Below are 121,896 nucleotides of genomic sequence, written 5' to 3'. Positions count from 1 at the left end.
ATTCCATATTTTTCTTCCCTGTTCACAGAGTGTGGTTACTCTCTCATTATTGTGATAACACAGTGAGTTTTGCTTTTTCATTTCCTGACAAACCAAACACCACATTTACAGACTTGATTTTTAAAATATATGACAAGTTTATTATCAACAAACCCGCCAAACTCCCAAATATCTTCATGTTTAGCATTTGCTCCTAGTGTGTTTTTCTGCTTTCTTGGGCTTTTACTTCCAAAATACAGCCAGCAGTGATTAGGCTGCAAAAGAGCTTCATGTCCCAAACTTGCGATAAAACCCAACCTGGATTTTTAAGGGCAAAGACCATTTAGTCTCTAACCAAAGAATAATTTTTCTAAATCTAAAAACACATGAGATTTTTCTCATGATTTCTCATCTCACTTTTTAAAAGGATTCCCAAACATACAAGGTGAGAAAGAAGAATTATCTTTACTTTTAAGTAGGAAAACAAACGGAAGAGACAACTTGAATGTTCTAATAGAGACATAACTTTCATCTTTTACAACAATGTAAAAGATTCCATTCTAGGCGTCATGAACCTTTGTGTTTTTAGGCAGAGATTTGCTTTAGTAAGGCACAAACTAAATAAAAGCAGGTGGAAAATAAAAATGCTTTTACATTTTTATTCAAAAACGGCATAGAAAAACCACAACTGGGCCACAAATTCTCAGATTTTCACTTCTTAAATTCAGATAAATTAGTAGTTCTCTCCTAATTAGTAGCTTAAAAAATATGTCACGGTGCAGGAAAATTAATTAAATTCCCACTGAATATTAAATACATTTACAATATTACTAAGAGTAAATGAATAACCCCAAGCCTTTCTTAAACTTAGCCTTTTTAGGATCTTTAAAACCAAACTCAGAAATTTTCTTTAAATTTTCCCAGAATTGAGTTCATGGTTTGTTTGGGCATTTCCACGTGAGTTGCCGATTCAGACGTCTCCGAGTGGCCACTTAATTACTTTCATTGAGTGTGGGTTGAAAAAAAGGCTACAACGGTGAAGGTAGATTAAGACGTTCTTCATACCCACAAGTAGCTTTGATCGTAAAGTGAGGATTACTCATTCTACCAACTTAGAAGATACTTTTTAAGTTAAACTATGTGAATTCCAATTATTTAATTTTCTGCCTTTTCCTCGCTTGAAACTGCTCTGTTTTACTTTTTATAGATTTAATCAGCATCGACAAGGCAGGATCAGTGGATTTCTTAGATGAGTCCTTTTGTAGCTCATTTTCTTTTCTCTTTATCGCCTCTGTAAGTTTCTGCTGACTTTGTTCTCTTTGCCGCGCTTTCTCCTCAAGGATTTTTTCCACAGCCTTGGTTTTCTTGAAATTAGGATCGGAAGGATCCAAGTTATATAAGTGGGAAGTATACATTGCCTGGAATCGTTCATCTGCAACATTTACCTAAAAATCCAGAAGAAAAATACAAATTAATGAATCCGAGTTTATTGGGTAATTTTAACTGTATCATGTGGTTGAAATGTCAGAAATTTGGTAATCTTAGTATTCTTCAACTATTCTATACAAGAAACCACTACAGAGATAAGTATTAGAGTTTCAGGTATTAAAAATTAAAATCTCAGATGAACTGCATGAATTAGTTTAGAAAAATTATTTCAAATTTTAACTTCAAAAATACTAATTTACTCCCTGTAATTGGAATTATAGCAGAAGCAGCAGTAAACTGATAGTAACTAGACCTGGTTTAAAAATTTAATCAATGCTCGAGTGAACTGAATCAGGAAAAAAAGTCTGGGTTAAATCACACTATTTGTATATAAAGACGTTTTCTACATTGGCCGTATTAATTCTTTAGATACCCCTGAGAAAATTATTTTTCTGATTAAAAAGGAGTATAATGGAGGAAATATCCTCTTTACCTCAAAGTCATCTTCTAGTAATTCCTTCTTTTTCATTAGCTGTTTCTTCTTTTTCTTGCTCAGGTTCTGTTGCTCTACAATCTTGTTGTAATTGAAATGCTTTTTACCATCTTCCTCATCATCCATCATAAGCAATGCCATTTCAGCCTGTTGTAAGAAGAAAATAACCCTTTTCTGGTCAACATTTCTCTCACTGTGAAGTAGACGACGCAGATGTCCTCTCTCCAACAAATCACTCAATCGTTAATTCTCCGTAAAAACATACATCATTTCTAAACTGATTTCAGGTGATTATTAAAAGTAATATAACATTCACTTTCTAATAATGTCAACAGCCATTTGAAAATACTACCACTCTTTAGGAAGCTAAATGAGAAAAATCTAGTAAATACCTGCATAAGATCCGAGTTCCCATAATGAAAGTTTTCGGCCTGTCTCAACTTTAGTCTGCTATCACTGTTAAATTACATTTATTTTGTCGTTAATGTACCATAACCATAATAAACGTCAATGTACATTAACAACAAGTAAATCTGGAGTATTAAAATGCAAACCACAGATGCACTTATGAATGTCAAATGTGATCAAGGACATCAGCTGATCTTTAAAGAGTCTATGTGCTAAGTTCCTGCTCCGAACCATCCTTTTACCTTTTGTCTTTCAATTTCAGCTTCTTCTTCAGGGGTCTTTTCTTCTTTCTGGGATTTTTTTGATTTCCTCTTTACAGCTGATAAAAAAATTATTAACTTATGGTCATTATTCCTAATTAAACACTATGGAGACATTTACAAATATAATTTCTAGCATTTACCTAAGGAAAATATTTTGACTCTCACTAGTTCAATGCAATGGACTCCTGTTTTCTACAGCTATTATCCTGAGGTTGTTAAAATCAACGGTAACAAATCACTGTTGCCACCATTAACTTTATATTTAGAAAAACCACCTTTATGATCATGCCGTGCTCCGTGTGTTACACAGCTAATGGGGCCTGTGTGCATGACATGACGAGTGATCAAATTTCCATTTAGTGTTAGAAGGCTTGATGTTCACCCTATAGGAAACATTTGAGTTAATATATTTTCATTTTATAGTTTGTATTTCCATTATTTCCAATAACATATTACTATATTCAGCAGAAATTGATAATCTGCTGAAAAGCACTTAGTATAAGTAGAATCTGAACATTCAAGCTACAGATCCTTGTTACTGGTAGGGAGCACTAGAGGAAGTTTTTAAGGGACATTCCTTAATAATAAATCAACTCAATCATTACTATAAAATGAGAGAAAGTACAATTCGAAATGAAGCATCTCTATTTACTAATAAGCCAAATCCAAAATCCTAACTAGGCCTCTGCAAATTCAGTCCTGAAATTCAACTAACACCCCCTTGCTACTTTTAATGCATTAAAGACAAGTACGCCAAGCACAATAACATGAAATTTCTGAAAACAAAACACCCTATCTTAAACCGCAAAACACAGCATCAGGTTCAGCGGGCAGATTTTTCTGCCTGACCCTGCGTGAGCCAGACCAACTTTAAATGTCAAATTATTTTAGCAGGATTGCCCGATGCAAGCAAGTTTAATGGTCTTGAAGGCATGCGCTACTAATTCTACTCAGAACAGTGCCTGGCACATACTGAGTGTTTAACCAATACCTTTATTATAACTATTATTATTTTACATAGTTCTGTAATCTCTTCTTTCTACTTAATTCCTACTTCTTGAAAAAAAATTTCCTTGATCAAGAAAAGATTGCAGTTAAGCAGCGAAAAATCGTATACACCAATTTACCTATTTTTCCAACTTCTTCGGCAAAGTACGGGTCATTCAAATCAACATCCGGGGGAAGTTCATCTTCACTGGTTTCTTCTTCAGTAACGGCCTATATTTGAGTTTGAAGACATCATGGAAAATATCATTGGTAAAAAGTGTAAATGGAAAAATCCCAGTGGCAAGGTAATTAGGAAATAAGCTTTTCAGATCATTTTTTGGAAATTACAGCCTGCATCGTATTTACCATTCCTTCACTAATAGCGTAACTGTCACATAAATTGCAGGGAACAGTAGTTTCAAAAAATGCAACTCAGTGGGTCCTACTTCAATTGTTTTAAATTATTGCTTGCTTAAAGCCTAATTTCTTTAGTTGCAGCCTAATTTCCAGAATCAATGAAGAAGCTATTATTTCGTCCCACAGAAACCCTCACAAGCCTATAATGTGAACGTTCAGATTTAACCTGGTTTTGAAAAACAGCTATACACATCTCCAAATTCCCTGCATCGTAATGATTAAAGTATACCTGACAAAATTCCTTCTTTTGCTTTTCACTGAGGTCTAAATCCAAAGTACATTCACCACGACAAATCAAATGACTGTGAAAGAATTTCTTGAATCTCTTATTTGTTGCATTTTTTTTTTCAACCAAATACAACGTATCTGTTAGCAGGCTTATCTTTTTAAACAACCATCACGCAGTAAGCGCTCAATATATACGACAATGAATGAATGAACATCTAAACTTGGATTGTAGACTTTTCTGCACTAAATGTCCATTTATCAAGGAAGTGATTCCCAATACCAAAGTTGAAGTTCCACACATGCTTGATGAATTTTAGGTTAAAAATTTTGCATTCCTCCACAGCAATAAAATGGAAATACATAAATATCAAAAAAGTGCATCTAAATTAACAGTAAATGAAAATATTTGAGCCAGAAAAACAACATAATTTCTATTGCCATGCCCCACCATTTCCAACCTCCAGAGTTTTCAACAGCTCAAAGAAATACATCAGGATTTTAATTACTTCCAATGCCTGGGGCAACTTCAAATCTGGGGCCAGTCATCTGTGGCTAGCTACAAAGTGGCTGTCTCAGGTATATGACATTTGAAATGCCTCCAAATGATGGAATGGCTATGTAAATGCCCAAACTGCCTCAGCTTATAATTGTTTATAGGTTTATAGTGGGCTTTAGGATAAAGAGTGAGACTTTTAAACAGCAATAGCATAAACAGGGGACATTTTACGGCTAGATGGCTTTCTTGCATTTACTTGTTTAATCAAAGACAAGAAGGTTAAGAATGGAATAAAAAGATAATCAAGGAAACCAAAAAAATGGCCGTTAAAGCTGATAGAAAAACGTTATCCTACAATCTTATCACTTGCTCAGTTTCTGAAGAATTCAGTTGCAGTCATTGAAAACACTCATCTGTGCCTAAAATTTTACAACCCCCAAACTTGGCAGATTATCTCATCTTAATCTAAGCTTTGTTGTCAGAATGTGGTATTTCAGCAGCAAAACAAATGCCTTCTCCAAAACATTTCACAAAGTAACAAAACTCTAGGATAAAAGGGACAGGGTTCTTAGGAGGCAAATAAGTTTATATTTCTTTAATCACACGTTCTCTGTGATGTTTACTTTGGCCCCTAGAGCCAAATAAAAATTCACAAGAGAACTACCCTGAATATACTCTAGCTGGCTAGATTTTATCAATTAAAAAAAAATTAAATTCATCCTGGACACTGCAAATCCCACGAAAATTAAAAAAGAACACATAACTTTGCATGCAGATTCAATGTAAACAGCACATACTACCTTCTGTTTTTTTTTCAATCTTCTTTTCTCCTTTTTCTTTTCCAAAAATTGTTCCCAAGGAGTCAGTTTGTCCTTTCCTTCTAACTTATTTTTAACCATCTCTTCGGCATTTTCTTTTAGACCTGTAAAAACCCAAAGTAAAGTAGTCTACGATATAGAGAAGCAGCGTGGCTCAGTGGAAAGAGCGCGGGCCCTGGAATCAGGACTCATAAGTTCGAATCCCAGCTCTGCCACTTGTCGGCTGTGTGACTGTGGGCAAGTCACTTAACTTCTCTGTGCCTCAGTTCCCTCATCTGTAAAATGGGGATTAAGACTGTGAGCCCCACGTGGGACAACCTGCTTCCCCTATGTCTACCCAGCGCTTAGAACAGTGCTCGGCACATAGTAAGCGCTTAACAAATACCAACATTATTATTATAATCCAAACAAATGCAGCATAACACATCAAATAATACTGACGCCCTAATACCACAAGAGCAGGTTATTTTCAAGTGACTGGCTCTTGTCAGAGATTCACCTGAAGCCTGGTAGTTTTGCTCACAGAATGTGGGAGTTCCTAAACCTTCTAAATTCAAAGCCCAAGGCACAGACAAATAAGGATTTGTATTCTCTAGGTCCCAAGACTACTGTCCTTTGATTCTTTTCAATCCCCTCTCCTCGTTCTCGAGACATCGTAACATTACAAATGGTAGCCTTTAAATTTAATTTTTGACTCAAGGATCCTTATACATGACTGTTAATTTCTGAAAGGAAAAGCCATCTTCCTTTATTTACTGTGGTATTACCAGCTAAGTCGCATTAAGCCCACGAAGAACCCAATTCTTATGCATGCCAGCAGTTGCTCAAATAGTGCAGGAAAAGGAATTCTCATTGTTCTCTCTCCGCACTATGCAATAGCCAGAAAGTATGGATTTCCTAGCATTTTTTAAGCAGGGATCTTGCCTGATTTTAAATAATCATAATAATACTAATGATAATGAGAATAATGGCATTTGCTAAGTGCTTACTATGTATGGGTCACTCAGTTAAGTGCTGAGGTATACAGGACAATCAGACTGAGTCCCTATTCCATCCACATGGAGCTCACAGTAGGAGGGAAAACAGGTAGTGCATTCCCATTTTACAGATGAGGAAACTGAGGCATAGAGCAGTTGATTGACTTGCCTAAGGTCACCCAGCTGGTAAGTGGGAAACAGGATGGCCTAGTGGAAAGAGCACGGGCCTGCGAGTCAGAGGGGCTGGGTTCTAATCCCGGCTCCGCCACTTGTCTGCTGGGTGACATTGGGCAAGGCACTTAACTTCTCTGTGCCTCAGTTACCTCATCTGTACAGTGGGGATTAAAACTGTGAGGGACAGGGACTGTGTTCAACCTGTTTAGCTTGCATCTACCCCAACACTTAATACAGTGCCTGACACATAATAGAAGCACTTAATTAATGCATATGCATATATATTTCCAGGATTACTACTATGCGGTCAGGTGAATGTACTATACCCTCCTCCCTCCAATGCTATTATGGCATAGTCGCTGACTAAACAACTGTTCTTCTCAAGCACTTACTGTATGCAAAGCACTGTACTAAATACTTGGGAGAGTCCAACAGAGATGGTAGACAGGTTCCCTGACCCCAGGGAGCTTATAGTCTAGAAAGAATACAGCCTTCAGTTAAAGAGACCACAGAGAGACTAATTCAATTTTGGCCAAGTGCTTGACTCACGTAGCCAACAGAAAAAAAAGGGGTTCCCATCATATAGGTCAAAATAAACGCGGTGCGTACGCCAGTGGGTCAATTTCCTGGGATGATTTCTAACCCATCAGCTAGCCTCAAAAAGTACTGATATAAAGACATTATTTTTGTTTAGTTGAGAAATAATGACTCTGTAACTTGTTGGAATAAGTCTCACTAAATAAGAACACCGAAAGTAGAGCAGAATGAGAAATGAATCGCTACAAATGGGAAGTTAGGAAATTACTCAATACCACACTAACTAAAAATGCTTTGTTCCTGCTGTCACAATGAGGTCATTTAAATCACTAGATGTGGAACATAGCTGTTTATAAGTTAGGTTCTTAAATTTGTGGCAAGTGGACAAGAACATTTTCAATGAGATATCTATACAACCGTCTCTACAAGATCAGTAGGGACTGCAGTGAATGCAGTAATGAAAAGCCATTCACAACATACATCCCAGTTTTCATCTTCATACGAATAGTTTTAAAAAGTAAAGGGCTGACGGGATATTTACTTCCAAAGACCACCCAACTCGATAACAACAACAGCAACTCAGGCTGAAGGGCCCAGACGCCCTTTCAACTTCACTATGAGTACAGATGACCCTATTGTGACAATAATCAAATTGCAACCCATTCAAAACTGTTTAGAAGTTAAGTAACTCACATGCAAACAATGAACCCCCTCCCTAAAAAAAGGAATATAAACTAGTCCAAGCCTGTTTAAAATTTAAAATGTTTGGAAACAATATTCAAATGCCAAGAATAACTCAGACCCAGATATTTTCGAAATTTGGTCACTATAAGATGGGGTAGCAGATATTTGGTGCCATAAAACTCTATAAAGCTGCCTCCAGTTTTGCTGGGATTTGGGGAGGAGCAGGAATTCAGACTCTGGGCAGAAACTGCCTCTGTTTTAAGCCCTCAAAAGCCCATTTCTCCTCCCCCCGCCTCTAACCCAGATCTCTTCATCCCGTCACTAAGGACTCGCCCAGGACATCAAGTAAGTGGAGGATTAAGTAAAAATCCATCTGATTTTATCCATCTTTTATGGTCTCAAATAGAAAATTCACACCTCAGAGTGGTTTTGTTTTTTTTTTAACCTAAATTGTTCTTTATACGGGAGCAAATTAACCAGCTAACTGTTCATTTCTTCACTTCTCTTGGGTTATGCAAACCCAGCTGTTATGTACTTAGTTCAGGACACACTTAAAAGTATAAGGATCTATCAGCTAAGGTTTAGCAGTTAGAGGTCTGGGTGCCTTAATAAACTTAATGCATATTTAAATATGTTTTGCTGAATAAATTAGTATCATCAGGCCAATTTTCTTAATTCATTTTTCATCTATAACCTGATCCCATTAATTCCTTTTGAAATAATATCTCTAAATATGATTTCCCCAAAATGCAAGCTTTTCAAGAGCAAAATCCTCTGGCTTATTATAACGTGAAATTCCTTATCTTCTGCAGGCTCCTTCATATTACAGTAGCTACAGTAATATTCTTTATAATTTGAGACTTTACATGTAAATGAGAAGTTTTATTTAAAGAATTAACCTCAACTTATACTTAACAACTTTTTGGATGTCCTCCACATTACCTGAACAACATGCTTATATTAAAGTCTAATCCATAAAGGAAGAGATTGAACCTATTTTGCATTTCTTCATATACAAGTTGAGGAATTTGAAGTTTAGCAACAAAAAACTGGATAATGTAGAAACCCAAGTTTTTATCCTAAGTGGTCACTGGTAATATGTGAATTAACTTCAATCTTTTTTCTCATAGTATGTTAAGCACTTCTTATGTGCCAGGCACTGTACTGAGCACCAGAGCGGATATAGACTCATCTGGTTGGAACTGGTCCATGTCTCAGATGGGGCGTCAAAGTCTTAATTCCCATTTTACAGGTGAGGTAACTGAGGTACCGAGAAGTTAAAGTGACTTGTCCAAGATCACAAGTGGGCAAGTGGCAGAGCCAGGATTAGAACCCAGGTCCTCTGACTCCCAGGCCTGTGCTGCTTCTACTAGACGACCCTGCTTTCCTGCCATTTGAGAGGAGTGCTTGATAATTAAAGGGGAAACAAGGGAGTTCCCCTAGCTGGAGGGAATTCCAGGCCAGGTCAGTGAGGGGATGGGTGGCGATATAGATGAGCTTGAGGTAGTGAGGAGGTTGGCCTTACAGGAGCCAAGTGAGAAATCTGGGTTGTAGTAGGAAATCAGTGAGGTTAGAGAGGAGGAGACAAAGTGACTGAGCACTTTAAGCCAATGGTAGGGAGTTTCTGTTTGATGTGGAGGTGGATGGACTACGACTGGAGGTTTTAGAGGAGTGAGAACACATACTGAACACTTTTTTTAGAAAAATCATCCAGGTAAAAGAGTGAAGTATGGACTGAAGCGTGGGGAGAGATAGGAGGCAGGTGAGTCGGCGAGGATGCCGACGCAGTAGTCAAAGTGGGATAATAAGATACGTGCTCTGATCAGCAGAGTAGCACTTTGGATGGAGAGGAAAAGATGGATTACAGTGACGCTGTGAAGATAAAACTGACAGGATTTGGTGACAGATTGAATATGTGGGGTTGAATGAGATACAGGAGTTAAGGATACCGCCAAGTTTATGGGCTGGGCCTGTGAGACAGGGAGGATGGTGATGCTGTCTACAGTGACGGAAAAGTCACGGGGAGGACAGGGTTTGGGCGGGAAGATGAGAAGTTCTGGAATCCCACCTCTTCCAGAAGGCATTTCCCAATTAATTTTCTTCTCCTTAGGTCATATTCATGCAATAGTATTTACTGAGTGCTTACTATGTGCAGAGCACTGTACTAAGCGCTTGATCCTCCCAACTTTCCCTGATGCTGTTCCCTATGGGGATTTAGTTCAACAACTATTTTTCTATTAGTCTAGGGCTGAAAATTTGTTTCACTGTAGACCAGGAACAATTAAATGTTGCTGCTGCTGCTGTCTGCCTCATCTCAATTGTAAGATCTGATGATTTCAGGTTACATCTGTTCAATTCCCCCACCCAATTCCCAACTCTGCTCTAAGTGAGGTCTCGCCACTATTAGAATAGGAATTAATGTCATGACTTCAAATTCCTTACAATAGCCATGTAGATTACACCATCCTGACCGTAAATGAGACTTCAGAAACAATGTGGGGGACAGGAGAAGAGGCTGTAAGAAACCCACAGTGCTTGTGGTGCTAAAGCTCAGAGCCCCTGGATGTTCCCTTCCCACGATATTGGTGTGGGAAAGGTTTATGTAGACTCACATAGGTTAAAGAATATCAGACATAAAAACCTTTTCGGTAGGTCCGCTTTCTTGGCTTGCAACATTCTTGCATTGTAAGCTCAAATTCCTCCTTCCTTTTAAAGTCGTTCACAATTTAATTTGCATTTATGTTTTCTTTCACACCTCCCAAGATCTTTCTCCAACTCTGGAAACATTCTTCTGTTTGCTATGAACCACGCTGTCTCCTCCAAACCAACTTTTCTTAAGAAGCCGACTTCAAACACGAAGACATTTGGGCTTCATTAGTGAGCTATTGTTTCATGTAGTTTCTTGAACTTTATTTGTATGTTTTCCCTGCCTTTCATGTAGTTTGATCATTATGTACACTATGGTACAATATCAGCCGATTGTCTCATCACAGTGTCCTGTGAAATTCCACCCTTATTTGACATAACCCAGCAGTTAGGATTTTAAAAGTGATCGTACCATCTTTTTCCTAAGGATCGAAACGGGCCTGCTTTCCAAGACGGCTACAATTGTCAATGGCTTTCTCTAGGAATGTGCTGTGGCTACATGTCTGCCTGTGGATATGAGAAGTCTAAACACACATGGAATCTGCTGGGTCTTTAAGGCAGTCACAAAAAGACCACTGCATTTCTAGGTCAATTTCAGGAAATTGCCTTCACCTAAAACTGGAAAGAGAAGAAAGTCCATTATTTTCCTCCCATTAGTTTCTTCTAATACAGTGGTTTTCTCTCACTTTTCAATCCAAAGATCCTTGTAATTCTCTATAAAACATGGTTAGATCTCCATTATGTTGAGGCAGGAATACTAACAATAAAATTTTCCAGGGTTTCTCTGGGAGGGGGAGGGCTACTTGACGAGGGCGGATAAAATGTGACGACCGATCACTCGATCAATGGTACATATTGACCACTTACTGCCTGTAGAGCACTACACCAAATGTTTGGGAGAGTAATAATAATAATTATGGTATTTGTTAAGCGCTTACTATGTGCAGAGCGCTGTTCTAAGCACTGGGGTAGATACAGGGTAATCAGATTGTCGCATGTGGGGCTCACAGTTTTTAATCCCCATTTTTACAGATGAGGTAACTGAGGCACAGAGAAGTTAAGTGACTTGCCCACAGTCACACAGCTGACAAGTGGCGGAGTCGGCATTAGAACCCATGACCTCTGACTCCCAAGCCCAGGCTCTTTCCACCAAGCCACGGTGCTTTATAACGGAGTTAGCAGACACATTCCCTGCCCAAAACCAATTTACAATCTAGAGGGTTCTGAGGTGACATGGGAGGGACAAGGAAAGCAGGCTAAGAAAAAGAAACGTAGGATGATTCTGCTTGGGGAGATTATGCCGAGAAGTCACTCACTAGTCTTCGAAATCATACAGAATAATAATAAGAATAATGATTACGGTATTTGTTAAGCGCTTACTATGTGCCAAGCACTGTTCTAAGCCCTGGGGTAGATACGAGTCTTAAGTATAAGTCAGGTATAAATCAGGTCTTAATCCCCATTTTACAGTACGGAGAAGTTAAGTGACTTGCCCAAACTCACAGGGCAGATAAGTGACGGAGGACGATTAGAACCCAAGCCCGTGTTCTTGCCACTAGGCCACGCTCCTTCTCGACCAGATCCTCTCCAATGCCGTGCACCGATGCCTGGAATGCCAATCTAGAGTACACGCAATTCGGTCATTTCAACGAGGTGATTTGGGAACATTCTTCCGAGTATACACGCCTGTTTGGACTCGCCATTCCACAATATCGAAACTGCTTGTACACAGGCAGACAGTGTCACAATGGGGGAGATTGCTGGTTTTCCTTTGTGCCGCAGGAGCACTGGGGGTATCAATCCGTGGTATTTACTGAGAGTTTACTGCAAAGCACCTTACAATTAAAGGCAGATTTAAGTGGTTGGCAATTATGAGGACCCTAACTGTGTCTGATCTAATTATCTTGTCTCCACCCTAGTGTTTAGCAACTAGTGCTAAATAAATGCTGCAAAGTGAGGTTTATAGCAACCAACAGTAAAGAAGACCACATCAAAGGTCACGTTAATCCCAGCCTTTCCACTGTTTTACCGGGGGGCTTTATTTATCAGTTAACTACAAAGATTCTCACCTCTTCATGGCTTGTGTTGAGGGTATTTACTACCTTTTTCTTTTTTTTTTTTGAACAAAAGGCATCAGCCTGAAAGCTTGAACCCTTAGGAAAACCTTAATGGCAACAAGCACCTAGAGGAATTATTTTACATCAACGTGCTGGTTGGAAGGAAAAAAATACTTCTGAAAACAAATGTGCTCTCTTAACTGTGGTGTTCAATCACTCGATCAATCAATCAACTGTATTTATTGACTGCTTACTGTGTGGAGAGGAGTGTATGAGCCTGTCTTTTAGATTGTGAGCCCGTTGTTGGGCAGGGATTGTCTCTGTTGCCGAATTGTAGATTCCAAGCGCTTAGTACAGTGCTCTGCGCACAGTAAGCACTCAATAAAAACGATGGGATGAATGAATGAATGAAGCGCTTGGAAGAGTATACTATAACAGAGTTGGTAGACACATTCTCTGTCCACGAGGAGCATACAGTCTAGAATCTATAGTCAAAATTACCATCTACAGTCAAATCTATACGGCAGAATCATAAGTAACAACTATATTTTGTTTCAAAGGTCTAAAGTACGTTACCCTAAGATCCTTAAAATTCATCTCAACAGACTTATTTAACACCGTAGAACTTTGGAGAATTAACATTAAAATGATCACAAATCAATGGCTAGCTGTTGAACCTACGTTGTGAGCCTTTCCTAAAACACCAATAAGCCAGTCAAACCTACACCCTTGCCTTTTCACTCTAATCTCCAAAACCATTTAAAAATAAAGCCCACGTATGGTGAAGGTGGCCAAAATAAAATGCCAATTCTCTGCTGTAGCACCTTAAACCATCAGGCATTTGCCACAGGGTAACTGCCTGATTTAGATGCTGCAGCCTCGCTGGCCCCATGACGCGTTATTTCCGAGATTCCTGCTGAAAATAGCTGGGTAATGTAGTTAGTAGCCTTCTCTTAAAAAGTTCCACAATATTTAGCCTACAATAAGAAAAGGCAAGAGGTTGTGGAGGGGTGAATTTCAATTTGCTTTTCAAATATGAAATGAAATGCTGGAACTAGGTCCACGATAGTTTGGCAGGAAGATTTAGGGATGTAATAAGGGGTCACACTCCTCAGTGCTCTGCACACAGTATGCCCTTAATAAATACCATTGATTGGGTAAATCCAGTATGTACTATCAACAAGAAGAGTGACACAAAAGATATCCTCCCTAACTATGAGAATGAATTTTCGGAGGGGAACTATCATCATGGTTTTCATAAATAATCTTTATTTATTCTGTCCAAGACAGATTCCTTGGCTGGTTCAACCATATAACCTGGCACAGAATGGCAAAAAGGTCCAAATATTTCCAAAGTTTGTCAATGTTACATTGAAGAATACTTTTGTAATTGCACAAACAAAATATGATCTAAACTTTAAATTATTTAATTCTATGACAGACCTAAGACTTAATAGAGTATAAAGATAATTCTACAGTTCACTATTATAAACATCAATAAAAATCTCTGACCCAAACCATCTACCATTAATAGATTTCAGATAAAAGCCATGTTGGCAATTAACAAAAATACTGAAATAGCCAAAGCTCTAATAATGACCAGGTTTGGGATGATTGAAAATAAACATGCTCAAAAACAGGCTAATCAACTGTGTTTCCAAGGAAACACAAACACACTTTGTTTTGTAATTTTAAAAAATGCAGCTCAAACACTGCCTGCCAAAAGATAATAATAATAATTATGGCATCCCTTATGGGATGAGTCTGTATTTTGCCATTTATAAGATATACAATGGAAAAAATTTTTCATTTGTTCAAAAATATCCCTTGCAATGAAAGTACGTTTCTGTGCTTATTAATGTTTTTCAAATGTTCCCGAGAGGTTTTGTCTATGTAAAACTAAAAGTTTCCCTATCAACATTTCTTAGCAGGCGTTCAAAATTAGTTGACATCCATAATTAGCATTATACTAACTTACGGAAATCAAAAGCAGGGTCGGTGAGGAAACAGGAGTGAAAGTACACAGATGGGCCGTTACAAATTCACTCTTAGGGATAATTTATGTATTTGGGGGTGGGGGCAAAGGTGGATGGAAGCTGGAAGTGGGGAGAAAGTTCATCAATTACAGGTAAGATATCACCTTCTGGCCTGCAACCCACTTTAGCACATATCTTTTAATAATATCGGCTGAGCTAATACTAGAAGGCAAGTCCTGTGACTGCCAAACCTGTGCTCTTTCCCCTACCACATGTTTCCTCCTGGCCTTGACGAGCATTCCAATTGGTGCAGATTTATTTTTCTTTGTGGAAGAGATACAACCAAAGTTGGTAACATTATGGCCAAGGAATACGCTCACCCTACCCAGAAATTACAGAAAGTCAACATACCTCTTCAGAGACCTGTCACCCAAAATATGTCATGATGAAATATTAAAAAGATGTTAATCAGTCAGTGGTATTTGAGCACTTACTATGTGCAGAGCACTGTACTAAGCACATGGAAAGTAAAAAACATTTGAGTTGGTAGGCACCACCCCTGTCCACAAGGAGTTTACCATAAAAAAACCCTGAATTTTTAAAGCATTTTTAACGAGCGACTTGGGTATGCGTGTATGGGTAGGCGATCATAATTATAGTCAAGTTACTTTTCAAAAAGGGATCTGTGTTGAAGCGTCATAATTACAATCTTAAAGAGATGAACTAGTTTGATACGACTGGTTATGATTGATGTGCCCAAACAAAAACATATTTTGGAATATTTTTCGTTATGTGATCTGACGAGAAAGGAGCAATTAAGAGGTGGAAGGACGGATAAAATGTGGAGTGGTTGGATTGAGAGTCACCGAAAAGAAGACAGTGGATGTAGGGTGAAAACAGAAGGATGATGAACAGGGTACTGGAAGTATATCTTGCACACAGTTATAGAGTCCCACAAAACCCCTCTCCACGTCTGGTTGGATTCAGATCCACTCTGACAGCTCCAGATTATTTTTTGGCATTTCTGGCCCGGAGTTTCTAAATTGAGCCACAGCCATTAATCAAATCAACCACTGAAACTTAATGAGTGCTTGGAGACTCTACCAGAAGCAGAACAACTGCCCTTTTCTCAAGAGGCTTTTAATCTAACGGAGGGTACGAACAAGGCGCATTATTCACAGACAGTGGGAGTGGAAGAAGGAACCTGGAGAGTACAGGGAGTAACACAAATTTAGGAATAAAGTAGTTTGAATAAATAAATATTTTCCACACAAATAAATGTACAGATGAACATGTCTATATATGTAAGTGCTGAGGATGGTTGTTCTGCTAAGGGTTGTTACCACCATACCATATACCATATTGGGAAGCAGGGTGGAAAGAGCCCTGGCTTGGGAGTCAGAGGTCATGGGTTCGAATCCCGGCCCTGCCGCTTGTCAGCTGTGTGCCTGTGGGCAAGTCACTTAACTTCTCTGTGCCTCAGTTACCTCATCTGTAAAATGGGGATTAAGACTGTGAGCCTCATGTGGGACAACCTGATTACCCTGTATCTCCCCCAGTGCTTAGAACAGTGCTCTGCACATAGTAAAGCGCTTAACAAATACCAACAATTATTATTATTATATTCAATATTTTGCCATATGTCCTGGAGCTTTGGGAGCATCCATGCATGAGGGCCGGCACTCCAGGAAGTGAAAGCTATATCATTTCTTGTCCAGGTCTGACTCAAAAAGCAGCATGGTGAAGTGGCGAGAGTTTGGGCCTGGCAGTCAGACGGCCACCGGTTCTAATCCCGGCCCCACCACTTGTCTGCTGTGTGACCTTGGGCGTCACTTCGCTTCTCTGTGTCTCATTTATCTCATCTGTAACAGGGAACTGACGCTGTGAGCCCCACATGGGCCAGGGACTGTGTCCAACCCGATTTGCTTGTATCCGCCCCGACGCTTAATACAGTGACTTGCACATAATAAGCGCTAATTATGATTACTGTTGGGATGCCATGATTCAAGGTTTCCCCTCTGGCTGGTTTGACCGGAGATGTCCAAGATAGGACTGCACACCGGCTCGCCACCAGACGCAACCAGAGGCTACCCACAGCAAAACCGCACGTCAGTTTGGTCAACCAGGACTCAGGGTGCAGGTTCGGGTCAGGTAAGGCTACGGTTGGTCCTATCTCTTCTGATCAGCAGGGTTCTAGAGCAGGGACTGAGAGAGGAGCGGACACGGCCTATCTTTAGTTAACATTCCACCGGGCAGTATAAAATACTTCAAAATTGGGAATACTGCAGAAAATAGGCCTCTGATTTGGGCACAGTGTTCCCATGTCAGATTTTCCCTATAGCAGCCAAAAATGTTTCGGGGTCTCTGAGACCTTGAATCTCCTATGCCATTTTCATCGCTTCAAATAACGTACAGATTTTGCAGTGCTTTTCCACCTCAACTTTTGCTGCATCCGCATCTGCTGTTTTAGGAATTCAAAAAGTATTTTATGTTCTAAGGCTCAGATTCAACTGATTTGGGGTCCGAGTCAGACACAAACCAGAAAGTGGATTGGTGCATTCTCACACTGACACACTGTGGTTCACTGAAGTATCGCATCGTGGTGGGTACGGTTTGTACGTGCGAATAATTTCGTTTCTTAAAGATCAATTATGAAAAAGTCTCAGAAATGAAATTTCAAATTATTAAAATTAGACCCCAAGGGACACACGGATACATTTTAATGACAACCGTGTCATATGATGACCGTGTGTATTATATTTCCCTTTCATTTTTTTGGTCCCTTCTTAGGAGTTTAGTTGCTGTCTATCTTTGACACATCTGAGTGTATTAATACACACTCCTGGAAAACATCCTATAGAATTTCTAAAATTGTGCCCCAATTTCTAAACTCCCGCAATCTAACAACATCATTGAAATAGCAGTTTTATGTTTATGACAGAATCTAACAAAAATGAAACTGTCTTCAATATTCATTTGTACCCATTGTATTCACACTGGGAAATACATAGGATCTTCCTTGGTAGTTTAAAAAATAATCAAGGAAAGCTCAATAATGCTATTCATTTTGTCCCTACAGTTTCACAGACATTTAAAAAAAACTGACCCCTATGCAATTTCAGAAATATAGTAATCGTTGATTGAAAATCAGAGATTTCATTTGTGAATTTAAAAGGTGCGTATTATTAAAATGTAAAAAGGTGCCTGTGCCTTTTTCCTTTTTCCAGTGCTTTTAATAGTGTTTTGCATAAAAAGGACTCCCCCAAATGCAATAAATTAGTGGTATGTGGGCATATATATATACACTCATATTTTGTTCATGAACTAGGAATGTCTTTTATCAAAAAATACAAAGCGGTGGCAATTTGCTTAAAAAAAAATTTCTTATGAGCTATGAGATAATGAGAAGCAGCATGGCCTAATGGATAGAGCACAAGCTTGGGAGTCAGATGACCTGGCTTCTAATCTTGGCTCCTCCACTTGCCTGCTGTGTCACCCTGGGCAAGTCATTTAACTTCTCTGTGCCTCAGTCACCTCATCCGAACAATGGAGATTAAGACTCTGAGCCCTTCGTGAGACAAGGACTTTGTCCAATCCTAAGATCTTGTATCTACCCCAGTGATTAGAACAGTGCCTGGCACATAGTTAATGCCATTAAAATATGTATTTGCGTGGGTATGGTTTCGATTAGTGGAAAGAGCAGAGGATGGGAGTCAGGAAATCTGAGTACTAATCCCAGCTCTGTCATAGGATGGTTATGTGGCCTTATGAAAGTCACTTAACCTCTCGGGGCCTTAGTTTTCTCATCCATAAAATGGGCATAAAATAGGTTGTGAGCCCCACAGATAGGTACAATCTCATAGCTGTCTCGGTCTTTAGCCCAGAGTAAGTATTCAGTAGAAGTAATAGTATTCATTAAGAGCTTGCTGTGGGCAGAGCATTGCAGTAAGTGGTGAGAAAGGGTGCACGGGTGGGAAGTATTTATGTCACAATTATTATATCCTAATCACTGAGAATCAGGGCAGTTTCCACTTTTATCAGTCTGTTTTTTCATTAACACTTAGTAAGTATATAAGCACAATAAATAAATGGCTGCTGAAACATCCTCAAAAATCATCTGTGGCTATGCCTAGGGTGAAGTCAGCAAGATGGTGGTTGCCGTTCCCTGCCGGAAAAGTGTTTTTATCACGATCATGTAGCCTCTTAACAATGGTGCCATCAGGCCAGGTGGCATACTGCTATTCCAGGTGAGAAAATTCAGGCTTCTCACCTTACTTGAGATGCAAAGACTTAACATTTTGATTCCAGCTCTGCTAAAGGACAGTAATAAAATATCTGACGCTGTCTTGTGAACTGGTTTGGCATGAGAGGAACGTTCAGGGTATTCATTCATTCATTCATTCAGTCGTATTTACTGAGTGCTTACTATGTGCAGAGCACTGTACTAAGGCAGAGCCCATGGCTTTCTTTGATTTGGAAAGCCTAAGGTGGGCAGTTTTTCAGACATTCTCCTTGTAAACTTCCTGTGGGCAGGGACTGTGTCTACCATTCATTCATTCAGTCGTATTTACTGAGTGCTTACTATGTGCAGAGCACTCTACTAAGCGCTTGGAATGTACAATTCAGCAACAGATAGAGACAATCCCTGCCCACTGACGGGCTTACAGTCTAACCAAGTACCCAGCATTTAGTACAGTGCTCTGCACACAGCAAGTGCGGAATTAATACCACGGATTGATTGTAATCCCCAGCCAACTTTTCCTACCCCACCATTACCACCTCTCAGTCCCATTCCTAACCCATAAGAGATCCAGGAAATTGGGGAACTTCCCTGAATGTTGCCAGTGGAAGATATTAACAGTGCCATAGCCGCTAATTCCATAGTATCGTCTCAACAACCATAGCCAGACATAAGAAATAATGGCTAATTTTCATACAAAACTGACAGAACTCTGAGAAAGGAGTTACCACAAGGAGCAAACGTGGCTTAGTAGAAAGAGCCCGGCTTTGCGAGTCAGAGGTCGGAGGTTCTAATCCCGGCTCCACCACTTATCAAGCTGTGTGACTTTGGGCATGTCATTTAACTTCCCTGTGCCTCAGTCACCTCATCTGGAAAACGGGGATTAAGACTGTGAGCCCCCCTTGGGACAAGCTGATTACCTTGTCTCTCCCCCAGTGTTTAGAACAGCGCGTGGCACATAGTAAGCGCTTAACAAATACCATCATCATCATCATCAACAAACAGCGACTGCTGGAGCCACCGAAAACTTACTGACTTCACTACTACTAAAACTATTCTACATTTTATAACCTCTGATGAGTGCCAAACAGAGCGTTGGCAAAAACAAGTACCGTTTTTCTATTTCTCTGTTATCTTGTCTTTCTCTGTAGGTCAGTCTTTAACTGGCCATCTTAATATGCATCTACCATGTGGATACGAACTGACATTTTTATAGCTGATGAAAGCACATGACTTTTAGGAAAACACTCTCAATAAGAACAACTGGTTAGAAAAACAGAAGTAGAAAGACAATATTATAATTGGCTAAGTGGGTTTCTTTTTATTCCATTAATCTTTCCTTCACCAAGAAGTTTCTGGGTCTAGTTGAAATTCAGATTTGGTTAGTGCAAATATATCTCTTTTACTTCTTTCTAATTCTAAAACATGTTCAAAATTCTGCTTTTTTATGAGAGGTTAAAAAGATAGGAAATGTAATTTACTATAGAATTGGTACCTGGAACCCATTTAATCTCCATTTCCATTTCATTTTCCTTGTATTTCTTCTCTTTATCTTGGATAAGTTGCAAGAGTTTCCTGTACTTAGTAATCTGCTCTTCATCATCCTTCTGACTTTTAGGTTTCTCATCTTGTGTCACCCCGACTCCATCATCGCCTAGAAAAGAAAGAATTCATTCGAACAACCTTCCCCATAAATCTGGTAAAATTAGCCCAAGTTTCTGGGAATGGTTTGTGGGATGCCCCCAATCATTGAAGGATAATTCTCTAGGCTCAATGTAAGCCATTCATTTCTCATCAACCCAGCAACACCCAGGTAAATTTAAACAAAGACACTGAGGCAAGCTCCAGAGAAAATGACTTTTTCTTAATTCAAGGGTTTAATCAACCAATCATTCATTCAGTTGCATTTACTGAGTGCTTCCTATGTGCACAGCAGTGTACTAAGCATTTGAGAGCGTTCCCTCCCCTTAACGAGCTTATAGACTAGAGGGTGAGACAGACATTAATATGAATAAAGAAGTCATTTAAAATATATCATTTTAAGATATACACGTAAGTGCTGAGGGGTTGGGAGTGAGGCAACTATCAAATGTCCAAAGGTCACAGACTGAAGTGCATAGATGGACTCAGAAGGAAGAGCAAGCTGGGGAAAAGAGGGCTTAATTGGGGGAAGGCCTCTTGAGAAGGTGTGACCTTTGAAGGTGGAGAGAGTGGTGGTCTGGGGTATATAGAGGGGGAAGGAATTGCAGGCTAGGGGGAGGATGTGGGAAAGGGAAAATCAACCACGGTGAATATTTTGCAGGTGTGCATTTGAAAGAAGAGTCCCAACGCTTTGCGTACTGCCGCAACCAAAAAAGGAAAAAAAAACCCACCACCTTATTTTCCTGTATTCATATTTAAGTTCTTCCAGACAAATAATTGCTATTATTGTATAGATACCTTTGTAAGAATTTCCCACTTTTAATCAATAACTGTCACTCATTTCATTCAGGTTCACTTAGAAGCTCATTTTCTCTTTAACTTTGTTTTTCCATCGTACGTTTTAGCTTTAGACACATCACAAGAAGCAGCGGGGCATAGTGGAAAGAGCTCGGGGCTGGGAGTCAGACGACCCGGGTTCTAATTCCGCTCCTCCACTTGTCTGCTGTGTGACCTTGGGCAAGTCACTCTAAAGTCTGCCATAGAGCCGGAGGAAAAATCAACCACTTTTTTGCATAGAAAGGCAGCGTGGAGTGGGACACACTTAGAGGTCTATTTTAGACTTTGAGTGAAGTTAGGTGATAAGGATTTATTTTAATCTCCTGTCCTGAGCTGGTAGGATATTTACTTTACCACCTCTAATAGTCACGGAAATACATTTTGTTCCATGTTCCAAAGGAGTATAATGAAAAACAGAGGGTTACAATAATAACCTCCAAAACAAAAGTTGGTAGCTGAAACTCATGTTAAGCTTCCAAAATGATTCCTCAGTTCAAAACTCAAGGGGCTTAGATTCTTATGCACAATACCACGTCTCAAAGAACTAAAGCAAATGTCGGAGTTAAGGAAGCTTCAGAAGCACTACGAAATGAAGACAGTGCTGTGAGCCATGAGTAACTGGTCGCTAAAAAACGCCAAGCAATGTGAACAATTTTCTGTGACCAAGACCAAAGCCAGCTTTTATCCTTTTTTAAAAATCTCCAACATGGCAAACGTAAAGGCAAAAATAGATAAAGAAAATGTTTATACACCAACTATTTTTATAGATTTAAAAATGGAATAAAAATGGTTTAAGCATTTTTTCCATCCTATCACACTTTTACATTTCCACTCAAACAGCTGAAATTCATTTTTTTCTGTTTGTGCTTAGTGCCACAGTAATAATGTTGGATGGAATCCTGTCATGTATCCTGTGATTCAATGGATAAAACATCGGGAACACATTAACAAAACAGTAACGTATTTCTCTCTATTAAAAGCTTATTTCTGAAAACATAATTAGAAGCAAGACCTTTCCAGGTTGCAATGTTAGTGGCAAGTCTCTGATGGCCTACTTTAAATTTATTTTTTCCAGTAATAAAATTTTAACTCTCAAACTCTAAAATGTTGGACAACATACCATGGAGGTGCATTTTTTCTCCAACTCAGTCTATATTCTCTAAAGGGTAGGGGTCTTTTGCAGGGGGATCAAAAAGATTTCTGTGAGGTGAAAAATTATGTTCACCGCCTCCAGGAAGCGATTCTGACTTGTCGGATTAAGAGTTTTTCCTGATGCAAAGCAAATTTGCAGTGTGTTAAATATTTAGGACAGAAATTATATGTACGACATACTTGTATAATTCTTTAAATCATACAAACTCTTTGAAATGTTGCTGTAAGAACTTTGTAGATAAAATGCCCAAGCCTTTTCTTTGCAATAGCTGTTTAGGGTGCTTTCCCATTTGATTTGCTTTTGTTCTTAATTATTGAAATTTACTGCCATCAGAACGTCTAATTCCAATATCCCAAATCAGACAGGAGGAAGCAACGGAGTATGAAGAAAACTACGTAAGTACTGCTGGGGCTGGAGGTGAGTACTAAGTGCTTAGGCGATGTGGATGTACTGAAGTGGCAGTTGGGGATTTAAAGGTTGGGAAGAAATCAATTCTCCTTTTGCAGAAGATGCAAGTCTTGTAGGACTTTGAAGATGGGAAGAATAGGGGAGGACGGAGTCTTACTCTAGTGGGCTCATGAAGACAGGAAAAATAATAATAATAATGATAAATGGCATATGTTGGGTGTCTGAGCAAGTGGAAATACTTCTATCACAATAAACTATAAATTCCTGATATGAATTAGGACAATATATTTTAAATGCAATGCATATCACTTAGCACTGTATTTCAAACTATGAAATGCTAACTACCGCGGTGTCATTACAGTACTGGTAAGCCCAACCTGGTGAAAACTTTAGATTGGTAAAATCACTTTACACACCAACTAGATTTTTCAGATCAATTATGCTTCCATTCGTAGTTCCATTAGTACTTACTGCCCTGCTCCTGTTCTTCCTCTATCTCCTCTTCATCTTCACTGGAGGAAGCTAAATAGGCTTGAAAATCCATGTCAAGAAGATCGTCTTTTTTAAAGTTTTTGTTCAGGGTAGTAATTCTTTCATGATCAGTTTCATCCCAGGTGACCTCCACCTTAAATGTAGAAAAATTATTTAAATGAATTAGAAAACATATCTATACATCTAAAAAACCCCTATCATCTAAACTTGTATTAATGCACCAGATAATTTCCATAAATGTACAACTGCCCATCTATTATTTTAATTTTCGTAGAAATAATAAACTGTAATTCAGATGAAATTAAATTGTGTGGCTAAAACACAATACCAGTACAACATACAACAATCTTCAATGTAAGGCCAAAGGATTGATGTTTTTGGTGGGCTGCGGGGTTCCTCATCAACTCTCCTGTGGTTTTATGCAATCTCTCCATTCACAGTATGTATTTTTGGTTTAGGAGATCTGACAGCAGATCGGGGAATAATAATAATAATGATGGTATTTGGTAAGTGCTTTCTGTGTGTCAAGCACTGTTCTAAGCACTGGGGTAGGTACTAGGTAATAAGGTTGTCCCACATGGGGCTCATGGTCTTAAGCCCATTTTACAGATGAGGTAACTGAGGTCCAAAGAAGTTAAGTGACTTGCCCAAGGTCACACAGCAGACAAGTGGCAGAGCCGGGGTTAGAACCCATGACCTCTGACTCCCAAGCCCAGGCTCCTTCTACTAAGCCACGCTGCTTCTCTACCCGTAATGGCGTAGTGTAAAAGCAACCAGTGATATTCTCAAGAGAAGCAATAATTAAATTTGATGTTGAAAAATGAATTGAAAAAAGACCACAACTTTTACAGATACTAACATGGACTCGCCTAGGCTCAAAGCTATGCCAGAGAATATTACTGACTGAGAATATATCCAACATGTATCATTTTCTAAAAAATTCCGCATTGATTTGAGTTTATATTTACTAATTTTTATAAAAATATGTAACTGAATACATAGGCTTTACACAATTTTTTTGTTAGGATACCGTTGATGTTCCCATAGCTGCTGATGTGAAATATTTGGGCTTATATGCAGTTATATCCACTTCTGAAGCCATATCCTTCGGCTCATCATCAAAGGTAACATCGTCGGGAATGAACCTTAAAAAGCAAAGAAAAGATTTTTGTATTCCAATATGAGCTGCAATGATTCAAAAGAAACAGTGAGTCCTAACTATCTTTAATTAGCTGAGGCCTGCAGCTAATACAAGAATATATTTTACGATAGTGAAAGATAAAATCAATTTAACAAATGCGGCACCATTCAAAATCATTCTGTCTCCAAACTGTAAAAATTCGTCATCTATTAAAGTACTTCATTAAATTTGACTGGTCCTTAATCAATCAATGAGGGGTGTTGATTGAGCACTTAGTGTGCACGCCACAGTTCGAAGCACTTGGCAGAGTGCAGTAGAGCTGAGTCGGTAGATATGATTCTTGACCACAAGGAGCTAACAGTCCACAGGGGAAGACAGACATTAAATTTGACTGGGATAGGGGAAATAGTAGAATATGAAAATATTTACCTAAGTATGGTGGGGGTGAACTGAATATCAAAGTGATTAAGGGGTATCCAGCTAAATGCATAGTGGACGTGCACAACAGAGTACACAATGCCGCTGGATAACTCTGAATGGGTGTAGAATGTAAGCTCCTCGTAGGCAGGGAATGTGTCTGCTTACTGTTGTATCGTACTCTGCCAGGCACTCAGTAGGGTGCTTTGCACACAGGAAGTGCTCATTAAATACAATTGAATGACTGAACAAAATGGCCTCAGGGATCTGGTCATTTAGTGATCCCACAGTTGTATTGCCCCTGTTGCAGCACCAACAGGCCCAAGATTTCAAAGTCTTGCATGGGTTCCACTAAAGAATCTCAATCGTGCCAGTTCAAAGAGGGTCCGTGGCCTAATGGCTAAACCTCCACCTCTACATGGATGATTCCCAAATCTACCACTCCTGATCCAGCCTCTCTCCTTTTCAGCGCTCTTACACTTCCACCTGCCTTCAGGCCATCTCTACTTGGATGTCTTGCTGACACTATAAATTTAACATGTCCAAAACAGAACTCCTCATCAACCCATCCAAACCCTCTCCTCCCCATCACTTTCCCATCGTTCATTCAATTGTATTTATTGAGCGCTTACTGCCTGCAAAGCACCGTACTAAGCATTTGGGAGAATACAATATAACGACAGCCACATTCCTGCCCACAATGAACTCACTGTCTAGTCACTAAAAGACATCACCATCCTCACTTTCATTCATTCAATAGTATTTATTGAGTGCTTACTATGTGCAGAGCACTGTACTAAGCGCTTGGAATGAACAAGTCGGCAACAGATAGAGACAGTCCCTGCCGTCTGACGGGCTTACAGTCTAATCGGCTCGGCCTTAGCCTCGACTCACCTCTCTCATTCAACCTACATATTGTTTGTCACCATATCCTGTTGGTTCACATCTCTAGAATTCATCCCTTCCTCTTCATTCAAATTGCTACGACTTTAGTTCCAGTACTTATCATCCTGCCTTGTCTACTACATCTTGGTGACTTCCTTGCCTTCCGCCCTCCTTGCTCTCCAGCACATACTTCATCCTGTTGCTTTATTCATTTTTCTAAAAAATAGTTCCACCTTTAATGTCTATCTTAAAAAATACGAAAATGGTTCATTTAAATTCACAGTACTTGAAACGGATCACATTTAAACTAACATTTGAAGAGACTGTGTTTGAAAAGTATTATTAATAATAATAATGACATTTTAAAAACTTTACTTTGTACCAAGTCCTTGACCCACAAAGTCTACAATCGAAAAAGTGGTGAATCAACAATCGACACACAAGGAAAGAAATGACGTGTTAGTCAACAGCGGCAAAAGCCACACCATCTCTCCTGAAAAGTTTTCAAGGTTCTAATCACTCCCAGCAGGGCCATCTAGTCCACAGACATCTCCTTTTCTAGTTGAGAGTGTTAGGCAGAAAGGAAAGGAAAGGAAATGCAGTTTCTCTGATGAGACAATGCCTTTGTGGGCATGTTTAAAAATGCTACAGTCAAAACCCAATTTGTCCATTAAAGAAAACGGTTGTTTTTATACGTTTCTAACAGTCTGAGCTTTTCTGAACATAAAAGGTCCAGTGCCTATGAAGCGATGCTTCTTATCCTTTTCTAAAGTATGTCATTTTGAGTACAAAGCCCTCCCACCAACCCTGGATCTAAAGGACTGATTCTATTGACAGTGTCACAGTTGAATGGTTTGCTGGGCAACAAAAGAAATGGTCTGGTGATAAAATGGCACAGTAGTTCAGCTTCCTGTTTCTTTAGATCTGAGATTCAAAATCATCTAAGGCTTTTCAGCTCTGGGTCAGCGAAGCTTGAGCGTGTTGTGAAAAATCAGGCCCCGGGCCTGAAGACAATGCCTACCGCAATACTTTCTGAAGCACTGGCAGTGTGAGCCCTTTTTTTTAAAGAACAACTTTACTTGGTTCCTGTGTTGAGGGAAGCAGTGGTATGAAGCTTTTTAAATGGACAGGATAATTTTACAATATATTTCCGTGATTCGGACATAATCTTCAATGTTTTGTTTGTCACGATGAGGTTTTCTTTATCGTAAGTGGAAATTCTCTTTACCAAAAAAAACGGAGCGATTACGGCACAATCCATCTCCACACACACAAAAGAATCCTCACTTTTAAGAATAATTACACAAGGCATAGTCTCTTAATGTTTTACTTCCAATTCCTTCGACCTTAGCTGCCAAGTGAAAATAAATATTTGAAACAGAGCAATTAGATTTACCTCAGGTCTACAAAGGAACAGCTACTTTCAAATTCAAGTCCATCACAGTCTTCATAAATTTTACTGGCCGTTTCTGGAGAATCACAGTCTACAACTGCATAAAAGTACTTCAGGCGTTTGAACTGATAATCCCTCAATTTTTCTCTATTGGCCCTAGAAAAAAAGAAAGAAAAGATCCCAATTAAACCTTTTCAGGTCGACATGAAGAGAACTTTAAAAACAAAATCAACAGTGACTACAAACCAGATTTCTCTTCAGATCACATTTTCAGGACCTGGTCCTTATGTGCCCAAGCTACTTTGATTAAATTAATTCACATTTCCTGCCGAGGCACAAACACTCCAAGAAATACAACTGCAGAGAATGTAAATTCTGTGCATAATTATGCATAAGCTACCGTAATTATGTACAAGCTATTTAAACTGCCGGAACAATATTACTGTAACAATACATATCTTTCTAAATAGGAACCGCCTTACTATTGGCACAGACTCGGAAAAGACTGCAAGTAGCGGGGCCTAGTGGAAAGAGCATGGGCCTGGGAGTCAGAGGACTTATTTTAATCCGGGCTCCACCGATTGTCTGCTGTGAGACCTTGGGTAAGTCACTTCATTTCTCTGGGCCTCAGTTACCTCAACTGTAAAATGGAGATTAAGATTGTAAAACCCAATGTCCAACCGTGAATCTACCCCAAGAGCTTAATACAGTGTTGACACACAGTAAGCACTTAAATATCATTTTTTGAAAAAAGGTTCCCGATAAAGTAAAACTTTTGCTTTAAGTCTTAAAGTTCACTATGAACATTTTAAAATGTCTGATTGGTTTCTGATTTAAATTTAATTTCACCTCAGACGTTTTTGGGGGGTTTTCTCTCCAGATCCGTTCAATAACAATCTTCGTTAACTGGTGAACACAGAATGGCTCCATCTCGTGGTTTACAAGGTGAACGTGAACGAACGTACGACACAGTTGTGCAAAAAAAATTTCACTTTCGATATGACGCCCAACTAAAAATGCTATAAACATTTTAATTATGATTCAATACCAGTCTTTGTCTGTGGCATCCTCGGGAATACTTAATAGTTCTACAGGTCCCTGTAGCTGTTCTTCCTTCATTCTTTCTTTTCCAAATTCGGAAGGATAAATCTACAAATATAGAACTATAATTTAGGACTCAATTCAACCGAGAGAGAAAATCTGTCAAACTGACTTAAAATTATAAAACAGCACATGCAATATCTAATTCTACAGAGCATTATGGTGCATTTTCTATGTAGCTAATAATTATAAATTATATGGTTTTTGAAAACGTGACTCTGGGGACATTTAGTTCTACTGATACAGTTTTGCTTCAGCTTCCATTCAATATCACAAATATCGTTAACAGGAGGAAAACATTCTTATCGAAGTTGAATTTGAAGCCCACTACAGGGTACTTTTGTAGATCCAGAAGTTCACACATATTCTGCTTTCGAAAGGCAGTGAGAGATGAATGATCTCTTTCAGTTAATTTCACTACATTTTACTAAACCACTACATTGTTCTAATTATTCTATTCACTTATATTTTTAAAAATGTATTTATTGAGCATCTAATGTATGCAGAGCACTATTCTAAGCGCTTGGGAGAGTACAATACAACGGAGTTGATGGAATACTTCATGTTTTGCAGTTTTCGACAAGGTTATCAGCCTAAGTCAGAGCAGTAATTCAAGGCATGAGAAGAATAAGATGTAAAGAAGCCGCCTGACCTAGTGGAAAAAGCAGGGGCCTGGGTCTCAGAGGACCTGGGTGTTGTAAACTCTGACTCTGCCAATTGCTTGCTGTGCGATCTTGGGCAAATCACTTGACTTCTCTGTGCCTCATTTTCCGTAACTGCAAAATGGGGATTAATTACCTGTCCTCCTGCCTACTTAGATGGTGAGCCCCTTGTGGTACAGGGCTTGTGTCCAAGATGGCTTCCTGGGAAATATGACCCTGTCTCCTTGAGTTAAAACAGGCTATGCTGATCCAGGGACCCTTCTGGGGCCACACTCATTTAAGATAGTCTTGGGCAGTCTTGCTGGGAGGCGAGGGGTGGCCCGAAAGGACTCTGGAGGTCTGCTTCCCACCTTAAGAATCTATGGCTTCAGGGACAAATTAATTCTTACCTTAACAGAAAATATAACACCACCTTTAGGCTTAAATGAATTAAACAGAGCCAGCAGATCTTTGGCCTTTAATCTATCCCAGTCCATGTTGCATACTGCCAATCGATTTGTAATCTAGATTATGCAAGAAGAAACGTTGTTTTAAAATGCAGTCCTCAATCAAATACCAAGGAAAATAACCAGGATAATTTTCCATATCTTCTTTCTCAATTCTTAAGAAGAGCACGAATGTACCAATTCTAAATTATTGAGGAGCAGTTATTCTTAACTATCCTGGAGAAATGGAGAAATAATTGAAACACTGAAAAAGTCACAAACCAATCTTTTTGTCTTTCCACAATTCCTTTGGCTTGTAGATAGGGAAGGGGAGTAGTACAGTGAAATAAGTCAATTTTGCAAGGAGTAATGTTGAGCCTAACCTAATGCCTTGAGAATGAGGATTTATGTGGCTTAGTGGAAAGAGCCCGGGCTTGGGAGTCAGATGTCATGGGTTCGAATCCCAGCTCTGCCACTTGTCAGCTGTGTGACTGTGGGCAAGTCACTTAACTTCTCTGGGCCTCAGTTACCTCATCTGTAAAATGGGGATTAACTGTGAGCCTCACGTCGGACTACCTGATTACTCTGTATCTACCCCAGGGCTTAGAACAGTGCTTGGCACATAGTAAGCACTTAAATACCAACAATAATATGTTTATGTGTGAAATGATTTAATCCATGCTCCACCTCTTTCCCATTAGTATTATCAAATCAAGTAAATACTAATAGTATTTATTAGTATTATGAAATCAAGGGTTGTCCTAAGCTGTACAGGTAACCCATTTGTGGGTTTCAAGCTGTGAGAAACTTTGGAGTTAGGGGTATGAAACTGTGATGCGTAGTGTAAAATTTTAAATATTTTTGCTTGTCAAAGTTACCTCTTCTGCCCGAGGCGCATCTTTATCCAATTCCCTCCAAGCATGTTCAAACTCAGCTTCCTTTGGATACAAGTTGGTCATATCGTCTTCTTCATCCTCAGAACTAGTTTCAACATTTCCTCTTCCTCTAGCAAGGTCAGGGCCACTGTCACTTTCATCTTCATCGTCATCTGAGGCCTCATCGCCATCTTCTTCTGTTTCTTCCTCTTCCTCCGACTCTTCCTCTTCCTCTGTTTCATTATCATTTTCTGAGTCTTCCTCCGTTGAATCTTCTTCAAAACTGTCATCATCTGACTGACTTTCGAAGGCATCATCGTGTGCTGTAATTAGTAGGAAGGACAATGAGCAAAACTAATATCAGAAGTGATAAATCAATGGATTCAAGAGCAGTCCACTGACTACTCAAAGCTGAAATTCGGTCTCACTCCACCCAACTTTAGGATCAAATTATTCATAAGTATTAATACTTATCCAGATTAAATATTTAATGGACTGTGACAGAACGCGATGAGCGGCTTTAAAGTGTAATCAGAACTGAGTTACTTGTTCCCAAGAAAACCTGGTAGTTTCAATATTCACATTTGAAATTTGGTAAAGTACGTTATATAACAAAAGGTATTTTAATTTTTTCGGATACTAATTTTTAATAGACATACAGACTGCCCAAACCACATGGGCCTTTCTCTGTAGGGGCTTGGGGTTGGAAAAAACCCTATTTGGAAAAAAAAACTCCACATAAAAAAAAAGACCTGGAGCTTCTACTTCTTGAGAGGACCTACCCAATGGCTGAGACAACCTCTCTTCCTCCTTCCAACTTCACAGGAAAAAAGCCCGCCTAACCAACCTCCTGAAGGCTGCCAAGATTGCAGTTACACAAATGTGGAGTGGTGCCACGGTGATTATGTATCTGAGGACTGCTCCTGAAATTACTTCTTCTTATTATTACGTTCTACTTCTTATTATGGTATGTGTCAAGCACTGTTCTAAGCATCAGGTTAAACAGATTGGATGCACTCCCTGGCCCACTTGGGGCTCACAGTCTAACTAACCTCTTATTTTAATGTTTGTACTTCACTGCGGCTCCTAATTTGTTCAAAACATTCCACGTCTCTGCTTTTTCCTATTTATTATGCACCTGGATTGTTAGCACAGGCCTTAGCACACAGAGAGCACTCGGCATTCAGTGGCTTCCCTACTAGCTCCCGAAACAAAAAGATACCTGCAAATATCATCAGATTTTGCAAAGGTTTTTTAAAATAATTTACCTCTGGGTTACGATTCTACATGAATCTTGAGGGGGTCTGAGCAGATATTAGAAAAAAAGGGAATTGGCATAGATTGGGTTTAAGTGCCTCAGTCCTTAGCTCTGCATTCCTATTATATAGTCACTTAAGCTCTCTGTGCCTCAGTTCCCTCATCTGTAAAATGGGGATCAACTGTGAGCCTCACGTGTGACGACCTGATTACCCTGTATCTACTCCAGCACTTAGAAAAGTGCTCTGCACATAGTAAACGCTTAACAAATACCAACATTATTATTATTACAGTCTATTAAGACCTATTAACCGTGCCAAAAAGAGAAATACTCTTAATAGCCTCTTTTCCCCAGTACTCTAAGCTTTCATGTTAATGTAACCTATTTTCCCATTTTAGTCTTTTAGACCATTATTAAATCCACAACATGGTATTAAGCATTCCCTAATACAATATTTTTCATATTTTACATGGCTGTTTTAGTTAGTTATTTAAATATCACTTTCCAACTAACCTGATTCCCTTTTTTTCTCCACAGGATATTTCATCTGGGAAGATTTCCCTTTTTCAGCAGTGCTTGGTTTTGATGTCATTTTGCTTTTGGGTGAGACCGCTATGAAATTATCCTTTTGCTTCTTTATGCCTTTATTTGCAGAAATATCTTTTCGGTTCTTTATGACCTTCTGTGCCGTTTCTTGATCATCCTTCTCGGCATTCATTTCTCTACAATCTTTTTTCAACTTGGATATACTCAAACTTCCTGCTTTAGTAATTCTTCCTGAATTATCGGGATCTTCATTTTCAGGATCCTTACTTTGCTTAATTTGCCTGCTTTTATTCTCCTTTTGATTGTTATCCAAGAGGTTCTTGGAATCAATCTGTTTTTTAGGCTTTTGGGTTTTTCTCTTGGTTTTTTCCTTCTGCAATACCTTGCTTTCTTTATCTGAGAGACCGGAGTCTGAATCGGAGAGGTCATAAAATCGTTTCAGGTCCTCTGTACTAGTGTGATTGATGGGTCGTCCTCTTTTATCCACAGCATATTTCAACTTGAATTTTTTGTCATGAAACATAGCTTGAAACCGCTTATCAATTTTGACTTTGCGGTTCTTTTCTGGCATTTCCCAAAATCTAGGATCCTTAGTGATCCTGCTAAACCGCTGGTCGCTCATTAATTCTTGCTTGGATGCCATTTTCAAGCTTCTTCTTTGAACACAAATTTAATACGCTATAAAATTTAAATTGAAATATAAATTGAATGGGAAGCACTGGATTTAGAAAAATCAATCACCCAGATTTATTCAGGACCTACAGGTGCAAAGCACCGTCTTAAACCCTTGGAAGAGTACCACAGAAACAGCAAACATATTCCTGTTCCTGAAGGATCTTAAAAATCTAAGGGGGGGATGACACAAAAATTATTTGCAAGCAGAGGAAGCAGAAGAAAGAGCAAGGATAATGAGAAAGCAGTGCAACCATCAGGATGAAATAGCCAGATAAATAATTGAATATACAAGCATACATGTGTACGGAAAAGCTGAAGATAGGCATGAAGCACAAAAGTCCAAGAGATGGGTCTTATGTTGACTCGAAAAGGGTGTTGGGAATATGATTATAAATGTTAATCAACAAGAAAACGAATACCTATAATGTGTTTAACTTAAAATGAAAGCAATTGAATTAAAGTATTTCCTCGCCCAGGCTTACACTATGTATCCCAGGTAGCTTTCAGAGGCAAACCCTACTTCCTTTTCCTAAACGTAGATGTTTTTTGATCTTATTGTCACGATAGGACTACAGCAAGTTTAGAGGCAATCTGCTACAAGTCAAAACTCTCCCGTGCTGGGCAGCGGTGGCACGGGAGAAAGTCGAGGGCGGAGACTCAACTTTCCTGTGCGGAGAAGGCGATGGTAAACCACTTCTGGATTTTTAACAAGAAAACCCTATGGATCCCCTGCCAGAACGATTGTAGGCGGAGGTGTGTCCGTGGCGTCGCAAAGGGTCGGGCATGGCTCGACAGCGTAAGACAACAACAACCGGAAGGGATAATCAAGTATGGGCTGCACTTTGGCAGCTCCGCTCTGCTCCAGAGTTGTAATGGGGTTTGAGCTGCATGGATTGTAACACCTCAACCATGTAGTAATGCCCGTAACCTAGGAAAAACCTAGAAAATCTTATCTTCATTTTACCAATGAGAAAACTGAGGGTCTTAGAAATTAAGTGTCTTAGAGAAGCAGCGTGGCTTAGTGGAGAGAGCCCGGGCTTGGGAGTCATAGGTGGTGAGCTCTAATCCCAGCTCCCCCACTTATCAGCTGTGTGACTTTGGGCAAGTCACTTCACTTCTCTGTGTCTCAGTGACCTCATCTGTAAACTGGGATTAAGACTGTGAGACCCACGCAGGACACCCTGATTACCTTGTATCTACTCCAGCATTTAGAACAGTGCTTGGCACGTAGTAAGTGCTTAACATAGTAAGCACCATTATGATTATTATTGTCCAAAGTCACCCAGCAGGCCTGGCACAGCTCAAACAACGGTATTTATTATTTACTGCGTGCAGAGCACTGTATTTAATCTCCCCAGAGCAGGGATTAGGACCCAGGTCTCCCAGCCCTGTGCTTTTTCCACCAAATGTGCCTGAACCGCTGTACTGTAGTTTTCAATTTGCAAGTTAAATCCACTATTTCCAATGAAATTATCCAATTTTTTGGCTACCGATTCATTTAAAAGGCTTGTTCTGCCGGCAGAGGGTGTGACAGAAGAGCTCATGTTACTTACACAGATGATCTGCTAACGAGGCTCCTCTGAGGTCCCACAGATACTTCTTAAACTGCTTCTGATGCCAAAAACAAGAATGGTCTCCGGTGAATTAATTTCTTCCTTTACCACTTATGTCTTAAGGAAATCAGAATTTGAATGAGTAAAAAAGCTTTTCAAGTGAGGGAGTCTTATAACAGTGCATACAGTTGCTCCTCGGATTACTCGATCGATCGATCGGATTTATCGAGAGTTTACTGTGTGCAGAGCACCGTACTGACAGCGTGGGAGAGTACAACACAACAAGAGTTGGTAGGTACGTTCCTTGCCCGCAACCGGCTTACAGTTTAGAGGGGAAGACAAACATTAGGTAAATAGCTTAAATAGGTTACTAGATAAAGTCTCACTATAATTTTTGTTCACTAGATTATTCATTCAAAGTGAAAATTATTTTCTGGATAGCGCGTATTTACACTGCAGAAACATTCGCTACTAAACAGTCACAAAAACACCCAAAAGAGCCCATTAGCATGGATCCACAGAACTCGGTTTAAATAAAGCGGACGGCGTCCTTCATGTTTAAAGCACACCAACCAATTAATAGTATTTCAATCGACGGTATTTAAAGAGCACTTACTGTAGGCGGAGCACCGTGCCCAGCACGTGGAAATATACACAACAGCGATGGTAGACGGGAACCGTGCCCACGAGGATTTTAGTCTACAGAGGAAAACGGGCATGAAATTAAAAGAGAAATAATACAGTACGGTATTTATATATGTGCGTATCGAGTTCACTGGAGGCTGATATACTTTTGACATTCATTCATTCAATCGTATTTATTGAGCACCTCCCACGGGCAGAACACTGTACTAAGCGCTTGGGAAAGTACACTACCGCAATAAAGGGTGACAATCCCTGCCCACAACGAGCTCACAGTCGAGAGGGAGGGGGAGCGGGGACAGACATCAGTAAAAATAAATGATAAAATGACAGATAAATATAAGAAGTGCTGGGAGGGGCGGAAAGGGGAGCAAGTCGGGACAACAGTCCAGACTGCAGCTAACTGTGGGCTCGTTGTAAGCTAGTTACAGAAGTAGCGTAGCTCACTGGAAAGAGCCCGGGACTGGGAGTCAGAGGTCGTGGGTTCTAATCCTGAATCCGCCACTCGTCAGCTGGGTGACTTTGGGCAAGTCACTTGACTTCTCTGGGCCTCAGTTCCCTCATCTGTAAAATGGAGATGAAGACTGTGAGCCCCACGCGGGACAAACTGATTACCTTGTATTCACCCCAACGCTTAGAACAGTGCTCGGCACATGGCAAGCGCTTAACAAACACCGTAATTATTATTATTATGGGCAGGACACGTGTGCTAGCTCTGTTGTTGTACTGCATTACAGAGAAGCAGTGCGGCTCACTGGAAAGAACCCGGGCCTGGGAGTCAGAGGTCGTGGGTTCTAATCCCGGCTCCGCCACTTGTCAGCTGGGTGACTGTGGGCAAGTCACTTGACTTCTCTGGGCCTCAGTTCCCTCTCTGTAAAATGGGGATGACGACTCTAAGCCCCAGGTGGGACAACCTGATCACCATGTATCCACCCCAACGCTTAGTACAGTGCCTGGCACATGGCAAGCACTTAACAAATACCGTAATTATTCTTATTACGGGCAGGGTACATGTGTGCTAACTCTATTGTTGTACTGCATTATAGAGAAACAGTGTGGCAATGTGGAAAGAGCCCGGGCCTGGGAGTCGGAGGTCGTGGGTTCTAATCATTCCATCGTATTTATTGAGCGCTTACTATGTGCAGAGCACTGGACTAAGCGCTTGGAATGTACAATTCGGCAACAGATAGAGACAGCACTTGCCCATTGACGGGCTCACAGCCTAATCGGGGGAGACAGACCGACAAAAATAAGACCACTTAAATCGCAATAAACAGAATCGAGGGGATGGACACTAACATTAACAAAATTCAATCATTCCTTCAATAGCATTTATCGAGCGCTTATATATGCAGAGCACTGTACTAAGCGCTTGGAATGTACATTTCGGCAACAGATAAGAGACCATCCCTGCCCATTGGGGGTAATAAAAATATAGACGCAAAGTAGAAGAGAAGCAGCGTGGCTCAGTAGAAAGAACCCAGGCTTGGGAGTCAGAGGTCATGGGTTCGAATGCCGACTCCGCCACTTGTCAGCTGCGTGACTGTGGGCAAGTCACTTAACTTCTCTGTGCCTCAATGACCTCATCTGCAAAATGGGGATGAAGACTGTGAGCCCCACATGGGACGACCTGATGACCCTGGATCTCCCCCAGCGCTTAGAACAGTGCTCTGCACATAGGAAGCGCTCAACGAATACCAACATTAGTATTATAAACAATAATCCAGACTCTGCCATTTGTCAGCAGGGTGACTTTGGGCAAGTCGCTTGGGCAAGCAGGGCCTCTGTTCCCTCATCTGTAAAATGGGGATTAAAAAAAAATAAAAATAAATGTTGGCATTTGTTAAGCGCTTACTCTGTGCCAAGCACTGTTCTAAGCGCTGGGGGAGATCCAGGGTCATCAGGTTGTCCCACGTGAGGCTCCCAGTCTTCATCCCCATTTTCCAGATGAGGGAACTGAGGCCTAGAGAAGTAAAGTGTCTGGCCCAAGGTCGCCCAACTGACAAGTGGCGGAGCCGGGATTTGAATCCATGACCTCTGACTCCCAAGCCCGGGCTCTTTCCACTGAGCTACGCTGATAAAGACTGCGAGCCTCACGTGGGACCGCCTGATGACCCTGGCTCTCCCCCAGCGCTTAGAACAGTGCTCTGCGCATAGTCAGCGCTTCACAAATACCAACATTATTAGTATCATTCGTTAAGCAGCGTGGCTCAGGGGCAAGAGCACAGGCTGGGGAGTCAGAGGTCGTGGGTTCGAATCCCACCTCGGCCACCTGTCAGCTGGGTGACCGTGGGCCGGTCACTTCTCTGGGCCTCGGTTCCCTCATCTGGAAAATGGGGGTGAAGACGGGGAGCCTCACGTGGGACCGCCTGATGACCCCGGATCTCCCCCAGCACTTAGAACAGTGCTCTGCGCCTAGTCGGCGCTTAACAAATACCGACATTATTAGTATTATTATTATATCCAATAATCCCGACTCTGCCACTTGTCAACCGGGTGACTTTGGGCAAGTCGCTTGACCTCTCTGGGCCTCAGTGACCTCATCTGGAAAATGGGGATGGAGACTGTGAGCCCCACGTGGGACCACCTGATGACCCTGGATTTCCCCCAGCGCTTAGCACAGTGCTCTGCACAGAGTAAGCGCTTAACAAATACCAACATTATTAGTATTATTATATCCAACAATCCCGACTCTGCCACTTGTCAGCTGGGTGACTCTGGGCAAGTCGATTGACCTCTCTGGGCCTCAGTTCCCTCATCTGGAAAATGGGGATGAAGACTGGGAGCCCCACGTGGGACCACCTGATGACCCTGGGTCTACCCCCAGCGCTTAGCACAGTGCTCTGCACAGAGTAAGCGCTTAACAAATACCAACATTATTAGTATTATTATATCCAACAATCCCGACTCTGCCACTTGTCAGCTGGGTGACTTTGGGCAAGTCGCTTGACCTCTCTGGGCCTCAGTGACCTCATCTGGAAAATGGGGATGGCGACTGGGAGTCCCACGTGGGACCACCTGAGGACCCTGGATCTCCCCCCGCGCTTAGAGCAGTGTGGGGCCCCTAGTCAGCTCTTCCCCAACGCCATCATCAATATCGACGACATAAGCGACCGAGCCGGGACCTCCCCCGCTGCCGCCCGTCCGTTTCGATCGTATTTCCGGAGCGCAGCCGGAGACCGAGCCCCGCCCACAAAGCGCTCGGAGCCCCGAACCTGCCTCCAGCCACAGGTCTCCGCTCCCAAAAGCCCGACGGCGTCGCGACGGACGATCGGTCGCGACGGACGATCGGTCGCGACGGGACCGGCTCCGCAGCCGGAAGTTCCCCTCCCCGGGGACGGCGCGCCGAGAGGGACAGATTTCTTCGGGACGGCCGGGTGCGGAGGGGAACGCGCAGGCGCAAGGTCCGATCCTCCTCGGGCGGCGGCCCCGCGCAGGCGCAAAGTCCGTCCCTCCTGGAAAGGGGCTGGGGGGGGGGGAAAGAGCGTCGGCCGCGCATGCGCAAGGTCCGCCCCACGGCGGCGGGGAGAAAGAGAAAAAGAGGGGAGGGGTCGGCCGCGCATGCGCACGACCTACCAGGAGGTGTCCGCGTATGCGCAAGCTCCGCTCCCCACGGGGCGGGGTGGCGTCGGGCGCACATGCGCAAGGTTGGCCCCTCCGGCGGTGGGAGGGGGGGTGAGAGCCTCGGCCGCACATGCGCAAGGTGCGCCCCTCCCGGGGTGTGGGAGGGGGTCGACCGCGCATGCGCCCGGACCCCCCGGGCGGTGTCGACCGCGCATGCGCAGCAGGTCCCCCGGCCGGCGAAGGCCGGTGTCCGGCGGCCATGCTGCGGGCGGCGGGGCCGCTGTGGGGCCTGAGCTTGCGGCCGCGGGTCCGTCCCCTTCGTCCTTCTCCTCCTCCCCGGCCCCTCGGCCCAGGGACCCTGGCCTTCGCCTCCTCCTCCTCCCCGGCGGCGGTCAACCTCTTCGACCGGGAGCTGAAGAGGAAGCAGAAGGACTGGGCGGCCCGGCAGCCCGACTGCGTGCAGTACGACTACCTCAGGGAGGAGGTCAGACCCCCCCCCCCCCCCCGAACTTCTTGCACCCCGGATTTACCCTCTTTAACCAGCAATTACCGTCTGCGCCGCACTGGACTAAGCGCTTCGAATGGCCTGTGTGCGGAGCATCGCGTTTACCGTATTTATCGAACCTTTCGCCGTGGGCAAAACGGCAGATTTACCGTATTTATCCAACCCCTACCAGGTGCAGAGCACCGGATTAACAGTATTTATCGAGCGCTTACTGTGTGCAGAGCCCTGGACTAAGCGCTTCGATTGTACTTTGTGCAGAGCCCTGGATTTAGCGTATTCATCGGACCCTTACCGTGTGCAGAGCACCGGATTTACCGTATTTATCGAGCGCTTACTGTGCAGAGCACTGAACTAAGCGCTTCGATTGTACAGTGTGCAGAGCCCTGGACCTACCGTATTTATCGAGCCCTTACTGTGTGCAGAGCCCTGGACTAAGCGCTTCGATTGTACTTTGTGCAGAGCCCTGGATTTACCGTATTTATCGGACCCTTACCGTGTGCAGAGCACCGGATTTACCGTATTTATCGAGCCCTTACTGTGTGCAGAGCCCTGGACTAAGCGCTTCGATTGTACTTTGTGCAGAGCCCTGGATTTACCGTATTTATCGGACCCTTACCGTGTGCAGAGCACCGGATTTACCGTATTTATCAAGGGCTTGCTCTATGCAGAGCACTGGGCTAAGTGCCTCGAGAGTACTGTGTGCTAGAGCTTCGTATTTATCGAGCGCTTACTGTATACACAACACCGGATTTACCGTATTTATCGAGCGCTTACTGTGTGCAAAGCACTAAACTAAGCGCTTCGATTGTACAGTGTGCAGAGCCCTGGATTTACCGTGTTCATCAAGCCCTTACTGTGTGCAGAGCACTGCACTAAGCGCTTCGATTGTACTCTGTGCAGAGCCCCGGATTTACCGTATTTATCGGACCCTTACCGTGTGCAGAGCACCGGATTTACCGTATTTATCGAGCGCTTACTGTGTGCAGAGCACTGGGCTAAGCGCTTGGACTGTACAATTCGGCAGCAGAGAGAGACGGTCCCTGCCCAACGATGAGCTCACAGTCTAGAAGGGGGGCGGGAAACAGACAACAGAAAACAAGTAGGCGTCAATACCATCAAGATAAATAGAATCATAGATACAGATCGTCATTCATTGAGCGCGTACTGTGTGCAAAGCACTGGACTAAGCGCTTGGCAAGTCCAGTTTGGCAACAGGTGATGCAATCCCTGCCCTGCCTGATGACGGGGTCACAGAGAAGCAGCGTGGCTCAGTGGAAACGGCACGGGCTTTGGAGGCAGAGGTCATGGGTTCGAATTCCGGCTCGGCCACTTGTCGGCTGTGTGACTTTGGGCAAGTCACTTCACTTCTCGGTGCCTCAGTTACCTCATCCGTAAAATGGGGATGAAGACCGTGAGCCCCACGTGGGACAACCTGATTTCCCTGTGTCTACCCCAGTGCTTAAACAGTGCTCGGCACATAGTAAGCGCTTAAATACCAACATTATTACAGTCTGAATGGGGAAGACAGCAAAATAAGTAGGTGTCAATGCCATCAAGATAAATAGAATCATAGATATATACAGATCATCTTTCATTCAGTAGTATTTATTGAGCGCTTACTGTGTGCAGAGCACTGTATTAAGCGCTTGGCAAGTACAATTCAGCAACAGAGACAATCCCTGTCCAATAACGGGCTCACAGTCTAGAAGGGGGAGACAGACAACACAACGAAACAAGTAGTCAGGTGTCAATACCATCAAGATAGTCATAGATATTTGCATATCATTAACAAAATAGAGTAATAAATAATATATATAAATATAGACAAGTGCTGTGGGGAGGGAGCAGAGGGAGGGAATGGGGAAGGGGAGCAGAGGGAAAAGGGAAGGGCTGTGGGAAGGCCTCCTGGAGGAGGTGAGCTCTCAGTAGGGCTTTGAAGAGGGGAAGAGAGGTAGTTTGGCAGACGTGAGGAGGGAGGGCATTGCAGGACCGCGGGAGGACGTGGGCCGGGGTCGACGGCGGGATAGGCGAGAGCGGGGGACGGTGAGGTGGGCGGCAGAGGAGCGGAGCGTGCGGGGTGGGCAGCGGAAACAGAGAAGGGAGGTGAGGTAGGAGGGGGCAAGGTGATGGAAACCCTCCAAGCCTAGAGTGAGGAGTTTTTGCTTCAGGCGAAGGTGGATAGACTACCACTGGAGGTTTGTGAGGAGGGGAGTGACATGATGATAATAATTGTCATATTTGTTAAGCGCTTACTATGCACCAAGCACTGTTCTAAGCGCTGGGGTAGACACTAGGCAATGAGGTGGTCCCACGTGGGGCTCACAGTCTTCATCCCCATTTTACAGATGAGGTAAGTGAGGCACAGGGAAGTTAATAATGTTGGTATTTGTTAAGCGCTTACTGTGGAACAAGCAGTGTTCTAAGCACTGGGGTAGACACAATAATAATAATGTTGGTATTTGTTAAGTGCTTACTATGTGCAGAGCACTGTTTTAAGCACTGGGGTAGACACAATAATAATAATGTTGGTATTTGTTAAGTGCTTACTGTGTGCAGAGCACTGTTTTAAGCGCTGGGGTAGATACAGGGTAATCAGATCGTCCCACATGAGGCTCACAGTCTTCATCCCCATTTTACAGATGAGGGAACTGAGCTCCAGAGAAGTTAAGTGACTTGCCCACAGTCACAGAGCTGACAAGTGGCAGAGCCAGGATTCAAACCCATGACCTCCGACTCCCAAGCCCGGGCTCTTTCCACTGAGCTGTGCTGCTTCCCCAGGCAATGAGCTTGGCCCACGTGGGGCTCACAGTCTTCCTCCCCATTTTACAGATGAGGGAACTGGGGCACAGAAAAGTTAAATGGCTTGCCTAAGGCCACACAACAGTGGAGTGGAGGAACCAGGATTAGAACCCACATCCTCTGGGTCCGAAGTCTGGGCTCTTGCCACTGAGCTCTGCTGCTTCTGTGTTGCCCAGAGCATTTCTGTAAAAAGATAATCCGGGTCCGGTCCAGTCCCGCAGGCGGTCCCTCCGCGGGAGAAAGCTGCAGTTTATTGTGGCTTTCCTCGCCAAAGTGGCGGGGTTTAGTGGCAAGAGCCCGGCTTTGGGAGTCAGAGGTCATGGGTTCTAATTCCACCTCCGCCACTTGTCAGCTGTGTGACTTTGGGCAAGTCACTTTACTTCCCCTGGCCTCAGTTACCTCATCTGTCAAATGGGGATTAAGACTGTGAGCCCCATATGGGACAACCAGATTATCCCATATTCATTCAATTGTATTTACTGAGCGCTTACCTTGTGCAGAGCACTGGACTAAGCGCTTGGAAAGTACAATTCGGCAACAGATAGAGACGATCCCTACCCAACAACGGGCCCACAGGGGAGACAGACAACAAAAAAGACAAGTAGGTGGTGGGTTCTGACTCCGGCTCCGCCACTGATCAGCTCTGTGACTTTGGGCAAGTCTATTCACTTCTCTGGGCCTCAGTTACCTCATCTATAAAATGGAGATTAAGACTGTGAGCCCCATGTGGGACAACCTGATTACCTGGTATCTACCCTAGTGCTTAGAACAGTGCTTGGCACATAGTAAGTGCTCAAGAAATACCATATTATTAATAATATTCAAGGTGATACTATAAGAATGTAGTCCAAACATCCCCCACCCCCAATGTAAGAGCATAAATGACTGAAGCCAAAAGTCTCTTAGAAACATATGTAAATGATATTTTTTAAGCGCTATGTGTCAAGCACTGTTCTGAGCCCTGGGGTAGATAAGGCTGGGTAATTAGGTTGGACGTAGTCTCTGTCCCGCAATGCATTATGATTTTGCTAGAGTGGTGGGTGTGAGTTAACGTGGGAAGATGGGAAAGAACTGGGTTTCTGTTGTAGTTTTGAAGAAAGCAAGGGACTTGATTTGGTGAGAAGGCTAAATTCCTTTGTCAGAGGAAAGGGAGGAAGCCAGGAGTTAGTGGTTTCTCTATAATGGTGATACTATTCTTATCATTAACTAGTCACATCCATAATGTAAATTATATGTCGTACATTCGTTCAGTCGTACTGAGCACTATCGGTACAGAGCACTCTACTAAGCGCTTGGAAAGTACAACACAGCAATAGAGACAATCCCTGCCGACGACGGTTACGTAATCAGTCGAATTTATTGAAGTGCTTCGAGTTTGCAGAACACTGTACTAAACGCTGGGGGAAAGCATATGCAAATTAGACATGGACCCCGTCCCGCAAGGCGCCCAAAACATGTTTGATATGTTTACCTGAGTACCTTTTCATCGGTAAGGAGAGTCTGTTTTGTTTACAAGAGAAACTGTGCATTTGGAGAGGAAAGAATCTCACTTTTACTTGAAAAGAGTGATTTAAAAATTATTAATGTGCAAAAAGACAAGGGATTTTAAAGTATTTGCCACTGAGTCTGCAGAAAGTGATTTTTTTATTGCAACGGTAATATGTCATCTTATGTTGCTTACATTTTAGTAATTTGCAACCCTGCAGGTTGGTGGCCAGGTGGCAGACCGTGTGTATGATATAGCCAGGTAAGTGGATCGTCAGTTTACAAGGTATATTCTTTAGGCCTCTCCTGAATATTAAATAGCGTATTGACTCTGAATGCTGACAGCGTATATATTATGCAGGTTATTTTTGTAGCTTTGGTTTTACTCTATCAGTTGATTCTTACACATATCTAAGTGAAGGTTGAATTATACTATTTAAATCATCCTTTTAGGTTTATAACAGAATTATGTATTCCTGTTGAGTATTAATAAAAGCAGAAATATTATCACAAAAGTGGTAAGGTAAGGGAAATGGTGAATGGATCCTGCTGAAATTCATTCATCATCAAACTATATTGAATGCGATAGGATGCTTGACACATTGAGTTCAGAGACTATTGAACGAAAATTATTTTAGCAAGATGGAATCGTGATCTGTAGCCTTTAGGAGTTTAATAAGAGCAAGTGTACCGGATTGGTCTTCATGAGACTCGAATCTAACTTTGTTCTTGAAAATGACTTATGGTATGACCTGTAGTGCATTATTGCATTTCTTAAGCACTTTCAGTAATTTCTGCTATAGTTTGGTAGTTATGATTTCAAAAAGCTTCATATTATGGAAAAATTGTTATAGTAACTGTTGATTCAATGGAATTTAATGGGTTGGAGTTGGGTGGTTTGAAGATACCACTACAACTGTTGTTTTTCTGTATAAGTTCTTAAAATGCTTCACGCTCTTGCCACTCATTGTTGTTTTACTGAATTTGATACTGTAATTAATCCCATGCAACCAGTAGCCTTTTTGAACTCCTAATGTATGCAGAACACTGTGATAAGCCCTTGAGAGACTACAGTAGATAATCTTTCTGTCCTCAACAGTCCTGATGGGAGACAAACACTGAAAGAAAGTAGAGGTAGGAAAAAGAAGTAATAATCAGTAGGGAACATAAATCGATATGTGGAATGTGTTAGGATTGGGAAGATTAAAAGTCAGCTGGAGGAGATGCGATTTCAAGACCAATAGACTTTCTGATGTGAAGGGGGAAGGAGGTCCAGGCAGAAGAGCATGAACAAGGGTCAGTAGCAGGAGAGATGAACATGAGGCATAGAGAATGAGTTGGAGGGTAACTAAGAGTGCAGGCTGTGGAGTAGGAGGGAGAAGAGCATGGATAAGTAGGAGGGCGGGACTGATCGCCTGGCTTAAAGTTGTTGGCCAGGCGTTGGGGGGAGTGAGCAATCTTTAGGGGTTTTTAAGTAGTGGTGACATGTGGGCAGAATTATATTTGAGAAAAATAGGTAACACAGTGAAGTGTTGATTGAAAGGGGCTTGGAAGATTGGCAGAACCGGTACGCTGTTCAAGCTGAAATATAACCAGTGCCCGGACCTCGTGGTGGCTTGGCTTCTGGAGATGTGGAGGAGGAAATGATGGGAATTTGTGAAGAATTAAATATAATAATAATAATGTTGGTATTTGTTAAGAGCTTACTATGTATGTGCAGAGCACTGTGCTAAGCACTGGGTATATAGGGTAATCACATGAGGCTCATAGTCTTAATCCCCATTTTACAGATGAGGTAACTGAGGCCCACCTTAAGTGACCGGATCACAGTCACACAGCTGACAGGTGTCAGAGCCGGGATTCGAATCCATGACCTCTGACTCCCAAGCCCTTGTTCTTTCCACTGAGCCACGCCGCTTCTCTGTGGGGGTTGAAAAAGGGATTTAAGGAGGGAGGAGCCAAGGGTGATGTAAGATTATGGATTTGGAGACGGTCAGGATTGTGGTATTGTCACCTGTAATGGGAAAGGTAGATGGAGAAGAGAATCTGGGAGTGAACATGAGGAATCCAGTTTGGGGCATATTGAGATTGAGTTACCAGGAGGACATAAATGTAGAGGTTCTCAGGCAGCAGGAAAGACTGCAAGACTGCAAGGAAAGGGGAGGCCGGGGTAGCTAGGTATGGGCCTAACTACCTGCATTGAGGTGGGAGATCAAACCGTGGGAACAGTTTGGTGCCCAAGATAATGGGTGTAAATCGAGAAGACCAGGGAACCCAGAATTGATCCTTGAGGGACACTCACAGTCAGGGAGTGTCAGACAGAGAAAGCCAGGGTGAACAAGATTGAATAGGATCAGCCATGGAGGTAAGAAGAGAACCAGGAGAGAACTGTGTCAGCAAGCTTCTTGTGGGCAGAGATCAGTTCTACCAACTCTGTTGTACTTTCCCAAGTGCATGATACAGTGCTCCGCGCGCATTTGAGCGCTCAGTAAATACCATCGATTGATCCATTTACAAAATCTACTCGCTTCAATTTGGTTGACGGGTTATACCAGAAGACGTTTATGTTTTGGGAATATCCCCCGCCCACCCGCCTTCCCCAAGGTGGAGAGAGCTGAGCCTGGATAGATTCCACTGTTTTGGGAGATTGTGGGAGGGAGGTGGAAGCAGAGGCTTTCCATTAAAAAAAAAAAAACCCTCAAGGTGGCCCCTGCTCCTGCACCGGCGGGTTGGCGGAGGCTCTGCTTCCAAGTTGGATGTCTTGATGAGGGCTCTGTCAGGCACTATCTTGAATGTCCCAGGCTTTGGCCCTCTTGGGAGGATCAGAAGATATGCAGCCAGCCCTGCCTCCTGGAGATGATCCCCTACCCAGAAGTTATACTCCAGAAAAGTTTTTAGTTTTAATGAGGAGAAGCAATTCCTAGTGCAAAAATAACTTCCTGAAAGAATATTAAGGCCTTTTTTGAAGAGAATTCACCATATAATAAATTATGCCTCTGATTCCCTGAACAGACTAGCAGTAGATTGAAAGAGTTAATGAGCTTTCCAAGAGTCACACTTGAGCAGTTGGGAGGTATTCCAGAAATGGGAAGCTCTAAACATAATCTGACAGAAAACCACAATTTACACTTAGAAAAACTTAAAATTTCTCCATCTAATGATGGTGACAGCTAGACTCTCCACATGTCAGATTGAGAACATTGGGAAAGATTTAGTTGTTCCTCAGTCATTTTTTCAGTATTTTAAAGAAAAGCATTTTTGGAGCCTAGAATTCCTTAACTCCCATTCTCTCCTAGACCCCCTCCAATCTGGCTTCCGTCCCCTCCACTCTACCGAGACTGCTCTCTCTAAGGTCACCCGTGACCTCCTTCTTGCCAAATCCAACGGCTCCTACTCCATTCTGATCCTCCTTGACCTCTCTGCTGCATTTGACACCGTCGACCATCCCCTCCTCCTCCATACCTTATCTCACCTTGGCTTCACGGACTCTGTCCTCTCCCGGTTCTCCTCTTACCTCTCTGGCCGATCATTCTCGGTCTCCTACGCTGGAGCCTCCTCCCCCTCCCATCCTTTAACTGTTGGAGTTCCTCAAGGGTCAGTTCTTGGCCCTCTTCTGTTCTCCATTTACACTCACTCCCTCGGTGAACTCATCCGCTCTCACGGCTTTGACTACCATCTCTACGCAGATGACACGCAGATCTACATCTCCTCCCCTGTCCTCTCCCCCTCCCTTCAGGCTCGCATCTCCTCCTGCCTCCGGGACGTCTCCACCTGGATGTCGGCCCGCCACCTAAAACTCAACATGAGCGAGACTGAGCTCCTCGTCTTCCCTCCCAAACCCGGTCCGCTCCCAGACTTCTCCGTCACCGTGGATGGCACGACCATCCTTCCCGTCCCGCAGGCCCGCAATCTCGGTGTCATCCTTGACTCGTCCCTCTCGTTCACCCCACACATCCTATCCGTTACCGAGACCTGCCGGTTTCACCTCTACAATATCGCCAAGATCCGCCCTTTCCTCTCCACCCAGACGGCTACCTTACTATTACGGGCTCTCGTTATATCCCGGCTAGACTACTGTGTCAGCCTTCTCTCTGACCTCCCTTCCTCCTCTCTCGCCCCGCTCCGGTCTATTCTTCATTCCGCTGCCCGGCTCATCTTCCCGCAGAAACGATCTGGGCATGTCACTCCCCTTCTTAAACAACTCCAGTGGTTGCCTATCGACCTCCGCTCCAAACAAAAACTCACTCTAGGCTTCGAGGCTCTCCATCACCTTGCCCCTTCCTACCTCTCCTCCCTTCTCTCTTTCTACCGCCCACCCCGCACGCTCCGCTCCTCCGCCGCCCACCTCCTCGCCGTCCCTCGGTCTCGCCTATCCCGCCGTCGACCCCTGGGTCACGTCCTCCCGCGGTCCCGGAACGCCCTCCCTCCTCACCTCCGCCAAACTGATTCTCTTTCCCTCTTCAAAACCTTACTTAAAAATCACCTCCTCCAAGAGGCCTTCCCAGACTGAGCTCCTCTTCCCCCTCTACTCCCTCTGCCATCCCCCCTTTACCTCTCCGCAGCTAAAGCCTCATTTTCCCCTTTTCCCTCTGCTCCTCCACCTCTCCCTTCCCATCCCCACAGCACTGTACCCGTCCGCTCGACTGTATATATTTTCGTTACCCTATTTATTTTGTTAATGAATTGTACATCGCCTCGATTCTATTTAGTTGCCATTGTTTTTACGAGATGTTCTTCCCCTTGACGCTGTTTAGTGCCATTGTTCTCGTCTGTCCGTCTCCCCCGATCAGACCGTAAGCCCGTCAAACGGCAGGGACCGTCTCTATCTGTTGCCGACTTGTTCATCCCAAGCGCTTAGTACAGTGCTCTGCACATAGTAAGCGCTCAATAAATACTATTGAATTGAATGAATGGAGCCGTAGCAAACATTGCATTATTATAATTGTGCTATTATAATTTTTTCTTAGAGACTTTCCTCTTGCTTTGGATGTCGGTAGTGGAAGAGGCTACATAGCCCAGCACTTAAACAAGGTATCTGTGCATCTTTAGTTAATTTTTTATTAATTATGGCCACTGAAAGTTTTATATTAAGAACAACATTTGCAATCTTACCATTTAGCTTATTACTGTTCGTTTTTGTGTTTGCTTTACTGAGTATAAACCTGCTATGTTTTCATGAAAGTGTGGAATCACTCTTTCCTTATACATCATCCTCCCCAGATTTACCCTTTGCTCTCTGAAAGTCGGCATTTCCCATTTCCTTCTCACAGATAATTCAGGATTGATTATATCTTCCCTATAAAAGTGATTCTAATTTTATCAGATTTTTTAACGATTGTGAATTTATCTTACATGTTATGCAATATAGCAAGCCTGTTCAGTGCATTTGTAGTTTATAAATGTCCAAGAAATCAAATTTCCAAATCTCTACTTCCAGATTAGATGGAAAAAGTGACATGAAAATCCCATTGTGTTATCTTCTGTCTTGAGAAAAGTAGTCACTTGATCATTTGAGTAGTAATCCTTTTGTCTTCTTGAACATAAGTTCTCCTTTGTTAGATTCTAATTGTGGGGGCAGTACCTGTCCTTATAAGGATGTACATTTTCATTGGATTTTTATAGAGACTTTTCTTTAAAAAACCCCAAGGAACCATTTTGAAAAATAACTCATTAACATAGACATAGCAAACATATTTTCAAATAATAGTGTATGCTGTTTTTAAAGACATACATAATTTAAGAATGCTGGGTAATTTAGAACATTAAGCTGTTTGCAAGGTTTTGTCTAAATATTTCATTCTGAAAATATTACTACAACACTTTTACAAGTGGAAATCAAGTTTAACTGGATCAATCTTATTTTATTTCAGGAGACGGTCGGAAAGTTTTTCCAAGTTGATATTTCCAAAAATGCTTTGGTAGGTGGCCTTATATAACTTGTATGGGTTTCACTTTTATCATCCTAGGAGACGTATTTATAAAAGGAATACAACTTTTTTTTTTGTAGAAAAATGCTGTGAAAACAGAAATTTCTACTGTCAGTGTTTTAGCTGATGAAGAATTTCTTCCTTTCAAAGAAAATACATTTGATCTTGTAGTTAGCAGTTTAAGGTATGTTAGATTTTGCTATTTTTCCTCTGTGAATTTTTTTTACAGCTTTTCTCACGTTTAATATTGTGTGGTGAACAAGGCAGTCAATCTATAAATTATTAATAAATACAAAATATTCTATGGGAGGCAAATCTCATGTTTTCTTGCTTGAACACTTGTGGGTTATTAAAAAATGTGTAGAACTAATGTAAAAACAAATCAAAATTTGCTTTTTATTTTCCTGGATGACCAGCAAGGTATTGAAAAACAAACCACTCTGTTTTATTTTTGGAATTTAATATTCCCTAGGAGTGGTGAGTGTATGCTCTCGCACATTTATATGAGACTAGATAAAATAATGTTAGTATAATTCCTACCTGGAAAAAGTAGGACACAGAAGGAAAACAATTTGCTTGGGATTTTCTTGCTGAATGCCTTTCTCAGTAGTTACGTATATTCTCTAAGTTTTGGGTCTGGGTAATGTTTTGGCAGTTCTGTCTGATTAATTTGATTTATGAAGTATCATGGCCTAGAACACAGGCTTGAGAGACAGAGAGTGTGAGTTCTAATCCTGGCTCCACCACTTTTCTTTTGGGTGACCTTGGGAAGCAACGTGGCTCAGTGGAAAGAGCCCGGACTTAGGAGTCGGAAGTTGTGGGTTCTAATCCCGCTCCACCACTTGTCAGCTGTGTGACTTTGGACAAATTACTTAACTTCTCTGTGCCTCAGTTGCCTCATCTGTAAAATGGGGATTAAGACAGCCCCACACGGGACAGCCTGATTACCTTGTATCTCCCCCAGTGATTAGAGGAGTGTTTGGCACATAGTAAGCACTTAAAAATAACATTATTATTATTATTATTGTCATTTGGCTTTTCTGTGCCTCAGTTACCTCATCTGTAAAATGGGAATTAAGACTGTGAACCCCAAGTGCAACAGGGAGTGTGTCCAACTTGATCACTTTGAATTTATGCCAGCGCTTACAACAGTGCTTTGGACATAGTAAGGCTTAACAAATATAGTTGTTGTTATTAATATCATGCTATTATATTGAGCCTCACTTTTTATATTTTTTAACTTGCTGGGCTTTATATTCCTGTATTTTGAAGACCATATACAGCTGTATGCAGCAAAGATGTGGCAAGCCTATTCAAATAACTACAATAATTTTGATGCTAGTTCCATGTAGTACATTTAAATGTCGTTTGGAGAGAAACCACGCTTACTGTCTTTAGACGTAACTTTAAGGGTTAGTCTGGTCATTTGTTGTAAAATTCAATTTTTGTCACTTTAAGTGAAGAAATGAAACTTCGTGCTTGGGTTTTGAATAGGGTAGCTAGGTCAGATGATGAAATTAACAATAGTTTTAAATGAATAAAAATAAAACCGTAAACAACTAAATTACCATACCTTCCTTCACTCTTTCCATTGAAGCAGGGCCAGGATTCTTATGCTGTGCTAGTTATTTTGACTAGATTGCCTCCTGTAGCGTTTGAAATGAGTTTCCTTTTCCTACCCTGGTTCCATGAGACAGAATGGAGAAGCAGACTGGAGAAAGGCACTCAATCTGGATAGTCATTTAAGCAGAATGATCCTGAATACAATTAGATGGCAGCATAAGTTCCTAGTCAAAATCTTGAAACTTTATATTCAGGGATTTGAGACTTTAAAAAGTATGAATAGGTCCAAAATGCCTTTCCTACCCTTTTTCTATTTTCTAAAGTGCCATAATTCAAAAGTCATTTTATTTTTACTCAAATTATTTTTAATCATCAAATTAACAATCTATACATATTTATGTTTTAGTTTGCACTGGGTGAATGACCTTCCTCGAGCATTTAAACAGGTGAGGAAATATCATCAGTAATATTAAATTTTATAGAAAATAGTCTTTGCGGTACCGTACTTTCGATAAACATTTAAACAGGTGAGGAAATATCGTCAGTAATATTAAATTTTATAGAAAATAGTCTTTGCAGTACTATATTTTCAGAATCTTATGGGAAATTGATATGAAAATTTATGATATAAACAAAATCTGCAAAGCATTCAAACTAGAGGTAATACTGACTTAGCATTCACACCCTTGTAGGATGATCTTCAATTTAAGATGTTAACTGGAATTGATTCTTCATAGTAAACTGATAAAATTCTAGTTCGGTTGCCCAGAGTTGGGTGTGTTTTTTTTCCCCCTCATCTTAGGGGCCACAAGGTAGTCCCTATTTAAATGAAAATAATACCTGTTTTGAACATTGGATCTCATTTTTTAGTTGGATCTCATTTTTAGTTTAATTGTGGGAATGGACCAGACTAGATTCTCAAAGAATCTTGTTGAGGAAAAGTATATGAATAGAAATTAGAAGTGAAAAATGAACCCATACACTTAGGTGATAAGGAGAAGAGAAAATTGGCCTCCAGTAAAAAAAAAAAAAAATGGAAAATTCTCTGATCCAGTAGATATAGAAGTAATAATGTGTTCCGGGAAAAAAACTAAGGGGCTCAAAAGCTTGTGTGCTTTACTGTCAAAGCAACTAGCTGTAGAATTTTGAGTTATCCCCAAAGCTCTGTACTGAATGAGAAATTTTGTGTTAATATATTTTAGAGTGTAGTGGAACATAGGAATAAGCACCGTCTCTATTGGTGATGCAAATTCTAGACCAGAAATGACAGTCTGAAAGAAATAAAAAGAAGTGAGAACACATCCTGAGTGGAAAGGAGAAATGATAGGTTAGTTCACGGATTGGTAACCTATGGCCTGTGAGATGTATCTGGCTCTTCTTGGAATTAAATGTAGCTCTCAAGCAAAGGCGCTCATTCCGTTAGAGTGACTGTCCTAGAGTCTTAGCATCTTCTTCGGGTTAATGACACGAACATTGGTCCCAAAGCATTTGGGGCAGGAATTAGCTGGCCTGCCCTACCCCTGGGAGCCAGAAAGGGTGGCAGAGGGAAGAAGCGGACACAGACAGGCCACGTAGCCAGAATGGTGCTTTGCAATTTTGTTCCCTATCCTTTTCCTTTTCTGAGTGACAACAAGTGGAAATGTTTTCTCTCTCTCTCTCTCTCCCTCTCTTTTAGTCTCTTCCCCTCTCTTTCCCCCTCCTCTCTCTCAAACTTTCTCTCTTCCTCTCTCTTTTTCTCTCCAAAGCCCCATGAGAAAATAAGTGTAAGCACCATAATAATGATAAATTATTTTATAATACATTATTCTTTCATTCAGTCACATTTATTGAGCACTTACTGTGTGCAAAGCACTGTACTAAGCACTTGGGAGAGCACAATATAACAGTAAAGAGACACATTCCGTGCCCACAATGAGCTTCCATTACATCCGCGCACGACAAAGCTCCATTAATGTGTTTAAATTGTCGAATTAGCTCTTGGCAAACAAACTGCCCAACTCTCTCTGCACACAACTCTCTCTGCCCAACTCTGACTGCCAGTCCCTGAGTTAGTCTCTCACCAGGGGAGGACGTTGTTAAGCACTGAGTTCAGTCCTCCCAAAATGTTTCCCTACTATTTCATCCACTCCCTACAATCTCTCCTACAAACACAAAGCATAAAGGTACAATTTCCTAACCTTTCTATTTCCTTCTCCATTGGTTCAAAGTTTCAGCGAAGCATTATTTAAACAGGAAATTATTAGACTTAGCTTTCTTTCACCAGCGCATTGATTAAATCATCAAATTTGAAAATGGAGGATTGAGTAAGGCACTGGGCCTATGCTGATAAGTAAATCAATGGCATTTCTCCCGGTGAGTAAGTTTTATTATGCGTGCAGTTTCTGCAGAAGCTCATTTATGGGGAAGTAGATGCCTCAGGGTATTGGATTGCAGAGGTTCCACTTGTGAATCATCGGCTCAAATTATATAATTCTTTTTTTTCCCCTAAAAGTAAGGAAAGAGGTTTTTGGTCTGAAAAAAAAATCCACTTTTTCCTATATTTCTAGATTAAACTCTGGGCAGCTCTTTTTCCTTTAGTTTCCCTCAGAACTTCCAAACATTGAACTAACCCACTACTCTTACATCTTCTCCAAGAAGCGTTCTTTTCCTCAGATCCATCTCCCTTCTTCTGTGTCCATGTACTTGGATCTGTACATTTGATATTTGCCCCACAGCACTAAGGTACGCATCTATACATTTTTTTATTATAAATTACTTATGTCTCCCCGTCTAGACTGCGAGCTTGTGGACAAGGGTCGTGTTTACCAACTCTGTTGTATTTTACCCTCCCAAATGCTCAATAAATGCCATTGATGATGATGATGATGATGCTGTGATTGGGGTTTATAGGGAAGATCAAGTTGACCCGGAAGTAGAGTTGTGTCAATATGAAATCTACAATGTGCAGGAGGGAGGCATTCTTCCCTAAACAAGAAAGGGTGACCAGTAGCAATTATTCCCCCATGAGAAGGGATAACCAGGCTGTAGAGCAGTCACCTTGCCCTCTTCTACCTCACCTCACTACTCTCCAGCTCCAACCCAGCCTGCACCCTTCGCTCCACTACTGCTAACCTTTTCACTGTACCTCGGTCTCATCTATCTTGCTGCTGACCTCTCGCTCACATCCTGACCCTGGCCCGGGACGTCCCTCCTCTTCATATCCGACAGACAATTACTCTCCATAACCTTTAAATCTATTTAAGGCACATCTCCAAGAGGCCTTCCCCTACTAAGCCCTCCTTCCCTCTTCTCCCACCGCCTTCTACGTCCCCCTGACTCCCTCCCTTTATTCATTCCCCCTCCCGACCCCACAGCCCTTGTGTACATATCTGTAATGATGTTTATATTAATGTCTGTCTCCCCTCTTGACTAAGCTGTGGGCAAGGAATGCATCTGAAATATTGCACTCTCCAAGTACTCAGAACAGTGCTCCTCACTGAGTAAGCACTGGGTAAATACGACTGACCGACTGAGAGGGCAGGTAGGCCAGTCTCTTACTTGCTACTGGGTTTTAGCCCATCCGGTGCGTTACAGCGTCTTGATGGTTAATGTTTTTGGTGATCTGACATACTTACTGAGTTTCAGCTGCAAGCACTGGATTAAATACTTGGGAGAGTACAATAAAATAGAATTGCTCCCTGCCTTCCAGAAATTTCTCCTCTAGCAAGGGAGACAGATACCTAGGTAATTTACCGACTGGAGAGAGAAGGAAAGCTATGTCCGTGAGTCAGTGCTTTAGAAATAGGATGATAAAATATGGGGGTAGAAGTGCCGCTGAAGCTTATGAGTAATACAGCGGTGCTAGGTGGTGCCAAAGAGGTGTGGGGCTATAACAGGGGAAGAATAGAAATTAATTAGAGAACACCTCCTGGAAGAGATGCGATTTGAAGATCAGGAAACTGTGAACTTGGGGATTTCCAGGCAGGGGAGTTCCATGTAGGGAGAAAGGGCCGTGTGAGCAAGAGGTAGCCGATGGGACAGACAAGAGTGAGGCACAGTACTAAATGTTTGAGAGGCGACAGTAGAAGTGATCAAGTTACTGAATTTTAATGCTAGTGTTTCTTACAGAACTCTCTTTCACAGTCAGAATTACCCTACAAAGCGTACTTCGGCTTAAATATCTCCCTTCTCTCTCTCTTCTCAATCTTGGAAGTATTTTGACTGACTTGACTAGGGAATTAAAGCCCATTTCCATGTACCATTAGTTAATGACAGCTCTCTTCAGCATAGATAATGAGCTAGTAGCCTAAGATGTCTTTCTGCAGCACTGGATATATTAAAAAAAATACCGTTCTGCAAAAAGTACAGTCAGCTCTCCTATAACATTAAGAAAAACCTGCTCTGTACTACGCCAGGTCCGATCCCACACAAGGTAGGAGTAGCTGCCTAAATCTGCCTAACGTCACTCTGCGTGCCAGCTTCCTTCCGAAACGCCCACCGAAGTGGAGAAGCTGGGCTTGAATACCCATGTTTGGGGTGGGTTGAAGAGGGGCATTGAGGCAGAAGTGGGGTGGCTGAGCTAGGGTCTCACCACGTGGGCTGAAAGCAGCACACTATCCGAACAGGAGAGGAAGGGTCCATTTTTTGCATCTCGGGACCAGAACGCATTGACACATATTGCATTATTTATTTGGGGGAACTATCCTGTAGGACTCTTTTGCTAAAGAACTGTTTTCATGAAACCCCTTAAGGAGAGCACTACAGGGCCAAAAATCCCCATGGCTTACTGCTGGTGACCTGGCATTTAATGTTTCTTTTTAGTAGTAGAGATATACTGCCATGCGAAAGCCATGTGACAGATATTGGTTGCTGTTTGTTGATTGAACTATCTGGTATACTAATAAACTTATCCATCTTTTGAATGAAAGTGAGAAATGAAAAGCTTTCATATTTTTGTGCACAAATAAGGAAGGATTTTTGAATAGGGAGTTTTTATTTTTTTGTGTATTTTTTTTTTTCCAGATACATGAAGTCCTGAAGCCAGATGGAGTATTTATTGGTGCGATGTTTGGAGGAGATACCCTCTACGAGCTTCGATGCTCTTTGCAGTTAGCAGAACTGGAAAGGGAAGGAGGATTTTCTCCACACGTTTCTCCTTTTACTGCTGTCAATGACATAGGACATTTGTTGGGAAGAGCTGGGTTTAATACGCTCACTGTGGTAACTATCAATCTGAAAACAAATTATGTAGCTAGTTAAATGCACAGTTCATTTAAAAAAACTTGAAATTCCCAGCTTTTAATGGGGTAAAATCAAACATCGATGGTAGTATTTAAAGAAAAATTCTTATATACTTAGTTGGGAGTTTTGGTAAAAGATTGCTTGTGGACCACAGGTAGGAATTTAAATTTAGTGCTTATACGACAAGACTGGAAACTAACCTGATTATTTTTCAAAGTATGCTCTTTCCTATTTTTAGTAATGAGTAGTAATAGAACAGGTAATAATAATTATAGTATTCGTCAAGCGCTTACTAGGTGCTAAGCACTGTAAGAGGCACTAGGGTAGATACAGGATAAGCAGGTGGTACACAGTCCCTCTCTCATCCAAGGCTCACGCTCTGAATGTAATCCCCGTTTTTCAGATGTTGAAACTGAGGCACAAAGAGGTGAAGTGACTTGCCCAAGGTTACCCGGCCAGATAAGCGGTGGGGCTGGGATTGGAACCCAGTCCTCTAACTCCCAAGCCACTAGGAAAGACCGCTTCCACTGTAACCTGATTAAAGTTCCAAGGGATTTGGGGGAATTTTGTCTCCGTTAAAAGCTGTCATCTTTTCAATGCCCTCCCCCAGTACCATGGAAGAGCTAAACTCCTACCCATTTATAAGATGCAGCCGCCTAAGAGGTTTTCAATTCAGTAGCAACATGCCTTGAGAATTTTCAACCTTAGAACTGTGACAAATTCAAAAGAAGCTCCAAACGTGTTTAGTGTTTCACCGTCATTCACTTAAATTATAAAACCTCTCAAGATACTCTCCGCTCAGGGCCATTCACCTAGCCCCGAGGGTGGCATAACCTGGGATCTTCCAAGACATTCTGCATAAATTGTCCTGAGATTTTTAAAGCTGGGTGAGTGTAGTGAACAAAAGCTGGACCGTCTAGGCTGTGCCCGGCCTGTGGTGGCCCAATTGAAAGCGGAAGTCTAAAGCACACAGGGAAAGATTCGTGTATGGGAAGGGCTCTTGGAGGAGATGTGATTTTAAGAAGGTGATGGTTGTATACTATAAAGATAATTTTTTTTTCCCCTTTTCCATAGGATACCGATGAAATTCAAGTCAATTTTCCAGGAATGTTTGAGGTGATGGAAGATTTACAAGGTAAAGCATTTTCAGATCTTCAGAGCACTTTTTTAAAAATACAGTTTGGGGCATATTAAGCTGGAACCAGGAAGAGTAAGCATTCTGGTCTAGCTAACGTTTCAAAAATGACAGTGCAGTTTCGGAATTATGAAACATTTGTAAATTGGTGCTCTTTTCTTAGAAAAATTGACCTACATAATGCGGTTGAATGTCTTGAGGTTGGAGATGCAGGAGGAAAAAACAGAAATAGTCTTAGACTATAGTTTTATTTTACTGCGTAAGCCATAAAGTGGAAAATTGTTGGGTAATTTCACAGGAGATATTAGTTACCCATTTGTAAGAAAAAGTCCATTTCTTCTGTTTTGTGTTGCCAGTTTAATGCAGAGCTAGAAGCTTCGTAGGAGTTGTAGACCCATTTAGATAATTTGTTGTCTTTATACTTTTCTGTTAATTTGATGCAATTTTCTGTTTGAAAGGGAAGTTAAATTTGCTAAGAATCTGCCTTTATAACTCTGTAGCATTTATGTAGCTCTTTATATCACAAGTATTTTATCTTAGTAATTCCCCAGTAGCTGCAGCAGGAATACCTCTAAAAGAAATACTGCGGTAAATTCTAATACTTGACCTTAAATCCAGCTAACTAAATTGATTGAAAATTGTTCTGAGAAATATTTGACACTATTAGCATTTAAGATTAGGTTTGGTGTGTCTCATTTGAGCTGCCATTTATTATTATTTCACAGAAAAAAAAACCAGGCTGTTGACATTATGTGTTACAAACCAAGCACTCACCTGATGCTAAATGCATGATAAAGTTTTGAAGACTTTCACAGTGGTTTTAAGGTAAGTGTAGTGTTGATTTGGACAATACATATAAGTATTGTTTATGTGAAACCATTAGCAAATTAGACAGTCTTTATCTTAAAAAATGAAACTTATGTTAAAAGCACTGTGACAGTCTTAAACATTCATTAGTTTTTCTTTTATCTGAATTTGTGATAAAATTCAGGGTAATAGTGTGATCATTTTCTTTAATGATCCTAATGTGTACCCTGCTAATTATGGCATTTATTAAGCACTTACTAATTGAAGTGTCGAGTTCATCCCTGCCGCTTAGACTGTAGAGCTCCATGTGGGACAGGGACTGTGTCTGATCTGCTTATCTGGGATCTACCCCAGTGCTTACTATAATGCTTGACACATAGTAAGCACTTGCATATCACGATTATCGTTGTCGTTTTAGTTACTATCTTTCCAGTTTACATAAATTATTCCTTTAGAGGTGCTACTGATGCAGCTGCTGATGGTACAGTTTTTAAGCGATAATACTGAAAACAGCTTGTCTAATACTGCAGTTAAGCATGTCTCAGGCCATTGTTTCCTTCCCTAGGCTACCATCAATCCTGTTTTCTGCTTTCCCTTCCTTCGATTCCCCACCAGAGTGATTTGGGAGCAAAACCCACCTTTTCTTCCATCCTGGTATTAAATACAGGACTCAGAAATGGCAATCATTATTCTCCAAATCCTTGCCTCTGTGCCATTTCTGGAACTCTCACAGCAGGGAATAGAAGTCCGGCTCACTGAGCCTTATTCCATCATCCCTGTTTCGGGGCTCTAACCGGCTCTGTCGGCAGTAGATTCTCAGGAGACAATCTTCTTAGGGAGAAGCAAGTAGAATTTGGCTACTGGTAGGAGAATAGCGAGGCCGGTAACTGCGGAAGTTGCATAGACGTCCCTTGGTGCAGTTGGGGAGTCCGAGCTCCTGGGAGATCTGCAATAGGCTGACTGTTGTGCCTGCTACATCGTAATGTGGGGGTGATGTAGAGTCTCAGTGAAGGGTGTGATAGGGGCTGCTTGAACCAGTAATATGGAGGCTTTCATTCTTCCTGTTTGCCTGGACTTGCAGACAGATCACTCAATCAGCGGTTTTAAGCCCTTTCTGTGTGTGCAGAACACTGCACTAAGCATTCACAACGCTTAGTTAAGCGTGTAGTTGGCATCCTCGTCATAAACATTTTCCGTGGATAGCTCATAGGCTTTTCTTTCCTAGGCTAAATAGTCCCAATCCCTTTACCTTTCTTTAATAAACACTTGTGTCGCTCGTCACTCTCTCCTTTTTCACATCTATTTTAAATTGTGATTGCCAACCCTGGATAGAGTACTCTATTGAGAATGAGACAAATAGTGCTTGTTGTGGCAGGAAATGTGTCTGTCATAGTGCTGTGTCGAATTCTCCCGAGTGCTTAGGACAGTGTTCCGCACTCAGTAAATACAATTGATTGTTTGGTACTTCCCGGCTCTTGCGTATCATGTTCTCACACATACAAGAAGCGTATTACTTTTTTACCAGTGGCACCGTTTTTGCTAACTCGCAGTTCAGAAAGCTTAAAGATAGAATGAATGCAGACAGTGTTGTAAAGTGAAGATCTGGAACTAAATTTTGGAAGCAAAGGAAATAAATCTCTTAGAAATATCTAGCAGTTATTACTTAGTCATTAACGTCAACATTTTATTAACTAATGGATCGAGATTCTGGGAATTTGGCGGGGCGGCCCGATAAGTTAAATCATATGAGACAGCTTCTCTTCCCCTCGTCATCCTTCGCTGCCAAAGTCGGCAGTGATGGTACAGGATCAAGGAACATGTGGGGAAGGTCAGGGTAGGAGAGGAATTTGTCGTTGTAATGAATGTGTTTAGGCTGCCCGGAGATTTTCCACTTTTCATGGCACACTAAATGATAAACATTGGGTCAACCTCAAGTTTGACTCCGTAACCTTGGATTGCATCAAAAGAGCCTTCAAGTAGCCTTACTTTTGAGTCACCAAAGAACCCCGACCGGATACTAATATTAAAGAGATTTAGATGACTGCTCCTCCGATATTGAAAATTGGGACTCGATAGCTCACTGTATATGATAGAATAGGATTACATTTTGAAATTCAAACCTCAGGGTATTTGCTATATTTCAAAATCCTGAAATCTATTTTTAGGAATGGGAGAGAGTAACTGTTCTTGGAACCGAAAACCTTTGCTACACAGAGAAACAATGTTGGCAGCCGCAGCCATATATCAAGGTGAGAGTAAAATCTGATATTTTGGGGCAGAGAAGTTTCCATAATTCTTCCACCCAGGACTCAGGTGACAGCTAACAAAATGTTTGTTTCATCTCTCATTATATCCCCAACCAGTTCTTCTTTAGCCTCATCGTATTCCTAGATCTTGGCTTTTGTCTCTGATTTTCTCTATCCATTCCCTTGGCGTGGTGTCCCTGGAATTGGCTGACGTTCAGATCTTGACGCACAGATATAAGGCAGACACCAGATATCCTCCGGGCCTAGTGAAGGTTTTTTTGTCCTCTGTTTTCTGAAGGAAGGTCCAAGTGTGATGTTCTGCAACATCTGTTAGTAGAGAAATAAACACCTATTGTCTAAGTCAAGCGGAAATCTAATGTCAGGCTTAAAAAACTATAGAAGCCAAATTTCATAATGGCACAAAAACAGCAAAGATCAAGAGGATTTGCTGTACGTACTTTCGGCACAATTTAACATGGACTGAAAAACGTTATTTTAAGTTGTGCCAATGGGTTTGGGGGGGGGGGGGGCGTTCCCTGTATGATTGCATCTTCAAGAATACACCCTAATTGGCCCGTCTCTGCCCAATGTTCTGCTGCTGTCTAGGGGTGGCTCGTTGTCATGGACAGTATTTTTCATTTAATGAGCACCTCCTCTGTGCAGAACATTCTGTGCATGAATTTATGTCAGTGCTCATGGCCGCCCTTCTCCTCTTTTCCCCTCCGCCAGTCTGCAGTAATCCTGCAGGCTCCCAGGATAACCGAAGATTTAGGAAAGGTAGACCTGGGGATTACAATGAGACTTTGAGCTTTTTGTGGGCAGTGAACGTTTCGGTCGATTCCGTTATATTGTACTCTCCCAAGCACTTAGTACGGTGCTCTGCACACAGTCAGCACTCAATATGTTCGATCGGAGAAGCCCTAAAATATAATCACTGAAGTAGGTGCACGTGCTGATGATGCCATAGTCTGTGGGGCTGGTTCCATTCTTTTGGTGTGTGGCTTCAATAATATCTGTCTTTCTGAAAAACACAAATTGCATTGGGCAGTTTCATGGGGCACGGGACAGTCCCAATTAACGTTAGCTTGTCACTTTAAAATTAGATTTGTTCCATGCGGATTAAAGTTCCAGAACATTGAACTGTGCAGTCACTCTAGCTCCTTGATAAACCTCAACAGAAGAAATACCCAGGTTAGGAAAAGATAACGAGTAGGTTTGTAATTTTGTGGGTCATTTGTTGGTATTTTTTCAGTCACTACCCATTCCTGCCAGCTATTCCGATCTCACCACTTCCAATCCCTGGGATCAATATGACAAAGGAATCTGGGGCAGGAAAAAATCCTCAAGGTCTTCTGGTTTCACCAGGGAATATTTCTTCATTTAGCGATTCTTTATTTTCCTACTGTACTCTTGTCTTTGATAGAAATGTATGGAAATGAGGATGGTTCCGTTCCTGCAACATTTCAGATCTATTACATGATAGGATGGAAATACCATGATTCACAGGTAATTCTAATGCAGTCAGTACTTCGGAATGTGTTCTCTATTGTTAGTTCAGTTTTTATATAGAGTGGGGGAGGGTTTTTTGGTCTTTAAAGGCATTAAATTCAAGAATCTTATTATTTTTTTTTACATATTCTGTCTTTTTGTTTATTTTCAGGCAAGACCAGCCGTAAGAGGTTCTGCAACGGTGTCATTTGGAGATCTTGGAAAAATAAATAATCTTGTGTCACAAAGGAAAGAATAGTACTTGATCATAATAAATATTTTATCCAGTTTTATGAACATGAAAACTTTTTTGGGGATGGGAAGGTTCTCAAACAGTGGGCATGTTTTTCTTATTGACTAACGAAGTAGGAAGCAGTAAATTAGTTAATTACAAAAATTCTGTTGCAGTAGCTGAAAAGTACCGGTGTGGCTTAGTGGTAAGAACATGGGCCTGGGAGTGAGAATAGCTGGATCCTAATCTCTGCTCCACCATTTGTTGTGAGAGAGGCAAGATGCGTAACTTCTCTGTACCTCAGTTCCATCATCTGCAAAATGGGGGTTCAATACCTGTTTTCTCTCCTGCCTAGGCTGGAAGCCCGAAGAGGGACCTGATTATCCTATACCTATCCCAGGGCTTAGTACAGTGCTTGGCACTTAAGCATTTAACGAATAACACATTTATTATTATACCTGTATTTAATTCAATCTGAATTTCATGTGCTTCCTTTCTTCTGAATTAGGGTCCATTTCCCAGTTTTTGTAGCAGAAGGTATTATCTGTAATTAAAGCACCTGCAAATATGATCATTTATATCGGTTCCTATATTGTCGGAAAAGCATTTTTCCTGCCGACAGTTTTCCAGCTATTGTGCCTGCCTGCTCTTTTTTCATTTCCGTGGGAGTATTGCAGCAGTATAGCTCAAAGGAGCGACGTAGAAGGTGGGTTAGTATTGCAGCAGTGTAACTTAAAGGAGTGACGAGACGGTGGGTTTGTTAGCGTAAAATATGGATTTTCGACAACTATAGTTTCTTAAGTCAATTCAGGCTGTTTTCTTACCCTCGGAGGAGAGTACACGACTACGGATGGTTTTGAAAAAAGAGATTTTACTGTCCATTTGTCGGGTAACTTACTCTCCTTGTCTTTGGTGAGACTGTTAGGTTGCAGGTCCCTAATAAAAAGAAATTTGCATGGAAGAAGCTGAAGCATCTCTGAGTGTCCCCTCCAGATGTGACCTCCACCCCGTCACCTTGGCTTACAAGTGCTTTGCCAAAATTAACATTCTAGTAGCCTCCCATCAATGGTCTTAAAATCCGTTATTCCTTGGGGGGAAATAAATTGCTCGTCTTTGCATTATAATAATATTGGTATTTGTTAAGCACTTACTATGTGCAGAGCACTGTTCTAAGCGCTGGGGGAGATCCAGGGTAATCAGCTGTCCCACGTGAGGCTCACGGTTAATCCCCATTTTACAGATGAGGTAACAGGCACAGAGAAGTGAAGTGACTCGCCCACAGTCACACAGCTGACAAGTGGCAGAGCCGGGAGTCGAACCCATGACCTCTGACTCCGAAGCCCAGGCTCTTTCCGCTGAGCCACGCTGCCTTATGTGCATCTACTTTACAAGTACTGCTTGGTAGGAATGATTGAGTGGAATTCTTTTGTGGGTGTCTTTCGATTTCTAGTCCATGTAAAGGAGAGGGAAAGAAAATCACATTTGGGCTTTTAAGTCAAATATGCCGTCTTTTATTTTGTTTTCGCTAACCGGGATGGTTTCGTTTTTCTCCCTTTGCATTGCTTCTCCCTTTCTCTGCTTCCTGTGACCTGTCAGACCTTCCATATAGAAACTGAACCATAAGTCATACTTATTCTGGCCCTCCAAGTAGCGTACGTCGGTTATTTCTGGAATTGAAAAGTATATCAGACTAAAGCAACTCTAGCTTGCCTGTCTGGATACCTGTTGTGAGGCATGTTGAGTGGAGGTTTCTGGAGAGTGGCAGGTAAATACCCTATGTTTTCAAAGGTTGTGGAGTAGGCTAAATGTTCATTACTAAATCAAGTGGTTCACCCTAAGGTTGTACCAAGGATAAGATAGTTCAAAATTAGTCTAAGAACGGAATTTAGTAATTTTTTTAGATAAAATATAGGTGGAGTCTTCACAGCCATCAAACTGGGCATGAGTTAGGATCTAGGTACCAAACATGTCCTTTAAGAATGCAAAGGCAAAACAGCTTTCTGTTAATTAGGTTTATTGGGAATCATAATAATAATAATGTTGGTATTTGTTAAGCGCTTACTATGTGCAGAACACTGCGCTAAGCACCGGGGTAGATACAGGGTAATCGGGTTGTCCCGCTTGAGACTCACAGCGTTAATCCCTATTTTACAGATGAGGGAACTGAGGCACAGAGAAGTTAAGTGACTTGCTTGCAGTCACACAGCTGACGGGTGGCAGAGCTGGGATTCGAACCCATGACCTCTGCCTCCCAAGCCCGCAAGGTATTTCCCAAACGTTCAGAGAAAAAGGTATAACAAAGATAATTTTTAAAATAGGCTTGGTCTTGAAAGAATATTTAGGTGTCTGCCCGATTTCCTTTAGACTCAGTCGTGTTTACGGAGTCCCCGCACCAAGCTCACAGTCCAGGGGACTCATCAGAGAGAAATTTTCATGACTGTATTGATAGTCTTGTGGTTGAGATTGCACTAGAGCGTTTTTCTAAGATAGTACCACCTTTGCCTACTGGGTAAAATTTAATTACAGAATTGCATATCGCAGCTCTGAATTGCATAATCACCTATTAATGAGTAGATTCTTAAGGAATAAAAAAAGAGCCCTCCGTAATTTGGGCCCAGATGTTAAGCCAAAACAGATTATTTAAACACTGAATTTTCTTTAAGTCCTGGTATTGTTAATTGACTAGAAAGGCCCTTGGAGTCCGGGGAAGGAAAGGTAGCCCATTTCTAGGGTATTACTGAATAGAGAGTAGCATAAGGAACTAGGTCAGGGCAGGGAGAGGAGGTACTGGCAACTTCAAAGCCAAATTATACTGTCTGTTCCACATGGGAGCCCTGATAGGCTCATAGCCATCCTGGCTCCAGGCACAAGCCATCTGCCCTCATGAAGAGTGACAATCACAAGTGGGTGAGCCATTGCAACGGTGCAGATATATACAGCATGGTTGACAACCGCTCCAGAGTGATTTAATAGTGGTGCTTAAGTGTTTAGTAATTCGTACGAACAACATCCCACTCGTTAAGCGCTTACTGGGTGTCGCGCATTGTTCTAAGCGCTGGAGTAGATACGGGTTAGTTTGGACACAATCCCTGTCCACCGTTGGGGCTCACGCTCTGAATCTCTATTTACAGAAGAGGACATGGAGGCCCGGAGAAGTGAAGTGACCTGCCCAAGGTCACACAGCAGACGTCGTGGAGCTGGAATTAGAACCCATGATCTTCTGACTCCCGGGCCCGTGCTCTTACCCGCTAAGCCACGCCGCTCTGCAGTGCACTTGGTACACTGTACTAAGCAGCGTGACTCAGTGGAAAGAGCCTGGGCTTCGGAGTCAGAGGTCATGAGTTCGAATCGCGGCTCTGCCCCTTGTCAGCTGTGTGACTGGGCAAGTCACTTAACTTCTCTGTGCCTCAGTTCCCTCATCTGTCAAATGGGGATTAAGTGTGAGCCTCATTTGGGACAACCTGATTACCCTGTATCTCCCCCAGCGCTTAGAACGGTGCTCGGCACATAGTAAGCGCTTAATAAATACCAACATTATTATTATTGAGTGGGACACAGTCCTGCGTGGGTCTTAAGGGCTAAGTAAGCGGAAGAACAGATGAGGAAGCCGAGGCACACCAGTGTCACGCAGCAATTGAGTACTCTGTAAACGCTGGTTGGTGAGTGGGTGAGCTGAAAACCACTTGACCCAAAGAAGAGAGGCTTTGCCCTCAGGCTCTCTGGGTCAGCCAGTCACTGGAAGGTTAACAAGGCACCTAAAGAGCACAAAATGACTTAGCTGAAGTCGAGAACAAGGAACCGTCGCTGGAACCCACTTTCCACAGTAGGAAAAAAATCATTGGCTTTCTAACTTCTTTGCGGGCATAACTTTAGGTAATAGAAGACAGTTATAGGGAGCAGTTGGGGCAACTGCTGGAGCCACAGGCAGTCGACGCCGGTGCCCAGGAAGCAGCAGAGGTTTTCGGGGAATGTAGACGGTGCAGGATGAGGGAGCGTCATCTGAGACCGTGAGGAATTATCTGGAAGTAACAGCTCCCACTCCATCAGTCCTTGCTTCCTCACCTGCCCTTCCCTTCTTCCTCTACCGGGGGCCAACTGACATTGAGGGGAGAGGGAATGGTAATGATGACGGTATTTAAGCACTTACCATGTGTCAAGCACCGTTTTAAGGATTGGGGTAGATACACGTTACTCAAATTACTGTGGGGCTCACAGTCGTAATCCCCATTTTACAGATGAGGTAACCGAGGCACAGAGAAGTTGAGTGACCTGCCCAAAAGTCACCCAGCTGATAAGAGGTGGAGCCAGGATTAGAACCCATTCCCTGTGACTCCCAAGCCTGAGCTCTTTCCACTAAGCCACGCTGCTTCAGGGTCGGGAAAGCAAAGAGGAGAAAAAGCCTGAGTACTTCAGGTGTCCTAAGTCAACTAGGATGCCAAAATTCTCTTTAGGAGAATATATGTGTCTATTCCATATATGTCGCCATAGTCCAGAAGTGATTTTTGAAAGGAAGTTTTCCATAGATCTCAGTATTGCCCTGATCAACGTGGAACAAACGCAGCGTTAAGCACCAACCTAAAGTAAGTGGGGAAAGCATACTCTCGAGACCATCTTTTTAGGAGTTCCAAACCACCGACCTCAGAAGCAGTGTGGATCAGTGGAAAGCGCCTGGGCTTGGGAGTCAGAGGTCATGGGTTCGAATCCTTGCTCTGCCACTTGTCAGCTGGGTGACTAGACAAGTCACTTCTCTATGCCTCAGTTACCTCATCTGTAAAATGGGGATGACTGTGAGCCTCGCGTGGGGCAACCTGATTACCCTGTATCTCCCCTAGTGCTTAGAACAGTGCTCTGCACACCGTAAGCACTTTTAACAACTGCCGACATTGTTATTATTTTAGCATCCTCTCTGGAGTGCTGAGGTTAACCTGATTGACAGCAAAAGCAACGGGACAGAACACCCAAATTCTCTCAGTCCCCAGAGGCTTGGCAGACTAGCAGCAAGGTGAGGTGAAATGGTTCAGTCACCCATACCCTCAAGCAACTTTCAGACTTCTCTAGCACTGGCTGACCCCAGAGGCTAGTCAGAAGACGTGCGCAGCCTTGAAAAAAGTTCATCTGCACCAGCCGATGAGAACCCACGCTGAATTTACATATTCCCCCTCCCAAGTGCTATGGGGTGACAATATTTCTAGTATCAAATCTTTTGGATGTTTACTGTCTGCGTGCCTGTGTGCCACATACCACTGCGACCATTGAGGAACACGTAGGATCTGTAATCCGTGTTACCTCTGTTTTTTTCCAAGATGCTATTGGAGCCGCTCCCGTATCGGACTCCGGCAGCAACAGATTTTAGGTGTCTAGGCCTGAAGGGCACAAGCTACCATGCTGCCAGAAGCCCAGGACCAGCCCCGGAGAGCTAAGGTGCCCTTGTCAATGTTTCCTCTGGGCTGTTACTGCCCTAAAATCGCCAGTGTGTAGCATCTGTGAAGCCACAGACCTTGAGCGCTTAGAACAGTGCTCCGCACATAGCGCTTAACAATACCAGCATTATTATTACCCAGCTTAAAAGGGACATTTTCCCTCTATAATTAGTTAAACCGCGAGTAGGCATAGCCAGTGCTTTGCGCTGATCGTTGTGCTGTACATTCTCTGAAGCTGACCAAGCAACGTTTTTGCTGTTCAGTTTTCAAATATTGGTAGGAAATAACCTTTATCTACAGGTGGGCTCATCTGCCCTTTGTTGGGTGTGGAGTGCTCATATATTTCTAAGCTCTTCACGAGGTAGATTTTGAAAATCTCCTCCACTAGATTGTAAACTGTGTGTGAACAGGGATGTTGACGACCAACTGTATTGTACTCTTCCAGGCGTTTGGTACACGATGAGCATTCAATAAATAGCAATGACTGACGGGAAGTCTGAAAGGAATCTTGCAGAGGGATCAACCCAAATAAACGCTAAGCAGCTGTGGTCATCTACCCCGACGCTGTTAGTAGCCACTTGTGTTTAAATTATAATTAGGCAACCAAAATAGGTCACTCATGGGGAAACTGTTTATTAGTTGAGAATGAATGGCTTCAGTCCATTTCTTTGCAAAGGATGGCTTCATTTGATGGTTGTCTTACTCTTGTCTGTTTCTAAGCAATACTGTCAGTAAGGCAGTTATGATACCGATCATAAACAAATCCCAGTAGGGTCCAAAGGTGTTGTCCAATTTCAGCCACTTCCATCTCATAGTAAACTGCTGGGAAAAAAGGAGGAAAAAAGCGGCTCAGAAATGCAGGGTGATCACTCCCTCCTGTTTTAGCATGTGTTTCGGCATCCTGTTTCCCCAGGGTTCAACTAGATGATGCGGTAGCGAATCACTGTATAATGCAGAGCTGCCACTGTAAAATTAGGGAGTCATATACGTATTTTGTTGATTTCTGCTTCTACCCATCATTCATAAAGCACCAAGGCTCTTTCACCAAAAGGAAGTTCAAACAGAAGGTTTCTGTGGACAGAAGATCTCTTCCACACCTATTATAACTTCTGTGTATGTTATAAATGCAAAATTATACAAAACAGGGCTACACTTGTCATCTTCCCGCCGGGACAATATTTGGAATTGGAATAGCGTTTTCATTTTTCTTATTAATTGATTTGATTTGATTCCCCAGATCACCCTGGAATCCAGGATGCAACAGATAGTATCATTCCCATTTTACAGAGGAGGAAACTAAAGTCCAGAGAGATCTAATGCGTTGCCTGAGGTCACACAGTTCAGTTTGGAGCTAAGCTAGACCACCGGTCCCCTGATACCGTGTCCCTCCTCTCTCATCATCCCGTGGAGCAATAGTAGTAAAAGTGATGGAGTAAAAGTGATTGAGAGATCTTCGAACCACACGTACGTTAAAGAGCAGGATATGTCTTAGAAAATCCACAGCTTCCAATTTCATAAGTGCAAAGAACACGGGTACAGATGCATCCGGATTTGACTTTGCAGCTAAGTTATATAGTTTCTTAGCCAAATGAATGTCCTAGAAACATGAGAACAATGTAGTCTTTGTTAGGAATAGTTTGGTGCTTACTTAGACACGATGGTCAATCTTTATAGTTTGGTCCGGTGGCAACCAGCAAATTGTGGGTGTGATTTAATTCAGAGATATCTCTTGCCAGAAACATTTCCTGAAGATAATACCAATATTTAAAAGGAAATATCAATTAGAACTTACATTTCTGTCTCAAATGGAACCATTAACATGATGCCAAATAGAGCTTTTGAGCCTGTCAGTGGGCAGGGATTGACTCCATCTGTTGCCGAATTGTATATTCCAAGCGCTTAGTACAGTGCTCTGCACATAGTAAGTGCTCAATAAATACTATTGAATGAATGAATGAACGAGTTTTTCTCACTTTAAATAATGTTAGTTCTACTACTTTACTGAAATAGATTGGCAAACTGATTCAGGCCCTTTTCTAAGCACTAACTTATACATAGATGGAAAAAAACCACATCCACTTTTAGTATTTTTTCATATCTGTACCCTTTCTAGACTGAGTAGTGGGAGGAAAAAAGGAATTACTTTTGTATGCATTTGACGTTAAGACGGTGTGCTTATAGGGATGCTTTGGGAATATGGACTTTGATGAAACACACTGAGCTTTTCAAAAAGACCATTTTGCAAAGAATCCACTTAAAAGCAAGGTCAAGACTTTTTTAAAAAAATTATGGCATCTAGATATACTCTTCCTCCTTCCTGAGTAATCAGCCCAGTCTCTAAACATTTGGAATCCTGAGGCTCCGTGTCTAAATCCTTATAGGTTTCCAATGCCCACGTGGTATTTTATTACTTAAATATTTCCTCAATCTTTTTAATGTACAATTTAAAATAGTTCATTTGTGAGAAAAATCGGCTAGTCAAATACTTAAAAGTTGACGAAGCTGTACGAACAAGTCTTCCTGCCATAAAACGAGAGTGGACTTTGTAAATTCCAACAAATTTGCTTACTATTTTTAAAACACCCTACTGGTTATAATAGTTGTTGTGTCTGCCTATGCAGGTGGCATATTCAATTCAATAGGAAGGAAGTTTGCTGGAGGTCAGCCTCTATTAAAAAGACCATTAAAATAAAGTCATGCGTTTAAAAGTATTTGCATTGGATAATAGTTCTGAATTTATTTCTAAAGTCAAACAAGTTCTTCTTATTATTACACTTCTTGTTACATTCCAAGTCAAAAACAGAAGAGAATTGCAAACTTATCAGGGACCTTGAGAAGTCAATCTCCTCTCCAGCTGTGGAAAATACACAGCTTTCCTTTGTAATAAAGGGTAGTAACTCAGAAGATATTTTCCATTGCCTTTCACAGGGAAACCTTTTTAATTAATTCTGGCGAATTGGTCTAAATCTTTATACCTTTAAGAGTCTGACATTCTCTAAGCTGTCAACTCGTTATGGACAGGACAAGTGCTCAATAGATACCACCGATTCATCGACTTGGGTGCTGGTCATCCCCCACTCCCTTCGCCTTGCACCGGGGGGATTACTATTGGCAGAGGTGAGTGAATGCAAGTGATACTATGTGGGACAACAGACCCACTATAATCAATCCTGCTCAAGTTCGTAGGCCTGAAATCTCTGGGCAGAGCCTCATCCATCATTCCATCATCAGGTGTGTTCAGTTTAGGATTTCACCATTCCTGTCTTTGGAATTCCCACTGCATTAAAACCTCACCAAACTCTTACCAGTTGATTCGAGTACCACATCATTTAGAAAACTGCTCTACTCTTGGTAAGCAAATTCCCCATTCTTTAATAAATTAATGTGATTTGAGGTAATTCAGATTCTTTCCATGTAGAATTGCCGTTTTAATGTCATGAGAACTGGGTGGAGCAGACGAGATCATATTTGGTGCAGTAGCGTTCTTGTAAGGCACTACAAATTCTATTTCCACTGTGACCCAAATATTTCAAATCAAATAAGATACCCCTTGGGTGTAAGTAAAGTGTTTCGAGTGGCACTTTAATTCTGAGTAACATGGAAACGATAGCTAATAAACCAAACGTCAGCAACTTTTTAACATTGGAGGGCTGCTTTCCCAGGGCGGGACATGCTTTAGCTCAGAATGCTTCTGCTTCTAAATTTTCAAGTTAAGAACTGGTCAATCAGAGGGCGCAGCAGGTATGTCCCAGGTCAGGGCTCAGCTACATCCCAAGCCCTTGAAGTAATGGAAACAAGGGATATAGCATACAGGGTTTCAAACAGAAATATGTTCCTATCTATCTACATAAAGAGAGATATATAGATATATATATGTGTACATGTGTTGTGCGTGCATGCACACAAACACACACAACATATCCTCAAGGCAGAACCTTTCCTGTTCCAGGATCTCTCTCTCTCTCTCTTTCTCTCTCTCTATTGCTGACAGGTGGGACATTCAGGTGTTGTAGTCTGAATCAGAGCATATCTAAGATCATGTGGTTTTTTTCAAGTTCAAAGAAGTGAAGACAGGTAGGACAAAAGGCATTTTGTAGTCAGGCCTTCAATTCCTATTGACCTTCAGCTCCGACCTCTTTAAGCAGTCTGGGAATAAAGAAGCAGTTTTTGTTATCACAATGATTTCCTATTATGGTTTATGGTAGTTTTTTTTTTTAGTTGGTTGGTAGCATCTTCACTGAAAATAAAAATTAAATATTAGCTGGCTGCCTGACATCTCTTGAAAATTCATGACCCAAGTGCAGCAATTTTATTTTAAGATTGTTGGGAGGTGGCTCGGTGCTTGTCTTTCAAACATACCTATTCTTTGTTAAGGAAGACTTACCGTGAGGTATATTTTTCACCTCATGTAATGAAAGTATAGTCAGAGTAAAGTTAGTGTACAAAACCTGAGATGACCCGAACCTACTACACTGAAGCAGCAGAGATATTAAATTGGCTGTCAAAGGTTTTTGGGTTTTTTTTTTTAATGGGATTTGTTATGCTCTTACTATGTGCCAAGTACTATTTTAAGCACTGGGGTTGATACAAGTTTCTCACCAAAATATATTTGTCTCACTTGATTGGATAGGGAAGGGGAGAGCTGGCCTGGAGGAGCTTAGGGGATGAAAGGCATAGGACAAGGGAGAGACTTGACAGAGTTCTTTTGAGAAAGATTGGAACCGATACAAAGTCATGCTCAGTATCTTGGACTTGATCTGCTCTTCCAAGCCAACTCTGTCCCGCTTCTGTTGGATGAGTGAGGAGGATGAATTTCTATCCTTTAATGAAGAGGAAACCTCCGTAAATGCTGAGGATAGTTAAATAAGGAATGAACCTATTTACAGGCTACACAGCAGAGCGGAGAAGGGAAACATGAGCAAAAACAACAAAACTTAATAGAGAAATGGAAATTTGAACCCTGTCTAGAATTTCAAATATCTACTGTGTTTCTATAAAATGTTTCTACAAAAGGTTAACAAAAATTTGTAAGGAATTTCTGGAGAAGGAAAGACATTTGGACACATTTCTCTTAGCTCCTGCCAGAACAATCGCTGCCTAATTTTTCAGAAATGTTAATAATGTTGTGGCAACAGACTGCTTGGGATAAGTTGAAATATGATATTTAGACGCTGGGGTTCTTCCCACAGGCTCACTGGCCATGGCAGTTGGAGGGAAACTTGGTTTTTCAAGATTATTTTTAGTTAGCAAAATCAGTTTTCGGCCCAAGTTGAAAGGTAATTTCAAGCACCAACCTAACGTTAGTGTAAATCACAGGCAAGGTCGGTTTGTTGGGCGTCCTCTGAACCTACCTCGGAACACTAGCTGTCGGACTGCATCTTGAGGGAGAAGCCTGAAGTCTCATCTGTGTGAGATCTACTGAGCCCCGATAACGTGCAGAACACTGAGGTTTACGTATTTGGAAGCAGATGACAGATGTAAAATGGTCCAAATGCTGCTCTCAAGGAGTTTACAATCCTGCCTCTCAATACGGCCTCTTTATCACCAAAATTTCTATAAATTTAGTCTTGAAGTGTGGAGGCAATTGTGAGGAAGTCTTTAATGTGGTGTCCTTGGAACTTTCTCCCTCTTGCAATACTGCTGCCATTCTGGGTGACTCAGAGAAGACTCCGGAGCCCTGGCTAAAGGTGGTGTGAGGGATGGAAAAGGGAGCACAGGGTGGCCGGCACCCTTTAGAAAGCAACTGTCAATCAGGCAGATTCATAGATTGCAGTCATACAGATACACTTTCACTCCAAATTTACCCTGCCATCAGGGTTAATCAGCTTTTCAGGTTGAATTAATATGAAATGTACTAGATCTTTAGTTCACTAATGAGGCCAGATACTAATGGGTCCCTTAATTCATAAATGCAATCATTTAAAATTTTCAACCTATTGTTAGACTTGCCTCATGCAGACATTGTCGATGTATCGCTTAGAATCATGCAACATTTCTGAGCCCCTTTTCTTTATCCTTTTCTTAATACCTTGAACTCCCTCTGCTTCTTAGATTTGTAGCATTAATGGACAAAAAGGCTTGACAAGATATAAAAGCTGATGAATAAAACTAGGTGAGTAAAATGCTGGAGCGGCCTTTGTTTCTCATTTCTTTGCATGTATTAGTTGATACTGGGAATACGCTCCTGACGTTTCATTAACATACTAATTTCAATATTAGCAAGTGACGCTATATTAGTTGGTTATATAAGATGTGGAGTGTAATCAGTGTTGCCGCTCAGAATTCAGCCATATCTGTGTTGCTAAATAAGTTCAAAGGATCCTCATTAACTGACTGAAACTTGAGCCCCTGATAGAGCCACTGATCGAAAGTTATTGGCCTTTAAATTAAGCTATTTGTAGGGGAGAACTTGGACAAAGATATCCGGGGCGGAGATTGATGATAATGAAATTCCTCCGGTTTAAAAGGAGCCGTGGCATAAAAGAATGGAGTCCTGATCACAGGGAACCTTGAAGACTTTTAAGATGTATAGGACATGAACTCATCGGTCTATCAGTGACTGCTATTTGACATGAGAAAGGGCCACTAACGATTCCAGCAAACACAAACAAACTCTGTCATTCCACTGGCCGGTTGTACCTTGTGGTGAGGATATTTTCCCCATTTGTTTTTCAGCCAGAAATCCATCTCTGTCCCGAACTGGAGCCTAAGAGATACATTTCTTGTAAATCTACAGCAGTGTAATGACTTCCTCATTGTTGGAAAGATGCTTTCCTCATATGTACCAAATCCTTTTTGAGTCATCTGAAATTACCTTGACTATTATTAACATGAGGCTGTCGGTTCCGAAGCCTGCTTATATCTTATGCCCTTTATCCTTTATAAATCCCCGGCCCTCTGCTTTCATTAAATTCCTTCTCATTTTTGTGCTGCGGGAGCTGGGAGGAGGATAAAAGCCCTCAACCTGCAGAAGCCTTGCTCAGTCATTGCTCACTTGGTCAGTTCTGATCTGTGCATTGTTTTAGATCTTTTATCACAGACATTCAGACTTTTCTCAGTTGTCAGTGCCAGTGAGGACCTACGTGGATTATTTTGGGATTTAATCCATTTTTGAGCCAATATAATTGCAACCTCCTTCCTTTCTGACATAGCCGCTGCTAAGTAAGAAAATGGTTGTAGTTGAGTTTCCTCCTTTCCTTTTACCTCCTCCTCCTTGGTTGGAAGGGCTGAAGAATACGGTAATCAAAAGGCAAATGCAGATTACCAATTATCTGGGTAATCAGTCCCTGAGTAACCTAGAATAGCAATCTTTGATTTGCAAATCTTCCAATAGGTTGCCTCTCCAAGATTTCTTCCAATAGTAATCGCCAGCACAGTTAACATTTATCCTTACACTTCTATTTCCATATACTCTCTATTGCTGCCGACGTCTGATCTATCTAGATTACCTTGGTAACCCCTAAACCATGTTCATACATGTAACCTAGGTTGAACATGGCTTGGGCACTGTGGTGTTTTTCTGCTGCAATGCCATAATGAGTTGCTGCTGTTAGATAATCTTTCTTTGTTCCATAGCCATAAAAGTAGTAATCTCCGATTTTAACTCTGGCATGTGCATTGCCTGGTGGAAATATTAAAAAAAAAAGGGGGGGGGGTAGGGGGGAACATCACTGTAAAGACGATCAAATCAATTCAGGCACATTCCTAGTTAGCTTCATTAATGTTTCTGCCTTAATCTAATGTTCTTTAACAAAAGAAAACAACAACAACAAAAACACACCTTAATTCATTTGAGCCCTTAAAGGCTGTGGATCCAGGGTCACATTGAGACTTGTTTCAGGGGAGAGAAACGCAACACATACCACATCCTAAAGTGCTCTGCTGCTCTCATGATCTTGAGGGGAATGTCTACAAGCCTCCTTGCCCCTCTCCCCTGACCCAGAGGAGAATTGGCATGGCTTATTAATATGAATGTAATGGTAGCGCTATTGGAATAAATGTCATGTGGTACTCTCATCTAATAGGCAGGAGAAGGGACAACTCACTCTTCCTAAATCTAGAATTTACAGGTGGATTAGGACCTCTGGATGTGTCTGGCTCAGTAAGCCCTCAGGAAAAGAATACATTAATGCAGAGGATGCAAGTACACTAGGCTCCTGACTCTTGAAGGGCCCATTTACAGCTCCTGGGGATCCACTTTTAAGTCTTTCTTGCCCTCTAGTGTAGCACACGATAATTCTCTAAAGACTGTTGGGAAATGGCCTGTCTGTGCATTTGAGTATGATAGTGTTTGTGGATGTCAAATAACGTATGTTATACATGTGATCTCAATGCCATGAGTTATAGCTGTGTGACTGTGGGCAAGTCACTTAACTTCTCTGTGCTTCAGTTACCTCATCTATAAAATGGGGATTAACTGTGAGCCTCACGTGGGACAACGTGATTACCCTGTATCTACCCCAGCGCTTAGAACAGTGCTCTGCACATAGTAAGCGCTTTACAAATACCGACATTATTATACATGTAATCTCATTGCCATGAGTATTTGAGGAACCTAAACCTCCAACTATCCTTGCTCGAATCCTCACTAGGACAATAGAATCCCACTGCCTGAGCTCTGCACCGGGCCCACCGGGGACCTTGCGTTGCCCCTGGCAAATGGACATCAAGTCTACACTTCAGAAAATTTACCAGGGATACCTCTCTTTACTGACCGATTGGAAAATTCGTTAATGGGCGGGTTTGACCAACGTAGCCTGTCTGGGTGAGACTGAGAGCCAGCTAGGCAGATCTGTCCTTCAGCTATGCAGGTGATATACTCATTCTGGAAGGATTTTCTCCCTGATCCTCCTAAGGAATGTAGACACTGCCTGAGAGTGAAACTGGGCGTGTGTGATATTTAAAACCCCGAGACAGGGTGATTAGCCTGGTCTCTCCTTGCCGTGGGCTATTAGGGTACATTGGAGGGCACGGTGGGTTAGAAAAGCCTGCACCTGTACACTGATTGACTGACAGGTAGGTAGGCTCAGTGGAAAGAGCCCGGGCTTGGGAGTCAGGGGTCGTGGGTTCGAATTCCGGCTCTGCCGCTTGTCAGCTGTGTGTCTGTGGGCAAGTCACTTAACTTCTCTGTGCCTCAGTTACCTCATCTGTAAAATGGGGATTAAGACTCTGAGCCTCACTGTGGGACAGCCCCACGGCTTAGAACAGTGCTCTGCACATAGTAAGCCCTTAACAAATACCAACATTATTATTATTAGGCAACGCTTCAGATGTAGTGCTACCTGAAAAAAAAATACTCGAAAGAATTAATCAATCAATCAGGGGTATTTAAGTGCTTACTGTGTGCAGAACACTGCACTAAGCACTTGGGAAAGTACATTACAACAGAGTTGGTAGACATGATCCCTGCCCACAAGGAGTTTCCAGTTTAGAGAATGACGACAACTTCTTGCACTCTTCTGGTTTGACCTCCACTGTGAGGGTGGACGGAGGACACTGTGACAGTGTGACGGCTATTTCATTTGGTAGAATGATCAGGCAGATTGCCAGTTTCTTTTATCACATTCTTTAGGTGAATTCATGACAATTTCCTCGCTTATTGGAACAGCCATATATGCCGACAAAGTTGATTGCCACGGCTGAGTCATTTGCTGTGTATTTTGCAAAGCCATGAAGACTTTTATTGCATTCTGCAAAAACATTTATTTTCTCTATTTGGAAATTTCCACTCCCAGAAACGATTTTGACTGCATGCTATTTACATTACCAGCTCAGCTACATTTGAGAACACCTGGGTGAGTCTCCTCTTTCCCGTTTCGGGATCAGTTTGGAACATTTTTTTTTTATCCTATTCACAGTGAAAAGGTACGTCCAAGGCCTTAGAAAAAACAGTGTTAAGAAACCTAATTGCAAGCAAAATGGCTCTTTTACTGCAAAAGAGCTTCACAAATTGACTGTCAATCAGGAAGCTCTTTCTGCAAAATTCCCTTCAATACAAGAGAACCACGGGTACAATTTCTACCTAAGCAGTTTCTGAAGCGTAAATCAGCCCCCATTAGAAAAGGGGCAAAGTTTTCATACTTGGGGCATGCACCTAGTCTCTGAGATGACTCGTCCTACTTAGTGCTCCAGGGGCTTTCTTTAGAATAGCACTGGAATGGCATGTTGGAGTACTCAGTGAGAGAAGGGGGAAGCTGATAGGATTTCATCTCCTCCTCTTCTCCCATACCGGGGATCCTCTTCATATGTGCTGGGAACTCTGATTTAAACTATTCAATCAGTCGACGATAGTTACTGAGCATGTACTATTTGCAGAGCATACAGCACTTGGGAGAGACAATCCCTGCCTACGGGGAACTTAGAGTCCAATGGGGGAGACGGGCATTATGATAAGTTATGGACCGGGGAAATGGCAGCGTGTAAGAAAAGGTCCAGAAAGTGCTGTGTTCACAGCTGATGCCACTGGACACAGTGCACTGACTTGAAATATTTCCCAGACAGGACTTCTTCCCACATAAGTAGTGTTTACCCTTTTGCACTTGGGTGCATTCCTTCCCCAGACGTACATTATCACGTAGAATCAGCTTCGAGCACCAGTTTTGATAAAGGAGGATTGAGCCCAGATAGTTTTCTATTTATTGCTATTGTTCTTGTCTGTGCGTCTCCCCCGATTAGACTGTAAGCCCGTCAAAGGGCAGGGACTGTCTCTGATACCGATTTGTACATTCCAAGCGCTTAGTACAGTGCTCTGCACATAGTAAGCGCTCAATAAATACTGTTGAATGTATGAACATATTCACTCGTCATTTGGACAAAGATAACCTGTCTAAAACTTCGTAAAGCTCTATTCGGGAGACCTGAGAGTTACCGGTAAATTACGTACAAGAAAAAATCTGTAGAAATATAAAACACTGATGTTATGAAAGTCAGGAATATCATGTACTTAATACTTTTCTCCTTTCTGGCTATATCGCCCGGGAAACTAGTTGAAGCAAATCATAATAATACTGGTGGACAGCAACAAGACATGAATTATTTTTAACTCGATATTCTGTACCTTGAGCTGCAGCTCGATTCCACAAGAGAAGTGCCAATGGATACATTTGATCTTCACCAATAATTTTAGTGCTTTCTGGAACGGGGGGAAGTCTATTAGCAGAGTGTACAATATCCTTATAGTAAAACTTTAAATATGAGGAATTTGGGAATCGCAGAGAATTTAAATTGATCTTACTAGATTCCAAAATGAATGCTGTATTGCTTTGAGCTACTTCATAGCCCATTTCTGCTAGCAGTGCATATTGAACAAGGGATGAGTCTATATCACCATCCTTATAAGCAAAGTACGCTGTCAGGAATTTCTCGGCCCAGAACCCTAGTTCGCAGACGCCTTTGTAAAACTGTATAAAGTGAAAGAGAAATGGAACCCATGAGCTTTATGCTTCATTTAACATGATTGATTGATTAGATCAGTCTTTACCTTCCTATATAGGATTTGAACACAAATTCATGTTCTTCAGAAGAAAACTTAGTAGTCTTTACAGGACAAGAATGGTGAGACTTAAGTTTTACACTAAAGCATGACAGCCTGAATCATCGTTTCCAACTTAAAGCCTACAAAAGGGGAACATATTTACTTCTATTTAAAACAAGCGGCCTTTGTGTACAAGGTTGCATTGTGAGTCACAAGAGGGCACTTGATGCACAGGTAATAGTTACAATAATTATAACTATGGCATTTATTGAGCACTTAATATATGCCAAGACCTCTTCTAAGTACTGGTGTAGATACAAGTTATTCAGGTGGGATACAGTCCCTGTCCTATACGGGGCTCAGTTTGGAAGAGTGGGAGAACAGGCATTCAATCCTCATTTTGCTATTGAGAAAATTGAGACACAGAGATGCCCAAGGTCATAGAGCAGGCAAGTGGCAGAGCTGGGATTAGAACCCAGGTCCCCTGGGTTTTGTTTTTTTTTTTTCCATTAGGTCGTGCTCGTTCTCAGGTGTCGCAAAAACGTTGGACAGGGAACCAGTACTGGGGATGTGGGGAATTGACCACAGAGAAGCCACAGAAGAAGAAAACCTCCATTTAGCTGAATATCCCTTATATTACCAAGAGAAAGTTGAGCTATCCCAAATCGACTTGCAGTTAATAATAATGTTGGTATTTGTTAAGCGCTTACTACGTGCAGAGCACTGTTCTAAGCGCTGGGGGAGATACAGGGTCATCAGGTTGTCCCACGTGAGGCTTACAGTTAATCCCCATTTTACAGACGAGGTCACTGAGGCACAGAGAAGTGAAGTAACTTGCCCACAGTCACACAGCTGACAAGCGGCAGAGCCGGGATTCGAACCCATACTTAAGGACCGCTGCTCCCAGGGAGAAAGGACCATGCTAGGTTTTCTAGGTTACATCAAGCCTTATGCTTTCTCTGTTCAACTGCCCTGGTGAGTGGACTGAAAGCTGAACAGAGATGCTGAAACTCCTTATGTGGAAATGCCAATCGGGGTTATGGGGGAAAGGCCCTCCTCTCCTATCACCATTTTTGTCTTCTATGGCAAACTTTAAGACCTTGTAGTAAAGCTGAGAATTAGAAGCAATATTTATAAAATACAGAGAACAGACAATTCAAGAAAGGTATCTCCTCTGGGGATGATAAATTGTGGGTACTTTGAAAAACTTATTCTTTACCTCAACTGCAGTTTGGCATGATCTCAACACTCCAATTCCTGAAGCATACATCTCACCCAAGTAATAAATGGCAAGGGGCTGTCCACTTTGAGATGCCAGGTAAAAATATTTGAAGGCAAGTTTATAATCCTTCCACACTCCTAAGCCAACTGAAAATTAAAATATCAACGACAGGATCCTTTATTATAAAAGTTTCAGTCATGAATTTTTCATGCTCGCGATGATAGCTATTGTTATAAATATGACCGGACCTACCGTCTCAGGTGATGGCTGTGTGAAATCACCATTTGGAAAAACAGCATGATTTTGGCTCACAGACAGTACACTGGGCATACTGACACCCCGAAAACACCAGAAGATTCTTCATCTTTGGGTAAAGATTGTTTACAACATAACTAAAATTAATGAGGCTTTCAAGGGGGCTTTGAGATTGGATTCATCAGTCATCTGGGGTGAAAGACCCACAGTGAGGAGACAGTGCGGCATATAGATACGCCGGCAACTCGCAGTGACCAAGCTGGTCTAGGCTCCCAACGGATTGTGCAGAACTGAGCTGGAGATGGCAAAGAAATGGGGAGGGGCAGCAGTGACCCCAGATGTGTTAGAGCAGTGCAGGTGCAAGTGAGAAGCAGCATGGCCTAGTGGAAAGAGCCTAGGCCTGGGAGCCAGAGGACCTGGGACCTAATCCCGGTTCCTCCACCTGTCTGCTCTGTGACCTTGGACAGGTCGCACCTTCTCTGAGCCTCTCTTACCTCATCTGTAAAGTAAGCATGCAATACCTGTTCTCCCTCCTATTCAGACTCTGAACCTCATGTAGTACCTGATTAACTTAAATTTACCCTAGTGCTTTGTCCATTACTTCACACATAGTAAGCACATAACAGATACTTTTTTTATTATTATTATTATTACTGTTACTCTCCTCAGCAGCAGTGGAAAGTGGTCCCAGGCTTACAGCAAGATTTTTGTTAAGAATAAAGCTTTAAGAATCCTCTAGTACCGAGCTACTTGTCCTGTGAGATTTAATGTAGGCTGATTTGGGGAAAGGCCCATGCCTCTCCACTCTCATTATTTTGGTAAAAGGAGGAGAGTGAGAAATACAATTATTCATCTAAACAAAGCAACAATATAGTATCTATAGCACTTACAGTAATACATGAATCCTAACTGAAACTGTGCATTTGGCCAACCTTTCTCTGCAGCTTTCTGAAAGTACTTAAAAGCTTCGACATAGTTCTGAAAAACAATTACACTCTGTTACTAAGAGGTGAAGATATGATGTCACAGTCACAATTATCTGCTTATCCCAAACTCTTACTCTTCCTTCTACTTACTTCTACCTTTTTGAAGATGGAGTACAACAGATCACCCTATTGTGTTAATTCTAATTTTAAGAAGCTTTACAGTGTATTTTTGAATATCATTTAGACAAATTATAATCTCTTTTCATTTGCCATAGTTTTGTCCTATTGGGAAAATAGCCTTGTCAGGTCAAGGAAAGAATAATATCTACAAGTTGGAAAATAAGACATCACAGTTATGCTATCACAAGTGTATTTGGGGCATACTTAATACATTTCATTGGAGTACTTTTATCTTCCATTAACAAGAACAACACATTAATACATTTTACTAAATGTAATGTCCCTGAATATTTTCTATGGAGTTGTTTTTATAGGCTAATGCTATTCTAAGTACTTACCACTGGAATACCTTTCCCATGAAAATAAAGCAGTCCCAGTCCATAAAATCCAATTGCATTACCCTAAAAAGGCATATTAAATGAAACACCTATTAGCATATTCTAATCCAAGAAAGCCTAGAAAGAATTCAGGATAAAGTGGCTCAAAATGTTTACAAAAATAATGGCATAATTAAGACTGTAGAGGGAATAGTGAGATGATTAAGTAGAATATCCCTTAACCTTGGGATGGATGTCAAGGAGGGCAACCGCCTCATGGTTCCTCCAAACATTCCGCTATTACCTGGATTGGAAATGGAATCTTGGACTGGATGATGGACCATCGGTCTGGCCCAGTAATGGCATTGCTTACATGAGCTACTGCGGTCACTGGTTAGACGAACCCAGACTAGCTGTTCAGATAATGAATTTCAAAAGCACTTGATTAGCCCATCAAAACCGGGCAAGAAGCTACCTGAGCCAGCCCACCCCTCCTTGTAACGTTGTTCCAACTTTCGATTATCTGGGCTTCGATTAGTTAGGTTTTTTTTTCTCTTTACACTACGTTCCCCCGGTTGATGCATTCCTTCCATTTAAGTCAGACATCCGGGGAGGCTGTGAGGGTATCATTCGTTAATTGAACTGTTTTCCATACGCTACGTGGTATCCTCAGGGTCTCTAAGACTTAAGACCTTTCCTGGGGGGAGGATAAACTTCCACCTCATAGCACAGCTCCCCGGCAGTATCCGGCCTCATGTAAAGCCACATTTTTCCAAATCAAAGAAATGGTCCGATCTCTGTTGGCCGTAAATTACCCTCAACCTACATCTCAGAGATAAAGAAGACCTTCCAGAACACAGATTTTGGTTAAGGTATCAATCTAGTAGAATCCAGAGTCCCCAAGCGGGAGGTGAATAAGAAGATGGGAGGTCCAGTGCAGGTGGGTAGCCACCACTTTCCAGTTTACCTAAAGACGCTGAACACTGATCTATAAATAGCTCTTCCTACTTAATGTCATGAAGAAAAATAGTCTCAGGCATTGTACAGGTGGCAAGTTCAATGTCACTTGAGGTATGTGGAGTCCCAGATAAGCGCCGCTTTCACGGCTCAGAATGGCCTGAGCGTTAGATCGATCTGCACTACCAAATTTCTGAAATCACTATTTAGGGCTCATGAATCAGCATAATTTGCCAATTTATATTAGATCTTCAGCTGTTCCAGTTTTCTTAACCTTCTTAACCTCTTTTTAACCAGTTTGCTCTCTCCTCTTTTCACAATTTAGTGGCATTTCAGATAAGTGCCATGCTGCACAATAATTTCTTATAAATTACACGGGAGGCCTTTCCCGGTAATTTGTGCCACAAAATCAGTAGATCTGAGATGAAGTCATTTTAAATAGGCTCCTGGGACTGTATGTGTACTCCATGAGAACAGGGGCAGTTTATAAAATTCCATATTATTAGACCGATTTGAGTATGTATTTACTGTCAGTACTGCCACTTGGAATTTTTGGAACAAAGCATTTCGCACTGCAGGAGAGGAAAGTTTATCACAGCAGTAGATAGCGTTTGGATTACTGTGGTTGATAATAGTAAAGTGTTTACTGAAACGAACCCAAAATATTCACCCAAGTTGTCTGATCTCATCTTCTTTAGCTAGAAAGACGATTAGTCCTACTGGAAGGGCGTGCGAAAGAAAGAAATTTCTGATCCTGATAGATCATGGTCTGTTAGAAGGTGGTCACTTAACCATCCTGGATTGCCAAAATCAATCCCAATTAATCACCCCCGAGTTTTGTGCCGCTCTCCTACTGATCTGTCTTTGGTAAGTGAAACATTTTTTACATTTGTAGGAGTTTGATACGTACCTTATTAGCTGCCATTGAGAAGTACTTAAAGGCAGTGGCATTATTTTGTGGTGCTGCAGCGTTTCCTTCTAAGTACATCTATGATAAAGAAAACCCAGTGAAAAATGGAAAAGGAGAATCTCACTTAACTACTTTTTTCTGGCTGGGGGCTTTGAGAACAACAGTCTTACCCAAAGACAGGGGGCCTGCTCAGTTCTTGCCAACGTCTTTCGGATGCGATACTAAGGCCTAGAGACCTACCGATATCACCTTAGTTTGGGTGATGTAGTGTTGATGAATTCCATTACGGTATCAACTTTTGGGGGACGGCTGAGAGTTCCCGAAATCTCAACCTCAGTCTTCTCAAGAAGACTCCGGCTAGCTGATCCTGGATTCAGATCGGTACCCACTACTTACAGTATAGCAGGGGTTTTCTTGAAGATGTTTAAGAAGGGTTGTCCAAGCGCTTAGTACAGCGCTGGGCATGCAGTAAGCGCTCAATAAATACAATTGAGTGAAGGAAAATATCTACTTGACATTGGTCCTGCTGCCTTCCCCCACAGCAGGCCAGGTAGGAGAACGGAATAACTGTTAGCCCGTCAATGGGCAGGGATTGTCTCTATCTGTTGCCGAATTGTACATTCCAAGCCCTTAGTACAGTGTTCTGCACATAGTAAGCGCTCGATAAATACTATGGAATGAATGAATAAGGTGTAAGAGAAGACTAAAGAGAGTGTACCCCCTTACTGTGGAGGCTGGATAACTGGGCCAATCAGCACAGCCCTTAAGGGGTGGTTAATACACTCTATTCCCATGTAGCAGGAGCTGCGGGGGCACCTCAAAAGGAGATTCTCTTTTAAAGGAAGCTTCAGTCTGGATGTTATCTGGACTTCTGGGCACAGGGAGTTTGTTCTTAGTGAAAGAAGAATTTTCTCTCCCATTTTAGAGGGTACTTTGCTATCCCCTTTGCCAATACAAAGTGAAGTACCAAAGATAAATGAGTTTTTTAGTGTACTTTCTAGTGAATCTCCATTTGGGATCTAAAATTATGAATGATTTATAATTAATCACCTATAATTATTATTTATGTTAATGTCTGTCTCCTCCTCAAGGCTGTAAACTCCTTGTGGGCAGGGAGTGTGTTTGACAACTCTGTAGTATTGGACTCTCCCAGGTGCTTAGTACGGTGCTCTGCATATAGTAAGAGATCAATATCAAAAAATAAAAATGAAATACTTCATTAGGAAAACTGACCATTCTGGATTTCATTCTGGATAGTATTGTTAGTTTCCCAATTTCTCAGTGCATTTCTGGTTCATTTTTTTTTAACTAAATGGTATTTGTTAAACACTTACTACGTGCCAGACGCTGTACTAAGCATTGAAGTAGATACAAGCTAATCGGGGTAAAGGAAGTCCATGTCCCACGTGGGGCTCACAGTCTTAATCCCCATTTTATAGATGAGGTAACTGAGGCACAGAGAAGCGAAGTGACTTGCCTGAAATCACACAGCAGAGTTGGGATTAGAACCCAGGTCCTCTGACTCCCAGGCCCATATTCTTTCCACTAGGCCATGCTGCTTCTCTATATTCATCTTAATAAAATAGGAAATACATAACAAAAAAAAGGCGTACCATTCCCAGAAATGCCATGGCATTTGTACTCCCAGCCTTGGCTGCCTTTAAGAAGTAGTACAATGCTTTCTAAGGGCAAAGGAACAAAACACAAATTACTGTTTTTCTTTAGATGCACAGATAACAAAGCAGTTATCTAAAAGCTTCCTTTTTTAAACATAAAAGTCATTAAAATGGAGACAGAGAAATACACGCGTGCACATATTTTTGCGAATAGAGAAATGAAAATATGTAATTTGTCACGTAACTATTGAGCCCCATCATAAACATCTTGATAACACCCTGCCCTCACAGCCTCTGCTGGGCTATAAATAGTGACCAAAGGCAGGGGCCTTCCATGTAATCCAGGGAAAGCAGGAGAAAGCAACTGTTGCCCGAGCATGCTTCTTCCCATGCTCTTGGAACCTGATCGTAATACTTTTGGTATTTTGTAAGCGTTGTCTCTGAGCCGAACATTGTACTAAGCAGTGGGGTAGATAATAATAATAATAATAATGATGGCATTTGTTAAGCGCTTACTATGTGCAAAGCACCGTTCTAAGCGCTGGGGGGGGGATACAAGGTGATCAGGTTGTCCTAGGTGGGGCGTACAGATTTAATCCCCATTTTACAGATGAGATAACTGAGGCACCGAGAAGTTAAATGACTTGCCCCAAGTCACACCGGCGGAGCCAGGTTGTGAACCCATGACCTCTGACTCCCGAGCCCGCGAGCTTAATATTAGCTGTCCTACAAGGGGCTTAAAGTCTAAGTAGCTACAACCCCTGCCTGTAGCTACAAGGAAAGCTTGGTTTTAAGTCCAAAATGGAAAAGTTTCACACTTAATGGATCTTTATGTTGCTTACACGGGACGATCTCAAGAATGAGCTAAATGAGTAAAAATGATTAACTGGAAACTTCCAATCAGATTTGTCTTGCCTATTTATCTTGATTCTATTTATCTTGATTCTATTTATTGCCATTGTTCTTGTCTGTCCGTCTCCCCCGATTAGACCGTAAACCCGTCAAAGGGCAGGGACTGTCTATATCTGTTACCGATTTGTACATTCCAAGCGCTCAGTACAGTGCTCTGCACATAGTAAGCGCTCAATAACTACTATTGAACGAATGAATGAAAGAAAGAAAGCACTATTCTTGCTGGTTGGCCCAGAATTGCTTCTTCTAGAAACAACATAGTGTCCAAAGCATAAGGCAGAGACCTGTGGGAATCAGCTGCAGAAATACTGCCTGCTCACCTCAGAGCACTTCCTAATGGCAGGTGTCACTGGACCTTTGGTTCAGATTAATAGTACAAAACGTTAGAACAGTGCTCGGCACATAGTAAGCGCTTAACAAATACCAGCATTATTATTATTATTATTAAGTGTGCTAAACACCGCAATGAGAAAGATGGATGTAGTGAGAAAATGCCACTTGACAGCTTTGCAATATCCTCTAACTACAGAAAAAATTTACAGCAATGTAGCATTTGTCATACTGTAGCAAACCAACGTCAATTATAGTTATTGACACCCCCCCGAAAAAAATTAATTGTTTTTAAAATCTAGCTCAATCAGGCCATCGTATTTATTGCACTGTGGCTAGAGAAGCAGCGTGGCTTAGATACAGGGTAATCAATTTGTCCCACGTGAGTAGGAGTAGGTACAGGGTAATCAGGTTGTCCCTCGTGGGGCTCACAGTCTTAATCCCATTTTACGGATGCAGTAACTGAGGCACAGAGAAGCGAAGTGGCTGGCCCCAAGTCACACAGCTGACAAGGGCCGGGATTAGAACCCACGACCTCTGACTCTCAAACCCGTGCTCCTGTCCCTAAGCCTCGCTGTTGAGGGCTTTACGATGAGTTTGTCAGTGGGATCCTAGGACTGAAGATGTTAGGAACTTTCCAAACTACCCAAATTCAGGGAACATATAAATAAAGTTAGACCCAGTTGGGTTAGGAGCCCTACAGCCCACTGGCTACATGTAGCTCAAATTCTGGTTCTTTCAGGGGACCTGCCTTTATATTCATTCAAAGGAGTTCCAGCTGGGAAAGTCTGAATCATTTTATTAAAGGGGGAGCAAAGCTTCCTTCAAAACTGGATCTCACCCAACACTTTAATGAGTTTTTTCCTCTATCACAGACTTCATGACACTCAAGACCTGTAGACCTGCAAGGAGATAATCCCTGGAGGGTTTGGGAAAAATCTAATATAGCCACTGTACCCAATCTAATTCTACCTCATTCATCTTAATGAGAAGTACAAAAATCAATGGCCAAATTTAATTATTTCTGGGTCTGGGTGTGTATTTAGGAGTCAAATGCCATTAGCGTTTTGTATAAAAAATAGATGATAATGTAATCAAGAATTGCCTCTAACCTAAGGAAAATCCAGGGGCGGAGGGTAAGATTAGGGGTGCGGAGGGAACTCTGAGCGGGAAGACTCCAGTCTTGACTTTGTTTTTAAAAAATTCTGTAAGTGATGTCAAAATTTTTTGTTATCTTCCAAAACTTTAAGTCAATATTTTCAATACAAACACTTCACAGCTAAGAAGCTTGTTCTGTGTGATCTGTCTAACCTATCTCGGTCACATTAGTTGCTGGTCTTTGGGGTGCTGGTTTAACTAGTTAGGAATCTGTCGCTACAGAATACACGGGAGCACAATACGTTTTGTTTTTCAGATTCATCTTAACCAAATGCAACCCCTAGAATGTTTTATATGGGCGTATTGAGCTGTAACTTTCATAGCCCCATTTAATAATAATCATCATAATAATGTTGGTATTTGTTAAGAGCTTACTATGTGCGGAGCACTGTTCTAAGCGCTGGGGTAGATACAGGGTAATCAGGTTGTCCCCCGTGAGGCTCACAGTCTTAATCCCCATTTTACAGATGAGGTCACTGAGGCACAGAGAAGTGAAGTGACTTGCCCACAGTCACACAGCTGACAAGTGGCGGAGCTCTTGCTCTCTGTGCTCTTCGACCATCAGGTACAGTTGCTCTTTTAGGTAGCGAAAGTGCATTCCTCCATTCGAGGCACGCCGGCACAAAAGTTTGGATCTACCATTTAGGAATCACCATGGGTATGTAGTATGGTCAAGGGACCTCTTTGTTTGGCGTGACCACGTGGAACCAGAAAAGCAGCATGGTCTAATGAATAGAGCATGGCCCTGGGAATCAGAAGGAACCTGGGTTCTAATCCCAGTTCTTCCACCGGTCTGTTGTGTGACCTTGGGCAAATCACTTCACTTCTCTGTGCCTCAGTTATCCCATCTGTAAAATGGGAATTAAGACCGAGCCCAATGTTAGACAGGGAGCGAGTCCAAACCGATTAGCTTGTGTCTATCCCAGCACTTAGTACAGTGCCCGGCACATAGTAAGTGCTCAACAAATACCTTTAAAAGCCAAAAAAAAAAAAAACCCCAAACTCCCCCAAAACCAGGATTTCCTCCAGAGTTGGCCTAGACTTGTTGGAATGGCTGTCGACTAGACTAGCCTTCCAAAGGTATGTTTATTCCAGAGGTGCATTAGAAACCACCTGAGGCAGGAGGAGGGGGCTCCATTAGTATGCACATTGTCTAAACAAAAATGGAGCTTTTAAATGGGTCTCTTGTCAACACTGACCTCACTGAAGCACTGCCTGGCAAAATGGCATCAAAGGGAATAGACTTCTCTATGTCATAATCTCCCAAAGCCTTATCCCCGTTTTGCACATAAAGAAACTGAGTAGCAACAAAATTTTTAAAATTATGCCCAGGCTCAATTTTTCCATTTTTGGTTTGGGGAGGATTCTTTTAGTGAGTAGAATGCATTACGGGTCACAAAAGAAATCCGTGGCAGAGTTGGACCTCAAGAACTTTACTCTATAGGCTTTTAGAAACAGCATGGCTTTGTGGGAAGAGCACAGGCTTGGGAGTCAGAGGTCGTGGGTTCTAATTCCGGCCCCGCCACTTGTCAGCTGTGTGACTTTGGGCAAATCACTTCACTTCTCTGGGGCTCAGCTACCTCATCTGTAAAGTGGGATTAAGACTGTGAGCACCACGTGGGACAACCTGATTACCTTGTATCTACCCCAGCGCTTAGAACAGTGCTTGACAACATAGTAAGCTTTCAACAAGTACCTATCATTATTAGTATTATTACTATTTTAGTGCTTTCAATCTGATTTATATTTTTGGTATAAGCTTTTCCACTGTTTCCCAACTAAAATCCAGAACTGAAGTAACTACCCAGTCCACGGTAGAAGCAAGAGTCTTGAATTTAAAAAAAAAATGCAAAAGATTTGGATCCTGTCATTTCTATAGTAGTCACCTCTCTCACCTATCCTTCATGACCAGAACACTACTCTGCCTAGAGCAGTGGTCAGTAGATACTGTTGATGTGAATGATTGCATGAATAAACAAATAATGAACACATAAGTAGATTTCACTAAGAGAGAAGACCGTTCTTGGAATTAGAATTGCTTTGGGGATGTAGGAGGGAGGTAGCACTTATTATTTATTCATCACAAACAGGACGTATCATCTTTCCTCCTTCTCTGAGCCCCGATGTCAACCCCGAGAATGACTGAGAAACCCACTGCATTTGTGAACCTGTAACTTTTGACTTTTGTCCACTATAGCCAGCTGCATCTGGAATTCACCATAGAGGGGAGAGGAAATAGCATTTTTATGGAGGTAAAAATGTCGACCAGGACCGGAAAAATATCCATCTCATGATCACTTATTATATTTTTGAAAGAATGTATATTTACATGAAGCATACCCAGTTTTCAGCACATCCCACAAAGCACAACAGTAAAATAAAAAGACAAAAAAAGAAGACAAAAGTGTTAGCAGATCGTTATCATTTTATGCAATATTCCTTGTGAAACCATTATTTTTTGATACCTAGCAGTTGGAGATATACTGAAATAGGAAATACAGACTTTGGAGAGAAGGAAGAAGAGAAGGAAGTACAGTTTGCTAGCAAACCTAGCAAGGCTTGCAAAATCCCCTTTAAAAATTCCTTCCTATCTCTTCACAGCTAACAGACTTGGGGTAAATCCTGTCATGATTATTGCTTTCTCCCAATTAATGCTTTTAATTGATTCTATTAAAATAGAGTGCTAACTTTACTCTTCTTTATTGTTATTGTTATATCTTACTCTCCCAAGCTCTCAACATCATGATCTGCACACAGCAAGTGCTCAAGAAGCAGCATGGCTCAGTGGAAAGAGCACGGGTTTAGGAGTCAGAGGTCATGGGTTCTAATCCCGGCTCGGCCACCTGCCAGCTGTGTGACTTAGGGCAAGTCACTTCACTTCTCGGTGCCTCAGTTACCTCATCTGTAAAATGGGGATTAAGAGTGTGAGCCTCATGGGGACAACCTGATTACCCTGTATCTACCCCAGCGCTTAGAACAGTGCTTGGGCACGGAGCACTTAACAAATGCCAACATTATTATTATAAATTCAACTGACTGACTGAACAAACTATAGTTTTCTATAGGTCTCCATAGGAAATAACAAAGTGAGTTCATGTAATCCCAAGATAGGAAAAAAAAGAACAAAATGATAAAAACATACTTGAAAAGTGATTAAAAAACAGTAAATACAGTTACATGCTCAAATATTGATCTAAGTGTGCCAAGAGTAAAAGAAAATCAAATCAGATGTTTTTATGTGTACCCAGGTAAAATTTACAATTCCAAAGTTTATCTTTCACACTCTATTCAAGCAACAGGGCATTGCCTTAATACAATAGAAATCTATCATCATCTAAGCTATTTAAACAGATCTGAGATTATCTAACGCAAGATTGAAATAGGCTTTAATCTTTCTATTCAAATCAGCCAAAATGCCTTCAAAGGCGTAGGGGGAAGGGAAGGGAGGTGTTTCAAACCAAGGCAAATCTTGGCAGGATTACTTTGAAGTGAGAGAATGCTGTAACCAGTGTCCTATTAAAATTCAATAATTGGAGAGAGAGTACTCATAGAAGGACTTTGATAACTTGCCTACCGTAGATGTCTCTGTTTTAAGTTACCTTGTTAGAAGAACTTTGTGAAAAGCAACTATTTTTTTTCTGTGAATTTGAGATTTTCATATTCCTTGCTATCACAGGTCAAGAGTGCAGGAGAGTGTTTGAGGTGAGTGTTCTGAAAGGGCTTTAGGTCTTGGGAGTGGGGAGGTGGGGAGAAAGTTTAGGTGGGAGTCACTTACCTGATGTGAGGGGAGGGTGTTATTGTCCCTCTATGGGGAGGGGACAGGTTGACTGGGAGAATGGGGAGGAATAATTGAAGAGAAATCCGGCCGGGAGGGTTTGAACCAGGATGGAATATGCCAGTTTAAAGTGGAAGGGGTAGATCAGATGAAATAGTATACCAGAAGAACGGACGGTAGTTAGAGACTGGCCAAATGGGGGAGGTAAAAGACCAAAGGAGTCCAAGATGACACCAGAGTTGTGAGTTTTTTGGGTAGGGATGATGGTGTTATCCAGTGTGCTGGGCAAGAGAAGCGGCGCTCCCTGGTGGATAGAGCACGGGTCAGGGTGTTGGAAGGACCTGGGTTCTAATCCCGGCTCCACCATTCGTCTGCTGTGACTTTGGTCAAGTCACTTTTCCGTGCCTCAGTTACCTCATCTGTAAAATGGGGATTCAAACTGTGAGCCACATGTGGGACATGGACTATGTCCAACCTGCTTCGTATGGCGCCTGGGACACAGTAAGTGCTTAACATATACCATTAAAAAAGAAAACGGTTAGGAGAAGAAGGTTTAGGAGTGAAGATGCGAGTTCAAGTTTTGACATGGTGAGTTTAAGGTGCATAGGGATTATGCAGGTGGCGTGAAGAGATACAAAATGGTTAAACAAATGAGAGGACGGTACTGGAGATGTAGAATTGGGAGTGAAATTTAGAGATGGTAATGACAGTTATAAAAGCAGCGTGGCCTAGTAGAAACAGCCTGACGCTGGGAGTCAGGATAGCTGGCTTCTAATCCCAGCTCTGCCACTTGCCTGCTGTGTCAACTCGGGCAAGCGCCTTACCTTCTTTTTGCCTCTATTTCCGCACCTGTAAAATGGAGATCAAATACCCGATCTCCAATCAATCAAATAATCATATTTATTGAGCTCTTACTGTGTGCAAGGTACTGTACTAAGCACTTGAGAGAATATGGCACACCATTATAACAAACACAAGTCCTGCCCACAACAAGTTTACAATCTAGAACTCTCTTAAGACTGAGTGTACTGTGTAGGATAGGGAGGGTCTGATCTGCCTCTATTTTATCTATCCAGTGATTAGTAAAGTGCTTGGAACGTACTAAAATGAGTCACAATTATTATAATTAAGTAAACAAGCTCCCAAGAGAATGCTACTCCATCATGGTCTTGATGGACTCCCACTGTTTAAGGGAAAGATGACTAGCCAGAAAAGAAAACTGAGAGCGTGCTGTCAGAGAGGCAGAAAGAAAATCAAGGAGATTACTGTGTCAGTAAAACTGAGACCAGAGAGAGATTCCAAGAGGAAGTGGTCAACAGTGTCTGATTGGAACAAGAAGTCAAAATTGTCTCCTTAGAAATCCTTAAGGTATTTGAGGACAGTTGCTACCCCTTAGTCTTCTCTTTTATAAGCAAAGAACTCCAATTTCTCAAATGTTCTCATAAAAATTCTTTTCCATCCTTTTAACCATCTTCATCACTTTTTCTCTGGACCCTCTCCCAGCCTCCTTAATTTTTATTACAGCATGGTGACCCAAACTGAGCACCATCCTCTGCCATAAATCTGCAGTAATCCGCATTGACCCGTGAAGATTATTTTCTGACTCTCGTGTATCATGGATTTGTTGAGACATTCCAGGACCACATTAGCTTTTTTAATAACAGGACTACTTTACTGACTCATAGTCAGCATCTGGTCCATTACCACCCCCAGATTCTCTTCTGACTTGCCTATGCCTAGTCAGTTTTTCCTCCTCGTTTGTTTCTTATTTCCAAATACACTTCTTTGCTCTTTTCCCTATTGGATTTCATCCCATGTATGTGGGACCATTGCTAGAATTTGTTAAGAGCATATCCACTCTTTCCTACAGCAACCTATAACTATCCGGCCTTTGGTTATACTAGACTACGGTCATTCCAAAGCCTAATTTTCCTATTTTTGATGTATGCATACTTACATAAAAATCTTGTTCTAGTCCTTTCCTCCCTATTAAATGTAACTGTCCAAGAGACACCTGGGAATAATAATCCAAATTTACTTTAGCCTCATTGTTTTTACTTTAATGACACAAATAATTTCAAAATTTAAATGTCCGTCCATTGACCATTCACCGTAATTTAAAATTGATGTTTATTTGAAGTGATTATTCCTTAACCTAGACTACTTTTTGTATGAAAAGAGGCACCGCCGTTCACCGCCATCCTTTACACACTGAGAGCTGACCACTGTTCAACTCCACTTATCAGGTGTGACAGGATCATCATCTGATCTGGCGATTCTGGCTTCCTGTATCACAGAGGTAAAATCTTGCCCCCTCCTGATATAATTTTTAACTGCTAAAATCCATCCTGTATCCTCTTTAGGTCCATCTGCATCTTAGACAACAGTGGACTTTTAAATGGTATTAAATGTTCTGTTATGCTGTTGCTATTTCTATAATAATAAACAAAAAAACAACAGATTGTTACACTCACCCCTTTACATACATATAAATATGACAGAGAACAATGCTAAACATTTAATTTTCTAAAGTCTAAATGTAATAAGAGAATAAAATGTAATAGGAATGTGAAAGGTGACAATATGGTTCTAAAATTTATGAAAAATTACAGTGGATTAGCAATAACCCTTGGGGATAGTAATCCATTTTTGAAAAATCCTAAAAATATATGCATATATTACTTGTATTTGGATATCTCCTCTTTCTGCCAAAAATTTATAATATTGATAAATGTCCCAATCCAAAATCTCACTGTTAGAACTCAGATTCTCAGGTCTCTCTGTGAGTCTCACTTTTTCCACAGGGATGCCTTCATTCTTTTCCAATTTACTAGCAACTACGAATAAAATGAAACATATCAGTGAATGACACATACGGTAATAAGCTGTAGACAATTAATTTGGAAAGTACCCTGTTATGCACCTCATTATTAAATTATACAAAAACCTGACAGCCAACAAAAAACAGGAAGGTAATTTTGTAATTTTAAACCTTGTACATGATTCTAATTAGTTTATAAGATATGCAAAATGACATCAATTCAAGCAAAATGCAAAAATCGCTTTATAGTGGTTTTTTCCTAATCTTCATTTTTTACATAATAAAGGGACAATGAGATTACTTACTAAAACTTGCAACTTTCCTGTAGTGAACAAGTGCGACTTCACAATTCTTTTGAACATTTATTCCTGCCCAATATCTGTACCCCTAAAATATACATAGGCATATTGACATTATTAATATGTTGATGATGGATAATTGCTGTTCATACAAGTGTGGGGAAGGATGTTAATATAATTCAAATTACAAACCAAAATCATTTGAGACATCATGTTGCCGCCAATTCCTCCAAAGGTATAATATAACAGTGCCTAATGCAGAGAAAACAAGTATGAATGAATATAAAAATGAAAATCAAAACCCCCCAAAATTTAAGAAAAACTTTTCATCCTTTCCCAAAGCAAACTACTTTATAACAATAATAATAATAATGTTGGTATTTGTTAAGGGCTTACTATGTGCAGAGGACTGTTCTAAGCGCTGGGGTAGATACAGGTAATCAGGTTGACCCACGTGGGGCTCACAGTCTTCATCTCCATTTTACAGATGAGAGAACTGAGGCCCAGAGCAGTGAAGTGACTTGCCCACAGTCACACAGCTGACAAGTGGCTTTATCGTCTCCTGGAATTCACTATAAGGTCTTTAAGCCTCATTCCTTCATTAAATTAAATTTGTTTCCGAAAGGATACAATAACCTCACCTTGGCTTGGTTATATTCCACTCCTATTCCATATGAAGATAGAAATCCCAGTGCCTAAAGCCCAAAACATAAGCAAAGTATGTTAACAATATTGATTTTATCCCAAATAGTTTTTGCCTATATTCAATTCTTCCACTCCTGGAGAGTGTGAAAATTCAGCTCTATTAGATTATTTAGGGCAAATAGGTTTCAGAGTCACTGATATCACTTCTCATTTATTACACTCTTGCTCCACAGGGTTAAATTTTGTATTTCCGTGAACTTACCCTTCAAATCAGAGGAACAATTAACATTACTTTAATAATGATATTTCTACCTTGAGATCGCTATTATTATCTACTGTATAATAGATAAACATCATTTTTAGATTCTCAGTCCCAAGTTGTAAATAGTGAATATCACTCTCGTCCTATTGAAGAGAAATCTGAGTAGTCAGCAAATCATGGTTGGTACAACATTCACATTTGTTATTGCATAAAGCCTGGGTTGATATAATGGCAAATAAATTTAGGTCGGACTAAATCAGCGCCTATAGCTAGGAATATTATTTTCTTAACAGAACCATACCACAGAATTGTAAGTGTTCCTGGGACAATTATACCTTTTGTATTTTTTTTAATTTCTTGTCATTATCAATTTTGGTATCGAATCATGCAGGACAAAACTGATTTGCAATGCTTACTATGCATCTGTGGGAATTGCTCTGAGAAGACAAACTAATTCTAATTAGGGAAGCAGCATAGCCTGGTGGGTAGAGCAGGGGCTTGGGAGTCAGAAGGACCTGGGTTCTAATTCCAATTCTGCCACTTGTCTGCTGTGAGACCTTGGGCAAGTCATTTAACTTCTCTGTGACTCAGTTACCTTATCTTTCATTCAATAGTATTTATTGAGCGCTTACTATGTGCAGAGCACTGTACTAAGCGCTTGGAATGAACAAGTCGGCAACAGATACAGTCCCTGCCCTTTGACGGGCTTACGGTCTAATCGGGGGAGAGGGACAGACGAGAACGATGGCAATAAATAGAGTCGAGGGGAAGAACATCTCGTAAAAACAATGGCAACTAAATAGAATCGAGGCGTTAACAAAATTAAATATATGTAAAATAAAATAAATATTTGTAAAATAAAATAAAATATCTGTAAAATGGGGATTAAGACTGTGAGACCCACCTGATTAGCCTGGATCTACTCCAGTGCTTTGAACAGTGCTTGGTACAGAGTAGCGTTTAACAAATATTGTTATTATTATTAATTATAATTCTTAATATCCATTCACCCATATCAAGGTCTTAAGTATTTATGTCATCCTTAGCACTTTTGTGCACATAGTGAGCATTCAAATACCACAGATTCATTGATTTTGGTATGCACATTTATTCAATTACTCTTTTTATTATTCTATTTGTGTATATTTTTATGTCTGGCTCTCCCGTTAGAGTGAACGCTTCATGTGGGCAGGAAACATGCCACTTCCTTGTTTTGGACTTCCCAACAGCTTAGTATACAATTAATCGAACCTGGTGGGTGCCTAAAAATTCAAAACAAAAACTATACTATTTCAAGGTTTTCGGAGGTACTTCTCGTTCTGTCCATGAATTCGCGGCAGAAACTCTATCAACACACTCGCCTATTTAATAACGATGGTATCTGTTAAGCGCTTACTATGTGCAAGGCACTGTTCTTGACAGAAGGCACTTATTGTACTTCTCAATCATCGGTCAACGGCATTTATTGAGCAGTAACCGTGTGCAGACTACTATGCTCGTGCTTGGCAGAGTACAGAAGCAGCGTGGCTCAGTGGAAAGAGCACGGGCTTTGGAGTCAGAGGTCATGAGTTCGAATTCCGGCTCTCCCACTTGTCAGCTGTGTGACCGTGGGCAAGTCACTTCACTTCTCTGGGCCTCAGTTACCTCATCTGTAAAATGGGGATTAAGACTGTGAGCCCCCCGTGGGACAACCTGATTCCCTTGTGTCTACTCCAGCGCTTAGAACAGTGCTCGGCACATAGTAAGCGCTTAATAAATACCTACATTATTATTATTATTACTACAGTATAATGAATTAGGAATGTGAATTTATAGGAACAATTTCCTTACCCGATTTTACAATCTCATTGTTAAATCCAATTCAGCTAGGCGTGTTTTTTTTTTTTGGATCTTTTCCTTCCTTACTTAAAGTGAACAGGGAAGGGTGAAGGGAATGGGAAAGGAAATGAGTTATTTTAGGGGGAAAAGTGTGAACATTTTCGAATACATAGAATGGTTCCACACCTTCAGACACCTACAAACAGGCTTGGAGATTAAAAAGCTCTAGGAGGGGGGTAAAACCCAGAAAGATTAACCTTTCGAAAATTCTTAACGGATAAGAAAATAGTCCAGTCTGTAATTCCAAAGGCTCTCTTTCTCAGCTTGGGCACTAAAATTATTTAGCCCAACACAAAGCAAAGTCTGTGGTTTTAGACTAAGAATCCTGTCCTTTGGTGGAAGAGTATGAGACAAATATTTTGAATACAGAATGCAGCGTTTCATATTCTTCAAACCTTCGTTTTTGGAGAGAGGAAGCGGGGACTGTAAATAGCGGAGATGAAGCATCAATCAGGCTGACTGCAGGACCAATTAGATAGCACACCGACACAAGCAATCCCATGGCCAAAATAAATCTATCAGCCCCTCAAAACCGACTTTTCAACTAATCAATTTTAATGGCAACAAAATCTTTCAAGTATTTTCTCCACTGCACTGAGAACTAAATCAAAACTTTTTTTGCCATTGAGAAACATTAAACTTCAGGATTATTTCTTAATTAGACATTAGACCTGGCCCATGTAGATTTGGCTATTTGTGTAAAAAAGCAATCTACTATTCAATCCATCAAAAGTATTTGTTGGGCAGTTAATAGGTCCAGAGCTCTGTACTAACCACTTGAGAGAATACAATACAATAGAGTTAGTACACATTTCTGCCCTCGAGGAATTTACAATCAAGTCGGGGAGGCAAAGACATTAAAATAATCTGCAGATAGGGAAAGCAGCAGCGTTTAAGGATATGAAAATAAGGCGAGTGTCAAATTGCTTAAAGGGTAAAGACCCAATTGTATGGGTGATGCAAAAGAAAGCAAATAAAATGCAGAAAAAAGAATAGGGTAGGCTTCTCGGAGGAAACATAATAATGATGACATTTGTTAAGCGCTTACTACGTGCCAAGCACCCTTCTAAGCGCTGGGGGAGATACAGGATGATCAGGTTGTACCAGCTGGGGTTCACAGTCTTAAATCCCCATTTTACGGAAGAGGTAACTGAGGCCCAGAGAAGTTAAGTGACTTCCCAAAGTCACACAGCTGACAAGTGGCAAGGCGGGGATTAGAACTCACGATCTCTGACCCCCAAGCCCGGACTCTTTCCACTAAACTACACTGCTATGCTTTCAGTAGGGCTTTGAAGATGGGAAGAGTGGTGGTCTGGCGGATAGAAAGGGGGAGGCTGATGGATTAGTCAGGTGGTTTATGATAAATGGGGTAGAAGCTCGGACGGAGAGGAAAGGGTGAATTTTAGCAATATCAGAAAAATAGAACCGACAGAATCTGGTGACAGACTGCATATGTGGCTTGAATGAGAGAGAAGCAGCGTGGCCTAGCGAAAAGGCTCAGGCCTGAGGTTCACAGAACCTGGGTTCTAATCCCAGCTCCGCCACTGGTCTGTTGTGTGACCTTGGGCAAGTCACTTAACTTCTCCATGCCTGAGTTACCTCATCTGTAAAATGGGAACGTGGGCTGTGCCCAGTCTGATTATCTTGCATCTATTCCAGCACTTAGTACAGTGCCGGGCGTATAGTAAACACATAACAAATACCACTCAAAAGAAATAGAGATGAGTTGAAAGTAATGCCCAAGTTACATAGACATGTGAGACAGGCAGGATGGAGGTGTCGTCTTCAGTAATGGCAGAGTCGAGGTGAAGATTTGGGTGGGAAGATCAATTATCTATGTTTTACTTTTCATTTGCTTGGAAGACTGTTACGACAGTTCATATTGCCTAGATATATGAACAATCTTTCCAAACCCACCTAGTTACCTATTTTTTTAAAATTTTGGCATCAAACTATTTTGCTTGGCAGTCATAGAAGAATAATGGTTTTTAATGTTTCCAGATCGCTCAGTCACTAGTAGCTACTAGTGTCTACTGTATGGAGAGCACCGTACTAACCACTTGGGAGAGTACATTAAAGAGTCTCAAGGATCTTATAATCTAATAGGTGGGACATAGACAAAATAAATTACAGGTGGTAGGAAAGAGAAAATAGAAAGATGGAAAGTTTTAAACCCACATATTCAATCTGTTACCAGATCTTGTCAGTTCAACCTTCACGGCATTTCATGAAAGTCTTCAAGTGACTTTAGTCGTCTTCCATAATTAATAAGCAGCTGTATGTCTTGTGAGTAGATGAATACAGCTATTTACCTGATCAATACCTCAATTCATACACAATCCCACATCCCCTCAGAAATGATCCCTAGTTATCAAAGTCTGGGATCCATTTTAGATCTTTGAGCAATGAAAAAATAAATCTCTGTTGGCTCCGAGTTGCTAGAGCACAAAATGAATTCCTGAGCTTTTATTAATGTGTTTTTGCCCCCACATCAAGTTCTGAGAGATGATAATGTTTTAAAAGAAGGCTTTGGAGCCATTAGTCTCTCATGCGGACGGGTCACTGACAGTCTGGGACAAAAAGAGACTGTAATACATTTAATACTCCTACTCCAGCAGAGATTCTGAGCAATGTGGACGCAGCATGTTAGGGGAGAAAGCGCCTTTCATCATTCTTTAGTGACTCCACCAGATGGTTCCCAAGTAGGTTTGATGGGCTCTGGAGGGAACTGCCTTTAGCTTTATTCGTACAGTGACGGTTCTTGTGACATGATGGCCTTATGTACCGAGGAAGTTAAAAGCAAAGTAGAAGCAAGGATATGGGGACTTGCCTATTTTTATTAAGAGGAAAATATTCTGTGAGTCTTTTCTAAGCCACCCTATGAGCCCCAGGTGGACAGGGACTTTGTCCATCCCCATTAGCTTGTATCTTCCCCAGCACTCAGTACAGTGTCTGGCACGTAGTTATTTGTTTATGTCCAGCCATATTTGTGGATGGACAGGGACTTTGTCCAACCTTACTGTCTTATATCTAAACCAGTGCTCGACACCTCGTAAGTGCTTAACGAATACCATCATCAAAATTTAAAGTGCCCAATGAGAATAAGGCAACCCAAGTTCTGGTTGTGACTTGACAACTGACTGTGAGAACTTTAGCAATTGATATTACCTCTTCTCTCTGGTTTTCCATTTGTAAAGTACAATTAAAGTTGAGTGTAATTTTCTCCAGAACCTCTGCATTCTTCAAGGAGCAGAGGGAAGCACCGCTTCTGGAGACAGGCACGACCTGGGCTACACCTGGGGGCAGGAGTGGACTTTCCTTCTCCTGTCCCCAACTCCAGAAAGGGCAGGTCCTAATTCATTCTATAGTATTTATTGAGCGCTTACTATGTGCAGACCACTGTACTAAGCGCTTGGAATGTACAAATCGGTAACAGATAGAGACAGTCCCTGCCCTCTGACGGGCTCAATATCATCAGTGGAAATACAAAAAGGGGAGCTGGGGCATCAAGGGGTGCATTTACCACAATTTCCGTAAAGGGAAGATAAGGTCCCAGAAATATGGAATAGTTCAATAAGCACCAGTAATTTTCATGGTCCCCTCTCAGGGTCGCACCTGGAGAGTTTTCAGTATTCTACCAGTCTCGACTGCAGGAGGGAGAGTCAAGCCGAGGCATATCCAGCGTGGCTCAGAGAAGCAGCGTGGCTCACTGGAAAGAGCTCGGGCTTGGGAGTCAGAGGTCATGGGTTCGAATCCCGGCTCTGCCACTTGTCAGCTGTGTGACTGTGGGCAGGTCACTTTACTTCTCGGGGCCTCAGTTACCTCATCTGGAAAATGGGGATTAAGATCGTGAGCCTCACGTGGGGCAACCGGATTCCCCTGTATCTACCCCAGCGCTTAGAACAGTGCTCGGCACATAGTAAGCGCTTAACGAATACCAGCGTTATTATATCCATTCCATTTCTAGCATGGCCAATGGCAAGTGAGTGGAAAGCACGGCAAAAAGCCATAGTGCTAGGCAGCAGCAGCAGCATGGGAAAGAGTCTCAAGTTTACTGCACCGAAAGAGGCAGTGGCAAACCATTTCTGTATTTTTACCAAGAAAACTCTTTGGATAGGCTACCACAATGATTGCAGATGGCGGTGGGGCATTCATTCATTCATTCAATCGTATTTATTGAGCGCTTACTGTGTGCAGAGCACTGTACTAAGCGCTTAAGCGGCGTGTCTCAGTGGAAAGAGCCCGGACTTGGGAGTCAGAGGTCATGGGTTCTAATCCCAGCTCCGCCACTTGTCAGCTGTGTGACTTTGGGCAAATCACATGACTTCTCTGTGCTTCAGTTACCTCATCTGTAAAATGGGGATCGTGAGCCCCACGTGGGACAGCCTGATCACCTTCTATCTCCCCAGTGCTTAGAACAGTGTTTTGCACATAGTAAGCGCTTAACAAATGCCATCATTATTAGTATTACAATTTGGCAACAGATACTAGGAGAGATGTATCCAGGGCGTTGCTATGGGTCAGAGAAGACTCGAAGGCATAAGACAAGACAATTTTCATGAAAGACAAAATGTTTAGCTGCCGAAGAATCATTTCACAGTTGGTGACAATAGTGCTATTTCTTGACAAAGGGGATAATTAATGGTTCATTATCGCAGGTCAACTTTCCCTCGAGATAACACTTTTCTTGAAAAAATGTATTACATTTGTGGTAGATTGCTTTTAGTAGAGGAAATAATATTTAGGATTTAATCGTAAAAATTCTCCCAATTTTTCTGGGATCTCCTCTTCAAAACTGCATTTTGAGTTCAACCTTTGGACTCAGATATCACTTCACTTCTCTGTGCCTCAGTTAACTCATCTGTAAAATGGGAATTAACTGTGAGCCTCACTTGGGACAACCTGATTATCCTGTATCTACCCCAGCACTTAGAACAGTGCTCTGCACATAGTAAGCGCTTAACAAATACCAACATTATTATTATTATTATGTTATAGATTCATTCGTTTATTCATTCATTAACTCTTATCTATTGAGCACTTATGTGCAGAGCACTGTACTAAGCGCTTGGAATGTACAATTCGGCAACAGATAGAGACAGTCCCTGCCCAACAATGGGCTCAACAATACGTTAAGTAGCCATGCCCCTTCCTCCTGAGCTAATGTTTCACAGTAATGATAAACCAACCCTATGCAGCAGTTGCTGTATATTAAATGTGAAAGATGCAAAAATGAAACCCACCAAAATAACACGTATCTTTTTACTTAAAATGGATTTTAACAATTAACGAAAGTATTTTCATCCCCAAGAATAGTCTATTTTTCCAACTGAAAGACTCATAGGGAGTCTGTTATACTGTTGCCTTGTACTCTTCCGAGCAGTAAGTACAGTGATCTGCACACAGTAAGCGCTCAATAAACAGATACTTATCTATGCCTCAATTTTCAAGTAGCAGCTGAAGTAACTGGTATTTAGGAGTGATGAACTGAATGAGTCAAGTTGAGAATGTAGGGGTAACTATTGAGGATGATTTTTGGTTATAATATTAAAAATAAGCCATAGAGAAAGATTACATTATGTAAATTAAGAAAAAATAAAGTAGTCTCCCTTTTCCCTTTCCAAATTTAACAAATTATTATTGAAACATGGCAAAATGATTAAGTAATGTTCCTTTAATTATTGTACAATGCCTGAAATCCACCTGGGATCATTATCTTGATCTTAAATTGCGTAACTGTAGAACTGTGAATAACTCATGATGAGTCAAATAAAATAATCATACCTTTAATAGTAAGAGGATTAACATCATTTGTACTGATGGAAGTCTTCTACAGAGAATATGCTGGCGCTATCAGATCGACTCTAAAACTGTATTTTTTAGTTTAGGGCTAATGATTTTGGGGCCCTTTGTGAAGCTCTTTTATAATCTAATTCTGAAGTAAATTAGAAATACATGAAATCTTCACCATCAAAAGTAGAGCTATTTTACGATTCAAAGTATGCTAAAAGAGTCTGTAAATTTTGTACTTTTTTCTTTCATACTTCAGATCTAATATTTCAGTACCATATCACGGCTTTTTTATTTAGTCATAAATCATTTCAGAGGGTCAGCTAAAGAACTGCCTTTAGATCAGAGTTTGGCAACTTTTGTATGCAGAACCACCAAACAAAACGAAACCTTTAAGCAGGTGGGGCCCAAAGATTTAATCACACAATTCAAACATACATTACCATTGGTTAATTGTGAATCCAATAATTTGAAATACCTTGTCCCTCATCCTACCCAAATTTTAAATGTTTCATCATTGCCCGCCCCCTACCCATGGGCCCAGGGCTACTAGTTTTTTTCTGAGGACTCCATGTGATGTCATGACATCCCATATGGCTGCTTTAGAGCAACAGCTGGTGCTGCCAGCAGGGAAGGGGAGGAAAGGGAAGGTGAGAGGCGAAAAGGGGTGCAGAAGGCAGGGAAGGGGACTGGAAGGGAAAACCTCCCAGTAGATGGAAAACCTTGCAAAATGTTGCTAATCTGGGTGCCAGGGTTACCAGTTACCAGGGAGATTAAGTTTCTTCCTGGTGCCAGGGTGAAGTGGACTAAAGATGGGAGAGAGAGTGAGGGTGGGAGTAGGAAGAAAGAAATGGAGGAAAGGAGGGAAGATGAGGGAGTAAGAGCATGGAGGGAGAGACCGAGAGGGAGAGGAAGTGAAGAGAGAAGAAGAGAGGGGAAGGGCAGGGTGGATTGATGAATAAGCACTGACAGAGAGTAGGTTTTACTCCCTCTCTTCTCTTCCCCTTTTGTCCCCTCTCCTTACCCTAAAAGTGCCTTTGCGGTCAGGGGCAGACCCACTCAGGGAAGGACAAGAGCCCTTCACTCTTATCTCTGGGGCTACAGCATGATCTCCCCAGCTCGCAGCTCCCCGTCTCTTCCTGTCCCGTGGCTGTGCCGTTCAGGACCGTGGATTGGAGGAGGGCTTCGCTGGGCTTCTGGTTGGTGCCCACAGTCTGCTCCTGCCCCGGACCCTCCTTCTATTCCTGCCCATCGGCCCCACCTGCCCCCTTCCCTCTTGGCACTGAAGAGCTGCTGAATCTGCAGGAGCCTCCAGGATCAATCGATGGGCAGGGATTCCCTCAGTAAAGGGTTGGAAAATTCCTCCCTGGGCAGGGATTCTCTGGTCTAAATAATTCAGGATGGGCGGTCTGATCTGGCCTCACTGACCGCTGCTTTCTGGTCCCACTCCTCCAATTCCCCTGGTCCACTGGGGTTCCTAAGGTAAAGAAACCAGGCATGTGGCTCTTTGCAAATTGGCACTCACTCTCCCCGCCCTTGGGCGGGTACTGTATGGGCTGCCTATTTCTACTTTCTCCACCCTCTCCTTTGGCTTTGGCCTCAGCAGTGATAGGCCAGATGGAGCCTAGTGGCCCAGCACCATTTAACAGACTTAAGTGTTAAGTCAGTTACTGGTGGTGGTACTGTGTGCTGTGGGGTGTTCAGCAGAACATCCCTTCTTAGCTCGAGGCCAAGGCCGGTGCTCTTAAATGCCTCACCCCCTCTTAGAAACGATAGCCACATTTAGTTCCAAGAAGAGCCATATGCATATGGCCCCTCCTCCATCCATTCCTGACCCCGGTATGAATTACATTTTGTGCAGCCATGGCAGCACTTATTTGTTTATCATTCGTCTATTATTTGTTTCCATTCTTTCCTTCCTAACAAGTGGCATATTTGTCAATTTACCTCTAGTCTAGTGTCTCTGCCACTAACTGAAAAACCCCTCAGGCCAAGGATTGCATCTTTTACTTTCAGTGTTTAATTCCGCAGTAGGTGCTCAATAAATACTGTGGAAAAGTGTAGGGAGAGAAATACAACCAATTAGTCTGGTCTTGTTTCAGACATTTGGTGAATGAAATACCACACACTGTTTCTTCCTTTTGGCTGACATTGGCTGGTTCTGTTCTTAAAGTGGTGGATCACTGTCAGGGAGAGTGAGAATTACATACTGAAAACACCATCCAGGTCGCAGCGGACTACTCAAAGCAACTGCTAAAATACAATCTCTATTGTCTGGCCTGGTTTGAAATGTCCCTTACTTTTTGTAATTTAAAAGGCTTCACTAACGGGAAAATTTGGCTCCCTTAAAAAAAAATCAGTATAAAAAACATTAGTGTTTTTGTTATTTTTGTTGCTCCTGAAATTACTCTAGTTTATCTAATTCCCTGGGGCTATATAATTACAGATGTGAATAAAGGGATCATCATTTCGCTGTTCCTTCATTCCAGGCCTCACTGAATACAGGTTGCATTTGAGGTGGTATTTTTTTTTTTACTTTTCATTGTCAATCCAGGCCCTGTTTTTCCAAGGATTTCTGTTCTCTGGGTTTCTTATCAACCATTGGAAAAAAAAATCATCTGAGACATCGAGCCTCACTTTTTACAATTTGAGCCTCATTTTATCTCTGTTTTAGTGCAAAATGAGCATTCTCTTAAAAAAAAATCATGATACCATTCCTTTGTTAGAGGAAATGTTTTCAAGCTGGCTTTTTATGCAAACAGTCGGGGATTAGCAACAGCGGTTTTGTTACAGTTTTATGGATCAACTGAATTCCATTTGTTTGAGATGCTATCGGTTATCTTATTTTTCCCTACATTACACGTACAGGACGGCTCCTTGTTGATCTGGGACTTTTCCTGACTGACAGCTGCTGCCCCTAGGTTCTCCTGGTAGCTGAACCTGGTGGAGAGCTTTGAAACCAGTGGTCAGGAGTTTTTGTTTAATTTACAACGTCTTTATTTGGCTTTAGCTTTCACCTCTGTTTTGCAACAAAAATGGAAGACCCTTCTACTTGTTAATGATGATCGTATTTGTTAAGCACTTACTATGTGCCAGGCACTGTACTAAATGCTGAAAAAGCCACTCTGAGTACTGTACTAAAAAACAACTTGCCCAGTGATTGAGAGTACAGTGATGTCTGCTGATGTTTAGGTCTCAGAGAAAACAGAAGCGATGATATTGATTCAGAGCTCATTGGGGATCATGCACGGTAATCAGTGCTTGGGGAAAATACAACAGAAGCAGGAGATTCACTCCGAGCCCCAAGGAGCTTCTGTTCTTAATGGAGATATTCACTTCTGTGACCACAAAAGTAGTCTTTCAATGTGGGCTGCTGGTCATTAGGGAACCAAGAGAAAGAGTATGGCAAACGGTCACAAGGGCTTCCAGAGTATCTCGAGTGCATATTCTGTTGGCGGTAACGTCTTCGTTGCACCTTTAATGTTTTGCAAAGCACACCCCTGTGGCCAGGAACCAGAAAAAATGCACTAGTGTATTTTCAAGGGTGTGGTTACAAGGAATTCTCCAATTATGGTAAGCACACCAGCGTTGTCTTCAAACTGCAAGGCAACTGTACAAAGTGGAGGGAAATGGCACTGGAGGCTTTTGAGGTGAAAAATGATGTATTCTGTTTGGGATTTTAACCCTACTCCAAACAGCTGAATGTATGGAGAAGAGAAGAGAGGTATGAAGCAGAGAAAACTGAAACAAGGCCAAGACGGGTAAGAAGGCAAATTAATCTGGGCAGTGACAAGCCTTTCCTGGAGTTGTCTATTCCCTTTGACACCTGGGCAAGGAGACTGAAGATGTATTTGAACTCCTGGGAGAGTTTTGGGCTACTTCAATATTGTTTCTCAATAGAAAATACTTTTAGTCTGTAAGAAATTGTTTTTTTAGACCGCTCTCCAGGATCAACGGACACATCTGGAGCAGCTAACCCAGTTTCTGGTACTCATGTCTTAAATTTCTAAAAAGGAAGTAATTGAGGGCCCCTGATTATCTTGACAAATGCAGATGAACCTGGTAAAAATATATTTGGAAAGTGATGATGCTCAAGTGGCCGAGTAGTCCCTGGGAATCGCAGATTCAGAACACGAAACCTAGGGCATCCACTGGGCAAATCGTAACATTAAAGTTGGAAAGTCATTACTCACTTTATAATATGAAGTGAAGGTGAATAATGGTGATCCCGCTTGCTCGTGGAGGATTCCAAAGACGCAGCAAAGCATCCTCGGAAGCTGCAAAGGGCAAGGGTTATCCCTACAACTTCTCTTTTTTATTTTCCAGTCGAAGTAGGCAGTGGCTAACTTCTAACAAGATGCCTCCCGCAGAAGGCGTTTCCTGATGAATCCTCCTTCCTGCTACCTCAATACTCAAGTATTTATCTATTCCTTTATTCACTTGTGTAATATGTGTTGCTGCCAATTAGGAACGGATACAAGGATCACATTTTGCACCAGAGAGGGGATGGACTCCAGACGCCATACGGATGAACGGATGAAAGTGTTAGAGGCTTGCAATCACTTGTCCCTATTAGTTCTGGTTCCAGTGGGGTATGGAGTGCAACAGGTGATCAGGCCGGTGTGGAGGCAGAACACTGCAAAGTGTATGTGCCGTCTTAGCCCAGTTACAGGCAGAAAGAAGAAGGATTAAAACCCAGGTCTTCTGATTCCCGGGGCAGTGTTCCGACCCGATAGCGGGGCTGCTGACGTGCATGGCAGGGGAAATTCTCCCACATGAGCACGTGTTTATGCAAACACAGAGTCTAAGGAAGAACAGGCTTCAATATCTGCAAATATTACAGTCTTTCCCGTAAAAACCAAAACATTTCTATTTTAGAGTATTACTCGTTCTCTATAGAGCACTTACATTTTGGGCTTCATGTGAGCCATCCTCAACCAAGAACTCAAACAACGCAGTAGCTGCTGTGATGTTTTGAGAGTAAAGATCACCGAAAAGCAAAGCCTCAGCCATTTTCTCCATAGCTTTTAAGTTTCCTATGTTGGCTGCTTTAGCAAAGAGTAGGTAGGCTCTGATTTAAGAAAATAAAATTTGAAGTTTAATGGCATAATTTAATAGAGCACCCTAGCACAGTACTTGTCTTGAATAATTGTTTAGTTAGAGCCAGAATGGAAAATAAGCCAGAGGCATCCAGAACATCACACCGGTTAACTGAACAAATGCTGGTTTAGCCATTACCTCATGCATATGCTGCGGCTTATCTAAAAATCATTTTTACATTTCTGTGTCGGAAGAAATTTTTTTTGACCCTTCAAAGTAAATTAATAAATATTACAATACATGAAAACACAAATATATGTACATAATAAACACTTAGCAATAAGTCAGTACTGTATTGGTGGGAAGCAACTTCTTAGTGAACCCAATTTAAAAAAGCCATATCGTTCTGAAACTGTGATATGGACTTGGGACAATTTTTGGGAATTAAAAACAATGCCTTTATTCTGTATAGTAATCCAAGTTAACTTGACTGAACTGAGGCTCAGTTTACTTCCTTATACCCTCCTTTCTCCCACCACCTTTCTCCTTACCAAATGCTGCTCCAGCCTGAAGACAAGACCGGATCCAGGGCAAGAACAGCAGAAACAAAGACTGGGATTACCATTTTGTCTGGAACTATCGAGCTCCCTGCGGACTCCATTTCCTTGTATTTTACTGTGTCTTTCTAGTTCTGTCCCTTTATGTTTCTCTCCATGCTCCCTGATTGTCTATTTCTGTCTGTGTTCAATGTCATCTCAAGGAAACCTGCTAGCCACCACTTTCTCTGACTTCTAAAAACAAGCATCAATCAAATTTTTATAAGGGAATTGAAATGTAAAAGGTGAAAATCTAAGAAAGAATCACCCAAGAGGTAAGAGACTGGAGGCAAGTGGTAAGGACGCAGGAATACAGGTAAAGGCAACCAGTGTGGCCTAATGGAAAGAACACAGGCTTGGGAATTAGAGACCTGGGTTCTAATCCTGCCTCTGCCAAAACTCTATTGTGTGACCTTGGGCAAGTCACTTAACTTCTCAGTGCCTCAGTTACCTCATCTGTAAAATGGAGAATAAGATCTCCACAGGGCATAAGGACCGTGTCCAACCTGATCAGCTGGTATCTATCTCAGTCCTCAGTACAGAACCTAGCACATAGTAAGTGCTTAACAGATACCGTTAAAAAATAATAAGAAGATGATTGGGGGAATGAATCACTTTTCCATTCCAAAGGCATCCACATTTTAGGAGGGCTTCTCAGGGCCAACTTGTTTTGGAAAAATATGGGATCACTCTTCACTCACTGAACAGTTTTCTGTTTCTTTCTTTTTTTTTAACCCATTAAACTAAGAAGTCGAATATTTCAACTATTTAGGTAGGTTTCACAAATTTGTAATATTTCAACATGCTATTTTAAAATTGATTAAAGTAACTGATTTCAGGCTTACTGTTTTTTCTGCAGTTGGCTTTTGGACTGCTGGAAAATTTTCATGCCCAAATGAAAAAGACGTTCTCCCTCATCAGTATTGTTTTTCACTGCTGCCTTTTTTGCTAAATATGGGCAAACGGGAAAATAATCATTTAAAAATTTTTTCCGCTTAGGTTTTGGAAGCTTATAAAAATATGTACCCAAAAGGTTCATTGATTTCAAAATTTCAGAAACAAAAAAAATACTAACTTATACTGAAATAATTTGTGTTATCCAATATTACAGTACTGTACCTTATTTGAACTGAAGGGGAACAGCCCAAGAAGAACCGGAGAATAGTTTGGGAATTATCAGTTGGTGGATGGAGCCCATGGGTAGGTTGTTTACTAAGTAAGTGCATTTTTTGAAAATACATTTCCAGGATAAAATTTCAATTTTTGCATTTTAAAACTTGATGTGATCAGTGATCAGTGCTTTTGGAATGAAATAAAGGTATTTCTTTCCTTATCACTTAGTTTTTAGATATAATATCCCCAACCATTTCAGGTACTTTAAGGTAGAAAGAGGATGGGAAATGTGTTCTTTAATTCTTCATAGCACAGCTAAGGGATGAGTAGGTCGGTGACTGGACAGATGATATAATTGAAACCCCTAATTATAACAAGAATGTGGATTCTGTTATTTTACACAATTTCTTTATGAAATTATTTGTGGATCACCGAGGCTAGATTTTCCTTATTCAAGCTTGTGAATATCACGAGGAATTAGATAATATTGTCCATAAAGAAATCTTACTAAAAATCTACTTTGATCTGCATGGATTTGGGCAATAGTGGGTAACCCAAATGTAAACATCTGGTTGAACATTTGTATATGAACCGTGTAAGCAAACAATGTATGACTTGTGCTTGCAAGCATATTTTGAATTCCTCAAATGTTCTTTTAGTAATGCTTTATGGGAAGTAATACAGAGAACTTAAACTCCCTTTTTTGGTTTAGCATTTATATTTCCGGATGAACTAATGCCCACACCCCTAGTTTCCTTGGCTAGATGGGCCTTGCTTACTGGAGCTTGGGGAAACGGTTGGTAGATTTCTTCCCCTCCTCATGTACCATCAGACCACAGAACAACTCTTTTCTAAAAGATGTCTGAGAAAACAGTTTCACTTTTTTATACGTGACTCTGCCGACCTGGGGCAGACATAATTTTAGAAAGGGATTTTTCTCTAGAACCTTCCATCGTTTTTACTGAATCTGAGTGAGGACTATCTAATGCTAAATATTGTCTTAAATAAAGTCAAGTGTCTGCCATTACAACAAGGCTACTTCTGGGGCCACTTAATACTAGTCCAACTACGAGCCATCTCAGAAACTAATCTCCGAGGGTATCTTCTTACATTTCTCATGGGTCTTTTTTAACGCCAGGAAGAACAGGGTTAGTTAGGGGTTTTCACCCCCTAATTCAGTCATTTTCATCCTCTAATTCAGTCCTCATTCCTCGCTGCTGCCCTGAGGGCAAACAAGGGTATTTTTCTATCACAATTCACCGGGAGCAAATCTAACCCAAGGCCACAGGTATCTGCAGGGAGAGCAGTAACTAGAAAAAGTAGGCTTTGTGGAAATTAAGTCTTCTAATCAGACAAGAGTTGTGGTTTCACTGTATCCTGTTTCGCTTGCATGTGGGATTAGTGGCACATGGGTCTTGTAGCATTACCTTTCTCTGTATATGATCCATTTCAAATATGGATTGACTTTTATTGGGTATTCTTTCCATTCCTTTTCTCGTTAACTATGTCTCCGCAGCATAAAGTGCAATAGCGATTTGGCGATCACTGTGTCAATTCCATCAGGGAAGGCATAGACTGCCAAAACTCCATGTAATTGAGGCTTCAAAAAGCGCTTCATTTTGTTCTTCGTGAAATAGCATTTGTCTCTTTAACAGTGGTTCACTTTAAATATCATTGGGATTGGAAATATTTGTATACCCTTAAAAAGCATCAAGAAAAAGTCTGACGGACAATTTTGCAGTGTGACTCACTGCAGTCGGACCATTACAACTTCAAAATAACACTGTGAGATTGGGAAATCAGGGGTAAAACTTCATTTGGAAAATTGGGCAACAGCCTCAGGGTACACATTCGATAGAGGTTAATCTGCAGCATTTTCCTTTTGCACTAATGAAGGGCATGATAGTTTTAACTTTAATGTTATACTCTTTAGCATATTCTATGAGGAAAATGACCCTAAAAATCAATATCTGACAGTAAACTATGGGAAGAATCACTCTGATTCAAATGTTGCTTAAAGCTTAAAACTACAGATGGACATATAATGAAGTGAAATGAATAAAAAAAACCCTCCATATTTTTATATAGAGTAAAATCCATAATAAAGACAATGTGAATGTGATATACATTTATATATAATACACACATAATATATGCATGTTTTGTAGTTTATAACCAGATAAGTTTAGGTTCATTTTCACTTACTGAAAAAATGAGCCCTAATAGTAGCATTTGGGTTTGTCCCTCAAGTCACAAAAAATGTGAATAATGTAATTGTCAATTTTGATTCTCAGTAATAGGGGTACTTATTACACCCCAAAATGTAATTGACCAAAGAAGCCAAAGGTTTGTTAGCTTATCTTCTTATTTTTCAACCTCATTTCTATAATGTAGCCTTCTGATTGTCAGCTTTGCTTATTAATGTTAACACAGAATTAATTAGTCCAAGTTAGGGAGCAGAAGCTGAAAAAATTAAAGGCGTTCGAGGCTAAAAATATCTATCAATGTGTCTTGGGATTCATTTGGCAGGCTGTTGCGTAAAAATATTGCTCTAAATTGAAATAACATTTGAGATTAGAATTCTGCTTACAATAACTGCTATTTGTTGCTGAGAAAAATATGTATTGTTTTCTCCCTTTTTCTCCTTTGCTTTGACTCTTCTTACTTCTTAAACCACTTCTTTTCTGGTTGATTATTTTAAATAATTTTCTTCTTTCCAATTTATATGATAGAAATCTTTTGATTTCATTCAGTGAAGCCTGGGAAGAAAAAAAATGGTGTGCTAATTTTGTAGCCCAAAGTAATTTTTTTTAATGGAATTTTATGGAAAATAAAATGCACCTCTAAATTATGGCATAAACATTCATTTAACATAAAAACTCTAATTCAGATTCTTTACCTATTATAATGACAGATGACTTATCCCATTTTAAGACTTTGACACCTTTTATGATTATATATCATTTAATTGCTACACTGTCATCCAATGTGCATGTCATGCTTTCAAACCTAAGTTTTATAAATAATTTATTAAAAACAATTAACACATCTGTTCTTTCACTAGGGTGAGTGGCTAGAGCCAAGCCCTTAATAATAATGTTGGTATTTGTTAAGCGCTAACTAGTGGCGAGCACTGTTCTAAGCGCTGGGGGAGATTCAGGGTAATCAGGTTGTCCCACGGGGGGCTCACACACTTTTAATCCCCATTTTACAGATGAGGGAACTGAGGCACAGAGAAGTTGGGTGACTTGCCCACAGTCACACAGCTGACGAGTGGCAGAGCCGGGAGTCGAACTCATGACTTCTGACTCTGAAGTCCAGGCTCTTTCCACTGAGCCACGCTGCTTCTCCTTATTATAATGCTCTGCACATAGTAAGTGCTGAACAAATACCGCTAATTGACTGATGGTCATGTAAATGGTGGGTGCTGCTTAGAGGACTAATATTTCCCCACAGATGATCAAAGAAAATTACAAATGGGTATAAAGAGTAGAAAAAGCATATGGTCGGCTAATCAAAAAATTTCAGGATAAATTTTAATTGGAAAAAAAACACCTTCTCTTACATTCCTATTGACCTGTTTTAGTATAACGGGATAATCACATTGGGATGCTATCAATCAGTAGTATTTAAGAGTATATTTACGCAGGGTACTCTACAAAATGCCCTGCCCGGCCTCAGTGATGAGGTAGTGGGAGGGGATTGGGAGGGTTGGCAAGAAGCCTGGGGGCATCTAATGGTTTCACCTGGCTGCCACTTTTTCCATGCTCTTTAACTACAAAAGAGGTAGAGCCAGGAGAGTGGCACAGGTGGGCTAAAGTGGGGACGGAGGAAGTTTCTCACCGCTCTCCCGTCTTCTTGTCTAGTGGCCCAGCCCAGCCCACAGAACAGAGTCAGGACTTCAGCGTAGAGGCGGGTTCCGAGCGAAGCGGGGGAGAAAATTCCGATGATGGCAAATACAGCCGTCACTCTTGAAACTTTGACTTTGAATACACGGTAAGTACTTTCAAAATAGTAAATAAAACTGTGAAACAATTCAGTTATTCAGAATCTCAATGTGGAACGTGCTTTGATATTCTTAAGGAACTGGTCAATTTGGTTGATGAATATTATTCATTTCTTACAGTGTAGTTACTTGGATGAAGAAAATGTTGTAATGTTATTTGCCAAAATTTACCTGTTTTGTGATATTCTTTTCCCTGTGGTTTTTGAGTTTTTTTATTTTTGTGCCTGCAAGATAAGCAGTTATTATAAAGTTACAGCAATTACTTGTAAATTTAATTTTCAGAGGTGTCAAATATAACTATTGTAAAAATATTCTCTTCTTTATTTGTACTTTTTTTAAGTGCCTAGAAACCATTAGTTTAATGAGTATGTAAAAAAGGAAATTTCCTTGCTGACCATATATTATCAAGGCATAGCAGATACAATAAAGGCAAATGATTAGATTATTATGGATTATATGAAGTGGCTGTTTTTCAAAAGGATTTTTTGTTTCTTTGTCTTATCACTACAACCTAGAAATGTGCATAATTATTCAGAAATCAGGCAATATTATGCTCACATAAGCAGCACGACGTAGTGGATAGAGCACAGGGCCTAGGAGTCCGAAGATCATTGGTTCTAATCCCGGCTCCACCACTTGTCTGCTGTTTGGCCTTGGGCAAATCACTTCACTTCTCTGTGCCTCAATTACCTAATCTGTAAAATGGGGATTGAGACTGTGAGTCCCACGTGGGACGGGGACTGTGTCCAACCTGATCTGCTTGTGTCCACCCCAGAGCTTAGTACGGTGCCTGAAATGTAGAAGTACTTAAATACCATAATAATTATTATCATTATTATTATAAAGGGAAAATGTGATAAGTAACAGGCCCTGAACCACCCTGGGAACATGATTCACAGCTGGGATTAGCATTCAGGAGTTCTTGGATGCTTAACCTGCTCATATCTGCAAGCCATAGGAATATTGATTATAAGTAAAGGAAAGAAGGATGAATCAAGAGCTTTTAGGCGATTTGCTATATAGTATTTCTTCACCTTTCTTCTTCAAAATCGAATCATGGATGGTCCGCTGCAAACTTTGAGAATAACCGGGCAATAAATATTTTTGGAGGTGTTCTATGAATAATGAATTGATCCCAAAATATCTAGTGATCCCAGTAGATGTTACCCAGGGATACTGCTGTACAGTATACCTTTACTTTTCTTGCAGTGGAGCATAGTTTGTTGGGAAATGAAATAATAGTTTCAAGAATTTTAGAATATTCTAGAAAAATTAATGCAGGTGTGTTATCAATCTTTTCTAGAGTTTTAAAATATATCCATTTAAATAAATGAAGTTTTAATTTTGTTTATATAAAAATATATAGTTGATAAAAACAAAGCTACATTAAAATATCTGAAAATACACTGACCTTACAGTGTTCGCTATTATTAGCTTACTTGTTAGGTGCTTACTATGTGCCATGCACTCTAGTAAGCACTGGGTAGATACAAGATAATCAGGTCAGACACAGTCCCTTTCCCACATGGGGCTCACAGTCTAAGCAGGAGGAAGCAGGATTCAATCCCCATTTTATAGATTGGGAAACTGAGGCCCAGAGAAGTTAAGCTACTTCCCCGGTGTCACACAGTAGACAACTGGTGGAGCTGGGAAGATAACCCAGGTCCCGTGACTCCCAGGCCCGTGCTTTTTCCACTAATTCACTATTTCTGATTATTTCTCCGCCATAGCCCCAGTGTCCTTTACAAAATTCCATACCTACTGCCATTTTAAATGAAAACAGGTAATAAGAAACACTTTCTTCAGGGTTCACCCTAAACAGTGGTATTGGATCAGAAGGGGTTTCAAGACTGTGGTCCAGATTGGAGAAAATTTAGATTCCCAGTTCCTCCGGCCCACCGGCTCTCACTGCCTGAGGCCCGGCCTCATACAATCAGCCATCAGTGTAATCACACTACAGATTCTAGCACATTGTAAGTGTTCAAAAAACATTAAGCCAATCAATAATGGGCCCAGATGAAGTTCCAAGATGGGGTAAATGAGACTAAAATTGGAGTTTTGAACTGTCAAGCGCTCGGTTAAAAATCAGAGTGATTGGAAAAAAAGGCCAGTCAGAGTAACTGGTAGAAAAGAATCACAGTTAGATGGGAAAAAAGGGGTCTGCAGAGAGATGAAGTGGAAGTGATCTGACAGTCCAGCAAGTTTTGCTGAGCTGCTGGCCGAAGCAAAGAGAACCCAACCTCTATCCTGCCAAGGTGTGTCCCTCATGCCCTCTGTGCACAATAGCCCATTCTCTCTCTTGCCTCCTCTGGCTTTCCTATTAATTTTTTTATATTTCCTTTAACAGCTGTTTAGGCTTTCGCCACTGATGCTGTGGCCAGAGAAAGCTGGAGAGGAGGTCTATCTAGGGAGGGACTGATGCCCCGAAGTCCGCTTTCCGCCCCATCACCTCCCCCATTCCCACCCGGATCCAGTCCCACGCCCCTGACAACGCATCCCCGGAAGGTACAGGACTACAAAGCAGGGAAGAGCTTGGTGGTGTCGGTGCATTACAGTGGCTGTAAGAGATACACGAGTTGAAGGAATAGAGAAGACGCAGGGAGAAGGGAGGTGCGGGGTGGGTAAGGGATGGAAGGGCAAACCTGTGGCACAGAGGTGGCATGGAGAAGGTGGGACTGGAATTTCTAATGGCTGAGTCCTCATGAAGCCATTGCCATTGGGCTCCTCGGGTACCCAAGTGATGGGTCCTGGGTCACACATTAAGTTAATAAACAGGTGGGTCAGTGGCAGCTTAAATTACCATTGCTGAAAACATGGGATAAATACTATCGTCGTCCTGTCTTGTCTTATGGACCAGGATCTCCAAGTGAGCGCCTGGTTTTAGATTGTAAAAATGATGCAAATGTTATTGGCATCTAGTTTCTTTTCCTCTTCTCATTGATGTGGAAGAGGAGCTATAAATGGAACTTATGGAGAAAAGGCATTCTATGTAGGATAGTGGCTTAGGCCTGAGTAAGCGGCATCTTAAAATGCTGGAATTCGGCTGAGGATCATCTGAGGTGAGCTCCCTTAGACTTCCTCTATATTTTCCACTTCCTTGTTGGCGTTATTTCCTTTTTGACTCATCCATTTTGCCTTAAACGTTGCTTTAAATTTCCTCATTTCCCAAGAAGCCAAGATTTAGTCTCCCGGTACCCTTCAGATATTGTCCTATATCTCTCCACTAACATTTAAATTTCGTAGGGAAGCAGTGTGGCCCAGGGGAAAGAGCACGGGATAGAGAGTCAGGGGACGTGGGTTCTAATCCCAGGTCCGCCACTAGTCTGCTGTGTGACTCTGGGCAAGTCACTTCACATCTCTGTGCCTGCTCTCTCATCTGCGAAATGGAGATTAAGACCTTGAGCCCCATGTGGGACGGGGACTGTGTCCAACCTGATTACCTTGGATCTACCCCAGCACTTAGAACAGTTCTTGGCACAGAGTAAGCATTAACAAATACAATTATTATTACTGAACACACTTTCTGTGCTCCCTGACCCCATTTTTTCTTACCAAATTTTTTTTCAATGTCCAGTAGTTCAGATTTCACCCTTGCCACCACTAAAACTGCTCAGTTGCTGGACAGATCTAATTGATGCTTCTCCATTATAATTCTTTTGCATTTCTCTCACTCAATCAGGGTGTTTATTGAGCACCTAATATTTTTATTGAAGTGTGAAATGCTTTAGAAAAATGACCTGGGCAGAAGGGTGAAGTATGGACTGAAGAAGGGAAAGACTGGAGGCAGGGAGGCCAGTCAGGAGACCAAGGCAGTATCAAGCTGGATATGCATATGTTTGAGTCAGGATGGTGGCTGTTTGGATGGAGGGGAATGGGGGATTCTGGAAAACGTTGTGAAGGAGAAACGGATACAATTTAGCGGTAAACTGAATATGCGAGTTGAGAGAGAGACAAGAATAATTCCAAGACCATGGGCTTCAGTGACAGGGAGGATAGTAGTGTGGGACATTGTAACGGGGCAATTAGGTGAAGAAGATTTGGGAGGAACAGAGGCGTTCTAAAGGGCAGTGGGACATCCATGTAGATGTGACCTAGAAGTAAGAGGAAATGTGAGATGGCCGAGAAAGAGAGATGTCAGTCCAGGAGAGGTAGACCTGGGAGTAAGCTGGATAGGGAGAGGGGTGGTAATTGAAGCCATAGGAGCAGATGACCTCACCAAAGAGTGAGTGTAAAAAAAGAAGGGGATCCTGAACAGATTCTTGAGAGACATCCAAGGTTAGGGATGAGAGGCAGAAGAAAAGAGGAAGAAGAGCCAGAAGAAGAGAATAAGAAGGCACAAAACAGAGAGAGTGAGATCAGAGCTAGATATTCTGCACCTATAAAGAACACAGTGGTTCTATTTTGTTTGGGGAGGCTTACGGGAACATACACCCACATCTGTATCAGGTCTAAAAATTTCCTTTAGGCCTTAAAGGACGGTGCAAAGTAAAGGAGGAAATTCTAGATGATCGATTGAGTTGTTTACTGCTCAAGGGGCAAATATGAATCAATGGGAACCAGCAAGTCACTAAGACTTGGCATGAAATATACAACCACCTTGACAAATGTGCCCCAAGGTCAAGCAGGACCCCTCCCCATTAGCAGAAATGGAGGGCCCAGATCAATCCTGACTGCAGAGAGGGTGGAGGTCTCTCCTAGAGAGGGAGGGCCGAAAGGGAAACGGATGTGGATCGGCCAGGGGAAAGAGAAGTGGCCGGATGTGTTAATGGTGGACAATTACAGGATAATAACCCATCCCAGGGACTCCGTGAGCAGTCTTCCCCAGGCGCGCCTCTGTGGCTCTGCTCCTCACTGTCGAGACCAACTCTGGTCCCTTACGGCTGAGTCTGCTCCTGGACTGCCCGTCTGAGCTGGCTCCTGGGTGCTCAGCCAGCTGGGCCACCTCTTTGCGGCTCCAAGTAACACATGAGCCCGCTGTGAGCAGGGACTGTCTCTACTGCTGAATCGTACTTTCCAAGCGCTTAGTACAGTGCTCTGCACACAGTAAGTGCTCAATAAATACGACTGAATGAATGAATCTCCAATAAGACGTGCAGTAAGATGACAACTGGTGATTCCTGAGATTCCCCGAGCTGGGCACGATGAGCAGAGCTGGGGGCTCTCAAGGTTGGAGGAGAGGCACACCCTTGAATACAGTATCTCCCTAGGGGATGGATGCAGGAGGTGACAAGTCATTCCCAAGATCTATCACTGAGAACGGGGCAGAGTTTGCCTTTGGCCACAGGCCGCTTCTATTAAGGGAGGAAGAAACAACTGGGTCGACCATAACGTGCAGGGTCGAGAGAGTACTTCCTTCTCTTTGCTTTTACAAAGACCTCAGCACATTTCCTCCTCTTACTTCCTATATTACTCTGGGGGGGGGGGGTCATTCATGAGGATCATTTCTTTCAATTTTCATTATCCTCTGGAGTTGTTTAAACTTAAATCATCAACTTTTATTTACATTTCTTATCAGTCGCCTTCCAGTTTTATTTCGTGGCCGGGCTATTTGTCGATGGAGTTTTCTCTTCCCATCTATCCACCTCAAAAGCTTTTCTCTTCCCGAGATCGATCACGAGTTTTCACCTTCTCCTCTTAAAACCAGTTTAGGATTCTTCCCTGACTCTGTTCTATTTTTGTTGTCGTTCACCTCTAAAAGTGAAGTAGGAGGGCTGCGGGTAGGGGAAGGGACCTAAAAGGCTGTTTCCGACTCGGACTCAACCCCCGGCCCGTAAAACTGCTGCGACTGCCGGGGAAAAGAGACCTACTTTCCACCATAAATCCAAGAATCATCCACGTTCCCATCAGGGACAGCAAGAGTTTCATCCTTTTCCAAGCAGGAAGCACTTGGCCCACCGCGGATCCTTCTTCTCCTGCTTGTAACTGCAACCCAGGCAGAGCAGGAGGGGATGGGCCCACAAGCTCTTCCTTCCTCGGACTGGTGGAGCCCAGATGCGGTTGCTAGGCAACGGTTTCCTGCCTCACCAGCCAATGGGAGTCCAGTAAGTAATCCTGCATCTTTCAACGGGAACGAGAGCTTAAGGGGGCGCCGACAGAGACCAGGTTGCTGCTCTTAGTCGGCCGGTGGGGTCCTTGAGAGGCCAGAACTGGCTCCTCAAACAAGAGCCCCTTAGATTATGAGCCCCATGAGGGGCAGGGTCTGTGTCCGACCTCATTATCGTCTATCTAATACATAGCGATCATCATCGTCCAAAGTTACAGGCTGTGTACGCTGACGAGATTGCCGGAGACCCAACTCTCTTTTACACAGTTGGCGCACTGGCGTTTACTTGTAATAGTAGTAATAGTCATTCAGTCGTCTTTATTGAGCGCTTACCGTGTGCAGAGCACTCTACTAAACGCTTGGAAAACACAATTCTGCAATAGAGACAATCCCTGCCAACAACAGTCTAGAAGGTGGGAGACAGACATCACAGCCAATCGTCAGTCAACCGTATTTATTGAGCACTTATGGTGTGCAGAGCACTGTACTAAGCACTTGGGAGAGTACGACATAACCATCTATCAGACACATTCCCTGTCCACAATGAGCTTACAGTCTAGAGGGGGAGACAGAGATTATTATAAATAAATAAAATGACGGATACATACGGAGAAGCAGGGTGGCTCAGTGGAAAGAGCCCGGGCTTGGGAGTCAGAGGACATGGGTTTGAATCCCGGCTCTGCCACTTGTCAGCTGGGTGACTGTGGGCAGGTCACTTCACTTCTCTGTGCCTCAGTTACCTCATCTGGAAAATGGGGATTAACTGTGAGCCTCACGTGGGACAACCTGTTTACCCTGTATCTACTCCAGCGCTTAGAACAGTGTTGTGCGCATAGGAAGCCCTTAATAAATTATTATTATTATTATTATTATTATTATTACGTAAGTGCCGTGGGGCTGGGAGGGGGATGAATAAAGGGAGCAAGTCAGGGTGACACAGAAGGGAGTGGAACGAAGAGAAAAGTGGGGTTAGTCACTGAAGACCTTTCGGAGGAGATGTGCCTGCCTTCAATAAGGCTTTGAGGGGGGCGGAGCGGGGGGGAATTATCGTCTGTCGGCTATGAAGAGGGAGGGTGTTTCCAGCCAGAGGCAGGACGTGGGCGAGAGGTCGGTGGCAAGATAGACGAGACAGAGGTAGAGTGAGAAGGACAGCATTAAAGGAGTGAAGTGCGCAGGCTGGGTTGTAGTAGGAGAATAGCGAGGTGAGGTAGGAGGGGGCAAGGTGATTGAGGGCTTTAAAGCCACTTTTAAAGTGCTTTTAGGTGACTTTCAGGCAGGGCAGAGGCAGAGCTAGGATTGCAACTTGGATCTTGTGATTCTCAAAACCTTTCACGAGTTATTCCTCAAGTAGCCAGAGCAGAAGAAAAATGAACTCCAGTGCCTTCCTGGGAACCTCAATAGCTTCTCTTCCCAAATGTATATAGCCCAAAAGTATGGGGTATTTTTGCCTTTTTTTTGTTTCGGGAAATACCCACCCTGAAGGCTTGTGAGCAAGGTGGGAGTGCCGAGAAGAGGGCAGGTAAGGGCTTAAGGAGTAGAAGCACTTCAATTCCTCTGTTTATGGGTGTCACACTCCCAGAGACTCTAAGGAGTCAACAGGCTCCTCCCCCACGGGTGCCATATCGATTCACACACGCACTGCATCTGTATCGGTGAGAAGGGTAAAAGTCTAAGGGTCTAAAGGATAATCTGTTTAATAATAATGGTATTTGTTAAGCGCTTACTATGGGCAAAGCACCGTTCTAAGCGCTGGGGGGGATACAAGGTGATCAGGTTGTCCCACGTGGGGCTCACAGTCTTAATCCCCATTTTCCAGATGAGGTAACTGAGCCCCAGAAAAGTGAAGTGACATGCCCGAAGTCACCCAGCTGACAAGCAGTAGAGCCGGGATTAGAACCCATGACCTCTGATTCCCAAGCCGGGGCTCTTTCCACTGAGCCATGCTGCTTCTCAAGAAACTTCCTCTCTGAAGAGTCATTATTATGTTGACAGTTGTATAATGCGGGAGTTGTTTCTGAAGAAACTTGCATTTCGGAAAACTCAAACTGTAATGGCGATGGAGTCTTCCA

At 41.8% G+C, this 121,896-nt stretch overlaps 3 protein-coding genes across 18 annotated transcripts; 1 reads left to right on the top strand and 2 right to left on the bottom strand.

Annotated features, from left to right (window-relative positions):
* Nucleotides 1–210: 210 nt before the first annotated feature.
* ESF1 (ESF1 nucleolar pre-rRNA processing protein homolog) lies at nt 211–38,249 on the bottom strand. Of its 2 annotated transcripts, XM_039912998.1 has the most exons (16): nt 38,132–38,249; nt 34,887–34,969; nt 34,271–34,328; nt 32,010–32,720; nt 30,242–30,561; nt 29,328–29,441; nt 28,224–28,324; nt 27,179–27,331; nt 24,370–24,484; nt 23,319–23,472; nt 20,304–20,462; nt 5,500–5,621; nt 3,699–3,789; nt 2,551–2,627; nt 1,901–2,047; nt 1,131–1,424 (listed from the first exon to the last, which is right to left on the bottom strand). In XM_039912998.1, exons 4-16 carry the CDS (start codon nt 32,683–32,685, stop codon nt 1,131–1,133), a joined length of 2,523 nt encoding a protein of 840 aa, XP_039768932.1. In that variant the 5' UTR covers nt 32,686–32,720; nt 34,271–34,328; nt 34,887–34,969; nt 38,132–38,249. The 2 variants fall into 2 exon arrangements, with proteins under 2 accessions (XP_028927539.1, XP_039768932.1); XM_029071706.2 differs by lacking the exon at nt 38,132–38,249 and having other exon boundaries at nt 211–1,424; nt 34,271–34,387; nt 34,887–34,975.
* A 427-nt stretch (nt 38,250–38,676) lies between these two features.
* Nucleotides 38,677–61,944, top strand: NDUFAF5 (NADH:ubiquinone oxidoreductase complex assembly factor 5). Of its 2 annotated transcripts, XM_029071708.2 has the most exons (11): nt 38,677–38,960; nt 43,487–43,527; nt 48,233–48,296; nt 49,136–49,183; nt 49,273–49,376; nt 51,162–51,201; nt 55,757–55,954; nt 57,050–57,110; nt 60,083–60,166; nt 61,587–61,669; nt 61,824–61,944. In XM_029071708.2, the coding sequence occupies exons 1-11, from the start codon at nt 38,736–38,738 to the stop codon at nt 61,908–61,910; spliced, it is 1,035 nt and encodes a 344-aa protein (XP_028927541.1). In that variant the 5' UTR covers nt 38,677–38,735; the 3' UTR covers nt 61,911–61,944. The 2 variants fall into 2 exon arrangements, with proteins under 2 accessions (XP_028927541.1, XP_028927542.1); XM_029071709.2 differs by lacking the exon at nt 43,487–43,527 and having other exon boundaries at nt 38,942–38,960.
* Nucleotides 61,945–67,912: 5,968 nt separating this feature from the next.
* Nucleotides 67,913–119,786, bottom strand: SEL1L2 (SEL1L2 adaptor subunit of ERAD E3 ligase). Of its 14 annotated transcripts, none has more exons than XM_029072612.2 (21): nt 119,592–119,786; nt 113,956–114,008; nt 112,369–112,537; nt 109,511–109,613; nt 107,938–108,100; nt 107,223–107,306; nt 95,096–95,149; nt 94,647–94,706; nt 94,461–94,542; nt 94,017–94,171; nt 93,292–93,348; nt 85,157–85,225; nt 83,544–83,621; nt 81,698–81,760; nt 81,144–81,231; nt 79,996–80,144; nt 78,537–78,702; nt 78,360–78,434; nt 74,752–74,924; nt 68,772–68,900; nt 67,913–68,125 (listed from the first exon to the last, which is right to left on the bottom strand). In XM_029072612.2, exons 1-21 carry the CDS (start codon nt 119,647–119,649, stop codon nt 68,003–68,005), a joined length of 2,151 nt encoding a protein of 716 aa, XP_028928445.1. In that variant the 5' UTR covers nt 119,650–119,786; the 3' UTR covers nt 67,913–68,002. The 14 variants fall into 14 exon arrangements, with proteins under 14 accessions (XP_028928445.1, XP_028928446.1, XP_028928450.1 ...); XM_029072613.2 differs by having other exon boundaries at nt 67,913–68,122; XM_029072617.2 differs by having other exon boundaries at nt 94,128–94,171.
* Between the last annotated feature and the right edge of the window lie 2,110 nt (nt 119,787–121,896).

Source organism: Ornithorhynchus anatinus, chromosome 9, assembly GCF_004115215.2.
Source record: "Ornithorhynchus anatinus isolate Pmale09 chromosome 9, mOrnAna1.pri.v4, whole genome shotgun sequence".
NCBI classification, from domain to species: Eukaryota; Metazoa; Chordata; class Mammalia; order Monotremata; family Ornithorhynchidae; genus Ornithorhynchus; species Ornithorhynchus anatinus.
The sequence above is the reverse complement of the archived record's forward strand: the minus strand, read 5'-3'. Positions and strand labels throughout refer to the sequence as shown.

Bases quoted from the DNA above. Each gene is read 5' to 3' on its own strand.
- NDUFAF5 (XM_029071708.2), top strand. From the start codon at position 38,736: ATGCTGCGGGCGGCGGGGCCGCTGTGGGGCCTGAGCTTGCGGCCGCGG. The intron at 38,961-43,486 runs GTCAGACCCCCC...GCAACCCTGCAG, and splicing joins ACGACTACCTCAGGGAGGAG to GTTGGTGGCCAGGTGGCAGA. The intron at 60,167-61,586 runs GTGAGAGTAAAA...TGTCTTTGATAG, and splicing joins AGCCGCAGCCATATATCAAG to AAATGTATGGAAATGAGGAT.
- ESF1 (XM_039912998.1), bottom strand. From the start codon at position 32,685: ATGGCATCCAAGCAAGAATTAATGAGCGACCAGCGGTTTAGCAGGATC. The intron at 24,485-27,178 runs GTAAATCTAATT...TTGCTTTTTAAG, and splicing joins TGTTCCTTTGTAGACCTGAG to GTTCATTCCCGACGATGTTA. The intron at 1,425-1,900 runs GTAAAGAGGATA...CTGGATTTTTAG, and splicing joins TACTAGAAGATGACTTTGAG to GTAAATGTTGCAGATGAACG.
- SEL1L2 (XM_029072612.2), bottom strand. From the start codon at position 119,649: ATGAAACTCTTGCTGTCCCTGATGGGAACGTGGATGATTCTTGGATTT. The intron at 114,009-119,591 runs GTAGGTCTCTTT...CTTATCTTGCAG, and splicing joins TCTTGGATTTATGGTGGAAA to GCACAAAAATAAAAAAACTC. The intron at 94,543-94,646 runs GTTTGTAATTTG...TGTATATTTTAG, and splicing joins TGATGTCTCAAATGATTTTG to GGGTACAGATATTGGGCAGG.